This window comes from Excalfactoria chinensis, chromosome 3 (genome assembly GCF_039878825.1).
Source record: "Excalfactoria chinensis isolate bCotChi1 chromosome 3, bCotChi1.hap2, whole genome shotgun sequence".
Taxonomy (NCBI): domain Eukaryota; kingdom Metazoa; phylum Chordata; class Aves; order Galliformes; family Phasianidae; genus Excalfactoria; species Excalfactoria chinensis.
In genome coordinates this window covers 26,735,914-26,880,092 of record NC_092827.1, presented here as the reverse complement: position 1 = coordinate 26,880,092, position 144,179 = coordinate 26,735,914, and the positions used below count along the sequence as shown (strand labels likewise).

The following is a 144,179-nucleotide window of genomic DNA, read 5'->3' as shown; positions in this document are numbered from 1 at the left end:
AAGTCTGTTGCAACTCTTGTCACAAGCAAGGGGCACCACTGCAGTGCACAATACTCCAAGTGAAGTCTTAACATGAGCTTCTACAAAACAAAGTGCTGCTTTCGCTCCACTGGAAGCATGTCATCAGGGACAGATAGCCTCAGACAGGATTTGCCTTTCATGGTTGGATCACGCTGGTGACAGTATTCATCCTGACTGGCTCAGTGACCCAGTGCTTTCTCCACACTTTCATTTCCAGCTGAGAGATTACCAGGTTTTAGTGCAAATTCTTCACATTAGTCTTCGAATTATCTTGTCCTTTATTCCACCGAAGTTTATTGCACTGTCATCCTCTTTGGGATTGTTGGTTTTTCTGCCTGACATCTTCATCCTCTGCCACACTGGAGATGCTTCCCACTTTCATGTCACCAGAAAAATTTCAAAGAAACTATTATTATTAAGGATCACTTCTGACAGTCTATCCCCTACTTAGTATTTCTATGGTTCACTGTGGTTTTTTCTGTGTTAGTTGATAATTTATTTAATTAGGTAGTTCCTAATTTTTTTAAGAAGAGTATAGATTTTTTTTCTTCATTTTGCTCTTTGAGGAGTGAGGGTTGCTTTATATCTGAGGCTAATTTGGATATATATGGCAGACGTTTCACCTCCCTGTTCTCATCGGTGTTAGCACTGTCCAACGCTCTCATCTCCTGTAGTTCCATTACAGACTGTTTATTTGGTGTGTTTTTTCTCCTATTATTTATATTAGACCTCCAGTCATGGATATCAAAGAAGTTGCTTTTATCCCCTTCATTTCCAAGTTAAAAATCTTATTGTGATTTCAAACAGCTTCAAGCCATGAGGCATGGTGTTGCCAGCAGATAGGCAGCTTTCTATTTTTGCACAGATACACAGAATCAACCACTCAGTGTATTTCCGTGAGTGAAAGAGTTGAAAATGCAGTTAAGTGGTGCATTTCTTTTTTAAAATCAGGGCACATACCAAAGGAAGACTGAAATTGGTACCATTTACCTGTGTGTGCTTGTGGGAAAAAAGATCACAATATCATGTTTAATTTACCCACAGATTCAAGCAACGCTCAGTCCTGGAGAGGCTATTATACAGTAGGATAGAAAGGGGTCTGTGATGATGCAGTGAGAGAGGAGCAGTATTTGCAATGCTTGTACAACCCCCAAAAAACGCCTTTGGGTTTTTCAGGGAGCCGAACTCCCATGACATTCTGGGGTTGCCCATCAATGGCAGCTGGAATCAGGTAGGTGGCAAGGAGAAAGTGGTTGGTGAGGATATCATGTTCTGCATGCCTACATATGCCCAGGATCAAGAGGTTTCCACCAAGGGAAGCAGAAGAGCACCTTTTGCTCTGCTATTTGCCGGGAGCAGCTGTCACGCTTTTGCATTACTGTTGAGAGAATAGAAAGAATATGTGGGATGGCCCAAAAGCTCTCATGCTGCATTGGAGACACAACTGCTATTTGTCTGTAGATGCGTCCACTATTACTCTTCAGCCGACATTCTTGATTTGTGGCCCTTAATATCTCCAAAGTAATGCTCTTGCTAATTGTAGTCATGCTATTGATTTTCATAGAGGCATTTTACTCTGTATGAATCCATTGCATTCAAACCAATTAATCATGCATCACTAACTTAACTGCAGTGATGGTTTTAATGTGAATATTCAAGTAGTGCTTCTCTTCAGGGTTTGTCAACAGCTTCCATCTGAAGACAATTTCAAAGCCTTAAGAAACAGCTTAATATAGTTATTGGATGTTCACCAGTTCATAAGACCCTGCCCCAGCTGCCTCATATATTTTATGCAGAACAAAATCTTCTAATTAACTAGATGAAAGAAAAGAATTAACATACCACCTAGGGGATAGAACATACATGATTATTAAGCATTATAAAAAAAATGAAAAAGGCATACCGAGCTCAAAAAAGGGGATTAAAATCAAGCTAAGTGGGGGGAGAAAGCCTGCTTTACACTGCAGTGGGGAAATTAAAGATGAAGGGTGCAGGCCAGCTTTTTCCACAAAAGACGCTGGAATGATTTGGTGGAGTTAAGGCATTTCGGAGATTTTGGAAACAGCAGTGTGTGCTGCGTGAGTTCATCAGCCCATTTCTGTTTCTCCCCCTTTGAGAACTTGGCTTGGGAGGTTCTCTAGGACATCCTGCATGCATTACTGCTTGCCTCTTGCCCTCTCTGACCCTGCCCAGGCCTCATGGGATCTCAGGGCATGTGACCTACCCCAAATTTCCCTTCTTTACTGTCAGTTCTGGTATGGGCTGAACCTTTGAGAAATCTCATAGCTTCTCTATGTCTACAGACTTCAGATGCTTCAGCAATGAAGCTCACTGCTGCATCAGTGATAGCCAAGTTGTCATTGTGCTCACCCACCTACTTCTCCCAAGACATTTGAACAGGCAGGGAAAAGAAGGATGATGGATGGAGCCAGAGTAGGCATTGCATCCAACCACTCCAAACACAGACACTATTACAGAAGTGCTGAATAGGGACTGAGGGAAAGAGGTACTTGCATTCCAGGTACAACACGACAAATTTTATGATATAAATAACAGGGCTACTTGGGGTTGATCCATCCCACATTCTCTGACATCATTTTTTTTTGCCTGTAGAAATAGTGATGTCCACTAGGACATTTTTGAGCTCATTCTGAAGTAAATCATAGAATCATAGAATTACTCAGGTTGGAAAAGACCTTGAAGATCATCAAGTCCAACCGCAGCCTAACCAGTAGCCTATCTCTTAAAACAACAAACCTCTTCTAAGTCATATCCCTGAGTACCACATCCAAGCGGCTCTTAAACACATCCAGGGATGGCGATTCAACCACCTCCTTGGGGAGCCCATTCCAGTACCTAACCACCCTTTCTGTAAAGAAGTTCTTTCTAATATCCAACCTAAACTTGCCCTGGCGCAACTTGAGGCCATTTCCCCTCGTCCTGTCACAAGTCAGTAGTGAGAATAGACCTGCCCCACTCTCACTGTAAGAACCTTTAAGGTACTGGAAGACAGCAATAAGGTCTCCCCTCAGCCTCCTCTTCCTCAGACTAAACAGCCCCAGCTTCCTTAGTCTCTCCTCATAGGGCTGATTCTCCAAGCCCTTAACAAGCCTCGTTGCCCTTCTCTGGACCTGCTCCAGTACCTCCATGTCCTTCTTGTGCTGAGGTGCCCAAAACTGGACACAGTACTCGAGGTGAGGCCTCACCAATGCTGAGTACAGGGGCAGGATGACTTCCTTAGTCCTGCTCACCACACCATTCCTGATACAAGCCAGGATGCCATTGGCCTTCTTGGCCACCTGGGCACACTGCTGGCTCATATTCAGCCGACTGTCCATCAGCACACCAAGGTCCCTTTCCGTCTGGGAGCTTTCCAGCCACACCTCCCCAAGCCTGTAGGATTGCCTGGGGTTGTTATGACCAAAATGCAGGACCCGACACTTGGCCCTGTTGAAACTCATTCCATTAACCTTGGCCCATCGATCAAGTCTATCCAGGTCTCTCTGTAGTGCCCTTCTCCCCTCAGGCAGATCAACACTCCCTCCCAGCTTAGTGTCGTCTGCGAACTTACTGAGGGTGCACTCAATCCCCTCATCCAAATCATCAATGAAGATGTTAAACAGAAGCGGCCCAAGCACCGAGCCCTGGGGGATGCCACTTGTGACCGGCCGCCAACTGGATTCCACTCCATTGACCACAACTCTCTGGGCCCGGCCATCCAACCAGTTCTTCACCCAGCGGAGCGTGCACCCATCCAAACCACGGGCAGCCAGCTTCTCTACCAGAATGTTATGGGGGACAGTGTCAAAGGCCTTACTGAAGTCCAGGTAGACCACGTCGACAGCCTTTCCCTCATCTACTAAGCGGGTCACCTTGTCATAGAATGAAATCAGGTTAGTCAGGCAGGATCTACCATTCATAAACCCATGCTGACTAGGCCCGATCCCATGGCTGACCTTTAGTTCGTCCATGATGATACCTGAGATTATCCTTTCCATAACCTTCCCAGGCACCGAGGTGAGACTGATGGGCCTGTAGCTGCCAGGATCATCTTTCCGGCCCTTTTTGAAGATAGGCGTCACATTTGCCAGTCTCCAATCCACCGGGACATCCCCAGTCAGCCAAGACTGCTGAAAAATTATGGACAGTGGTTTGGCAACCACATCCGCCAACTCCCTCAGAACTCTAGGGTGCAACCCATCCGGCCCCATGGACTTATAAACATTCAGCTTTCTAAGTAGATCCAGGACCATCTCATCACGGATCACGCAAGGCTCTTTTGGTTCCCCCTTCCCGTCTACCAGTGTAGGGGGCTGCGTTCCCAGGGAGTTACAAGCATAACTATTGAAGACCGAGGCAAAGAAGGTATTAAGTACCTCAGCCTTGTCCCGATCCTCAGTGACCAAGTTGCCCTCAGAATCCAACAAGGGATGGGGATTTTCCTTAGCCTTCCTCTTGGTATTGATGTGTTTATAAAAACATTTACTATTCTCCTTAACCTTAGAAGCCAAGCTCAGTTCTAGCTGCGCCTTGGCCTTCCTAATTTTCTCCCTGCACAGCCTCACTACAAACCTGTAATCCTCATAAGTAGCTCCCCCATTCTTCCAGAGACCGTAAACTCTCTTTTTGTTCTTTAGATCAAGCCAAAGGTCTCTGGTCAGCCAGCCCGGCCTCCTCACCCGTCGGCTCATCTTTCGCGATTTTGGGACAGTCAGCTCCTGCGCCTTTAGGACAATTTCCTTAAAGTATTCCCAACCTTCCTGGGCTCCCACACTCTCCAAAGATACTCCCCAGGGGGCCCTCTCAACCATAGTCCTGAGGAGGTTGAAGTCCGCCCTCCGGAAGTCCAAGGTGGCAGTTCTGCTGACTCCCCTCCGCGGTTCGACAAGGATCGAGAAATCTAGCATTTCATGATCACTTTGTCCCAGACGGCCTCCAACCTTTACATCCCTCACCAGACCATCTCTGTTAACAAACAGCAGGTCCAGAGTTTTGTTTCCCCTCGTCGGCTCCTTCACCAACTGTGTCAGGAAGTTATCTCCCACACACTCTAGGAACCTCCGAGACTGTTCCCTGTCTGCTGTATTGTAATCCCAGCAGATGTCTGGGAAGTTGAAATCCCCCACCAGAATGAGGGGGAGTGACCTTGAGACCTCCCCCAATTGCCTATAAAGCATCTCATCCACCTCATCATCCTGGGTAGGTGGCCTGTAGCAAACTCCCACAATAACATCGGTATTGTTGGCCTTGGTTTTTATTCTGATCCATAAGCTTTCAACCCTGTCATCATCATTATTGATTTCCACGCATTCACAATCTTTTTTAACATAGAGAGCTACACCACCACCTTTCCTACCTAGCCTATTTTTTTTAAAAAGTTGGTAGCCCTCAATCACTGCACTCCATGTCTTTGACTGCATGAAGAAAGGTGTTTGGTCTCCAGTGGATGACAGTCACATTAGGGGTTTGCACTTCCACATAGATATTCAAAAACGAGGGAATAATTTGTTGCCTCAATATCAGAAGCCAAATTAGAGTTAGTCCTAACCATGGAACATACTCACTTAGTCACACATCTGTGGAATACAGACCTTAGACATACTAACATAAGACAGGAGAAGGGTAGGGTGTGCATTTTAGACCATATGAGACCAACATGATTCATATGAAAAGCCTTGGAATAATTTTTGAAGAAGAAATAATGAAATGTGTGAGGATGGATGGAAAATTAAGGCAGGATACCTGTCAGATGAGCTTCGTATTTTTCTTGGAAATCATAATTGATATTTATAACTGTTCTCATTAAACATTACTAAGATCAAACTCTCATTTATCTAGATGTCTGTAAAACATCTGCTATACAGCCACACAGGAAATTATTCTGAGATGAATGGGTATGAGCCATGTAGTGTGAGTAGGGATGCTTGAAGGGAGAATGTCAACAGGGTGTACTGGAAGAAGCAGTGTGAGACTGGAAGGGGACAGCAAGATTCTCAGGGACTGGATCTAGTGTAGTGTTGTTGCTATTATCAGTGTAAAAAGTGGATGAGAGCTAATGAGATTTGCCAAGCACACAGTCCTCAATATAGAGGAGACAGGTTGTTATATAGAGAGATTACTCCAAGTACAGGGGGATTTGGAAAGGAGGAGATCTGTAACACACAAGGCCATGCACTTCAGCAGAAACAATAAATGTTGCTATAAAGCCGGGATTCACTCAGCCAGCAAAAAAAAAAAAAAAAAAAAAAAAAAAAGCCACCAAAGTAATGTGTGACTATATCTGCACGTGTACTTCATGGAACCATAGAATGGTTGAGATGGGAAGGGACCTATGGTGGTTCAACCCCTGCTTAAAGTAGGACATCCATAGCAGGGTGCCCATGGTCAAATGTAAATATTCACTCATGCAAATGCATGTGCTCTTAGCCTTGCAGCCAAGGAAGGCAAGTGAAATGTTGTGACTGAGAACACTGTCTGTCACTGGGGTTGCCAACCACCTGTGTGAAAGCTGAATTTTAACTAGACTGGACACAATGGAGGGGACTTTTAGGAAGAGCAGAGCTATTGGCTGCGCTTAGCAAAGAGGACAAGGACAGCTGGGTTTATTGAGCCAATCCAAGCCGTCAGGAATTATGAGGCTCCTCTACATCAAGGAAAAGTTAATTCGGATAAAACACAAAAACAGCAGAACAGAAGAATAGCATTAACTAGCCATTGAAAACAAAAGAGAGACTGGAAGTCAGGAGGTAGTTTTTGACCACTGAAGTCAACAGAAACCACAAAGTGAGACCAAGACAGTCTCAGATGGGATTTGCACCCCAGTGTGCTGGAGGATAAGAAGATGCAGTAATCCTGTCTGGATTTATATACACAGGAGAGACACAGGTTCAGCAGATGCAGAAGATATAAAGGTTAGACAGATATAGATTTTGATGAATTGATGAAGGGTGCTTGATCCCATGTTGGCACCAAAACTGACTTCAAGTGGGCCCAGTTCCACTGTGAACATCTTGTGTACCTCTATTATCCACAAACCATTTATGGTATTAAAATACATTACAGGAAGAAGCCCTTCATCTAAGGTTTCTAACAGAGCCTTTAAATGTGTTCTCTTTACTTCTACTGTCCATTTAAAATAAATCATGTCCATTTAAAATAAATAAATAATCTGTATATCAAGTATTTCTGTTCATTTCATGGTGTATCAGTAAAATAGGAATGCACCTCTTGTGTGCAGGCACACTTGTTTATCAATTTCTGTGTGATATCTAAAGGAGAATAAGATAAGTAAGAACTGTAGTTCTTATTATTTAACAACAATATGGAAGAAAAATCCTGAGACCTCAATAGGAAACATTGTACAAAAAACAGTTACAAGCCACCTCTTCCATTGGGTGACCAGACACAAAACAAAGCCATAATCTTCTACAGACACAGTAGAAAAGAACACTTTCTAAACTTGGAAGGAGGCTCTACAAAGCCTATTTGCCAATAGCTGCCTAAGAACCACCTCGTGCAACTATTCATTTCTTCTTAAAAGGAAAATGGTTATTATGAAAATATCCAACTACTTCAGTTGAAGTTTTTTACAAGAGAAAATCCTTTTCATTTGAAGGAGGAACCACACTTTGATATATGTATGGAAGATACTGAGATATGTCTTCAACATTATCTCAGTGTGAGTAGAGATGCTGACTCACTGGAGCATCTCTCCTGAGAGGTAGCTTCTGGCTTCTTTACAGCTAGTAGCAGTGTTATGCTCTGAAGTGTTATTACAATTACAGCACTGAAGGCATGTCATGATAACAAGAGCTAAGATTTTGTATGTATTTATGAAATTCTACTTATCTCAGTGGGTAGTAACATATCCTCAGGTACAGAAGAAGGTGTCTTCAATGCATTAATATTGATAGCATTATTTGTGTCTTAGAATTATGAATGTGGGTTGTTTAAAAAAAAATTCTTAGCACTTAAGAAGTTCTGTGTTGCTTCAAAGATAATCCTCCAGGGATAAATCCTCCTGTCAGCCTCAAAGAGCTTCACAGAGTGCATAAACATAAGAGCAGGAGGCTGAAGGGAGAGTGCTGAGGATGTCGTATTTTCTCTTTGTAACTGTGACTCTTGTCTAAACTCTAGTTGGTTTATTCAGACTCGGCATTTTGTTTCAAAGGATGGAAGAAGTCAATCTAAGGCTCCGTTCTGCCTGGTTTGGTCCAAGAAATAGGAGTGCACATGACACATAAGAAGGGAGTCAAAAGAGATTGCTTGCACTTCTTATTTCTTCTTACCCCCCCCCCCCCCACACACACACACACACACACACAAAAGACAACTTACTTAGTAGCATTTGAGCTGGGGAACACTAAAAGTCCAAAGCTAAAAGGACCTTCTTACAGGCCAACTCTCATCTGAAAATATCACTGCTGCTGCTAAATCTTCTCTGCACTTCCCTGCTGTACTGTTGCTCAAGCTTTGCTATAGAGCCACCGGAGTGAAGCATGACTGTCTAAATTCAGACCACTTCTCAGGATGTAAAAAGAAGAGGAGAAAATTATGCCCACTAATTGCTTTTTTTTTTGGTTTTGTTTTGTTTATTTTCCATGTTCTGGTCGAAGCTGAGATTCACAACATAGTAAGTGTCTATTATGCACTACTGCATGCCAACATGAGATATAGAAATCAGTTCACATGTAGCCCCCAGGATACTCACTTAGAGGTGTCTGGATAGTGACCATGGGAGGGGCAATCTCATTGCAGCAACACTGGAATGCTCGCTGCTGCCTCTGGGCAGTGTTTGGGATCAAAGGGCTGAAACTTATTCAGGAAAATCTGAGGAGCAGAATATACTAACTCATGTCAATCTGAGGACCGACACAGGCAGAAAAGTAACAGAGGAAGAAAGCATTTCTGCACAGAAAATGCATTAAATGTAAAGGGAATACTGTCTTGAAGAAAGGCCAAGAGCAAAAATAAACCAGGTTTATAAAAAGAGGAAGAGATTTAGAAATATCAGGTTGAAAATAAACAAGCATATCTAGAAACATAAATAACATTTAAACAGAAGGAAAATCACCACAAGGGAGGGAGTGAAACTATTACAACAAACAACTCAGTTTTATAGGAAGCTGCTTATAAAGAGGATCTTAAAATTCTGGGCTTGTTTTTCATGCTGCGTGATTGTAAAGTACAAAGCACACCTTCCCTGCCTCCATCAGCACTCAACATCTCTAGCAGGATGCCTTTAACCCACTGAGGTGGCCAGTCCAGGCAGACAGCAACAGGGAGAGCCTCCCCAAAGTCTTGTCCTGGAGAAGAGACTCAAGGCAGGAGGCACCGTCACTTCCCCCATCCACCTGGACCAGGAGCAGACATACTGAGCTGTTGCTGCCAGTAGCACTGGTAAATCACAGAGGGACTGCAAATGCAGTCAATGGAATGGACTGCCTCTCCTATGAGGACAGGCTGAGAGAGCTGGGGCTGTTCAGCCTGGAGAAGAGAAGACTGCAAGGTAACCCGATAGTGGCCTTTCAGTATCTAAATGGGAGCTACAGGAAAGAAGGACAGACTCTTCAGCAGGGTCTGTGGTGATAGAACAAGGGGAAATGGTTTCAAGCTCAAAGAAGGTACATATTTAGGTAAGGTATATGGAAAAAACAGTGAGAGTAGTGACACACTGGAGCAGGTTGCCCAGTTATGTGATCAATGCCCCATCCCTACAGGCTTTCAGGGTGAGGCTGGATAAGGCCCTGGGTAACCTGACATTGCAACAGGATGTCCTTGTTCATTGCAGGGGAGTTGGACTAGATGGCCCTCAGGGGTCCTTTCCAACTCTGAGGATTCTATGATTCTATTCCATGATTCTATGACCCTGTGGTGTGTATATGGGGCTGCATGGCAGCATACAAAGTGAGACCCCACAGAGCACCTACACATGGGGCACAGAGGGTACAGCCCACATGACCTGGGAGGGAGATACAGCTTTATTTTGGGATCACAGAGGTGTGCATAGAACATTGTGGGTGGTTATTAACATTTTGCAAATGTTTGGTACTGTGGTTTATCTGATGTGTCGCTGATTTCAGATCTGAACATGTACAGTTTGTTGATTGCAGGTTAAATACATGCTGCTAATAAATCAATAAATTGCTTTTATCCCATTGTGATTTAAACCATGTGAGCCGACCAGTTTTACCTTGCAGTAGGGCTGCATGTTCCTGTTCATCTGAAGAGAGTTGGATTCAATAACCTGTAAAGGTCCCTTTCAACAAGAACAATTACATGATTCTCTCCATGCTAGTGATGCTGTATGAAACTAAGACTGTGCTGCCCTTAGAGGTAGCAGTAGCCATGACACCTGAGACACTGTCTTCCATGAGTAATTTTAGGATATTGCCTATTTCTCAGTGTTCTCCTGACGATGACCACCAGAGCAGCAGCTAGTAGCTCTAGATTCGCGGAGACATTGTTTCCCTTTACAGTTGTTTGTAATGGTTGCATGATATTGGATTATTTCAGATAAAAGTTTCAGTAGTGAGTAAATGAACTTGTGATTCTTAATGACAGCTGTGAGAGCTGTTGTCTTTGCTGCTGTCATTGTGTTGCTGGACCGTGACGGAAGAAACAACCACAAGCAGGCTAGCAGGAGAAATGGAGTGATAGGTAGAGTAACCCAAGCTGTGTGCATATTGAAAAGGCAAACTAAACAGATCCAGGCCAGTCATCACTCTGCTGACTGCTGTACAGATAACACTGAGATCCAAATCAAGGCATCACCTAGAGAATGAAATTATAATTTTCATACTAGAAAACATAAAAGAGCAGTGCCTGTTTGTATTGTGCAGCATTATGCACTGCTAGAGTACTGCTGGCCAGACATCAGTGTGCTCTGTGCTGCAGATCTGCTCCAATGATATACCGCAGTGCAAACGAATGTTAGGTCTCACAAAAGGTCAGTTTCAGAGCAGGTTTCATAGAACCTGGACCCCAGTAGCTGGTGAGAAAAGCCTTTATTATAGACGTATTTTAAATAAATAGGCAGGTGTGTGCATTCAGATGTGCACATGTCTGTCCTGGTGGAGTGCTGCACACGGTCTGCACTTGGACAAAAGGAGCCAAAGCACGCTGGTATGTATCTGGTGGATATTTCCACTGCATTAAAAGAAAGAAAAGAGCTGGGTGAGTTCTGGCTGGCTGCAGAAAGAGGAAAAGGATGGATTTCATGGGCTGGCTCTGACTTTACTGGAATAAAACCTATCTCTTTTGAAAACACTGTCAACTGCAATTAACCCAGGCTGTGCTAGTTTGGTGTTCTTGAAGATGAAACACGTCCAAGGCCACCCTGTGTGAGCAGTGACCCCAGGTATCCCCATCCCCATCCACACTGACCCGCTTCTTTGGGCCAGAAGCAGCCCATCTCCTCCGGCCACAGCGGCTGGAAAATCGATAACCCTGGAGTCATTAATAACTGATTTTTCCACCGATCAAAACGCCCCTCCTGCAACGTTCTGGTTGCAGTCAGTGGCGTGGCACCTTACAGCGGCACAAGTCGGCTCCCAAAACTCCTTGCTTTCCACATTTCCCCTACGTTTTGCACAACCGGGCCAGGTCGGGTAGGGCCGTGCCAGGTAGAGCCGTGCCGGGTAGGGCCATGCCGGGTAGGGCCGTGCCGGGTAGGGCCGGTGTCTGCTCGCCAGGCGGCGCTGCGGTCCCTCATGGCTCCGGCAGGGCGGCTGAGGCGGCCGGTCGCTGTGCAAGCTGCGTTTGGCGACAGTGCCAGCTCGCTCCGCTAAAATTATGTCAAATGAACGCAATTAACGCGCCCTCGTGGGCTCCGGCGTTAGCTTAAAGCGTGCGAGTTTTGTTTGGGGCTGTTTTATGTGTGCCTCGCTGCTGCACCTGCCAAGTGGGGACTCCCATCTGCCCACCAAGCAGCCCAGCGCAGAACTTGTTCAGTACGAGCCTGTAGATTTACTCGGGGTCTCTCCCTGAGCCCCTCAAATGTGCACTGTCACCTTGCCAGGCATCCAGGATTTATTATGAAAACCAGAAATGCCACTGCAAGGACCAGTCAGCTTCGCAATGTCAGACACGCTTCATTTCCCACCTGATTTTGTGTGGCTTTATCCAGCTGCCTGTGGCTCTTATGATACCGTTTCCCAATAACTTACAGAGCTCCTTATCACCCAGATGTCTCTGCTGATGGTGGTTTCTGTAACCAGCCCTGCAGCTCTCACAAGCGATCAGAAGGCTGTCCTGCCTCCTATGCTGCAAGGCTATCCCTCCAGCCATGCTTCAGCTTACCAGCCTTGCTGTGCTGCTTATGATTTCTCAGCAAATGAACACGACCGCCCTTAGTTCTTACAGATAAACAGCTTCTGTGTGTAACTTGTCAAATGGAAACGTGCCCAGCGATGTAAAATCAAGGTCTTGGTGCTCGTTCACATTAGAGACCTTTACCTAACTCTGGCAAATTGCATTACATTTATATCCAATTTAATGCTTCCATAAAATGCCAGTCCAGGCTGTAAATAAGGAGTTGACCCTCAATCATCTTTATTGACTTAATGCTTAAGCCCTGACCGCACTGTCAGGGTTACTGCACTTCAGCTCGATGAGAGGAGCACATAGAGCGGCACTCACTCACTCTGACTCAGCTGACTCACTTGTCCCAGCATTTTCTAATCCGGAATGAAGGTTTATCTCCATCATCTTCCACTGAGACAGAACAGAGGTGCTGCCCCTGAAGGCTGCTGTCCTGTGTTGGAGTGGGAACGGGAGTCCTGACAGGCTTTTCTCCCCACCTGCCCTGACTTCATTTTCCTTTTCAGTGCATACACACCTGACTTATGCCATCATTAATAAAATTATGCCCTAAATTCCCATAACCAGTAACAACCCTTGCAAAGACATCCCTGATTCTGTGTTCAGAAAAATTCCTTTGTTCCCCCTCAATACACGGTTAGTAATAGCTAAATAGTGGACTTGAAAGGCAATAAATGTATCTGCATTTCTAAGCATGGCTGATGCTTGCTTTCTTTGAAATTACTTCCATGTGGCACCTACTTGCCTGAGTCATTAATTCCTCTTTTGCCGAGACTGTCTCCATTATTTTTATGCTTTGTCCTTGCTGTTTGCTTACATTGTCCCCATTTTCCATGTCAGAGAGTGCAAGGTGCTGTACCCCATTAAGGATGACTAATACATAGACTGAGAGGGAAAAAAAAAAAAAAAAAAGAGATTAAACCGGAAAGAAATGCATACTAAAAACATCGCATAGTACTTAACAGAAAGCCCCACTGCTCATATGAAAGCAATCTTGTGAGAGGAGACTCTGGCTATTAGAAAGTGAATGCACATGACTGGGGTGGAAATACAATTAAACCACCAGAGTAAAATAACAGAAAATGCGGTAGCGAGGTTAATAATAAACTCCAGTCATGAAAGCACGAAGTGTAGAAAGGAAATTGCACTGCCAGTCATCGTCTCTTTATTAGGGAACTCATTAAAACCAGGGCTGTGCAACTTCTTGCAATGGAAAATGCAGGCGGGTCTGTCCTGCAGAGACAGCACTGCTCCCTGTGCCCAGGAAAGCAGCGAAGGGGAGATCACTGTGGGTGCTAATGTCATATTGTCTTTAATTAGTTTATGAGCATTCTGTGCATGTGCATCACAAGCACAGCTTATTGCACGGTACTACTCCCTTGGCTTCCCTTTATCTCGCTCTGCCTCGCATACCTTGCAATTTAAAGCCCCATATTTCAATTCCATGACAGAGCAATCTGATGCAAAATTTTCTTTCCTCACTGCTTCAGTCATCCTGGCTCAGTTTATTCCTACTTCGCCAGTTCTTGGCTCTTTCTGTGTTGACTGCACCCCCAGCTCCATGTGTTGTACTCCCAGATTCCCTCTTCAATCAGGAGTGGTGTGGTGAGGGAAGGAGACCAGACAGGAGGCTGTGCTCCTGCATAGAACTTTTGCCCGATAAAGAGGAAAATAACAGTGGAAATAGCAATCTGATGAATACAACACATTTACAAAAACATTTCAGATCTGGGTCTTATTCAAAGTGAAGGCTCTGTCAGTACAATTTGCTGAGACTCAAAGACCTTTAAATAATTAGAATAACTTTTCTGCATCTAATTTGGAAAGTGCAGAGGTCGCCAAAATATATGTTGTTTCATTATATTCCTCTGTGGCTATGATAGAAGCACAGACACAACGTGCATTCATATTTGGAGCTTGCAGTCTTCAGCTTGTGCTCTCCAGCTAAGGAAACTCAAGGTGAGATCACCACTGGTGACCGTCAGAGCCCATTTCAAACCTTATCCCACACTGCTATCGACACCTGTGTGTTCCCAAGAAAACTAGGGAGGCCCTAACTTTCTGTGATATTCTGTATTCAAATGCTTATGAGAGCAGAACTGTTGAGTGTATCACAGGACCTTGCTTTCCATGTTAGGGTTCTGCTGAGGGAAGGGTGAGGGTGAGAGGCAGCTTTGTTCCCAGGGCCCCCTCCTTTGCTGCCCTGGCAGAGCTGGGGCTGGTCCCTCCTCTGGGCTTCCTCTCTCCCTGTGCCCCAAGGGAGCCCTAGAGGGCTGCTTCACTTTCCCTTGCCTTTCTTGCTATTGGTGCCTATTTTCCTGAAAATTGCTTTCTCCACCACTGCTATGGGATTTCACACTCTGATTTTTCTCTCTAAGCCTTTCAAGGCCTCAGTGGCCCTCAGTAGGAAGTTGCCAGAAGCAGACAATCTGTGTGAAGTAACCCGAGTTAAAGGAAGTGTGATTAACACTGTACGTAACCAACACACCATTTGTGGTATCACTTGTGGCAAAGAGACTTCCAATCTGCAGATCACCAGAGGACTGGATGATAGGCTTTGCTGAGTCCCCACAACATCCTGGGGCCACTGGGTTACACAGGGGCCCTGGTGCCTATGGTGACACTGACAAATGTGGTCTTTAGCCCTCCCTCTGGGTTTGGTCTGAGGTCAAGGGGAGCCTGCCAAACCCAACGATCAGCCAACAGAGATGTTTCCCAAACTGCAGTGTTTGCAGGATGGTGCTGCAGTGGAGAAGGGAGACGTGGGAACAGCATCAAGCTGTAAAGCTGGGCTTAGGAAAATCAAACTGCTCCTAATCTCTGATATGTACAGTGGGTGGTGAGAGGAGAACCACCAGTGTGCTTTTCTTTGAGAGTATGGCTGTTGAGCCACTGAATTTAAATCTCCTGCAGTTAAGCTTAAGCTCGAGGAGAAACACTTGAAAAAATGTAAACAAGAAGTGACAGAATCCAGACCTTAAACACCTACTCTGATAGCCTAAGAGAAAGCTTTTAATAGCTGGGAAAATAATCTTCTGACAGAAAATAAGCCATAGGGAAAAACAGCATAAGCAGCAGCTGAATATTTGCTGCCATTCAGGGGAGGCAGAAAAGGGTTTCCTCTTGGGATCAGGATGGGATCCAGAAATCACTGCTGAGAACAGTAGCCCTCAAACCTCCTCCCTGAATTGCACAGGCATTTTGTCATCCCTGGGGGCTACCAGCATCCCCCTCCCATCATGGTTCTCACTTGGTGGCCTTATCAGCTGCAGAATTTAAACTACTCAACTACAAATTGGTTTACAAACAGCGGCTGGCACCTTGTGTTTTAGCTGGAGTCACCGGTGATGTGTCCAGGCTTCCTGGAAATGCATTCAGAAAGGCTTGTATTGATTTAGACCTCCACGCTGATCCATTATTCCCAGTGAAAACCTCCAGGGGCTGAGATTTGTTTCTTCAGCTGATGATCATGGCAAACAAACAACCCCCAGCCCCAGTCAGACAGGGCACTTGACAAAACCAGTTTGGGGAAGACAGAGACGTTTCATTTGACGTAGAAAATAGTGTAAGAGAATTCTATTATCCTGGGTGTTCTATTTGTCTTTCCTCCTCCCGGCTTCACTTCCCCTCTTGACTCTGCTCTGGTGGAGGCTGAGCCAAGCAGATGAGCCCCACACTGCATGCAGTCGAGCTGTGAGTTACACTGACCCCAGCCTTGTGATAAGGTTGGAACCCACCTGCACTGCAGGATTGGGGCATTATTAAGGAGCCCTTTGTCAGTAACCCTGTGCAGGGTTACAAGTAGGGTGCTGCCACAGTGGGACCCCTGCCAAGGAGAGGACTGGGCCAACCAGTGCAGGAAACTGAGGTTAAAAATGGGGACTAGCCTTTTCTTTGTAAGAGTGGTAGGAGCTGTTCTGCTAAGGCACAGCTGCATTTTAAACTTGGGGTTCATAAAATTCTGCTGTCCTTTTATGCTGTGCTTTAAGGAGAGGCACTGAGCACGATTCTGCTTTGAACAGGTTTGGTAATGAGACCTCGTGCACGCAGCAGTGGGGTATGGCCACTTAAGAGAGCAAAGGGAGTATCTGCTGAGCTGGGAAGGCTGTCACACGAATGCCTCCCAGCTGAGAGAATAGGGTGAGATGGACACTGGTGGGCAAAGGGAAATGCAAATCGGGCAGAGGAGAGCCATCCCTAATGTCCATAGCTGTTTCTTGCTGACTGTATTTCTTCTTTTCTTCTGCCTCCAACACCCACCCCTCTCCAGCCCTCTGCAAAACTCTTTGTGCTTTTTTCTTTGAATATTTATTTCTGCATTTGGAAAGAGTTGCTGATAGACAGGATGCCGATCACCAGTTGCACCACCCAGGTTTGTGGGCTGGACAAGACCATTCACGTTTTTCAGGGGGCAGAGGTTTAATTAACTCTCATTCAGTGTAAATTCTGCAGATACTGTCAGAAAAGTCGCAGCGCTCCTCTGTACTCGCTGTACCTCATCTTTTCTTCTTTTTTCTTTTTCTTTCTTTTTTCTTTTTTAATCTAGGAGATTGGACAACCGTGACTGTTGTCTCATCTTATTTAATATTTAACATGTTCTTCATATCACTTCAGTGTCTGCTGATTTTTTTTATAATTTTGTTTTGTTTTCTCCCTGCTGGAATGTTAAGAAATCAGGCAAGCAAGTTTTATTTCCAAAAAGCTATAAGCAGCTGAAGAAAAGGTTTTAATAAAGAAAATGCCTGCTTTATTGCAATGCTGTGTATACAGCAATATCAAGAAGGTATAAAAAGCATGCAGCTCCCTAAAGAGGAGAAGAGGTCTGTTTATCACCAAAAAAAAATCCTGTTTAGCATTGAAGGAAGCATTTTCGTTTTCTGTAAGAGCTTAAAACCCCCCAGTGCTTCCTTTATTCCTCCACTGCTGTCCCACAGCCACTTATTGTCTCTGTTTGAAATTGGATTATGAATTCTCTGTGACTGCAGCTTCTCTGTAGTGCGGAGCAGTGCTGTGAGCCCTTCATCCCGGTACCTTCAGTGTCATTATCCATCCCTGCAAAGAGGCAGTGCTCAGATAAGGATGGATGCCTTTTATTTACACTGTACTCGTATGAATTACACAAAATGAGGGTCCTTCTGAAAGCTTTGGGCAAACAGTGGCTGATGCTCTGACCCTGTTAAAGTCAGCGGTGAAGCTACTGCTGACTGCCAAACAGCAAAATATCCATTTTAAAATTCTAATGCCTCTCAACATCTAACCTGACATTGTGGACATGCGAGTCTGCTTTGATGAGAGGAGCCTATGTGTGAGAGAAAGCAGCACATCCGGGATTTCAGATGTTTTGCACCCATCGCAGAAAAGCACTGACATAAAAAGGAGGAGCTGTATTTTTTAAAATCCCTGCATTAAACACAAATGTCTAAGTGTAAATTTGACAGCAGTCACAGAAAGCTGGAAGAACGATCACAGAATCACAGAATTGTAGGGGTTGGAAGGGACCTCTAGAGATCATCGAGTCCAACCCCGCTGCCAAAGCAGGCTCCCTACACCACGTCACACAGGTAGGCGTCCAGGCAGGTCTTGAATATCTCCAGAGAAGGAGACTCCACCACCTCCCTGGGCAGCCTGTTCCAGTGCTCCGTCACCCTCACTGTAAAGAAGTTCTTGTGCACATTCGTGCGGAACTTCCTATGCTGAAGTTTCAGCCCGTTGCCCCTAGTCCTGTCCCCACGCACTATTGAAAAGAGACCAGCCTTGCCACTATGGCTCCCACACTTCAGGTATTTATAAACCTGGATCAAGTCCCCTCTCAGCCTTCTTTTCTCAAGGCTAAACAGACCCACTTCACTTAGTCTCTCCTCGTAGGGGAGATGGTCCAGGCCCTTCACCATCTTTGTGGCCCTCCGCTGGACTCTTTCCAAGAGATCCCTGTCTTTTTTGTACTGGGGAGCCCAGAACTGGACACAGTATTCCAGATGAGGCCTCACCAGGGCAGAGTAGAGGGGGAGGATCACCTCCCTTGACCTGCTGGCTATGCTCTTTTTAATGCACCCCAGAATGTCATTGGCCTTTTTGGCTACAAGGGCACAATGCTGGCTCATGGCCAACCTGTCGTCCACCAGGACGCCCAGGTCCCTCTCAGCAGAGCTCCTCTCCAGCAGGTCTTCCCCCAGCCTGTACTGGTGTATGCAATTATTTCTACCTAGGTGCAAGACTCTACACTTGCTTTTGTTAAACCTCATCCGGTTTCTTACTGCCCAGCTCTCCAGCCTGTCCAGGTCTTGCTGAATGGCAGCACGGCCATCAGGTGTGTCAGCCAATCCTCCCAACTTCATGTCATCAGCAAACTTGCTGAGCGTGGTCACTATCCCCTCATCAAGGTCGTTGATGAAGATGTTGAACAAGACCAGACCCAGCACAGACCCCCTGGGGTCAAAAAAACCAAAACTCCTATGTCTGCACTAAATCTTCAGCCATTTGTTTAAGAGATGGGTTTTTAGGCCCAACTCAGTATCCTTCCCTGCCACTGGAGGTACAGATGCAATAACCACTTGCACACCTGTTCCTTCAACTACCCTCCCCAGTCCCCTGAAATCATCTTTGATAGCCTTCAGGCTTTTCTTACCAACTTCTTCACTGCCAGCCTGAACTATCAGCAGGGGATAGTAGTCAGAAGGGCAGATCAAACTGGGAAGTCTCCCAGCAGGTGAATTCTGAAGTAATTAGAGTGAGCATTGCTAAGAGGTGCATCTGAATACAGATATTAACTAGCTTTCAGAAGTGTTTTTACCTTACGTTCTGCCCATACATCTTTCATTAATGCCCACAGTAAATACACGTACAGGTGAAGATGATGAATCATGAGTGAGGAAAAAAGACCAGGAAAATCCCTTAAAAGATTTTGAGTAAGAGAAATGGTTCCGACTTTACAATAAACAGTGAACTATGAATTGCTTACCTGTTTTTGGAGTGACTTTGGTGACTGTGACTCCATCTCTACATTTACAATACTTACAATATTTTTGTCATATGGAGATCAGGGTGGAATTTGAAATCCCTGTGCTGTGCTTGATCCATAGTTGTTTGCACATCACTCTGTAGATCAGGTTTTCTGAAAAACGTACCAAAATGTGGACAGTGGTGGACATGACTGAGCTTCCTACTGTCTTTTATTCATTAACAAACAAACAAACAAAAAGTTAGTTTTGACCAGACAATAAATTTCAACAAGAGCAAAGGAGCAGAAGACAGACTATCTAGACAAGCGAGCGGTATTCATGTCAACTGGCTTTGAGGAAGTTTATCCAAGAGTAAATTAGGACACAAACTTCATCTGAATGGCTGATGATCATTTCTGAAAACTGCAAGTGGATGGGGAATCCCAAAGGACTTGGAAAAATGCACAGAAAATCTATCTTCAGAGTGAGATTAGGAAGGAACCTGTGAGACATAAAAGATGGATGATTTCTTCTTTGGTACCTGGGAATACGATCACCAAAGAGTTATTTTATGAACAGCAGCACAGACAAAATGTTCTGTTAAAATCATATTGCTTGATGTCGTTCTAAACAAAACTCTTTACCATGGTTAGGAAAACTAGCAAAAATGAGAGGAATCATAAAAGAATTTGGGTTGGAAGGGACCCTAGAGGTCATCTAGTTCCAAATGCCCTCCTGTGAGCAAGGACACCTCTGACTAGACCAGGTTGCTCAAAGCTCTATCCATACCCAACACCTGCTGGGAGGGGTCACTCACACCTCTCTGAACAACCTGTACCAGTGTCTTACCACTCTCTCAGTGAAGAATGTCTTCCTCATATCTAGTCTAAATTATCCTCTTCCAGTTTGTAGCTGCTTCCCCTTCTCCTGTCACTACATGCCCTTATAAGAAGTTCCTCCCCACCTTTCCTGTAGTGCCCCTTCAGGTACTGGAAAGCCGCTCTCAAGCCATTCTCTACCCAGCCTGTATTTGTATTTGGAATTGCCCCAGTCTAGGTGCAGGATTTTGCACTTGGCTTTTCTGAATTTCATGAGGTTTGCATGGAACCAACTCTCAAGCCAGTCCAGGTCTGGATGGCATCCCTTCCATCTAGCGAGAAAACATCTATATTGACTAAACTGCAGCTTATAACAATCTCAAGTGATGTTTTCATAAGTAAACTGAATGACAATAACCCTGAAAAAAAGGTGATATCCAACCAATTAATATCCAGTGTTGGAGCTTATCATTCAGTGGGTTGCTTAATTGAGATGACATGAGCAGTGGGGCCCTATAGAAACTTGTCCTGATGTGTTTGCCTTTTCTCTGCTGCGGAAAGCATCCAGATGGTTACAGTGGAGTGCAACTGAAAGTAGAATATACAGTGCTGCTACAGAATATTCAAGTGCCCCTGTGGGACGCATTAGCAAGTATAAAATATAGGAAGTAGTTCTTTAACTCAGCTTGACACTACTGACCTGGTCCATAATGCTGTGTCCATCTTGGGGATGGATGATTTTAGAATAAAGTAACTGAGTCAACGCTACTCAGAGGTGAGCAATGGGGATGGTAAGAAATGTGGCTTCTTGGGAATGGTTGGAATAGCTGAGCCTGTCTTCTCTAGCAAGGAGACAAGGATGATGATGTGAGACTTGCATGCACAAAATATGTATTCTTACTCCAATAAGTAATCTTGGTTGTGGAGAAGAAAAGTAATTTAGATTAGATATAAAGGAAGAAAGACTTGAAAGGACAACAGGGCATTACAAAGAGGGAAGATTTAGGCTGGATGTCAGGGGGAAGTTCTTTACTAGGAGAGTGGTGAGGTCTTGGAACAGGCTGCCCAGGGACGTTGTGGATGCCCCGTCCCTGGAGGTGTTCAAGGCCAGGTTGGATGGGGCCCTGGGCAACCTGATCTAGTAAATGTGGAAGTTTGGTGGCCCTGCCAGGCAGGGGGGTTGGAGCTTCATGATCCTTGAGGTCCCTTCCAACCCGGGTCATTCTGTGATTCTGTGATTACTGCAGAGGCTGCTGGCATTCTTTACCCTAAGCATAAAAGCAGATGAAAAATGTGTAAGTCTGTTTGATTTGGCTCAAGAAAAAGGATAAACTAAATCAGAGCTGCTGCTTCTGCCAGTCACCCAAAGAGTGCCTGTACCATTTACCCAGCTAGAAGCCAGTGGTGACCTGAGTGAGCTGTGTCAGATTGACATTCTCTGACCAGCTCACAGTTTCATGGAAAGATCTCCCATATGGTGGGTGTCCCTGAATGGAGAAGGATGAGAGAATGGGTGAATGATGGCTGTGAACAGACAGTCCATCTGCTCAGAACTCATTCTCTGCTCAAATACACAGATTACCTGGAAAATCACAGAATCACAGAATATCCTGAATTGGAAAGGACCCGTGAGGATCATCAAGTCCTACCCCTGGCTCCACGTAGGATCACAGCAAAATCAAACCTTACATCTGAGAGCTCTGTCTAAAAGCAACTTGAACTTAGGCAGCTTGGGGCTGTTCCTACTGCCGTGGGGAGCCTGACCCAGTGATTTATCACCCCCTGGTGAAGAAACTTTTCCTAACCCCCCAGCTGTTCCTCACCTGATGTAGCTCTGTGCCACTCTCTCTAGTTGTGTCACTGTCACCAGAGTGTGGGAGAGCCAGGAACACTCTGTGTGAAGTACAAGGGTAGCAGCAGAATATACCTGAATCTGCAGCACAAGGAGGTGTCTGAGCAGCTGTCTATCTCTGGATTCAAGATTTCTATGCTGCACCCCTGGGATAATGAGGGACCCACGAACCTTCGATTTGGTGGTCCATAACCTGCCTACAGAATCATCATTCAGTTATTCACCTCTAAAGACTTGCCAATAAAGCTAGAATGTAGTCTGGGAGATATTTTGAACCTTGGCACTGATCCACCAGTTCAAAACGTGTGTAAATCATTAGATGAAATAACCTCTAAAGGTCATTTTCAGCCTCACATTGCAGAGATTTCTGAGCAATGGTAGAATATTTTCACTCTTCTCTGGAATAACAGCAAGGCTAAAAATGGAATAGCAAATAATAGATAAAAAAGATACGGTTTCAGTATCCATTACTGACAGAACAAGTTCATGAGGCTTTTCTATTTATGCTATACCTAGTAGAATGTTAATGCAGATTTGAAAGAGATGGTGTGTTAAATTATGCCATTTGAGAATTATACAATATCTCATCTTTAGTGAAAACTTGTGGCAAATAGCTAAACTATGTAAAATTGTATTATTCGAGAATTACACAGAGCGTAATTTGAGAGGAAGGTTGTGACAGGTACAACTACTCGCCTTTTCTCCTCACAAAGGATGAGATGCTTTATTCTTCTCAAATGCTGTAACTGGTCAAGGATTTCTGAAAGAATAATACCCCTTAAAACAATACTATAAACCTGAATCCTTAAGTTCCACCTGCCAAGAAGAGAAAAATGAAAGATTCTGCATATGGTATCTCGGTGACATGTACTGAATTTCAAGCTGCAGGGCAGGCAATCTTCTGTGGAAAGACCCAATTTTAATGCTTCAGGACTTCACATCTGTGAAAGCCATATCATTACACTGACACATAGGGTTGGTTTAAGGCACATTTTTGCTTGGGACCTGTTACCTGTGCTCATCAGAAAAATCCCCTGGAATACCAGTGCCTTATATAGCCTCATTCTCTGGAGGAAGGGACTGATCTGGCTGAGACTGTGCTACAAGCACCATCTGAAGCTGAATTCCGGCCTTCAAGCCTCAGCAGAGCAGGGACCATCCCTAAAGCACGATGGTGCTTTCATCCAGCCCTAGTTATTAAATTGCAGCAAATGCTACCACATTTCTTTACCCAGCTCTAACCCTTGAATTGATAAGGAATCGAAGTGTTTGAACATGATGAATAGCAATGTAAGCTATTTACATAATCACTGTTTACATTCTGTTAGAGGTGACAAAATCATCAAGAAAAAAAATTGTCAGTGTTGATAAAGAGCATATCAGTAAACAGCAGATTAAGCAGGACACAGAGAGCCTTACAGCCCAATTATACATAATTTGCCATGGACATGGTTTGAGAAAGAAATGCACACAATGACTTAGAGAAAATTGCTTAGCTTGGCCACATCCTTATTAACAAAACAGCAGTGCCTCAGGGCAAATTGTCCTTGAAAAGTAACTCCTGGGAATAATAGCGTATCCTCATCCTTTGCCTTGTAAGGCAGAGGGGGTTACCCTGTCCTCCTAATGACACAGCCTGAGCCTCTTCAAAATGTAGCTGACCTTCACACTTTTTCATAGCTGCCTACGCTAGTGCCCCCAGTCCCTTGGGGAGCCAGGCTCTGTACCACCAACCAATCACAGGCCCTCAGCAGTTCATTTTAGGGGATCTACACAGTGGTTTACTTCTATCTTACAACCAGGATGCTGTGGATATGGGTAGCTGCAATGCATCTCCCAGCCCTGGTCTGCAGCTTTACCCAGTGAGCGTTCTTGCATTCTGCTCAAAGTCTTATTCCCACCTTGTGTTGCATGCATTCACTGACTGCAAGCAACGAGGGAAATCAAGATGCCGAAGAAGTGGGTGTGTGATCCTCCCTGCAGCCTAAGGAAAATGTCACTCTTACTGTATTTCATCCCAGCCATTCAAGAGTAAAAGAGCGTTTCATTTCCACCACACCTTCAGCAATGGTCCTGTGGAGCATTGCATTTCATCAGTCAGGTGAAATGACAGTCAGCTTACTGCAAGTTTTCAAAATCAAGCCATACTGAGGAGCATAAGGATGGTGACTGGTTGTTCGTTGCTTTCATGTAATGAGAAAGCTTTGTGGTTCCATCAGACTTACATGAATGTTAAGGACAAACTATCAAATACACTCTTAAAAAGTCTGAAAGGTGCAATGTTTTTCATCATGGCTTAACCTTTCCTAAATTAGTGATCCATTGCCTAACAGAGTTTAAAATGAGTAACAAAGGAAACAAGATAGAAAAAGAATCTGTTGAGGAATATTTGGATGAGTTGGAATAACTCAAATTATCACAACCGGTGACAAAACCTCAGAAATCACTGGAGTGATTTGACAGGGAATGGGGAAAATCCTGAGGAAGAAGAACAATCCCAAGAAGGACAATCATGTTACCATCTTAAGAACCAAGAGAATAAGATTAAGTGAGGAGTACCAGGCTGGGAACAATACCACAGGAGAAGACCTATAATGAACTATGAATTTAACCATTCAAAGTGCCACACAGAAGGCATGGGTAGTAAATATCATCCTTCACGTGGTACTGCTAAAATCTTTATTGGTGAAATATTTCCTGTATTGAAGTCCACGTGTTAAGAAATATATGGATGTAGGAGAAAACTTTTACTGACTATGAATTCAAAAAAGAATTTCTAGAAATAATGCCTTCTTGTAGAAAAGTGGCAATGAATAGGAGGTGTCATTGCTAGCTGTATAAGAGGCTGCCATAAACAGGAAAGGGATCAAATATTCTCCGCTGGCAATGAGACATTAATCTGGAAATGTATGGGAGCAACAGGGCTTGTACTAAATGCTAGAACTGTCTTACCATTGGGACAGCTAGGTACAACATCAGATGGTTGTAATATCATCACTGGATGCTCAGACAAATGTCTCCTGACTTGAGATCAGTGGTCGGATTATGTGACCTTTTGTGCCTGGTGCTTCTATAGTTTGTTTCTTACCAGAACTTACCTTGATTTTTAAAATAATTCTGTTTGTACCACATTCAAATTCCAGCTGCAAGCTTTTTCTTTTTTTTTGTTGGCCATATGCTTTTGAGCACAGAGCAGTGTATGGTGCTTGACAAGCTGGAAGGCTCCAGGGACATCCTGTAGGAACAACACAGAGAAGAAATACTGAGAAGGTGAGCAAAGAGGGAGAGAGGAGTATGTTAGCTTTCTGCCTCAGTGCAAGTGTTCAAATACCAGAGTCTTTGAGCCCAACTAATTGAGTTGGGTTGAGTTTGCAAGTGAAGCACAAGGGTACTATTTAAAGTGTGTATTTATGGTATCGTGACCATAACTTGGATTTAATGAGATTTTCATTGTGGGAGGAGACACCATGAACAGATGGAAAGGCAGCAGTAATCCACAGACATATTGATGAGGTATGCAGGCCAACTGGGTGCTGGTTAAGCCCAGCTGTCCCTCTCTCTGGTCTAATCTATTTGGAAGAAAAAGGGACAGGTTTTCGAGCAACACTCCCATGTGTTACTTTCTGCTTAGAATTGATGTAGTGTGATCCTTATTTTTCTCGTACCCACAGTTAAGATGCCATCTTCACTTCTTTGCAGGTACCACCATTCACAGACTGAAGTGGGATTCAGCAAATTCCTTTTTCATTTTAGAGTTGGATCTGTATGGGCAATCCTGTCTTGAGGAGAAGGTAAAAGGTGCCTGCTTTCCCCCAGCCATGATGAATTCTCAGCTGTTCTGAGATTGTAAAGTTATTGAACAGAGGCCACACCTTTGTATATCGCCTTCCCCTGTTGTCTTCCTAATGTCTCCTAAATTTTTTATACAATTGCTGTATACGACACATATAGTAGCATACAGTAATGAAATATCCTCAACTTGGCCAGTTTGCTCCACAAACACCCTAAAGATTTGAGGAGGTGGATATATGTTCTAGGACTTTGAAGTCTCCATCCCAGAGAGGTTCTGGATGCCCCCTCCCTGGAGGTGTTCAAGACTAGGCTGGATGGGGCTTTCTTTGAGCAGCCTGGTCTGGAGGAAGGTGTCTCTGCCTAATGCAGGGGTTAGGAACTAGATGATCTTTAAGGTCCTTTCCAACCCAAACCATTCTATGCTTCTATGATAACCCAACAGACCCCACAGCACCACGAAACACACATCACTTCAGAGTTTACCAGCTTTCAGAACATAAAGAACAGACAGATTCAGTCAGTTATGTTCATACAGCAAGAGGCAACCTAAAAGTAGATATACAATCAAACCAAGTCTCCAGCCAAGACCAATGCTATCTTCTGATTCTCAGTACAAGGTATCACCCAGCTGTCTTGCCAGGCAGCTTGCAAGCCTTGACATCCAATAGCATTTTTCCAGGGTGATTACTAGCTGTCTCTGTGTGCTGCCAGCTCAGATGAAAGTCTGGGGTCAGTGAGGTGAAGGACAATAAATTCACAGAAGGTTCAATTAGTCTTCAGATGGGCCTAAGCAACTTTTCTTTCTGCATCAGTCAACAGATACAGCTTCACCAAGACCACTTCTGCCAATAGTTCTAATTTCAGAGTGCCTTGTTTCATCTTAACCTAAGCCTTCGCCCAATGAACTCAAGACAGAGAGAAAACCACTACTTTAACACTAAAATAAGTGTGCTTGGAGAGAAATTTGCTTGCATTTAGCTGTGCTGGTTTGAGTCCACATCCAGTTAAACTAAAACAATTTACCGTGTCAACGAGGTCTCACGTAGGTCCCAACACTGAAACATAAAGGTGTGGGAGGTTCCCTTCTGATTTCAAGGGAAATTACAACAGACCCTTTGACTTCTCAAGGAAAAAAGAATAAAATAATCATCATCTTGAGGCTTGTGGAAAAAAAGATCACAACATGGAAAAAGAAAATATTTTCTTTACGAGCAATGGCTGGTAGTAACCTGGAGCTTTTCCTCTTTTGAGGGCATTTTGTTGAAGAAAAGCTGGTATGCCTAAACATATGTTTGCTTGGGTTTTGCTTTGTGTTCTACTGTATCACCGAGCCGATGAGAAGATGGTAGTACTTCTCCTTACAGGCTTGCCTCTCATCTGTTAGGACACCGGTGCTACAGCAACATTACCTCATTAATATAACATTACATTACAAACAAAACACAGAATGAAATGTTCAGCCCTGGTAGTGTCAAGACCAAGGGTCAAGTAGGCTTTTCACATAGAGCTTTTAACTCTCTTTTTTTTTCCATACTCAGGGCTTGCTCAAAATATAAGCAAACTGACCGGGAACCAGGACTCAGGGGGAGCTCAGTGACTTCTGAACTCAGTTATACAGATATAAGGGAGGGGTAGCCATAAGTCATAAAGATGATCCTCTTCCTTTATTCTGAAAACAAAAATTTAACAGAAGATTAAAGGTGTTAGAGCTGAATCGTAAGTACTCGAAGACCAACTTAAGTTTCCGGAGGCAGTCTTAATTCTAGCATTTCCTATCTACGAATGCTTACATTTGTAAATACTCTTGTAGCAAAGTAGTTTTTTGTATGCAGTTTTCTGGGCTGAGAAGCAAATGAACTTCTGTGTAATTATATTACCCCTGTGGGTTATCACATTTTTGTCTCTGCCCCATAGACCTTTGCTACTTGAGCAAATAACGTACCTGTAAGATGCCATAAAATCATAGAATCACAGAATCACAGGTTGGTTGGGGTTGGAAGGCCATCTAGTTCCAACTGCCACTGTGGGCAGGGTTGCCACCCACTAAATCAGGCTGCGTGGGTCCCCACCCAAACCTGGCCTCAAACACCTCCTGTGATGAGACGTATCACAGCACCAACAGGCCACACTTTGGCCTGGTTTCAGAGGTGTCTGGTGGCAGGTGTGTGGTGAGAGCACTGATTTCCATCCATATGCCACATCCAGAGGACTTCCCTTCATCAAGATCTTTGCATGTCCATTCCCTACCTGTTCCAGCCATTACCATGGAACACTGTGGCACAGATATCTGAACCTTTTCAGAGTTGAGAGTTCAGCTCTTTGTTTCAAACAACTTACTTTCCTTATGCATAAGGCACTTATTGCCAAGTAAAACAATGCTCATTTTTGCGATGGCTTCTAGCATGCCCTGCAGAGCCGTGCTCACTCTCATGTCCCCCCGCAGTGTGCCACACCATGTCACTGCTGCCCCCCTGCTCTGTCCTTGTGAGGCCAGTCTGAGCCCAAGTAGGCAGCAGGACACCTTCCTTGTACCCACTGCCTGTAGCCACAGAGGTCCAAATGGGCATTTGCAGCTCTTCTTTCCAGGAATTTGGAGCTGGTTGCTATAGTGATAAACAAGTTGGCTTATTAGGGGAAGGAACAAAGCACTAGAGAAAATGATTTCAAAAATGGCCTACGTGCATACATAAACATGCAATCTCGTCCTTCATTATCAGCCCAGGCAGCTGGGTTCTTGTTTTTGGAACTGCACAGACACCTTATCCATTATTTTAGCATATCCAGCCTGGTTTCCACTGCCTGTTTCTTCTGCAATATCTTGTTTGTGAGCGCGGGGTCCTTCAGCTCTGAGTTGGAGAGCCACATTTCTTGGGAAGTTCCACAAATGGACACCACAGGGAAATGTGATCTGTTAAAGAAAGTGCTGGGTGGACTAATAAGTCTGAAAGAAGTGCAAAGGAACAGGTGTGGACAGAAGGAATTATGTTTTTGCTGCAACCTGTGCTGTTTCCCCCATTTCTTCTTCTTCGCCTCCTGCTGACACCTCTGAGCAGACACACGGAGTGCTGATCTGAGCCTGTCAGATGGCAAAACGTTACACTCTCCGTAGGAAGTCTGGCTTCAGCGCTGGTCTTCTGGGCCTTTGCTGTAGTGTAATAAACCTGCGCTCATTTAAATGCCTGGGTAGCGACAAGACCAGCCTTGCGCCCTTGGATATGCAGCAGACAGTGTGTGTTCTTTGACATTCCTGTGAGATGCAGCCCTGATGCTCTTTTTTGGCTAATCATGCATTTTGATTGACTGAGCAGTGCCAAAAGGTACAAGTTCAAACACTAAAAACCACACTGCATATATTTAATTTAGATAGGTAGGCCAGCTGCATCGCCTGCTACGACTTGAGTCACCTTGTATCTGGTTTTACCTGTCACAGGAACCAAGCTGATGAGCCACCTCTGCATGCCAGAGCTGATTATCCGTTTTCATTTATCATCAGTCAACGCTGTTGAAAAACACCAAAACATTCCAGAGAAATGAACCATCCATCCTTGAGTTTAGTCTACTCTGTTATAGTTGTGTGGAATAGGAGCTATTTCTCTACAGTGTTTTTTCCACAAGTTAAAAATAATGGCCTGTTTTGATATGTTTATCCAACTGCTTTCACTTCTGTTCCTGCAGGACTGTAACAGCTGATCAGCTGCAGAACCTATGAAACAATCAATTTTAATAACCTTTTTTTTCCAAATATTACCCATAACTCTGACTGTCTTTCCAGTATCTGAAGAACAGCCTGCAATGTTGTACCTAGCTTGAGCAAATCCTGCTGCTCAGAAACCAAGGAGAAATCCAGATGCTTTGAGCCAGAAGAAGGTTTGGGCAGACAGAACATTCTGCAGCATGCTCTAATTTGGAAAAAAACATGTATATATTTAAAGCTTCTTTGCTCCTGTAAAATGAGATTTCTTGTGTGTGTCTATGCATATGCACACGGATACTGCTTTCTGTCACTGTCAAGCATTCCTCTGCCAGAGCCAGGCATCCTTCGCCAGTAAGAACAGCGCACAAAGTGAGCTAGAGATAATTTTTATCAAAACAAATGAAAAATTGCATGCCAAGTCCTGACACATCTCTGACAGGAATCTTTGGAGAACTGGGGCACCAGTCAGCAATATTGCAATAGACGAGCCCAGCAAGAGAGCAATGCAAACAAACAGTACTAGACTGGATGCTGGAAGGACACGCCTGCCCCCACTCCATCACACAGCCCAGAATAAGCTCTGCGCTGTGTGTTGTTGTGTGTGAAACCATAGGAACAGTCTGAGTCACACACAGAGATTGGTACCATCCATCACAACTTACAAACTCGTCCTTTGTTTCAGAGTTGCACCTGAGGCCTCAAATTAGATGTGACAATTTTCATATCAACCGATGCTAAGATGTTCTGCAGAAAAAAAAACCTTATCTTTGTAGACAGCTTGTCCCCCACAAATGGGGTGGTTATTTGGTTGGGTTCCTCCAGTTGCCAAAGGAAGAACGTTCTCTTTGCTCAGAGTTAAGTAAATAGCAGTTAGCTTGTACGCAGTGCTTGATTATTGCTTACCTGCCCCTCTGATGGAGTCTGCACACAAAGCTAACAGAACGATGCTGCTTTATTTGATCTCATACCTGACGTGCCTGAATCGTGACCTCCGAGTGTCCCATGGCACACAAAAACATCTCACAGTGGTTCTGGGCTAAAAATACCATTGTTGTAATTTGTTATAGGACAGGTGCGCACCTCAGATCATCGTGTTGCAGACCTGTGCAGAGCTAGAAGCAGAAAATACTGTGCTAGCAAGCACACGGATACATACAGCTGCCAGCTCTCAGCAACGCAATGAGAGAGATGGAGGAATACCACAGAGTTCATCAGGAATCTCCCTGGTGCTGAGTTGGTGCCCGTGCTCCTTCCTACACACCATAATCACACTCATCTGTCCTTACTGCTACTTTCACTCAGGCTTACAGCTACTAACCATTACGCATTCCCTCTAGCTTAAGCTCCGAGTGCATACATGAGGTCCACCAAAGACAGCATTTCTGGCTGAACAGAGAAGAACCTACAACACCCTGCGAGGAACATTAGTTACACACATCTGTTTGTCACCCTCAGTTCCTATGTTCTACCTCAATAGGTTTTTGGGGTGCTGACACCGTATCTGGCAGCTCCTGGATTAACTTTTCCAAATGAGAACAAACAGCAGCTCACCAGTATGTAGCTTTGATACATACGTTGTGTGACTTCAATGAATTCTCTCTGTAAACAGGATATTTGAGCAAATGAGAAAACAAGGGTATGTTCAGTCATTGGGGAGAGACGGTATTTAGATGATTGTCCTTTCGATACAGCGCATAAGAACAACACAGGCAACTGTAATTTCATGTCTGAGGTGGTTTTGATTCGGATATATTGAACTATTTATGCTGGCTGCACTGTGCTGTGTTACTCCATAAATCACACGGCAACCCTTCCATCCCCCCACCGAACATGCTAACTCCCATTACCTCTCAGCCACACAGATGTTCCCCCATTGAGATACTCAGTGCGTGGCCATGTGCCACCCTCGCTTTCGCATGGATTTCAGCCCACGTTATGTCACGTCAGCGCCCTTTCTGTGTGTGAGCCCTCTGGGTTCATACGTCCTTCTGAATAACAAATGGATCGCTCCATGGGTAGGAGCGATAGATGCGCTGCTGTGCCTGCGGCTGTCACACACGTGCCGATGCGAAGGATGCGCACAGAGCAGAAAGGAAAGGAGCAGCTTAAGTGGAGGAGGCTGTGCGGAGATGTGATCAGTGTCTCTAACCCACACCATTCCCACCGAATGTTCGGTGATGAATCACCCCCATTTCTGAACCCCAAACAGTCCCCGGGTCGGTGAGCCCACGATTCAGCCCGTCAAAGGGTGAATGTTTTACTCGGGGAATGAAAGAGAACTTGGAAATTGCTAAATGCCAGCGCCGTGCCGCTGTGCTGTCGTGCAGCGCTCAGGTGCTCGGTTCGAGTTGCGCGCAGCTCTTCAGTATGGCAGCAGAGTGCTGAGAACGCATCGGAAACTTCCTCGGTGAGAAAGCTTTGGTCTGACACACGCATTCCACGCGCGGCATAACACTTAATGAATGCTTTCTCCCAAGCGAGGCAAAGGCAGGTGCGTTACGATCAAATCCTCGCTCGTTAATGCTTTTTAAAGGAGCTGTTACGCCGCTCTGATCCCAGAGCTCCGGCAGCGGGAGGTGCGCGCATCGCTCCCTGTGCCGCTCCTTCAGCCGGCGGCGGAGCGGAGGGCTGCGGCCGGAGCCCCACGGATACAGATATTTACAACTTCGTACTTCTGCAGCGCTCCGAAACGTTCCTCATCTGGGAATAAAGAAAGACAAAACGGGGCCGGGCCGCGCGGGCGGAGGTGAGCGCCGCGAGCAGCCGGGGCCGTCGGGGCGCGATAGAGCGGCGGGCAGCCCGGAGCGGAGCGGGGCGGGACCCCCGGAGCCGCCCGCGGGGACCCTCCCTCCGCCCGCCTCCCGCCTCCGCGCCGCCAGGGGAAGCGGCGGGGAGGGAAGCGGCCGCTCCCCAGAGCCCCCCCCGGCCATGCCGAGGGAGGAGGAGGAAGAAGAGGAGGAGGGAGCGCGGCCGCTGGCGGGATAGAGGCGGGCGGCGGCGGCGGCGCCCCGGCGCGGGGCGAGGCGGAGCGGCGGCCCCGCGCCCCGTCCATGGGGCGGCGCTGAGGGGCGTTGCGGCGCGGCGGGGCAGCATGAAGGCGCTGCTCCTCAGCCGCTTTCTCCTGCTGCTGCCCTGGGTGCTCGTCGTCGTCATCGTGCTGGACATCGACAGCAGCCGCTCTCCGCCGCCCGCGCCGGGACCCCGCGGCGGAGGGAGCGGCGGCGGCAGCGGCGGCGGAGGGTCCCGGCCGGCGGCGGAGCGGGCGTCCCCCCCGCGGCGCCCCGAGGCCGCGCTGCCCACCATCTATGCCATCACGCCCACGTACAGCCGCCCGGTGCAGAAGGCCGAGCTGACCCGGCTGGCCAACACCCTCCGGCAGGTGGCGCGGCTCCACTGGATCCTGGTGGAGGACGCGGCGACGCGCAGCGAGCTGGTGAGCCGCTTCGTGGCGGGCGCCGGGCTGCCCTGCACGCACCTGCACGTCCCCACGCCGCGCCGCTACAAGCGACCCGGGCTGCCCCGAGCCACCGAGCAGCGCAACGCCGGCCTGGCCTGGTTGCGGCAGCGGCACCAGCACCTGCCGGCCCCGCAGCCCGGCGTGCTCTTCTTCGCCGACGACGACAACACCTACAGCCTGGAGCTCTTCCACGAGGTGCGTGCGGGCTGCCCGCGGGCTCCCCTCGGCGCCGGCCGTCGGCGCTTCCCTCCGGCGCCCGTCCCGTCCCGACGCCCGAGCTCCGTCCGGGCGGGCACCCTGTTGCGCCCCGCTCCTCGCCCCGCCGGGATGCGGCGCCTCGTTGGGGTTCCCCGCAGCCCTGCGGACTTGTGACGGCTTTCCCGTTTCCGTACCGAGCGAAGCGGGTTTGGGGATTATGTAACGTGTCGGCGCCGCGTGTGAGCCGCGACGGACCGCGCTGACCGCCCGGCTGTGCCGAGCGGAGCCCCGCGCTCCTTCGCGTGACGCTCCGGCCGCTTTTCCGTGGCTCCTCGTGGAGCTGCCCGGCTGTGCGAAGCCCTCGGCTCCGAGAAGCGGTGCGTCGGATCGCTCCCTTCCAGCAGTCCCTCGGTGCGGGGACCCGCTGTGTCTTCTTCAGCCCGTGCTGAGGCACTGCGGTAGGTGAGAATCTCAGCTCTCCTCGTGGCCCCCCTCGGCATGGAGGAGGGGTGTACGATGAGTGAGTGGGCCACCACCAGCAGATGACTGTTGGAGGTGTAACCTCAGCAGGGACGTGCAGGGAGGACGCAGCAGGGTCGACAAGCCGATGGGAGCATGAGGCTGATGGTGACCAACGTCCCTCGCTGAGGGGAGCTGCGAAGCTTGGGAGTCACAAGGGTTGTGATGTCTTAGGACTTCACATGAAATTGCCTAGAGCTGGTTATTTTAGAAGAAGTGCTTTTGTTTGCTTGTGTTTAGGTGGTAGTGCATTCATTCCCTCTTTCATCATGCTGGCAGGTGCGTGGTCCAGCTGAGCAGGGTGCCCCGCTTCCTTTCTCAGTTTGACATTCAGCACTGATGGTGCCACTTTGAGGACCTCAGCCTGGAGACACAATTCTGGTTGTGAGTGATGTTCTTAAAGTCTCGTGGCTGTGCTGAGAGTGCTGTAATGTCCCAGTCCTCCATGGGTGGTGTACAAACTACCCTCATGCTTCCTAAGAGGCTCTGAAAACAGAAAATGCACTTAGAATGGTTTGAATTGGATTGGATCCATAAAGGTCACTTAGTGCAGCTCCCCTGAGGTGAGCAGGAACATCCACAGCTAGATCAGGTTGCTCAGAGCCCTGTCCATCCTGACCGTGAATGTCTCCAGGGATAGGGCATCCACCACTAATCTGGGCAACCTGTTCCAGTGCTTTACTACATTTACCTTGAAAAACCTTTTCCTTAATCCAGTCTATGTATCCCGTCTTTTAGTTTGAAGCCATTTCCGCACTCTTATTGCAACAGACTGCTTAAAAGTCTGTCCCCTTCTTTCTTATAGTCCTGCTTCAGGTACTGGAATGCTGCTCAGATCTCCCTGGAGCCTTCTCTTTTCCAGGCTGAACAGCCCCTGCTCTCTCAGCCTGTCCTTGTAGGAGGGATGTTCCATCCCTTGGATCAGTTTTGTGGCCCTCTTTGCATGCGCCCCAACAGATCCTTATGTGCTGAGGACTCTACGTCTGGATGCAGTACTCCACGTGAGGGCTCACCAGCACACAGCAGAAGGGCAGGATCCACTCCTTCGACCTGTTGGCCATGCTTCTTTTGGTGTAGCCCATGGTACAGTTGGCTTTCTGGGCTGCGCGGGCACACTCACATAAAAGCAAAGGAATGAACGTGTGAGAGGCTAACCTTGACAATTCCAGTCTGTGGGATGCCACCAATAGTCCCACTGGGAGCACCTCATCCACCTGGCAGAGCTAGTGGAAATCCCTTGGCAGGGTTTGCTGGAGGGATGCACCTTCCCAGCAAGAGGGAAGTGCATGCGCAGGGAAATAGCGGTCTTGTTGTCAGCCAAGGCACTGCTTGAAATTTTATTTCTTGTTCAAAAAAACCTTCTCTGTTGGTTACAGATTCTGACTTGACAGCTTTGTAGTAAATCCTGCTCTCTCCTTCAGGAATTGATTGATTTATGAGGGTAAACTGAGCTTCTCTTTTCCAAGCACGAAGAGAACACTTCAGAACGTGTTGCACGCAGAAGGAATCCGGTAGTAATTCCGCCTGCAAGTGGCACTGAAGATGCCTGAGAGGGAGGTTTTCTCTGCCTGTTATATGGTACCGTACCGGGAGCCATCCTCCAGCTCTGCAGCTGCCTAATCCCACACCTGGTCACCTCTTACCCACTTAGGGGAGCAGCATGAATGTGAACAAGGAGAAAGGAGCTCTTGGTTCTGGTCAGAGCACTGCCCTGTGCTGGCTGGGCAGCCCTCTGCAGGTTGAGCTCCAGACTAAGGGACATGAGGGTGGGTGCAAAGTGAGCATTTTGCTGTTTATTCCTGCAGTCAGAGGGTGTTACTGCAGGGCAGAAGATGTGCCAGGGATCTGTATGCCAGTGTAAGATTGTGTTCATGGCAGCTCCTCTGCTGTGGGTTCACTGGTGCTGCAATAGAAGGCAGAGCCTTTTAGCAGGGCTTGTTGTGAGCAGTGGTGTATGAGCAATAAGGGCACAATAAAAAAGGAGTGTGCTTTGACATAGGATGCCGTGGCATGTCGCTGAGAGCTTTCAATGAGGAAATTCTGATCTTTGTCCAAAGTGCTCCTATCTGGTACTTACAGGAATGAGTGTGTTATATATGATAGGGAGTGGATTATGCAGCGTGTTACGTGGAAATGAGGGGAATAGAAAGCAGGAAGAAAAATAACTCTGCAGAGGTGTTTTGCGGGGAAACACTATCTGTAGTATAAAACTGGAGCTCTCTGTTGCTTTTATAAATGTTTGGCGGGGTTTTTTGTAGGACATAATGGATCATGTGTATAGCTTAGGTCTTTTTTCTGGCAAGATTATATTCTGGGAGTCAAGCTGGGCAGGGGCTGGGCAGGTTTAGCTGTGGTTCCTTGGGTATGGTGGAGAGCCTGGGTTGTCTTTCTGCTGTTCCAGTGCATTGGTCATCTGCTTAGCTGAATGTTGCGTTGGGGAGGTCCCATCTTCCTTGGAAAGGCTTTGGGGAAGGAGCAGCTGTTCCTGGCTGGTAACGTTCTTTGGAAGGCTTAAGGAATAGTTGCGGGAGTGGAGGTGTGGCCTTTGAATTACTCCCAGCTCTTTCCACTTGAGAGTCTAATGGCGCTCAGGTGAAAAATCATGCTTTTAGTTCAGTGCCGCTGGTTCTGGAGTATTGTTTTGTCATTTATTCTTTGGGGATGCAGACCTCAGAAGTGATTTATTCTTTTCCATGCTCACACATGATGTGTTTGCCTGGAGGTGTCCGTCTGCATCAAAACCAGCAGTCCACTTTCTGAAAACGTCTTTTATCAGCAGAACCTCAGCTGCATTCATAACAAAGCCACCGTGAGGCCTGAAATCCCCAATTTGGTGCGTGATACGTTTTACAGATGTTTCTATATGAATCATCATAACTTCTATTTTTTATTTTTTTTTTTTTTCATGTAGGCTGTTCTTCCTGGAGTGACTCTGTTATAGTTTGTTGCCTTTGTGCTTCATCCTATTCCTGAATGCAGGTTATTGTAGTCTTGTGACTGATGCTTAGCAACTGCTGATTTGATATTTTCAGATATTCCGGAGGAACATTTAGGTAAGACTCGCATTCTGCTTTCCTAGAAAAGTGTTAGAAACAAGATTCCAAGCTCTGGGAACTGCAGGTAGACAAGGTCGGATTTCCCCTACCCTGAACTCTTCCCCAAACTCTTAGCAGGAGCAAATGTCTTCAGTGTGCCAGAAGATGAGCTTGTTGCATTAAGAAATGCATTGACTTCTGCAGATTGCTCTCTGGGTTCTTTCTGTCAGTTTTGCTTGTGTTTTGCTCAGACGCCTAAAATGAGATATAAGCGCTTTAATTTCAATTATGTCTAAAGCCGTGATCTCCCTTGTTGCCACCCCCAGCCCTTTGGTCACTGCTGGTGCTTAAAGAATGCCAGTACAGCACCTACAGGCTGCCCAGAGAGGTTGTGGATGCCCTGTGCCTGGAGGTGTTCAAGGCCAGACTGGATGGGTCCCTGGGCAGCCTGGTCTAGTATTAGATATGGAGATTGGCAGCCTTGCCTGTGGCAGGGGTTCGGAGCTTCACAATCCTTGAGGTCCCTTCCTACCCAAGCTATTTTATGATACCACTGTCATGCCTGAATGTGAGCTGAGGGTTCCTTTAGAGGAGCTCACGCTGTACTATGTGTTCAGAATACAGCCCTGCAGAATGGAGTTCAAAGTAAATCACAGCATTAATTCTCATTTCTAAGGAAAGACAAATCCTTCTATTTAGTAGCTCAGCATTTAGCCTAGTTGCTCACTGAGCTGGGGAGCAGAATTCAAATTGCTGTATCTGTTGCCTGCACAAGGATGCCCTGACTATCATGCTGGAAAGGAAGGAGGGGAGGAGAAAGAGCTCCACCCTTTTAGCTTGAATTTGAGGTTGCATTTACAGATAATTCAAGGTTCATGGAGCCACAGAAAATATGAGAATCTGCTCAGTGTTCTCTGACTCAGTCAGCTGGGTTGCTCTTCACAGGAGTAATTTAAACAAACATTGAATTAAACACAAAACCTGTAGTATGTTATATGATAGTGCTTAGGTAGTGGCCTAAATTGTCTAGGCAGGATCATCCTCAAATCAACCAAATGGGAACGAGTCATGAAGAAAAGATGAAAAATAACAAAGATTTCTTCTTTGCTAATAGACATTGGTAATTCTCATAGTGACACCATAGAGCACAGAATGAGTTGTGCGAGTGGTTCAGAATGAAGAGCAGGAACACAAGACAACGTTTTCATTCTCCCAGGAGGTTTGCATGAAGGCAGCAGATACTCTTAACTGCTGCTATCAGTCTGCAGCTGGAAAAGCATCCTTGTTAGTGAAAACAGAACCTATATGCATGCAGAAGCTGTGTGTTGCATTGGCATCTGATGGTCCGTACAGGTGTCTGTCAGCCACCATTGGCTTCCTTCCTTTCTTGGTGGCTGTCTGTGAGGCTGTGACTTTCTGCTTTGCACTGCTGGGGCAGGGCTGCTTCAGTTCATAGAATCATAGGATGGCCTGGGTTGAAAAGAACCACAACAATCACCCGGTGTCAACCCCCTGCTATGTGCAGAGTCACTAACCACCAGACCAGGCTGCCCAGAGCCACATCCAGCCTGGCCTTGAATGCCTCCAGGGATGGAGCATCCACAACCTCCTTGGGCAGCCTGTTCCAGTGTGTCACCACCCTCTGTGTGGAAAACTTCCTCCTAATATCTAACCTAACCTCCTCTGTTCCCTAGATAGTGCAGGTGCTAACTCTTTTCAGAATTAATTTTTTACACGTTTCAGGGGATGGTTTGTTCTTTGTTAATGGCTTGAATTGGTTTGGTTTTGTATATATGTGGGAAATGACAGTTTTAGTTTGCTACTTTATCCGTAGACTTGAACTAGCACCAAAAATTCCAGGGACTTTTGATCTGTTGCAACAATCAGGGAAACCTAATGGGAGCTTCTCCTCCTGATTTGAATATTTTCTGGTTTAAAATGTGAGAAGTGACACTGATGTCTGATTTGTCAGAAAATCTCAGTAAAATATTTTGAAAGCAAGGATTAAAATTTCTGCCTCTCCGACTCTGTTCACGACTTTTATTCTCTATTAGCAGAAGGTTCTACATATTTTTTTTTTGATTCCTTTTCTTTCCCCCAAGGGTTCTGTTGGGTATTTTTCTCCCTCACAAGGAGACTTTTCACGTTAGACAGGGCTTTTAGAGGGGTGAACAGTTGGAAACTGAACTTACGCTTTAGTTCTCCCATGTTCTTCTTTGTAAAACAGTTTGAAAGCAACTCAGAAAAGACAGAGGAGGTGAATATTTCCTGCTTACTTCAGATTTAACGAGGGAAGGGATCGTGCTCCTTTGATGGCTTAATATAGCAGATTAAGGGTAGGACAGTTATGTAAAAGTTGACTTCGAGGTAGTTTTTAATTGATATGGTTATGCAAAAGATTTGGAAGTAGTGAAAGTGAATCCAGTTCTCTTTGAAAACACGGAGATCTTCTGTTACATCTCGCAGAGCTGGCTGGAAAATCAGATTTTTGCCGTCATCTTAAAAATCACACTCAGCAGCACAGATAGAATTAAATATTAGCTGGCTGTCATTAGTTATTTGCTTCATAATAAAAAAAGATCTGAATAAGAGTTAGCAGTGCATTAAATACCTTTCTGGGATGTAAATTATTTAAGAATACATGGCAGCTTTTAAATGCACGCTGACATTCCCCTTGCACATAGACATGTAATACCTACGCTAAAAAGGTTGGATTAGAAGAGACTGGTAGAAAAACAATGACATAGCTTAAAAAATGAGAGGAAGCAGTGACAAAAAGGTTATTTGAAGCGGATTTATCCAAGTGAGGGACTGTGGATTACAAAGTACCAAGTGCTCTCTATTTCGGTACTTTGACAGCAATCTTCTCCTTTTTACCTGCAAAACTAATACTGTTGCTATGAAATTAATTATGAATCTTTAGAGCTTGCGATGCAGGAACACAGCTGAGTGGAATGACAGAAAACAGGATAAGAAAAAGAATTAGTAAGTGGAAGAGCTGAAAGTGTTGTGTTTTGGAAGTCTTCCCAGTGCAGAGATTGGCTCCTAGCTGCAGTAGTTAAGGGCTGGTACAGCATTCTCCTGTATGGAAGCAGTGCTGGCATTTTAACCAAGGATGCTGATGTCATTTAGGAGCATTAATCAATGTATCTGATAAGTAAAATGAGGGAGGGGAAGTTGATCTGTCTTCCCTATGTGGTGTGGATTGTGAAAACCAGTGGAGGCAACATAAGGAAAAATAAAGGGAAGAGCTTTCCAATGGTATGATGAAGCACTGAATCTCATCACCTGTAAGGGTTGTGGAGCTTCTGTGGTGACAAGAGCTGATGAGACAAATGTCTGTCAGGTTGTGTTGAAGTGCCATCTCCCCAGCTGCAGGGCTGGCTTAGGTAGTGACTGCTTTGTAGACCCTTCCTGTGCATCATCCAGCAGAGGTACGGACCCTTTGTAGTCAAGTTCACTGACATCACACTTGCTTTTTGAAGTCCCTTTCCCCGCAAGTTCACAGCTACAGATTTTTTTGTGACTCAGTACCCCTTTGAAGCAGTGTTAGGAATAGGAACTCCATTTTGTGCCTAAGTGAATGGGGAGCAGAGGAGCTATCCTTCTGGCAATGCAAGTTTTGTTGACAAAGAAACTGGCTTTGTGTGTCCTCAGAGTAGTGCACCATGCCCTTCTTGAGAACTGATGGAGTTGCTGGCTGTGCTCATGTAACCTGCAGCACTTTGTGGGAGAGCTGTGCTGAAGGAGCTCTAGATTGCCTCTTCGGTAACAGTAAACTGGGGTTTTGCATATAGGTGTATTTGAAACTCTCTGGGATGGAGTTTGATCCAGGTTACAGTCTGAAGACAGACCAGGACACTGAAGCAGTAGAAGACTGAGCAGCGCTTACTGTTTACAGCAGCTGGGTTTGTTTTGTTGGAAATATTGAATCCCAGATAGAAACACATCAACATCAGGCTGTAGTAGCACTAGGATGGTTGTTTCAGCATCGAAGCCTTTTCACTGTAAAGAAGTAGGAGTCTTTCTTCTCTCTGTCATTTACCTTCTTTCCCTTAGGGCTTCTTTATTTTCTCACTGGCTTGACATCTCACCCATCCATCAGTCCAGCACATCCCATTAAGTAGCTTTCCTTGATTGACTGAGATGCTTTTTTTGGCAATGCTTTTAACAGTCTCTCTTTTACTACTCGGCTACATTTTCTGCATTTTCACTTGTTATTCTTTAGCGATCCCTGCATTACTACTGTATCCACTGCCTTGTTCCCATCACCTCGTTGGGATTTCTGCTGTCAGTGGCTAATGCTCTGTCATTTCTTCGCCTACTCCTAGTTCTCCTCTGCTTCGTTTTGGCTTATTCTATCATCTTGGTGTCCTTTTCCCCACCTTCCCCCACCCAGAACATCGCTCTCTTCTGTGTCCCAACCAAATTAAGGGTAGGAAAAAGCATTTCCAGAAGGAGATTCGCACTACCTTAAGGCAGATGTCGAAGCCAGGCGGGATGAATCACACTGGCACATTTGTATCTCTGCTCGTTAACTATCAAAGTTGAACTAGGATAAACTAGATGCCTGACTTACATTGAGTTCCCTATAAGTACGATGAATCTCATTCTTGTACACTGCCAGGACTTAAAAGCACTGAATGGTAAGAGAGCGTGTGTTGCCACGTTAAAATGACAGCTAGAAGAGCAATTTAGGAAGCTGTTTGTAATTTATAGGATTTGGGTAGTTGCGTAACCCACAGCAGCAAAGCTGTTTAGAATTAGCATGTTTCTGAATCACCTTTTTGTTTGATAGTGTCAAATTCCAGCTGCGAGCTGACCTTTTAATCCAAATACAGCTTTCACAGAGTCATACATAAATACAGCCATAATGCACCAGGATGTTAAATGCAGTAATGCTATTCTCAGAAGATTAAAAGAAATATTCCCACTTCCATCTGCCTAGCAGATCCCGAGGCTGCCAGGTATTTCAGAATTAGCATAAGTAGTGGTCTAGATGTGCTCTTGCTGTTTGTACTTAAAGGGATTGCTGCATTCTTGACAAATGCTTTTTTCATTCTCCACAAATGGAACCTGTGAGAATAAGGAAAGTAACACAAGGGCAAAATAAAGAGCTCTGTAAACGTTTACCTATTTTCTCCTGATGTATGGTAGCTTTACTGGCTTAACTTGCAGACACGGAGACAGACCCAAGGCTGTAATAATTCTTGGGTCATTTTGTGCCAATTTCATGAGGTCAGTGAGATACTCTGGAGTAACAAGGTTTTGCTACACACTTTGTAAGGTGAGATATTGATGTAAATCTGTCTGGCTCTGTTAGCGTGAATGCTGCAGCCAGTGTTCACCCAGTGCAGAAGTGCCGTGTGACCTAGCTCAGTTTGCAGCTTAGCTTCCCACAAACATGGGAAGGGACCGAGCTTGGGCTTACTGTGCATGAGCTGCCTTGGTGTAGTAGGGGCATACTTGTGCTTACCTGGGGGCACTTGGTGTTTGCTGAGGGTGCAGAGAGGCAGCGGACACATAGCAGCTGGAGCACTGTAAATCAGTACAGTGATAAGTTGGTCCTGTATCCATATGCCCAAGTACATGTTGGTGCTGATAGATAAGATGTAAGGGAATATCTGTGTTCATCTTGCAGATAACACCAGCTTAACATAGTAGGATGTGTGGCTTGATCATACCCTGCAAACCTCTTGGAAAGTTGGTTGTATAGACAAGCCCAACAGAATCATGCCTTGTGTCCATATCCCATGGCTTTGGAAGTTAATGTCAATACACCATTAGAAAAAAAACTGCAGTGTGAATGTAACATTAAAACTAGAGCTAAAATCACGAAGATGCACTGACTATGACATAATGGTTCAGCATCTTACATTGAAGAAACAAGGCAGTAAGTAGGATTGCAACCCTGGACTTCATGAGAGACAAATTAGACCTCTTCAAGGACATGCTTTTAGGTATCCCATGGGTTAGAGCATCGCAAAGTAAGAAAGTCCAAGACAGTGGGTTAACATTCAAGCACCACTTCCTCCAAGCTCAAGATTGGTGCATCCCTAACAGTAAGAAATCAGGCAAAGGTGGCAGGAGACCCACATGGATGAGCAAGGAGCTCCTGGTAAAACTCAGATGGAAGAAGCAAGTCTATGGAATGTAGAAAAGGGGTATAGCCACTTGAGAGGAACAAAGGAACCTGGTGAGGCCACATTTGGAGTACTGTGTCCAGTCCTGGGCTCCTCAGTTCAAGAAAGAATGGGAACTCCTAGAGAGGGTCCAACAGAGGGCCACAAAGGTGATGACTGGCGTGGAGCATCTCCCTTGTGAGGAAAGGCTGAGAGAGGTAGGACTGTTCATCCTGGAGAAAAGAAGACTGCAAGGGGGTACTATCAATGCTTATCAATATCTAATGGGTGGCAGTCAAGTAGATGCAGCCAGGCTCTTTTCAGTGGTGCCCAGCCATGCAAAAAGGGGCAGTGGGCACAAACTGGAATTTCCATATGTACACAAGGCAAGACATCTTTACTTGTGAAGCTGAAGAGCACTGGAACAAGCTGCCCAGAGATGCTGAGGAGTCTGGAGATACCTTCCTTGGAGACATCCAAAACCCACATAGATGCTTTCCCATGTAACCTATTCTAGGGAACTTGCTTTAGCAGGAGGGTTGGACTTGGTCCTCTCCAGAGCTTCCTTCCAACCACTACAATTCTGTGAGGATGGGCTGATTTCTGTATCAGAACAGTTGATTGCTAATTCTGCATTTTCTGAATGGAGGAGCGGGAGAGATGGGAAAAATAATCTGAAGCGGGCAGGAGCAATAAAAAAAGTCAGTGGTTTGGACACAGAAGATGTGCAAAGAGTTGGGAGGAGAGGAGGTGTACAGCTCTCTTCTGATTTCTAAGTGTGTATTTTATGCGCTCCCTGCATTCACTGAAAAATCTGCTAATGTTTCTAACTTAGCAGTGCGACCCAGAGCGAAGTGCTTGCGCTGTGTTTTTTTTTCCCTGGTGGATCTCCTGGGAGTCCAGCTGATACATATGATAAATCTTTCACCTTGACAGAAAGAGAGGCATGTGTTTAATATTTAACCAAGGTTGTCTTTCACTTGAACATCTACAGGGGAGTGCATTACAAATAAGTAAAGTTGTATTTGTTTTTTGCAAAGATGAGTGTTTGAGGGGAGAAAGGATCGCATTTCCCTAAGGAAATGGTCTCAGCTACTCTAGAAGATGAGATTGTTTTAAAAATCAATCAAATTAAGCCTGTGTTACAGTGCGATAGCTTGATACTTACTTAAATAAGACTGTATTTAAGCGTAGTAGTTAAACCATGTGGTACAGCTGGGCAAGCTGTAGTGCCTGCGCTGTCCTTCTGTGCCTGGCTCCTCAGGCCTCACTGCAGAGCAGCACATGAGCGTTTCTGTCATGTTACCTTCCCATTCACTGGGAAGCAGAAACGGGGCTGCTAACCAGCGTGCTGAATTCAAGGAACCCCAGCTCAGAACGCTTGTTGCTAAAGAGTCATTTTCCACTCTCTGTAATCTCCTGCAGGATAGATGAGGCCAGCATTTACAGAATTACTTCTAGCTCTATGGGGAAAAAACTCCCTCACTGCCCATGCCATGCCCAGAAACCCAGCAGTTCTTTCTGAAACAACACGTAAATGTTTAAAGGCATGGCCCAAACTTTCCTTCTTTCTTTTTCTTTTCCTTCCTTCTTTTCTTTCTTTTCTTTCTTTCTTTCTTTCTTTCTTTCTTTCTTTCTTTCTTTCTTTCTTTCTTTCTTTCTTTCTTTCTTTCTTTCTTTCTTTCTTTCTTTCTTTCTTTCTTTCTTTCTTTCTTTCTTCCTTTCTTCCTTTCTTCCTTTCTTCCTTTCTTCCTTTCTTCCTTTCTTCCTTTCTTCCTTTCTTCCTTTCTTCCTTTCTTCCTTTCTTCCTTTCTTCCTTTCTTCCTTTCTTCCTTTCTTCCTTTCTTCCTTTCTTCCTTTCTTCCTTTCTTCCTTTCTTCCTTTCTTCCTTTCTTCCTTTCTTCCTTTCTTCCTTTCTTCCTTTCTTTTTAATGTTATTTTATTTATTTTTGAATGAGCCTTTAATAGATGTAACCTCCTTTGTACAGATCTTATGTAGTGCAGGCAGGGGGAGAGTTTCTTAATTGTACATGTCTCAAAGAAGTGTGCATTTGCTAATCATTCCTTTAACAGTCTATCTCACCGTGCTACTACACTACATATGCAATCTCCAGAAATAAACTTGCTGTACAAGAAGAGGTTTATATTAGACATAAGAAAGAACTTTTTCTCTCAGATAGTGGTCAGGCACTGGAATGGCTGTCCAGGGAGGTGGTGGAGTCACCATCTCTGGCAGTGCTCAAGAGGTGTCTGGATGGGGAGCTACGAGATACGGGTTAGTGGCTTGTTGTAGTTATGGTGATGGGAGGATGGTTGGATCTTTGGATCTTGTAGGTCTTTTCCAACCTTGTGATTCTATGATTCTGTGAAAGAGTGCTGGAAAGAAAGATCTCTCAACACCACACACCTTTAAAACTAACAGGAAAGCAAGTACCATTTCTTCCATGGCTTTAGATATTTTTTCTTATAAAAACGTGGTGAGGGTATTTCTGGCAGGATGGAGGTGCCTACTGGAAGAGAGCTGGAGTTCTCACAGAAAATGAGTAGGCCTTTGCAGCCTCCACACGCTTACCCTGTTGGGCTGAAATCTGTAAGCTACCTTTGCTTTTAAATGGCTATTACTGAGGATTGACGTGCAGGCTTTCCACCAACGCTTACAGAAAAGCTTTCTAGGAAGCCTGCAGGAAATCAAGCTCTGCTCTCCTCTTGCAGATGCGCACAACCCGTAAGGTGTCGGTGTGGCCCGTGGGGCTGGTTGGGGGACGGCGGTACGAGCGCCCGGTCGTGGAGAACGGCAAGGTCGTTGGGTGGTACACGGGATGGAGAGCTGACAGGCCCTTCGCCATCGACATGGCTGGTAAGTGCTACACTTTGTGCTGTATGAATGACAGAAAGCTCATCGTGCCTATCCTTAGTTGTTCTTTAAATGAGTGGGACAGAAACATACATCCCAGTGTAAGCAGATTTTGAAACTTCTCAAGCGTATCTGCTGTTCATAGTGCTGTAGCGTTAAATATCCTGGAAGTCTTAGTTTGCACACCTCATTTAATTAAGTTGCTTCTTGGTGATGGCGCAACTTACTTTCACTTGCTTGTAATTGCATGTGGCAACTTGGCTTTTATATTGAATGAATTGTTTTTCTGGAATGAGTTAATTGTAAATCAATTCATCCAGTTAATTTTTGCAAGGAGCCTTGCCTTGCCTTGAGTCATCCATCTACAGCAGGCAGTATAAATGGAGACCCTTCTTAGACCTCATGTTGTAAAACGCTACTTTATCATGACATAATTCATTGTTTTATTGGCTATTTGGAGTGATGGTGATAACTGTAGATGGATATAGTATGAAATGCTGGGCTTTGGGGGAAAAAAAAATCACTGACAGCTATAGCCTAGCAGGAGAAAGCACAAAAGCTTCAAAATTGATCTAATCAATCTTCCTCTGGGAAGTTAGCACACCACACAGCTCTATCTTGCTGTCAGTCCATGCTTGGGCACTCTTTTCTGTATATTCACAACTGCCACATGAATCATCGCTGGGCCAAATTCTGATTTTTGGTGCAGCAGCAGCTGGTTTCCCAGCGTGATACAGTATTTGCACTAAGCATTTCTTACATAGCTTGCTCTGAAAGCAGTGCCTCCTATTTATTTCCATGGAAAATGTAACAGCCAGAAAGAGCCCAATAATGCTGTTTGATAGAGTAAATTCTCAGCTGCAAAACAGTATTTTCCAATATAGTCACCATCGTTAGCTATGCATTTTTGGCAGTGATGGACAGCAGCCTGTATGCTGCACTCATAAACATCTGCATGGACATCCTGAATGCGGTTTGTCTTTCATGTTGCTGCCTCCACTGCTGAAACACACCACCCACCTCCTCACTGTGGTCACATCCCATTGTTTGGTCTACATAAATGCTCAGCAAGCACCAATGAGTGTCAGTGGGTGCCATTTTTCCATATGGAGGAATTCAGTGACTCACCTTTGCTTCATAAAGGCGCTTCATGTCAGACGCCATGTTTGCTGCTGTCTGTCACATGGCAACAACATAGAGCTCAATATTGGAGGGAAGGTTCAGCCTCTACTGTCAGACCATCAACATCCATTTCTGACAGAGGGCAAACATAATAAAATAGGAGCCATTACTTTTGGAGCAGCTTCTGGATATTCAGGGAGGAGAGGGGTTGGGGTGAAAAATACAGGGACAAAAATGCAATAGAGTTGGCCATCAATTTTCTTTTTTTTTTGAGACCTTTATGACTTGGGAGTGGAAAAAGGACAGTGCTTTCTCATCTTGAGGGGTTCTTTCTAATGGATCGAGGTGTTCGATGAAAACTGGTAGAATTATCAACAGGTGAATTTTTCTGTGCTGCAGAAACCATTCGGGTTACTGGTATACCTGGCATGAGGACATTGGAGCCGAGAGGCAGAGGTAGTCCTCAGGGGGAGATTGAGTTCTGCCCATCCCTACAATCATGCTGCTGTGAGAATACTCTGCGTGTGGATTATAGATACAGATCCTGTGCTGCAGAAAGGTATTATAAGGATGATAGCATGGTTCATAATTTATTAGCAGCAGGCAAAAAGTCATTACACTACATTAGCCAAGGGACAAACCCTGATAGGAGGAGATGCGTGGAAAGCTCATGTCGTCTTTGCTTACAGCTTGGAGTTGCTGCTGCAACACTGGCACAGGGGAGAGGCAGCTCCGTGAGCATTACCTGCTCCTGCACTTACAGAGGTCTTGGAAGGGAAGGACTATGGAGACAGAGGTACAAGGGCTGAGAGTATTGGAAGTCACAGATAGAATGACAAGTAAGGAGGTGCCGCTTTGGAGAGAACTTCTGTTAGTCCAACAAATATAACACAGACATTTCAATTACATTTTAATATCGTTATTTCAGTAAAAAGGGGAAGCACATGAACTTCCTGTTCTAGACTTGAAGGTATGGGGCCAAATTCGTATCTCCCACAGGCCAAGTGGGGCAGGTTCTGCTGATTTCATGGGGATCAGCTGAGACCCTCACTAGCCGACTTCTAGATTCTTCTTTGAAATGTCATATTTTATCGGTGAAGAAAACACAGGTTATTTCTTTCTAGAACTTTGTGGCTGACACTGTTATTCCCCAGTGCTAAATTGCATTCAGAAAGCAGAGTAGCTGTTTCCTGTGTTCCTTATTGTCAGGCAACCACCAGAGCATACAGATTAGTTCTGGTGTTTTTAAAGTACCGCCTGAGTTTTAACAGTAGGTGGTTTGCAGAGTGTGAGGAGGAAGGGGGGAAAAGGGAAAGAGAACTGGGTGTTGTAAGCAAAACATAACAGTGAGTCTGAGCTGGTAGGAAAAGGGGGGTAAGAAATGACTGCAGACGTGTTGAGAGCATTTGAATTTTAGAGCAGAGGGAGTGAGGCCAAGAGTATGGGGCCAAGGGGAAGGAGGAGAGAGTGAACAGTTTGCCTGGAAAACAGACATCTGAGTGCTCACTCAGAAGAGGAGGAAAGGGAGTGAATTATTTCGTTGTTGTTGTTCCCGTCAGCTCTGCCCACCAGCAGCAGGGGACAGAAGGGCCAGGAGGAGCAGGACGGAGCTGCAGTTTGCTCCCACCTCCTGTGAGCCTGTTCGACTCATCCCCAGAGTTGTGTGGTACCATAAGCACCCCTTGTTTAACACACCGCAGTTAAATGTTTCCTTGCTCAAACCTGAGCAGCAGGGCTGTGTGTCCATGTTGTCAGTTCTGGCTGCAGAGAGCAGGGCTCAGCATCTGCAGCGTGAGCTGTTGTCTCTCATCTGTGTGCATCCTCTGCTGCTGATTTAAGGAGCGTCTTCAGTTATATAAAACACAAACCTTAAGTAGGGAGAGTGGTGTGGCAGCAAAGTCAAAACTATTTGTGAATTTCTAAGGTAAATTCTGTTTATTTGTTTTCAAGAGAATGGTGAAAGGTATTGCTTTCTGGCTGAAATTCAACCTTACTTATTGCTTTGGAAACATATTTCCTAGATCTGCTGAAGAAATGTTTTCATAGTTCTCAGTGAAAACAGCACTTGGCTGGATTCTGCAATAAATATTATTGGTGCTTTTAGCTAGGCTGTGATAATATTTTATTAAACAGAGCTAAGCAAATTCTGTATCCATTACATGAAAGTTATAGGAGTTGGGCACTTGTGTAACACAAAGAAATTCATTTAAGAATATGTTCTTTTAGATGTAGACAAACATTGCCCAAAGGTTGGAAAGGGAAACAAACTGTCTATTCAAATGTGCGGTCCTGAGGCTTTAAAAGTATTATTAAAATATGGCTTAAATGTGAACTGAGGAAAACGAGTTTCAAAAGAAAAAAGTTAAAGTGATACTGCCATGTCAGGAAGGAAGAAGTACGGCAAGGAATCCTCTCTCTGGGCAGGTCTCACTTCAGTCTAAGCAAAACATACCTTTTGTCACCGGTATTTCTGTCATAGACTGATCAGAATCTGACTGCCATAGCAGTGAAGCACTTTTGTTCCTGGTGACTCCAGCCGGGGCACTCTTATAATAGTAGGTTGACTAAAAATAATGTGACAGACCCCAGCTCAATCCCCATTTTAGGGGAGTGCCATACTGAAGGAAAGAGAACCAGCGATATCCGGTTGCCTTGATGTAGAACTACTTGGGAAGGTAAGTGGATGGAAGGTGAATAACTTTAAGCAACAGTTTTCGTTGTTTGTTTGGTTAGAAATACACTATACATACTGTATATGGCCAGATAAGTTCACAGAATCATGAATGGCTTGGATTGGAAAGGACCTCTATGATCAAGCTCCAATGCCTGCCACAGGTGGGGTTGCTAACTGCTAGATCAAATACTAGATCACATTGCCCAGGGCCCCATCCAACCTGGCCTCAAACACCTTGTAAAGGGAGTCTTGTTTCCCATTGTCCAGTCCCAGGGATTTTCCCTGACAGCTACGACTTCTCAGATAAGATGCAGAGCAGCTTGACAACCACCTCAACCAGCTCACTTAGGATGCTGGGATGCATGTCATCCAGCCCCATAGACTTGCACACATTCAGTCTTGTGAGTCGGTCTCAGATTTGCTCCACCCTTATAGCGCAGGGGGAGAGGTTTGCTCCCAGTTCCCAATTGAAGTCAGCCTGACTGTGCTTGTCTTAACCTCAAACTCTACAAATACTTACAGAACATACAGGAATTCCTGTAGACACATTCTGGACCTAGGCAGCCTGATGCAGATATGAGCTCTAATCCGTCATTACGCTCTGATACCTAAAGGAATGCAGCCCATAACAAGAACACTTGTAAGGCCTTCGGAGAATTTGAAAAATCTCAATGGAGCGTCACACGTAGAAACAAAAATGTTCAGGTTATTTTCAGGTTATCAGGAGCCACTTGGGCAGTTGAAGTGAGTGCAGCGTGTTGTGTATTACAGACCTGATTTTAAATCTGTGACACTGTTATCGATTTACTTATGGCTTGTTCCCGGTGCAAGAGTTGTTTTTCTTACCACCCATGAGAACTAGTTGGATCATGACTCTCATAATGTCAGGACTGTTCAAGGGAAAGAGATGTGTGCTTTATATTAGCATTCCAGCAGCTGCTTCAGGTATACAGATTAATCTGCACCTGTGAATCACTGGGCAGGCATGTTTTGGAGTCATTCATTGTGCTTTGAGTCCCTCTGCTAGGGCCCGAGCAAACACCTGTTCCTTGGATTTTGCAGTAGTGTGCCATCTTTATTACACCTCACCTTTCTCACAGTTCTACTCAGAAAAGCAGCTATTAACGACACTGGAGTACAAAGAAAGGAATCTTGACTGGCTGTGGCAGATGATAAACTCCAAGTCCCCACCCTGACATCAAAGGATGTAAGAATTTCTTTAAAGATTGCTGGGTTTAACATAGAGAGCCTCTTTCGTGGTAAATTAATTGTCGGCAGGGTTCTCTATTCTGAAGTATACAAATGTGGGGCTGAGCACTTCTGCTGCACTGCAGCTCAAATGGTGCGTACCTGAGGAGGAGGGAAGCAGACTCCAAGTCACGGTATGGTTAACAAGTCAAAGGCAGCACCTTAAGCTGTGTGGAAACCAGCATATCTGTGTCACCATCAGCACTAAGCTTTAGCATTTATTCGCTCTGGAAGTGATAAGGACTTAGTTTCTGGCTTGCCTTCAGCTGCTATGCTATCTGGAGCATTCAGGAGGCAAAGCTATTAATCGCAGCAACTAAATCTTGAAAGGTGGTCTAACCGGGTAAAGAAAAATGTTTCCATCATTTAACAGAAGCTGTTAATCTAACGTAAGTCAAAGTGTGAATTAACAGGTTCCAGAGAAAGCAGCACAGATGTAATCTTTGCTGTGTCTTCCAGATGTCTCATCCATCCTCCAAGAAACTCATTCTTATCTTGGTGGCTCATCAACCAATTACATTTCATTCACAGCTTTGCATCGAAACAGAAGCAGCAAAACGCTGCGTTACACTTTGGCTGTAAACTTGTCCTGTGGTATTTCATGCGATTAAGCCCAGTATGACTTAGTAGAAATAGTGTGTGTAGCGCTGTCTGGTTATGCTGTGCTGGAGATGTCACTTCCACCAAGGAATTAAGTGAAACTAGAATTCAGAAGTAGCGGTGGCTACGGTCACTGGCCTATTAGCATGGGAGAACAAGCTGCTAGGGGAAGTTACTAGCGCCACTTTGTTAAGACCCTTCGCCACCTCACCTCTTTTTGATGCCAGAATGTTCTGCCTGTGTTGGAGTGAACTGGAAGTTGGTACTAGAAAATGGTTTTCATTCAAGTGCTCTGAAAGTTTTATCTACGTAAATATGTCAATATGTGAAATTGAAGCAGTTGTAAAGCAGAGCTGAAGAGCCAGAGAACCAGGGGAGAGGTTTCCTTGAATTATTTTCAAGTTGCTACTTACTGAAAATTGTAAAGATACACAAAGAATGCATGACCGCCGATTAGGGAAACAAAGCTCAGGCCCTATGCCGGTCAGTGTGCAGTACTCCATGTCCCTATGTACAACAGCTTAATTATCTGACTTCATTCTGTGCCTGAAAAATGGGAGGATTTTTGGAACCCACACAGTGCTCCTCACAGCCAAGAGACAGGGACCTAGACAGCAGCGAGGGCCCGTAGCCTGCTGAAGACAAACCCCACCAAAGAAGGGAAGTCCAAATGGCCGTCATTCTTCTCCCTGCTGGACCCTGCTAGGGCCAGCCATTAACAGAGAACTGCTGGGTGCAGCACCGCCTCTAGCAGGTGGGGCAGCCTATGCACTATTAGAGCAAATTATGCTCCTTTTTGATGAGAAAAATCTTAATACTAGCTTTAGAATTAAGTATTCTTTAAGTTTTCCAGAACAGATGTCAAAACTGTTGCAAAGGGACAGCTGGAATCACTGTGAACCGACAAAAACCCATTTATTTGGTTAGACTTGTTCTTAGATACAAGGCTTCACAGATGTAATTTTCCTTTACAAGTGTATCAGGCTGACTGTTGAGTCATCCTTAAAGAAGTTTACATGTGACTGAATCCTGCTGAATAACAACTCCAAATTTCTATAACCGGTGGCAAACTGGAGATGCACAAGAGCTGCTTCAGAAAGGGTGAGCTCGTGCAAATCACTGACTTCCCAATTTAGCTCCCTTTGAAGGACCTAATGTATATTATTAGGGAGAATGCATCGTAAACAAGCACTGATGAGATCCTTTGATAGTGCTTTGCAACACCCGCATCAGCTACAGACTGTCCTGCAGGTGGCCATTCAGATGAATGGTTCGGAAGTCCCCCATAGCCGCAGGGTATAGAAGGCCAATGTACACCATGTATGAATTGTCTTCCATCAGCAATGTTAGCAATCTCCAGAGACAACAGTTGCTTTGTCTAAGTAACATATCTATCTTAATCCTTTTTTCCTGATTCTCTCCCACAAACCAAGAAAGATTTTTTCACTGTGCATTCCGTACATCTTATTTTAGTTAAAGTTCAGTTTTATTTCTTAATTAGAAGGAGAAAGGGGAAGATTTAAAAGACTATTCTCTTAATGACAGGAAATTTATGAAATGTTGAAAATCTGAGTGCATATTTAGGGTAAAAGAAAACAATGCAGGCTGTCCTATCCTACCAAATACTGTCTACTCTCGTCATCAAACTTAAACGTTTTTAAAGGAACACGGAGTTTTCCAGGCTAAGTGTAACTTGCACACAGTGTAAAACCTTACGGTTTTTCTTAACCATTCTGTTCTTCCTTTCCTCAAGGATTTGCTGTGAGCCTTCAGGTGATTCTGTCACATCCAAAGGCCGTATTCAAGCGTCGTGGTTCTCAGCCAGGAATGCAAGAATCTGATTTTCTCAAACAGATAACAACAGTGGAGGAACTGGAGCCAAAAGCAAACAACTGCACAAAGGTAGCCATTTATTTTCTCAAAAGGTTCTCGATGGTCTTTGTAGATGACCGTATTAACAAGGTGTTATTTTACAGGTTCTTGTATGGCACACACGAACGGAAAAGGTCAATCTAGCCAATGAGCCAAAATATCATCTGGACACAGTCAACATTGAGGTATGATCCTGAGACGATTCACAGTGCAGTGGATGTGCTGGAAAGTGCTCCGATTCAGCCCCCCTCCAACAGCCGACAGGTGTGAGGTTTTTAGGTCACCCAATGGACTTCTGTGGAAACAAAAGAAAGTTGTCAGATATTCTATTAAGCAAATCAAATGGGTGTGCTTTGTTCTAACTTGTTTGCATGCGTTGCTGAACTCATCTTAATCAACTGACACTTACCTTTGCTGTAAGGCTGTTTCCACACAGTAAAAACAATCAAATCAATCGCAACATGACTGCAATGGAATATTGTCAAAATCATCATGTATGTATATAGTTTTTTGTATTTATCCAGCTTAGTGGTATAATTATAAACTGATTTTAAATCATGAACTGTTGTTCTAAATATTTGCATAAATAGAGCCTCCAAACCGAACACGCTTTCCTTCATTAAAATCAGACTTAAAGAAATAGCTGTCAAATAGTTATACAATAATGAAATAAAAACCAACAATCATTTACGGATTCATCCTTTTAATATAGGGAAATAACATTTTATCATTATGAGGCACCATAAAATGTAAACACAATCACTGTCATAAACCTGGATATTTCCACAAGGAAAGATAGATCTGTTCACACTGAGTTACCTTGTATGCATTCCAGTTCTCAGCACTAATACTGCGTACATGCCTCGTGAGCCCGCTTGGGGACTTTAGCGCAGGAAACTCAAATGGATCAAATGCTCATTTATAAAAGAACAGTCTATTAATTTGTAGGACCAGAGTAACATCCAGGTTTAGCTTCCTTCCAATGATCATATTCCCTGTTATGCACACCATAATAACATCACAGTGAAATGTATGATGAAACAAAATTTGTTTGATACACTAGAAAACATTGCTCAGTGATACATTTACATTCTATTTATATATGATTAAATATTTGTTCATACAGTACCTTCTACAGGATTACTGGGTAATTTTGGGGGGATCGGGGTTTATATTTTTGGATATTACTAACAAGATAGCTACGTCCCTTAAATGCAAACCATTTGATCTAGAATTTTGAGGGAAAAAAAAAACAATATGTGGTTAAGCAGCTTCTTAAATACATGGTCTATGAAATCATATGCATCGTATGAAAACGCTGCCAGTGATATATAAATGTGTTCTTGATCTGCTTTTCACTACATCAAGTTTAAATCAATACAGACCACAGCACGGTCAGTCAGTTATATTCTTATTCCGAACAGCCTGGGAAAAAGAAAAAAATATGTACATGGAGAGAACAGCGGAAGTAAATGCATTTGGACAAGGAATGTTAGGTGGCTCTTCTGGGTGAAACTTCTATTGCAACGTTCATTTCCACAGTTGTGTGCTGAGAGTCTGACCCGAGGAGCTTCCAGTCCACCCCGCCACTGTGCTGGGGGGCTGCCCAAAGCCCATCACGTTGCTGGAGCTGCTGAGGTTCATTCCAGCCATCTGCTGATTCATCTGTGAAGCATACATGAGTCTAGTGAGCATTGGAGCTGAGAGGCAACACTGTTAGCCAAAAGGCAGTTATACCTCCTAAGTAAGCAACTCAGTTAAAAGATATTGTCCTGAAATGAGTATTACTTATTAAATAAAAATACTGCCTATAGATAAGCATCTAAATAGTTTGAGGGGTACTAGCTCTTTTAGATACAGTTTCTGTTCAGGTGATCACTGTGATACAGCAGTTGACTGGCAGTCTATGAGAAGGCTGTATCAGCATTCAGCTAGTGAATTCTACTGGTGAATACAGAGCTTGTGACAAGGTGCTGATGTACTTCTGCTGGTAAGAGCTCTCTTTCAACTTTCAAAGCTAACCAACAGAATTTTGGCAATTATACTGAGGGGACACCCAAGTGGGAAGTAAAGCCTTGTCTACATTTGCAACTCCAGATGATGGTTTTTGTTTCAACAGTATTTCTTTGGAGACCTCAGTATCTTGACTGCACCACTACTTTGTGTTGTTTTGTTTGATATTAATTGTCCATTTAGCCAGCAACCAGTGACACAGACTTATAAACTTGACTGCTATCTATAAATAGAGGCACATTTTGTTGAAGAAGCTACTCAAGATACTGTAATGTCTTTAAAACGAGTCAAACAGTTCATATGAAATTAAGAAAGATGACTAATTAAAGTTTGGAAACAGTTCAGAATTCATGTTCATTTTAAGGTGAATGCTAAAATACTTCTGCTCTTGGAAGACATTATAAATCTGCTGTAAGTTTCAGTGCTCAGCATTAAAAACTTAAAATAACTGCCTGTTATCTTCTAAAACACAAATGAAGACAAGCCAAAAATGAGCCTGTATAGACAGAGTAAGATGTCCTCTCTTAAGAATTTAACGGTGAAAGAGCAATTAATAATTAGTCAGCAAACAGGTTCAAGTTGTATAAGCAACATTAAAGACTGCATTAGCTAAAGATGAGAATTCATGTAAACAGGACTGCACAATACCGGGATACAAAAGGAAACTGTGAAACAACTGGTGAAAAATTTGTTAAATGAAATGCAAACTAATATTTCAGGGTGAGCACTGTGTGCTTTCATACAAGTGTAAAGGCTGCACTAATGACAGCCAGGGTCTGGACATGGAAATTATGCTTCAGGTAGCAACTGTGATCATATTATCTGATACATACGTAGTACAGAAATGTGTCTGTTTGAAATGTGTGAGCTTGTCATATGAGCCAGCTTTTAATATACACACGATAACAAGCAAGATTTTTACTTATGGGGCTTTTTTAAAGTTAGACACCTTTAAAAAGATCTGTGGACTATAGTTAGTCTGTCTTATTTTTCACGTGACGTTTTGAAATTCTCACCTTTAAGCAACTACTTTTCAAAGTGGATGACAGTCTGTGTTTCCAGAGAGAGGCTATTTCATCTACATAAGAACCCCCACAACTGCTCACACCACAAGTCTTAATTAGTATAGTTAAATATACCTATTCCTACTCAGGAAGTCATTAAGATACACCTCATGAATTACCAGAGTAAGCAGCATTCAGTTATTGTCTGTTTTTTCTAATGAAATAATATGAAAAAAATCGTCGCTCAAGTTCACTTTTTTTTTCTGAATAAGCTCCCAACTACACGATGTTAAGATGTTTCCTTGGATAACATCAGTATAGTACTAAGCATACACTAATGCTCCTATAGAACCTTTTAAACATGCTTAAGAAACAGAAGTGTGGAAATGCTACAGATAAATTACAGATGACTCTAAGCAATTTATCTACAGTAGAACATCACAGTGCAGAGAACTGCATGTTCCACTGAAATTTATCTCGAAGCTTAGAAATTAAAGTATTAATTGTTAATAGCCATCCTTGAGCCACTCAATTTTGCTCTTAGGTACACTGCTGTGTTTACACTTTGGTGTGGCATAACTGCAGCTGTTTCTTTACCTAATTCAGATGCCAGAACGAGACTGGCTACAGCAGCAGAAAACTGAGTTTAGTCCCCCTCAGCAGAGTTTATTCTGTGCTTATGTATTGGTTATCTTTAATTTATTTCTTCATTGATTTTCTTCCTTGTGTGTCTGAGCAATTCATAGTCCAGCAGTCTGTAACTTGGCTCCACTGCAGCTTTCCTCCTACAGCTAAGCAGTTTGTATCTGAAAAGGAGATGTTTTTTCAGACACCCCGATCTTGGAATAACAAGCATTTACCTGGGTGAGGTTCCATTGAGCTTGCTGATTTTGTTGCAATCCGTACTTATTCTGTGGAGTAACCATTTGTCCCACCATTCCACCTTGAGGTCCAACGACATTCTGAGGAAGTCCCATCACACCAGTTTGTGTCGTACCAGTAAATCCATTGGGCATTCCCATTCCTACCATCACCCCTGTGCTCTGACCCATGACCGGCACTGACTGTCCCATCATGCTTCCCATCATCCCGGTGGCTGCAGGCACAGGAACTCCCATGGCTGGGAAACCTTGAAAATGAGTTGATGGCTGTGTGGTAAATGGCATAGAGGAGGAGCCCATGAACATACCTGGAGCAGAGAAAGGAACACTTCAGAGAAAGTGCTTTGTGATCTTCTCCTTCCGTCCCTGAAAACTTTAGGTGCATCAACACAATTTTAAAGGATAACTTTGTCCAGCTGTATGTCAGTGCTGTTAGCTTAGTTCTTATAAAATCTCTCACAGCAAAAGGACTCACCGCCACGGAGAGTGTTTGGCAAATCCCTGAGATGAGTGAGCCTTCAATCACTGCACTAGAAGCCTGTTTTCCTACCACAGAAATCAAACCTGACAGCTCTGCACTCACCCCGGCAGCCTGCTGCAGAGGCTCAGACCCTAAGCAACGAGCTGGACAGCAGGAGCTGAATTCACAAATATGTCAAATACACACACTGTTTTGTTCTACAGCTTCAGTATTAATGTCTCAGTAATTTTCCCATGTTTGTAATGGTAAAAATACAGCTCTTCATTTGAATACAGTGCAGGGTGCCCTACCTTTGTCTTACACTTGTAGGAGATGATGGTTTGCTGGGCAAAGCTTAAAATAGAATTGCATCAGAAACACGTGCCAAATGATTTACCTGGTGCACTCTGCTGTTGCATGGTTCCTGTGCCATACAGTGACAAGATGGAGTCCTTAGAGAGCTGTTTCTTTGCCGACTCTTCTGATTTTGTTGTTTGCTCAGTGAACAGATCAAGATCTCCTGCTGCTGCAGATAAGGTGGCAGCTGCTGGTTTGGCAGAAGTGCTCTGGGAAATAAAGGTCAGGACAGAATGCTGAGGGAAACCAGCAACGTTGTTTGATTAAGTATTTACTGCATTCCTCATCCCAGAACCACGCAAAAACCCATTTGTTTACTGAAAATAAATTTAAATGAATGAGGATCTACCAAGATGCAGTATTGCTTAAGACAGCAGTACATACAATAGGGAAAGAACAGAACACTGGGCTGAGGTTACAGAACTGAATTAAAGCCCTGACCAACTCCGGGGACTACACACAGGTTGTTCCTTCCTGCTTCTCCAACACCTTTTATCAATGAGCAGCATAAATCCTGAGCCGTAGCCAGATTATGGAAAATAATTAGGAAATCAACAAGGAGATTACAATTCACATCTCATTAATCCTCTCATAAGCAGAATAAATGAGAGAGGAGCTAACACAAAAGATGCGGTGTTTTAGAGTACACTTCAGCTAAGAGGATAATATTTTTGGAGAAAAGGCAGAAGTCGAATTTCAGCTGATAAAGTAAACAGCTTCTAAAATACAATGTAATTGGCTTAGAGCTCTGTAAGCACACTTGCTTTATTGAGAAAACGTGGTATCTCCAGCTTAGCGCAGTCCGGGACTGAGCAACTACAATATACCCAGGCTGTCAGGCTCTCTGCTTCTCTTTTACTAGTTGTTTTATAACCAAACTGCATCCAGTATTTGGCTACTGATACACATAATACTAGCATAGTGCTTAGGTAAGGAAGCAGTGCATTGTATTCCTGTTATATTCCTTGAAACAAATGACTCCTGTTACCAGTGGGAACTTCCAATACAAACCAACATGAGGTGCAGTGAGCTGCGGCCTACCTTAACAGTGCCACCTGGGCTGGGGACATGGTTAGTGGGCATGGTAGTGATGGTTTAACAGCTGGACTTAGGTCATCTTAGTGGTCTTTTCCAACCTTAAATGATTCTACAGTTCACACACCTGCCTAACACCACAGTGTATTCAGTTTTCAACTCTTTTGTATAACTGAGGAAAAAACTGCTCTGCAGCCAGATCCACCTCTTCACTGCTGTCCTACAGCAACGCCATCAGACCAGAAGTCACCCCGAAACATGCAGGTGCTGTAACACACCTCTGCTCCTGCTTACGGCTACAGCCTCACAGCTCTGCCTGGCTCACGTGCTCATAAAGCCACTGCCTCCTGTTTATTACTGACAAAAATTCTTACTGCAAATGGAAAATAATTGGTTTTAGTGGGCAGTAGGAAGCTCTCCCAGACTGAGAGAACTGGCATGCTGGCAGAACCTTTGCAAAAATACCAGAGACACATTTCAACTTGCGTACAGGTAAAAGCCCACCCTTGGTGGTTGTATTTGTTTTTCCATAGGTACACTCAGAAATCCCAGTACTGAACTGTTATACATTCTCCTAGTAGTGCATCAGCCACTGTACAATAGCTGTGTTCAGAGAAAGACACTGAAACAGCAGAAGTGAGCTAAGAGAGGCAGCTCCTCTCTGCTGTTCATACTGCAGGAAGGAGGAGGTTTGATTTTTCTAGAAGGGAGAAGAGCAGATGTGTCTGTGTTTTGTTTTGCTGTTGTTTGGTTGTTTTTTGTTTTTGTTTTTTTTTGTCTTGTTTTCATGTATGGTTGGCTTGTCTTCTAAATGAACAGCATCAGACTGTTCTTGTTTGGGATGACCTCAGTTTAGAGGTTCCCTGGATACATGAAATGCTGTTACCTTTAGGTGCATTAGTGAAATAAAGCACATCATACTTGCACATACTTTGCACAAGAAGAAGGGACAGCTGAAAGCCCAGGGGAAATGATAAACAGTTACCATGTTTATGCCACGAGATTAAACATCCATTTAATATCTGTTAATTCATTTTGTTCTAAGAAGATTCTAAGAGGCACTGTAGAAGCACTCCCTCAAGTGTTCAACAGCTAAATAAATGGCAGATAATGCAAACTGCATGGCAATAAAACAAAGGGTGGCATTCAAGTTAAACATGGACATGATTTTCACATGCCTCCTATTCTCATGCTATCCAAGGCCTCTGTGAAAGTATGTCTTGAATACAAAAACATTATGCCTTTAGGAAAAGCTGTGTGCAATGCCCTCCATCACTGCACCAAAGCTCAACACTCATTGGGTAGTTAAGAAATATGAAACAGCTAAGTGTACAATGGAACTTACCAGAATGACTAGCAGTTACCTCAAATATGTTTCATGTTTAAACATAGATTGGCTTCATCACTGACAGTTTATTTATTACCTGCAAAGCATAATACCTAAAAAAAGGCCATTTTTACCATAAAATATCAGCCATGTGTGCCAGGGCTATAAATATGGTAGTTAAATCCATCGCATTTACCATCTGGTCATAGGAATTGCACATGGCTGACAGGAGAAGTTCAGGTTATCGCAGGAGACTGAAAATAAATGTTTTGATTTTGGCATTAAATTCCCTAAATATTACAAAACTGTAAATAAAGCCGTAGCATCCTGAATATTTTAAGTTGGTCTGCCAGCTGTAGCAGTGCAGACGGCCTTAGGAGATATCTGAAGAGGAGATTCCACAACGTCACTGGGCAGTGTGTGCCAGTGCTCTGTCACCCACACAAGAACAGAAGTGCTCCTGTTGATCAGTGTTACAGTTTGTGCTCATTGCCTCCTGTCCTAGCACTGGGCAGACAAAACTTTGTTTTACCTAATGAATCCCAGAATACCGTTAGTTTTCTTGGCAGCATGGGCCCATTGCTTGCTCAAGTTCACCCTGGTGCCCACCAGGACACCCAGGACCTTTTCTGCCCCAGACGTGTGGCACCCAGCATGTCCGGGTGCCTGGGGTTGCTGCTCTCCAGGTGCAGGGCTTTGAACTTCCCCTTGTTAAACTCATTAGCCTGTTCTGGCTTCTGCAATACGCAATGTGCATCTTTTCACAGATGTGTAATGCATCTATACACAATGTGCATCATGGCACAGTTATGGCAGTCTGGATAAAATTCCTAATGCTTACAAATCTTTTGCATGCAGAAACAGTTCCAAGAACAAACACTTTCTACTCTTCACTCCCTCTGTCAAGCCTCTTTATCTGGACCACATCTTTAGGAAACAGAGATGAATGTGGATGAAGATCCTAGTTTGTACATTACAGCCAAGGAAGACAGTGCAATACATCTTAAAATGCACAGATAGCAATATTACAGAAACCACAGTTGCGAAAGCTCCCCAGGAAGAAGAGATGTCAGATTACTGCAGACTTCATTGTCTTCTCCAAAGCACTGCATTCTTTAAATGTAATACCTAAAAGCACAGGGAGAGTTACAACTGAATGTCTCCATATAGCTTGAAGCAATCTTTTTCATCAAGAATCTAACATATAATAAAAGAAAGCACACTCTTGCCACTCAATACGAGAAAAATTGAGACTCGTATCAGAAGTTACAAGAATATAAAACTGAAAAGAGGCCCCAGAACTGAAAAAAGGCCAACACCAAAGAGGAGAAATACAACCTTTGGGAGATGTCAAAGCAATTAAAATCTCATGCATCAATGATGCCAGCAATATTCGAATTGCCACAACTTGAACACACATGAAAAAAAAAGGGAACATAGGACCAGCATTAAACAACATTAAAGCACACTGAAAGACTGAAACACCTAAACTATGAAGAAGTCCACTTCAGCTTCTTCAAGAGGTAAGCAAGCAGCCACTGATACAAAAACAAACAGTTTAATACTGAACCCCTTCTAAGATCCATAATCTCAGCACTGACACCAAATTCTGAACAATTTGGTGAAGCAGGTCCAGGAGCAATACAGCACTGGGGAATTCCAACAACCGGCTCCCAGACCTGAGCAGCTTCCATGTGTGCATACAGACAGAAGGAAATACTGAAGATGGCTGTTCTGGATACTGAGTGCAAGTGTACAGTGACTACCTGAGTAAGAAGTTTCAATGTGACCCCTATGCCCAGCCTGCCACCAAATCCTGGCATTTGTCCACAGACTTCCCAGACACTCAGACTGTCTCAATGATGATAAACTGAGCAAATACAAGCAGACAAGTAATTAGGAAACAAGAACAATTACTATGATTAAGAGATAGATTTGATAAGCTTGGCAGTAACCAATTACAGTCACCATGAACAAAGTCAATCCATGTCCCCTACATTCAGATGAACAAATAAACTTATCTTTTACATACCTCAAAATCTAAAAAGGGACAAAATAAACACAAGAAGAAGCTATAAACAATTCAATGGATCACATGAAAATAGGACTACATAGGTCCCCAATAAGACCCCACACAGATAACCACTCAGAGCACAACAAGCTTCTGAACGAATCATGTTTTTCCACAAAAACCTTAGGACTCAGAAACATTCTCATCACCGCAGCTTGTTGAAAAGCTGAAGTTCATCTGCTGATCTGCAGCAGTCACGTAGGTACATACACCTCTGGGAAAAATGAGTATCTGAGAACATAGAGTTATCTAAAACATATTACTGCTTTAAATGAAAGTTTGTCTTGAAACAGACATGATAATATACAGCATCTGTACCAAAATGTATTTTTGTACTCCCTGAACCAATTCTCAGCTCCCAATACAATGCAAAACACGCATCCAAAAAAACAAACCACATATGAATACCCTGAAGTGTAATCTCAGTGGATTTTAGCATTCTGCCTTGGGAAAGCATCAGTGCTTCAGTGAATCGGTACTTTCTAACTTCATACCTCACCGCTCCCCTCTTCTCCCCTTCCCTGCAAGTTTCAACAAAGAATGAAGATCACATTTTTGCTGGAAGATACACCCATACAAAGTCTGAAACTAATATCTGTCCAAAACAATTTAGGATATTGCTTAATTACAGCTAAGAATCACAGACCTTTGTTTGGTTCCTATACAATGTTTGGTAACAAAAACCACTGTACTAATATTGTAGTTTAGCTATGCTCACTTCAATTTATAATGCATATATTCACTATATATATAAATATGCCATTTCTTCCTTTTTCTTGTCCACAAACACTGCATAGCTGGTCATTTTCTAGCATACGCCCTTTCTCTGGCTTTACAGTAAGAGCTGGTTTAGCTAACTCCTTTTAAACCCCTTAAACTTGCTAATAGGCAAAATCCTAGAATACACATGCAGTCCCATTGCTCTTTACCAGTCCTTTACAAATGCAACATTTTATTAGTATCATGCCATACAGAATAGGAAGAAGAAATATTTAAAGTATTTTTGGAGACTGAAATAAAGACATCTGAAAGGAGAGCTAAAAATCAACAGAATGCTGAATGTTCAAGTCACCTTTGAGAATGAAAAATAAAGACTTCTGTTTTCATTTAAAATCATGTATTGGCTATGTCAACCATCATGATTCCTAAGGTTTTCGGACATCACCGCCTTTCAGTCTCATAATAAAACATTCAAATAGTAAAGCTTTGTGCTCCACCGAGCCAAAAGAACATGAATTCTAACCCAACACTAAATCCTATTTTGAAGGTTTAAGCTGAAAAAGAAAAGCAATCCTGCGAGCAGTGAACAATTACCTGTTTATTTCTGCCAGTCTACTTGAGAAACAACATCAAATTCCCTTCTCTTTTGATGTTCACAAACGTACTGTGTTTATAGAATCATAGAACTATCCAGGTTGGAAAACACCTTGAAGATCATCAAGTCCAACCGCAGCCTAACCATAGTACCCTAACTCTAACAACCCTCTGCTAAATCATGTCCCTGAGCACCACATCCAAACGGCTCTTAAATACATCCAGGGATGGCGATTCAACCACCTCCCTGGGGAGCCCATTCCAGTACTTAACTACCCCTTCTGTAAAGAATTGTTTCCCAATGTCCAACCTAAACTTACCTTGGTGCAACTTGAGGCCATTTCCCCTCATCCCGTCACTTGTCACCAGTGAGAAGAGACCTGCCCCACTCTCACTGTAAGCACCTTTACCTACCTTATCCCCACTTTCCCATTTGCTTTCTCATAGAAAATAATTAAAGAACATGATCATATAATTTCTTTACTTCAGTAAGTTAAACAGAATGAATACTTAAAATCTCTCATTACTGAGTATGGTTTCCGGTCCTCTAGTATGTTCCTGACTCTTTTCTAAATCCCATCCAAGTTGTATCTGGATTATAAGCAAAAGATATTGCAAACTACTCATACCACTGACAAATGAGAGGCACCATCAACTACTTTCCGAAAACAGTGCCCAGACCAGGTACCACCATCCAGACCTACAAGGCCTTTCTGGATGTAAAAGGAATATTGACTTTGTTCCAGTTTGCAGAGCAACTTATTAAATCATCACCCCCTGCTACCTCCATTTCTCTGTCGCTAACCTGGGGAAATTATCTATTTATATTACATATTCTTTGAGATTACTGATCTAAAAGGGAACATAACCAAGAATTAAATCTTGCACGATGCTGCATATTTGATAAAAGGTCTATTCAACTCTCCTGATTATGGCACTCAGAAAAAAGCAATTTATCAATAAAAATCTGGACTGATTTGTTAAATGCAAGTAATGTTCAAGCTTTAGAGAACACAATCAAGGTGTTACCGAATACTGAGATTAATATTTTCCATTTTAATGCTTCCTAATGTATTTACTCAGTGCTAAACCTGTTCTAGAAACTTGCATGATAAATGATAAACTAAACATTTTGGAACATTTCAGCCACACACAGAAGTTCCAGGGCCAATCTTTATCACAGAAATGCATTTTAGACTATTTGTTTCCTTCAACTACTAATACATACCATTCAGTTCACTGTAGCCCTCCCACCATTTAATCCATGAGCAATCATCAGCATGCAGACAATCAAGTCAACAAGTGAGTGGTTGGGTGGTGCTGAGCTGCTGGCCAGGTCAAACCACAACACCTTTTTGATTCTCTGTACTCTACAGCTAAATCATGTGTTTAACCAGCAGGTCACACCACTCGCTCACAGAATCAAATCAAGAGAAAGCTGACATTCTGAAAGCTTTCTGAAAAGACTGATTGGGCAACACGGACTGTACCCCCAAAGTCTTTTGTCCTGAACCAACAGTACACTCAGAGAGAACCATTTTCAGTATCAGAAAGGCAGGAAAAAGCGAAAACCTGAAGTCGATCTTTTCTGCTATATGCGTTACTATCACTGGTCCGTTTATTATGGGGTTGAGTGGAAACGTCATGATTCTAGATTTCAATTTACCCAATCTACAACAAAATTGGATACATTAAACAGTTCAGTGAAGCTGGAAATGGCTTACTGCATTTCACATCTAGCTCTATAGGTGGATTTATCTAGATCAATTTTGACATAAGGCAGTAGAATAGTAGGACAACATGCACTTAAGTGTTCTTTCTGGTACTTTGAACACAGACATCCACAAGAGCCAAGAAAATCCATACCAACAATTTCCTTTGCAATCTTAGCTAACACACTCGAACCACTCATTTCCCTCATCGTTTAGAAGTGGCTGAAGGCACGCCGGGAAGCTTGCCCTTATGTGTAGCTTTTATGTTTAAAAAGAGGTGTGATTTCAGTTCCTACCTAGCATTTTTCACAAAGTTGGTCCTCAGCAGCCAGTAGGTGAGGAGAGAGTAGAAGATAAAGAATAAAAACCGCAGTCAAATCTTGCAATAATGGCAATATGCCTTGAGCTGACCGCAGTGATAAATTGAACACTTGAAACAAAATTATGATATGCCAGTTGAATTAGAATTACTTTCTATCATCATCCCTTCCATTTTTTATATCAGAACTGCTGAATGAGGAAAAATCAGTACAGATCATAGGTCCCAAGCCATAAATTCAAGAATACATCAGGTCCTTCCTACTTCAACTGGGTGAGACAGAAAGCCTTCTGTAAGTGTAAGCCTCTAATCTACCTTAAAAAAGCTCCACAGCTGGGGCAAAGCATCCCTCTCAGAAGCTGCTCTGAGGATGAAAGCCACTGCAAGTGTGTTCTCATCTGTACCAGCCAAGTTCAGCATCAATACATTATTATCTGAGGCTGAAAGCTGCCCTTCTTAGATTCAGCAGGCCAAGCAATGGGGCCACCTTCTAACTGTCACTGCTCTACGAAAGGTAGTGGGCCACATACAGGGTTATGTTGCCTCTTCTTCAAGGAAGGTATGACATACAAGTTTCCAAGATTAAACAAAAGCCAGATCAGCCCCAGAAACATTAGTTTTTCTAGATACTCATTCTTGGTTTTGAGTAAGACGCTTGAGACTCCAAATTTCTAGTAGGTCTAAGAAAGAAGCATCTGCTGTATTATGTCCTAACTATCAGCATTACAAAGTGGTAATAATCATAGAAATATAGAATCACTTGGGTTGGAAGGGACCTCACATGTATTTACACAAAGATGCAACTAAACATTTACCTGAGCGGGAGGTACAGCAACTGCTGGTAAAGGATTAGAGATCATTGGGCCAAAGATATCCAAGTCATCATTCAATGCTGTGGCAGCGGCAGCAGTGCCTCCATTTGCAACGGATGTTTCAGCTGGACCATCTTGAAAAAACAACAGAATCACATTTAAAATGAACATTGGCGGGTATTTTTATGAGTAATAAATAATTAAAAAATAATTAAAGCTGACCACCACACCACCACCACCCTCAGATTCCATTTCTAATAAAAGGTTGTTCTCATTATTCAAAGTTTCTGTAAAGGAAATTTTTACTTACCTAGGATTCTAATAAAGGATTATCACTTTTTTTTAATCATGCAATCAAACATGGGTAGCTCATTTCAAATATATCTGTCAGAAGCTTCCAACATACATTTACAGACTAACATACTATATTCCAAGTTTAAAACAATGAATACAGATCGCCATTTGTTAACTTCAAAAAGCATCAAGGACCCTCAAGAAGAGCTGATTAGTATTAAAGAAAAAAATCACCTCTTTCTTTTATTAAGCTATATAAGAACTTATTTTTCAGCGTTTGATGAAGACTTAATGAAAGGATCTATTTCTAGAGCAGAGGTTGATCATTAACAGCCATGCATGAACATTCTAGTAATAACACATAAAACACTCATTACTACCACTGAGAACAGTGTGGGGGTATAGGCAGATGTGAGGTTTTGGTAACTAGAACATCTAGGAATTCTAATAGGGACAGAGAAGTGGTCTGATTAGTAAAGACCATGGCTGAGATGCAAAGTTTAATTAAAAGCAAATGATAAGAATCTTCCAACATTTATTTAAAGTAATACAATTCTATCCCTGGAACAAGCACAGCATTCTTTTCTGTCTGGCAAAGAACAAACACAGAAGAACTTTTATTTATTTATTATTTCCTTAAGGAAAAAACACAGAAGAGTAAACGAATTACTTAGAAGTAAGATCTCCCTTTGCTCCTCTACTTTTCTATTTAAGAACGCAACTGGCAGACTATAGCAAGATCTGTCAGCTTGCATGTAGAATATTATCATTTTTCATTAGTTTGTTCAGTCACGTGTAAACTCTCTGCAGTTCCAGCAGCTGGAGACTGCCCTTCCTGGTAGCCCAGGATACCGACAGGTTGGAACAAAAAAAGAGCCTCACAGCACCACCACCTCATCAGCCTGGAAATCGCTTGACTGAGGAAACCATCACAGAAGATCTGACAGGACGTTTAGCTGTTAGCTAATACCAGAAGGCACTGCATTCTGAAACGATCGGTCCAAAACATTCCCACCCAAAGATGCCTTCTTATTTTAGCCTTCCACCACACTGTGATGGAAAGTGACCTACCCTCCAACCCTCTGAATGTAAATATTTACTCTAAAGATACAGGCTGCTACTACTATCAACTTGAAAAGTTAACACCAAAGTCATGAGTGTCAAAATCTGACAACATGGTACATACCAGAAGTTACCACTGTGAGTCTATACCTGTATTTTGTCTTACTGTATAGATACTAACCTATGTGCCTTAGGAAGTACAGCTATATTTCCTATAGAAACAGCAGCTATGAACTATCTTTGGTATATATAGAACCCCAGAAGGTTTTTATACCTTTTTCATACAGGGAATTAAGAAACAACCAGGTAGAAGGGTGCTGGTCTGCAAGTCTTTAGAGACTTTTTCAGATACACAAGATGATTTTATAATTTGATTTAGCATCAATCAGGATCACAAGAAGCCTGCTATTTGCCAACTCTCAAATCCTCTTCCTATCAATGTGAAATGCAGACCAAATTGTGCATGCTAGCAAAGGCATACAGAACCAGTAACAAAACACCTCGAAGGTGGGGATACAAGAACAGAATCAAGCAGTGTTCCCGAGAAACAAAACCTCAGCATGTGTGTTTCTTGCTCCAAGTTCCCTGAAGCTTGTGAAAACAATCATACTGTTTGCCAGGACTAAGACAGACCAGGGAACTCCACAAAGGCAAAACGGCCATAGGAACGGCTTCAAAATATTAGATGTCATATGCTGAAAGTAAACAATGAACTGAACAATGACAGAAGGATTGAAGCAATTGTCCAGCTCTGCTCAACACTGGTGCAGCCTCACCTTGAGTATCATGTGCAGTGCTGGGTACCACAAGATAAGAATGTCATAAAACTATTAAAGAGTGTTCAGAGGAGGGATACAAAGATGGTGAAGGCTCTAGAGGGAAAGGTGAATGAGAAGTGGCTGAGGTCCCTGGGTGTGCTCAGTCCAGGGCACAGGAGCTGAGGGGAGGCCTCAGGGCAGCTGCAGCTTCTCATAGGGAGAGGAGGGGCAGCACTGAGCTCTGGTCTCTATGACAGCGATAGGGCCCGAGGGAACGGTATGGGAATGGCATGGAGCTGTGCCAGGGAAAGGTTAGGTGGGAATTAGTGAAATGTTCTTCACCAGATGGCTGTGGGCAAGGAACAGGCTGCCCAGGGCAGTGGGCACAGCCCCGAGCTGACAGGGTTTGTGGACTGTTTGGACAGTGCTCTCAGACATAGGGTTGGAATTGAAATTAGACTCAGCGATCCTTATGGGCACCTTCTAAATGGGGATATTCTGTGATTCAATGATTTAAGTAGCCACATCAGTCAATTTAATTTCTATGTCAGCATTTGACTTCTCTGGGAGTTTTTCAACAATACTGAAGAACAAGGTCATCTACAATTATGGCATATCTGTTTATACCTTAGCTATGAAGGTCTTTTCCTTCTCCTATTTCTGTTCTGATGACTGGAAGCCAGTGGACACCATATGTATAATCTGATCCATCATTCTGCCCCACAAGAGTGCTTTAAGATGCATGCAAATAAGTGCATTGTCAAGCAAGTAATGAGCTTCTGGTAGTTCAAAGTACTCTGTTCATTTGAGGTCATCCTGCAGGCAGGCAGTTCCAAAAACATCTCCCAAAAGGTTGACTGCTTCAGATAAATTTAGGAATGAATAGAGCATAATTTTCATGCAAATGGATTGTCTGGAATTAATAATTTAATGTTTCCATTTTCTCAGGGAGTCATACGTATTAGAAAAAGTCTTACATTCCAAACTGGTTCAGTATCCCTCAATCTAAAAATGTTTATCGACTAAGACTTTAAATTTGCACATAATGATTTAGTAAAACAAGCACTTCACATATGTAAAACATTCATGGTATTTTTCAAGCAGTTAAATATGATGGTTATGAATTAATGTTATGAAACCCAGGTTTTTGCTAGATCAGTCCAAAGCTGTTTTGGTATTATAGGTATATAGCCATACATATAATATAGGTATAGGTATTCCCTATAGAATAGAGCTATAGGTATTCTCATAGGGTAGTACTTGATAATGTACATGCTTTAAACCTTTCACTGAATTTTACACTAAAAATAAGTATTTCTGTCTGCATTAGTGCAGAAATGAGACATTCTGAATGACTCTATACAACACAGCTTTAGCTCTGCATGAATAATATTAATAGGAGATCCTGTCTTACTCCTTTCTGAAAAATGCAACAGTGGGAATATTTAGCAAATCCTGAAACATTTTTTTTCCACCCTGAAACTGGAAGATTCCAGAACAAGGCAAATTTCAGAATGCAGAACAAAACCTGTTTTCAATCTTGTTTATTATTTGTAGAAATATTAGTATAGTCATAAAAATGTGTGTGTGCATGCACATACAAACTCATTTCAGTGTAATAGCTTACGTGTTTATAGCGATCATGGATATTCTCAACTGCAGTGCACCACGCCATTGATTAGAACCTATTTCCTCTTTTCCTCAGAAAGCTGGCAAAGCTACATGCACCAAGTGGTTGTGTATATTTTCATTTGGAGTGAATACACTGTATACCTACATAAGCACGATCTTAATATATCAGCAATACTATATAATTCTCACTATCCTGCATAGATACAATTTTTTTTTAACGGATGTTTTTTAAAGCCATCTTTCCTTCATCAGTCTGACATAAGTGGAATCACCTAACTTGTAAGAGAAAACCCCAAGCTACCGAGCAGCACAGAGGATTAGCAGGATTAACAGTGCTGAGATGGAGAGAGCGCTGACAACCACTTAAATGCCAAAGAACTTTGGCTCACATGCTGTGACTTTCAAACAGAAAAAAGTTTCCTATAATACCCCTATTAAAAATTAATGTTATAAAATCCCATGTTACCAATTTTTGCATTAACATCCTCACATTCTCAGCAGTGCATTCTTTCAGTGTGGGGAAGATCCAACTAATTGTAGAGATCATTAAAAAACAGCAGTGTCAGTTTTAGCCTGCAGAAATAAACTGTGATTTCTCATGTCTTGGGAAGTGAGGGGAAAAACTGGGGGCTGCACAGTATGAACATTAGGTAACACCACTGTTATTTAGTCCAGTTACAAGTGCTACTTGTTTTCTAAGGGTAAGTCTTGTTTCACAGTTTGTTTACCTTCCGATGAAGTCAATATTAAAACCCAGAAGAGAGACATACACACAAAAGGTTACGTTAACTTTATATCCCCAAAAAGTTAACTTCATACTCAAAGGTAGCACGGATATATTCTAAAGAAAACAAGAGGCTGGGACGTTTAAAAAGCTAAAATTGTTGCAGCATGAATTGCGATCCATTAAAACTACCTAATTTGCTATTACAAATGACTCTGATCCACCCTTGTAAAAACTACCATTGTTCTCAATTTGCAGAATCAAAGTCCTGAGAATGAATTATTGTCATTAGAAATATGTCCACTCAGCAAGAAGAATGAGCTATACCATCATATCCATTCTAAAATTGTTTGATATGGCATATATATTGCATTGAAGTGATCTTTCCTTTAATACTATCTGAATCAACAAAGTAATAACAAGCAGCCTACTGCGAGAATTAATTACAAGATAACTCCAAATGAATTATGCAGGTCTGCTCTCATTAATCCATCTTGTTTGCAGCTCAGTGGATTCCAAGTGATGCTAGCTTATTACACTGCCTTTCAATTTGTTATTTAAAGTTCTCAGTGCTCCCTCCTCCAACATCATTTTTTGCTATGATTATAAACCTTGCCCTTTGTATATCCCACCATGTTTATTTACACTGAAGAACCTCAAATGTTGAACACAACGATAATACTCTTTCTATTGTGCATTACGTTTTTACATAATCCAAATTCATTATCATACCATAAAATGGTATTACCAAGATTCTTTTCAAATGGTAACTAACAAACTACAAAAGTCTGACAATCTAAGAAGTACATCCAAATTAAATTTGAATTCTTAATTAGGATGTCAGTCTGGCAAAGGAAAATAAAAAGAACTGGCCTTCCATGAAGCCTGAATTACTTCTTGTTTTTAACAACTTCATCCATGATCTAACTTTTCCTGTTAATTAAGTTTTGCTTGCCTACGGTAACATACGACTTGAGATGAGATATGGACTGTGACACATACACAGCCAGTATGAAAACAGTATTTTACAGCCATTCTGCATACAGAGGGAAAATAAATTGCATTCTGACTGACAGCACGAATTCTAAAACAGGGACGATACTTTTTGCTTTGCTGCCAACATTATTATCTTAAAATGAAAACAAAACAAAACAAATCATTTTCATACAAATTCCAGTTGTTACTACAGGCTAGAAAAGTACATTTAAATGACTTATCTGCCTCCTCCAATGCACTGTCAATACTATGACAAAATCTAGAATAACTAGTGTATCAATAAGCATTGAACATTCTAATACGCATTCCCAATCTGTAGAGAAACTTCCTAACATTACACAATAAAAGGGATTAAAAATACTTATTGCCATGTTTTGTTTTCCTATCACTTGTTTCCATCCTGTGGCAAACACACTTGCACATTATACAAACATAACCTTCAGCAAGCAAAGAAAAAGTATAAAAACTCTATCGTATGGGCAGATGGCGCAGATGAAATGATTAGAGTCCAAAACAGTTTATTTACACAACAAATAGATGGTTACCTGCCAGACAAGAAAACAGAATGTGCAGAAGGTGCAACCGAATGACTGTCACAGTCAGTTCACAAGACTGCAGTACTTAGTGTGTTATGTTTTACTAGATATTGGTCAGCTACAGTCACACGCTTTGTTTTTCTTTTAACTAAGATAGAGATTTTATCATGTAAGGCATTTTAGAGAAATACAATTCAGATTACCTCCGCATTTCAACTATAAAACATGCCAGCACCATAAACATTGAAATATCACAATCCACAAGCCCTTTGAAGATCACTTTGATAACTTCCCCTTCCCACAGGAGCTCATTACTCTCCCTAGCAAAACACAAGTATTGATATACACAGATCCCCATGGCATTTTCCTTTGTAGTTTTATATTCATAGACTCGGTGCCACGGTTTTCAAATCCAGCTAACAATATCAGTAAAACACAGCGAAAATGAAAACATATTTATTAAAATTTAAAATTATGTGTACACATTCCATTGAAAAACAGGTTTATTGCTTACCAAGCCCTAAGAGGTCAACAGTGGGTTCTGATGCCTTTTTTGGACTTCCTTTGGCTTCTAATTGCTGATCCTCTTTCTTCTGAGGCTTTAGAGGGGGAAAAAAAAAAAAATCACAGTTAACTTTTTTGAATAGGATGTGATGCTTAAAAAATTCCCGTTAAGGATGCTATGCCAATACCAGAAATAAAAGCTCTTTCCTGTATTTGCTTATTGTAGTGAATTTGATTTGCAATGAGACAAATCGCACTTGTGATCATAAAGGACGAGGCATATTACTGTAAAACATAATCCTTATTCCTTTGCTGATATGTAATCAATTTTTAAATAAGAGTTGTAGAATAAATTTAAATCTTATGCTGAACCACTGCTTATCATGCACCAGGCAGAAATCTGTCTGTAATCTGACTGACTAGCTTCAGCCTCCAAACTATACTGTTTCTGCAGCAGTGAAAAGGTTCAGGTTTTCAAAAGCTTGCATTAAAAAAAGAGCAGCAGACTAGTGACACTATTTACCCTTCTTGAAAACAGGACCAGCAGAACGTGCAGACTTTGTAGATGCTAAGCACAGAAGGACAATCTGTTTTTTTGGTCTTTCTTTCTAAGCCTGAAGGCAAGTGGCACTGACACGGAATCTGATCATGAGAATGACTTCGTAAATCTATTTATAGTTCATGTCACACCAATATCTGGCTGATCATCCTAACTCGTCCGAACATCACTTTTTAAAACAAACTGGTTTACAGCACTGACGTGGCAAACATATTCTATTGTGCACATCTGACATGCATCTACTTCACAAAATCACAGACAGGTGAAGCGGACTGGTCGACCAGTGAGCAAAGCAGCTAAGCTGAAGGGACAACTGAGTGACAGCAGAAGTGCACTGCCATGCTGGGCACTGGGCTGCGATCAAGAGTACCCACTTTACTCCCACCATTATCATTCTTACAGCCCGGCTTGGACAGTCCCTGAGGCTGCTCTAGTCATTAAATCTTAGTATTAAGAGAATTTTTACAGTTACATAACATACTTCAGCATGTATAAAGTTATTTAGTAATCCCTTACTTTCTTCTATTGCAAACTCAGGATAGAGTCTTGAGCTCGGTGTTTGCAAAGAGCACTGACAGAACTCAGGAGTACTCAAAGATGGCTCTAGAGAACAGCTTAATTTACCAACACCTCTCTTAGATAAGAAAGTACCCACTGATGTCCTCAGGAAAGTATCTGCAATGAAACAAACTCCATTTCTGCAGAGACAGGGAACCTGAACACTCAAATTCATCTTTGTTCATCTTTTTGAGGCATTTCCTTGCAAAAAATCCTTCTGTTGACTCTATGTACTTTGCTCAAGAATAAATGGGAAACTGCTGCTGGAAAATATTCCACGGCTTCTCTGATTCTAAAGTGTCTTACAAGTACTGTGTCTGAACACATTATTTGAAGAACAGCATACATTTTGAATATTGCAGGCAAATATTTGGTATGAGAAAAAAAAGCCTAATTCTGAAAGTAAACTTTTGCACACCAGTGATTTTTAAGAACTGATCATTCAAAACAAGGTTTTCTGCAGCTGAGCGTATGTCTGAACAGGTACGGCAGAACTTAGATGACTGTCACTAACATTAATCAGATATCACACAAAAAATTTCAGAGCAGAATTTAACACGGAAATCCATCCACTTGGTTCTCCTCCAACTCCGTACAGAACACCATGGATCGCTGAGGATGTAAAAGGAAGTATTTCTGACTTTTTTTGCCTGAATTCATAAGACTGATCTTTTACTTTGAACAATTTAACAACTCTTAAGTACACAACAACAACTTCTTTTAACTGAAAAGCAAAACTGTTAGAATTACACTAAATGTGTAAGTTTTCATTACTCCAGATATGCATTATCAGAATGCATAAGTGTGTAATAAATTAAAGCTTAATAGGGTTGGTTTAGAGGGCAAACTTCTCACAGAAAACAAATCAGCTTTGCATACATTAGTAAATCCGAACAGATGGTGTTCAAATAGCAGTTTCCTTTGTTCAGTACGTATTATTGTAGCAAAATAATCTTTTAATAAATCTAAATATAAAAATACAGCAATGATCATGTACTTGAGTCTTCTGCTTTGTTAAATGAACTTTCTCAATAATCATTAATTGCATATTTAGGGTCTGATAAGACAATGAAGGTACAGTGTACAGAAATTATGTAAGATTCTCTAAGGTACCCTTTCCCAATATTGTTGTTCTATTTCTTGATCAGCAATTTCTTTCTTATTTTACCCCCTCACCAATATCTAAAGAATAGGTTTCCAGATTACTTCATAGCTAGTTACACTATCAGACCGCTAAATTACTGTCACACTTGTTAATACTGCAAGTATTTACTGTTATTTCTTCGAGGGAAATTCTCAAAGCATCATTCAGTTTCTCCTCTATATATCTTTATATATAGCCAGTTTTCACCAAGACTAACCTTCAGTCTGAAAAAAAATGACAGCCCTATCCATCACCTTACATTTTACCAATACTCAACAGCAATACTCAGCAGCAATCTTGAATAACAAAAACATTTCACCTGAACACTCCCCAATTCTTAACTGTAGCAGCGATGCTACATTGCTTCCTCCACTTCGCACCCTCCATTCCCTGACCACAACAAATGCCAGCTGCTGGAGTTTCCTATTCTCCTGTTAGAGGGTGTTTTGCTTTTTTTTTGGGCTGCTGACTGCACTGAGGTCCACCTGAAGAAGGTACAATGAAAAGCAATACCTTACTAATGTGTTCTATAACAGAGATCATGGCATATTTCTGGGGCTGAAGCAGGAGACCTGCATAGGTCTCTTCCAACCTATATAATTCTGGCACAGATAGGCATCGAAACTTCCAGAAAAGAACAGCCACATCCGAGCCATTTGAAATTTTTATTCCAAATCCTCAAGAGAAATGTGATGTTTAATTTCTGTTTAGTAGCTTTGTTCCAACAGGACTCACACATGACTAAGCTTTATGTAGAGTGCTCTTCAGAGATGTTAAAGCTAAATACTGCTCACAGTGAGCACAGAAGCATGCAGTGGGTAAACAACAACAACAAACACAACAAGGCAGTGACACTTTGTTAACTTACTGTTTAATTTAGTTCTTTACCTAAAAATTACTGTATTTTGCAGCAGTGTAACGTACTGTGACAAAAATCTGCTTGTGATTCCTGCTACACTAAGATTCCTTTTGGTTTCTGTCCTAAGAAAAACGGAGCCCATTTTAGAGAGGGCTACACTGAAGTTATCACTTCTTCATCCAGGTACTGCATCCCTTTATACACCTCTTCAGATTGGAAAATCTTGGAACTTCTAGTAAGTACTTGCAATAATAAAGCAAACTTCTTAAGCAGAGAAGCAGGAAAATACTTTCTCATCACCAAGCCCCAGAATGGATATCATTGTTTTGTGTGATTGCACAGATAATACCTATTGAAACACAATAACTCACAATTGCTTTTTTCCCCACCAACACTGTCCTTTTAACCTTTTACTTAAGTATTTTTCCTGAGCCAGGAGAAGGGGAGGCTCAGGGGGAGCTCATCTGTGTCCATAAATACCTGAAGGAAGGGTGCACAGAAGACAGGGTCAGACTGTTCAGTGGTGCCCACTGCAAGGCCAGGATGCAATGAGCACAAAATGAAGCACGGGAGGTTCCCTCTGAACAGCAGGTGCAATTCTGTGATGTGTGGGTGATGGAGTATTAGCACAGGTTGCCTAGAGAGGCTGTGGAGTCTCACAGCTTGGAGACAGTGAAAACTATTTGGCGTGACTCTTGAACCAGCGGGATGAGCAAGATGACCTCTAGAGGTCCCTTTCAACCTCAACCATTCTGTGATTCTGACAGATGATGCAGCATATAAAAGTTGTTAGCTGTTAGCATTCCTTCATCAGGCATTTCCAGTAAGGCTGAATAACTTCCATACTTCCAGGTATCCTAACAATGTTTTACATTTTCAGGGGAAGGGGCTGAAGCAGTCTGCTATGGAGGACTGTGGGCACAATGCAGTTCCAGCACCAAACACTAAGTAATTTCTAAGGTGCTCATCTGTCTTGACTGGTATAACACCAAATGCATGGAAATCACTGTTAAGGATTGTTTTGCAGGAAAGGCACATACTTAATAGGAGCTGAGTAACAATGGACTAAGAGTAGTTCCCCCCACTGTCTGAATGGAATTTCCTTATATTATTCCTCTAAAAAGACTATGTGTGTTATGTGAGACTAATACAAATGCTACTCCTTCATAAAATATCTGAGTAGAAAGCACACTAATTGCCAGAACCTTAGATAATCGCAAGACCCACAGAGCCTGCATTTTATTAAAGTAAGACAAACAAACTTGTGTAATTAAAATTGATAAAGTTGCTGTCATGGAAACAATTCCCTCTTCAAGTTTCTGCTCTAGTTCAATTTTCTATTTACTATCCAGTGATACCCCACTGAATCCTAATTTTATACCCCACTGGAGCTCCACAATACAATAAAATATACTGTGACAACATAACACTAAAACTTTATCCATAAGTAGTACTTAGGTAATAAGATATATCATAGTATTTAAAGAGAAGACATTTAAAAGTAGGAACTTCTCCTAACTTTACCTCTAACAACGGAAATGAACAGGTCAGAAAGTATCTTCAACAGATAGGAAGGAACATCTCTTTCCTAGTTACGTGAAATGGAAATACAGAAATCACAGAATCACAGAATTGTAGGGGTTGGAAGGGACCTCCAGAGATCATCAAGTCCAACCCCCCTGCCAAAGCAGGTTTCCTGCACCAGGACCCAAATGATTACATGGATTTTGATTTCCTCACACCTTTACTGGAAGTCAATTGTCATGAATTCAGCACACGGAGCATTAAATGCTGGCAGTCTGTACTACACTACAACTTGGTCAACATTAACATTTTGTGCTAGGAAGCCATCCAAACAGAATTCTTGCCATAACTGCTGTAAAGAGCAATCAACTGTGGATAAGATCAGGCCATCTGTAATATATTACACTCTTTAAGCGACTACATAAGTCTGCTTAAGTAGTTTTATGTAATGTAATTTTTCTAAAGACCCACACTGAGTTTATGTTTTCATTATGATGGGTGCACTCACCGGTCTGCTTCTAATCCATAGAGATAACAGGTATTACACAGTCAAAACCACTTACTGATCTTTTCATTTCCCAACATCTCATGGTTAAGATAAGTTTTCAGATTTGAATACAAGGCAAAGTTTTGACTTTTATTTCATTTAAATTCTGACTACATTCTTCCAGGATTAAAATGATTCTAGAAAAACAATTTATTTTCATAGGATGAGAAAGTTTACCATTGCGTCATGAAAGAACAACAAGCTACATTTAATGCTGCACTCTTGTTTTCTTTCTTGTTCTTATTTTTACTCATCGTGTGAGATAATAAATATGATCTGAGACTTAATTTGAAAAACAGGATTTGTAAGAATACTGGTTTAGGCCAGCCAAAAATAAAACTTTTTTTGCCCCTATTAAAAAAAACAAAAACAAACAGTGCTCAATTACCATTTACTGAATTCCTTCTTGAATTGCTCTAGATATAACACCATTCTAATTCAATCTAACTTATGTGAAGCACTTCTTAAACCAGTTGAAACCAAATAAATCAGCGAGTAACCATCTTAATTACTCTATTTACACATCAAGGTGTAGGGTTGATTTTATAGATTTGTTTCTCCCTCACATGTTCATCTAAAGCAGATCTCCTAGAAAATAAGAATGTATCTTTGACAAGGGCAAGAGAACTGATTCATAGAATCCTTAAGAGTAGGAAGGGACCTCTGAAGGCCATCGAATCCAACTCCCCTGCAATGAACAGGGAAAATCCACAGCTAGATCAGGTCGCCCAGAGCCTGATCCAGCATTACCATGAAAGTCTCCAGGGATGGGGCATCACCTGCATCTCTCCAGGTGACCTGTTCCTGTGCCTCACCACCCTCACTGTAAAAGACTTTTTCCTTATATCCAGCCTAAACCTACCATCTTTAACCTTGAAACAATTTCTCCATGTTCTATCACAACAGATTGCTGAAGAGCCTGTCCTCTTCTTTCCTGCACCTCCCTTTTAGATACTCAAAGGCTTCTGAGATGGTCATCATTCTCTCCTACAGGCTGAACAGCCACAGTTCTCTCAGCCTGTCCTGGTAGAAGAGGCATTCCACCCTGTGGATCATTTTTGTGGCTCTCCTCTGGACACACTCCAACAGGTCCAAGTCTCTCCTGTATTGAGGACTCAAGAATCCGGATGCAGATCTCTAGGTGAAGTCTCACCAGCACAGAGCACAGGGGCAGGACCACCTGCTGGCCATGCTTCTTTTGATGCAGCCCAGGATATGACTGGCTTTCTGGGCTGCAAGGGCACACTGTTAGCTCACATCCAGCTTCCCACCTACCAGCACTCCCAGGTCTTTTTTGGCAGGGCTGTGCTCAATCCTTTCATCCCCCAGCTTGTATTAGTAATGGATGTTGCCACAACCAAGGTGCAAGGCCTTGCACTTGGATTTGTAGAACCTCATGAATTTCTCCAATCTTTTTCCCCCTACTTTGCTCATCCAGCAATTAGGATTGGGGTGGTCAAGATGCTAAGAGGGAATACAGGTGAGACAGCTTACTTGAAATAATCACATGATGTCCTGTTTTTGGATTTCACCCCATCAGCACAGGTAAGAACTACCTAATCTTCCCTGTCCCTAGTATGGTATAGCCTACAGCAGATACAAGGAGCAATTTGGTCACATAAATCACCTGCTTATGGAACTTATCCTAAAAGTCACAGTGAATTCTCAAGTTCCGTTCTCCCATTGAAGCTCAGTACCCACAAAAGCCTTACATCCCTGAAACACAGCAATACAATTTTGCAGCAGACTCATCCATAAGTCCATTCCTACTCCATGGAATAGGAGTAGGGGATGGGTACCTATGCTTTCTTCCAGAGTCTTACAAAGCAAGTCTGTAATGCCTGAAGCATAAGCATGCTAGCTGTAGAGAGTCCAGTGTCCCAGTCAGGCATTTCATCAGATTTTGTTCAGCCAGCTATTTCTGAAGATAACCACAGAATGAATAATTCATTGTCTCATCAGAGAAAAGAGAAATAATGAAAGCATTGCCAAGTCAATCCTCTTCCTTCCTCTGCACAAAGATTACGGAACAGCGCCTATGATGTTGTCTACAAGGGATACAGTTATCTCATGGGCAAGACAAGAAGGAAGGTCAAGGCCACCATGACTGACAGTCACACATCTACTAAATTAACATGCATAACAGGATACTATGTGGTCTGTTGCTGGTGTTATCCATGCCACCTTTCCGCAAAAGCCAGCTTGTGCATCTCTGACTCTCAGCACAGTGCCCACACACACTTGGCTACAAGATGTAGAAGACAAGTAGAGGAATGGGAAACGGCAAGCTGGATATACAGACAATATGAGGCCCTCCAGTATTAGTTAAACTCTGAGGAAAAAAACTTCATTATTCAGATCTAGCAGCAATTCCATAATCTCCAGTTATACTCATTCTCTCCTTTTTAATCATTATTGTAATAACACAGGAAATTAATCCAAGCTTGTGAAGTGATTTAAGAACACTACCCATATGTTGCAGTCCTTTCAGAACATTTTCAAATATGACCATGCACTCCAGAGTGTATAGGCCAATCTGAGCTTTGCATTTGTAAGACACTTGTTTGTACCTTCCCATCCACCAGATAACCCTCCTCTGACAGAGGCAGCTGGGGACATTTTGCACAGGAAATGAGAATGATGAAACAAAGTTGTTTGCTAACGGTAGGCTCAGAAGTGCAGTATGCTGAGAACATACTGTGGTTATTTTTCATTATAAATGAATGACTCTGGGACAAAAGAATAATGCTTGCTAATTCAAGTGCCAATTTTCTGCTTCTCTAACTTTATGTCAATTATCTGTGTATGTACAAACTATGGGTTTAACAATTCTAGAAGGCAAAGGATATCCAACAGAAATGTAAAGTAAAATACTTCAAAAAAAAAAAAAAGGAGAACTGCTAATTCACTACCATAAGATGTTAATACAAATAATTTAGGAGATTTCAGCAGCAGCATTTAAAATTGACAATGGGGTTGGACTCAATCTCTTAAGGCCCCTCTCAACCCATGCAATTCTGTGATTCTGTTCACCTTATTCTTTTTGCATTAGCTGTGAATTAGTAGGAGTAGCAGCATACATGGTGCAAGACATAAGCCACACAACTAGTAGGTCTCAAGCAGAACGTTTCAAGTAGGAGCATTTGTAAGTTACTACCATGAATTTCTCTCCTACTCTGAAGCAATCGATCACTGTCAAAGATGTGTTCCATCCGTTGTCCAATCCAGTTATCTGCTCCTATTTTCATACTGAAATATTATACAGAAAAAATGCCTCTCTGAACATTTTCCTCAATTTCATACTTCAATGAAAAATTCACATGAATCTATAATTCAGTCTGTTTCACACACATCAGACCTACTCGAGCATTTATTTCTATACCCTACCGTAGCTCCAAGAAGCTTTATAAAAGCTAGAAGATCCATCAAATAATGTAGTGAAAATCATTCCTAACCTACTTAAAAGCAATTTCCAGTTTACTCACTAGAGCTTACAGATGCTTCTGTGCTTACTGAACAGAAGTCCTTCTCTGCTCTTTATTAGGTAAGGACTTCATGCGTTGTGCATAAAGTAATTGGATTCCTTCCCTCTTCATTACCTGCTTGCAATAAAACTTTTGAGGGCAGCATAAACACTGGAGAATTCCCATATGAGAAATTAATGTTAGTCATTTACTATAAGATTGCGGTAGGTCTAGAGATATGATTTTTCCTGACAGCTTATATACTTTTATTACATAAGTTAGTTTAGCCAGTATCTATTTAAAGCATTATTCACAGGTGTTCTAGAATTTTTAAAGAACATTTTACAGCTTCAGGACCTGACAGGTAAATAAATTAAAACTAATTCTTCCATAGTAGTAAATTTGATTCAAGTAAGATAAAATGTGTTCAGCTTACCCTCCTGCAAGACATTAGCACTCTCCTCAAGCTTTTAACTAAATGTAAAGAAACTCAGTAAACAGATTGATTCTTTAAAACTTGGGATACTTTCAGCAAACGATGAACTTCCATTTCACCTAAGTTGCAAGAAGCACCAGAAAAGTAGCACAATGTGTTGAACCACAAAATAACCAACAGTGATAGCACCGTTGGGTATTTTGTTGTACCCATTACAGTATCTCAGCATGCAAAACCTGATGCATTTCTAATCAAGATGAAAAACACTCCACGTCAACAACAACAAAAAAGCTGCAACTCTTATTGGAACTGGAATTCCCTCAAACAAACACCTCACTCCAGGGGGAACATTTAAATTTGTTATTTAAGTCTACTGCAATTACCCTAATGAATCACTCCCTGACACTGCACTGCTCACACTGGTGTACACAAATTAAATTAGGCCATTTATACCAAACAAACCAAAAATATAGAATCAGATTTATTTATTTATAGGAATCTGCACACAAAGGCCGTTTAGTTCAAACATTTCTAAAGGAAAACATTTGTGAGTTATCCACAGTCTAAGCTTTAACTACCTAAGTATTTGGATTTCATTAAACGTTCACAGTTAAGGCAAAGCACTTGCCCTGGTTTTGGCCAATGCAGTTTTCTCCCTAGTAGCTGGTATGGTGCTGTGTTTTGGATTTTTGATGAAAGTAAGATTAGCAACACCAATTTTCAGTGTAAGCACTGCTCTGCAACAACTAAGTCAGGTATGTTTCAGGTTCTTGTGCTGTCCTGTCATTAAGGAGCTGGGTGAGCACAAAGAACTGGGAGGGGACAGAACCAGGACAGCTGACCCAAATGAACCAAAGGGATATCCCACTCCATATACAAATATACAACAGCATCTGAAATAAGGGAATGAATTCTTTCTCCTAAAAGTTTGGCACTTACAGTCTTTTGGTGTTTTCCTTCATGTTCACTAGGTAGCAGTCACAGTAAGAAGCAGGAAGCTGGAGCTGAGCTAGAGATGACAGAACTGCTGAGAAGGACAGGCCTGCAGCCTGCATGCAGAAGTGACAAAATCTGTAACAGATTCTGGAGGTAAGGATTTGAGCAGAGCTTGCTGCAGCTGAGAATCGTTAAAATGACTGCATTTGAATCTAGAAGCAAGGACCCACTTACAAGGACACAAAAAGCACAGGGAAAAGCTGTTTATCAACCCTTTTCCTATTCTATCTTATCTGGTCCTGAAAATTGATCAGATAAAACCAAAGTATTCTACTTTTATTCCAATAAAGCCTGTTTTTAAAAATCTTAGAGAAGTCATTTTAGAGGAGAAAATCCAGACATTTCCATCTTAAAGCTGTGGCTCATGCAGCATCCCACTACAATGCAGCTCAGTCTGCAAGCTGCAAAATGCAATACACGTGGTTTGTATTTCTGCAAAGCTGTCTGAAACATCTTCAGTTTTAGAATCACATAAGCTGAGTTCATAAAACAAGAATAAGTATTTATCCTGTGCTGACACTGATCTAATTAGCCTGGACAATATTACAGTAATACGCATTAGCTCCAGTTCCTTAGCTCATTTACAACCAGGAGGTACAGCATTATGTTTCGAAAATGCATCCTGAAAAGGATAACAACAAGACCCTGCACCCATAGGTAGTCACCAGCTCAGAGCATGGATCTTTCCAGATGCTGGTATCCTACTCATTGGCTAATTCAGCTCAAAACATGCTAGCTGTTACACATGAGCGCACTGTGGGTACCTCCAATGGCTGGTCACAGATGTGCTGCCTTTGCAGTAAGTGGCTGACCTCTCCATCTGCTGACCCACAGGCTCCTCTGACCTGAGTTCTCCCAATGACTGGCACAAACCTCTTACCCTACTTGTCTGATACTTTGTTATGTACCTATCCTGTATGCTGAGGATTTAAATACATAAGACAAAATCAACACGTTATCTTGAGCAGAATTAATCACATAATCACATTAATACACAGTGTAAAACACATTATTTGCCTAGCAGACAAGCCTGCAGTAACATATTCTGACACAAACTACAAAATCCTCAAGCTGAGAAATGCATTTGCTGAACAGTGAGATGCAGAGATTTATTTTGCAACAGTACAGCGACAACCAGCATGGGACCAACTGCAGAATGGTTCCATTTTCTAGCTGCAGGTGCATATTTTATAAAGGCAAAATTTCAGGTAAGAGAGACAAAATGATCCAGCTGTAATCGTTCTGTTATCAGAGATGGAAGGCAACTGATTGCAGATGGGTTAACAGTGCTGACTGACATACAAGGAATTCAGCATTAAATAGGCATTCTATATCTGAACAGCTAGTTAATGAGTGACTTAACTTAATACCATGATTCCTGAAAAATTTCCTCAAGTGAGAGACTTGTCCATTTCCTTCAAATTGCATTAAAAACTCCTGCCTCTGCTTTGCCCTGCTTTTTTCTCTACCAAAGTTAGAGTGGCATCTCCCAAATACGTCTGAATGAAGATTGTGAAAACATTATTAGGTAATAGGATTGACATCAGAACAGCAAGGATTTTTATGTGTTGTTCTACTGCCATGAGCAACTACCAAAAGCTAAATGGTAAGACACCGAAAATGTCATGACAGCATGAACTTGAGAGCTATTAAACATTCTCTTTTTTTTTTTAAAGAAATTACTAAGTACTGAAACTAATATTGGAGGCTTTACAATTGCCTGTAGCATCCGAAATTATTTTTCGTGAAAAATGAAGTTACCATCTTTACTTTTAAGTACCATTTGCACATCTGACAGCTCTTGCTGCTATCCAGCTGCTATATCTTGATGCTCACCCACTGAAGTGCGGTGTCTCACCTGAGGGGTTTAAGCACGTTCTAGCCTAACCACAGTGAAATGAAAGGGAACACACAAAGACCCCTGACTGCTTTGCTCCTGATCCAACACTTGTAATTATGTTAGGAAAACAAAGCATATTATTCAAAATGTGATAAGGTTATTATTTTGAGTAATGTTATTTAAAGTTCTTGCTCCCGTTCTTAACTTCGTATCTGTATCCTTCTTCATATTCAACTCCATATGTCAGTACCACTTCTGTAATGATTTCACACTATTTTGCTCTTGCACATTTCACTGAATGTGCGCAATCTAACTAGAGCAGTAATTTTTATTCAATGTTTTATATGAGACGGCATATATGCTCTTTCAATCACGTGTGCTTCCATGGTTTCAAAGGCCTCGAAATGCTTAAGTCTTGGTCATATAGGTGTTTTTAATAGTGTCCATCTGTGAATAAGGCTGATTTAGTTCAAAACAATTTAAATGCACCCACCTTCCATTGTATTAAATATGTGCCTCCTTACAGTTGTAGGCGTCAAATCATACAAACAGACTACAGGCAGAACTAACATACCCCAGTACTGATATTAACATTTTACAATGAATCATAAAAAGGAAAGCTAAAGCATAACTCACTCTGACAACTCTGCAGGAGTTGCCTTCCCAATTTTCTTAAATTCATATGGGAAAAAAGCTGATTCTTATCAGATGTAAGCAGGAGAAATCCAGAAATACCATTTGTTAGAAGGTATTACTGACTCAAAAACCAGATCTGATTTAGTATTTGACTGTACAGAGGAAAAAGGTAACTGAGGATCATTTAAAACTAAGCACACCTCACAGCACCTTTTTGTTTAGCAAGTAAAACGAAGACAAATTTAACCAAAGCAGCCCAAACCCAAGCTTGTTTTCATAGGCTTAAGATTCCATTTATTTAGAATTAATAAAAAACAAACTTGAAAATGATGTTCTGCCACAGAGCAGAGTTGATCGAATCAAGCTGATACAGAGAATGTAGGGAATACTGGACTGGGAAAAAAAATGTGATACCGTTCTTATGGCCTCGCTCTTTTTCTGCAACTAAAAAGACAAATATCCTTTTCCCTCCCATCTGACAAATAAGGTTTTCTATTACTTCTACCTGCAATATTTATTTCCTCATGTCTTTGTCTAGAGCTCTAATAGGTAATAAGACCCATGGCAGATTACTTTCATGAGATTAGAGGTTTCAAAGCAACCCCTAAACACAAGGAATCCTTTGTTACCTGCACAAAGAATGAATTACACAGCTTTGGGAAGGAGAATCTCATTTCTTATGCTAATCTGTAGAAGGACATAGGACAAAACCTCAAAAATAATCTGGTCTCTTCCAAAACACAGAGGAGATAGTATTAGAAACAGAAAACCAGGCTGCACAGGTCCATAAAACTGAGAGAGCAAGTCTGAAATACATCCTTGGTGGAAGTAGGGAAACAGGCTGTCCTATATTTTAATCACATAGTCCTGAATGCTGAGCTTTAACTCAGATCTACTTCCCATTAATTTATGCAAACAAGGACAAAGTAAGTCTACGTACGCAATCACCGTGCAAAATTCTTCTGTTCCTCTGGTAAATACTCAATTATATATTAACATCAAAGTTTCATAACATTTTATGTAAGATTATAAGAAAAAACATTAAACATGAAATCATTCAGGAAAGCAAAATTATGCTTATGGTTTTAGGAGAATATACACATGAATGCATGCGACTCAGCAGACCTCATCAATCATAACACAATCAAATATGGAATTACATTACAGATATTCTAAAAGTTGAAATTGTAATTCAGGTCTGTATTTGCTGAGTTGACTTACTCTTAGAGTTTAAAAGTAACCACCTAAGTAAACCGTTTCCAAACCGGTGCTTAAGTGGACACCAACATTTTAGCTCTTCCAACCAACAGAGACTAATGCTGTTTTTGCCTCACTTGCCCAGATGGGTTGATTTTTGTGGGAGTTTACTTCTCTTTAGGGGCAGAGGGGACAACACAAAGAAACCACAGCAATTTCTTCATCTTTGGTAAATGAATGTTTGATGCTATTTTGTCTACAGGAAAAGGAAAAGCTACTAATATAACATTCCCAGTTCTACTTGAGGGGTTTGCTAGTACTTTCTAAAAGGGCACATAAATTTATGTCAGTACCTCCGTAACACTGGCCATCTGGTGCAGGTTGGTAACAACTGGACAGAGTCAGCACATCACTGTTATCACTGAGTTTAAGCTGGCAATTTAGTCCACAGTTTGAGGAAGAAAAGCAGCCTTTGATATACTGCCACTGGAAGATAACCTCTAACTGACCCATTCCTGTCACTTAAATCAACTTTATACATAAACAAGAGCCAGTTTCAAATTCAAGATGCAATATAATAAAACAAATTCAACTTACAGTGTCAAAGAGTACTTCAGTTAATCAAGTTAACTGCTGCGCTCCCTTAAAAACATTCATCATCCTGATATGTTCAGGAGAAAAATCTTAACTTTGAATGTCAAAATTAGTTTACAAAAGCACAAATGGATTGTGAAGACAAAAAACAGCTTGCTCTTTACATCCTGACCATTTAACTTGACTGTCCAAACACAATAAAATCTGTCTCGGTAGGGCCCATTTAAAAAAAGAAAAAGGAGATGTAGTTTCACGGTAATTACAACCCTCAGTGAAACTATCAGAATGAACCACGAAAAGACATCAACTGATGCAATGTCCCCAAGGCAAATGCCATAAAAAGCCATACAGTGCTGGATGAAAACACTTCCAAAGAATTAAGTGCCCAGGACTTATCTGAATCTTGTAATCAGAAATACATGCCAAGTTTACTGAGGATGGTTTCCTAAATCACTTCTGGCTTAATTCTATATTGCTAGCACATCAGATTTCCTATATTTAACAACTAACGCTATATATAAAGTTGAATGCTGCCACATCTGAACATTTTAGGCATATGATTTTTCTCCCCCTTACTTCTGGCAAGCAATGCAGAAACAATTGCTCACCTCTTGACTAACATCTAGCAAACCCTGTCAGCAGCGGAGGACAGCAAGATTCACTCCCACCCTGTTCAAAACTCCCTTCATATAACATTGTATGGTATGGAATACCCCTTTGGCCACTTGAAGTCAGCCATACCCATTCTGTTTCCTCCCAGCTCCTTGGGACCTTCACTGAGAATGGTCCTAGCTCTATACAACAGTGCTTAGCAGGCAACTATAATCACTGGTGTGCTATCAACGTTGCTTTTCTCCTAGAACCAAAACACAGCACCATACCAGACACTCTGAAGAAAATAATTCCATCCCAGATGAAACTTAAGACACACGGTGCAGCTTTAATGATCAGATTGCATCTTATCCTTTTCTTTGGCGGAAAACTAGTAGAAGACTGACGGGGTGCACGCTGCACTGTGATTTACCTGAAGTGCTCCTTTGTGCAAAGAGCAGACACTACACAAAAGGAATGAACAGTTTAAGTTTGAATTCCAGAGACTACTGTAAGGCTTTGCTAGCTCCCTTACGCACTAGTAGAATATGTAGGCTACACGTTCTTTTGAAAGTTGCCAAATGACTGTAAATTGAGCACATTCAATTTCCTGAGGAGTAAGAGGTCTTTCTCAGTAGAAATACTAGAAATAAATAGGAGTTCAGTGTTTCGCTTTGCCCTTGAATGAAGATCCAGTTCAATCAGCCTCAGCAGAAAAGAAAAACACAGAAAAAAATGTCTGATTTGAGAAAGTTCACCAGCCTCAACTATGCAAAGGACTAATAAGAAAGAAAAACTACTCAGCAGCTGATGAAAGGGTGGGCAGGGTGATGAATCTTAAAAGATGGTTGTTGAAATTTTATCCATATTTTCCTTGCCAAGAATATAAACATTTTCACATGTAATCATCAAGGAAACAGACAGCAGGTGGCAGACTACAGATTTCACCCCCGCCCTCCACCCCCCCCAAAAAAATGGTTATATATTATATAATTTGAGGGGTTTTATTTATTTATTTTTAAGCAAATTTAAAGTCATAGTTGTCATTGTGTATATAAAACATCTAAAAATTGCCTTCATTGGGTGGCAGTCTCTCTTGCCCCTAATAAGCGTTATGAAGCACATGACTGGCCCCACTTATTTTTGCAACTCAACACATTTTGTATTGCTAAAATTGGTAGTTCTGTCGATTGCAAACAACCTGGGTTTTGGCTCCAATTTTCTTTGCCCATCCTTATACAGAACGATTACTTTCCTTTAACATTTATCTAAAATCTGGATCTGAATTTATGAAGTGAGTGTGCTGGAAAAGTGGCACCCATCTTAGACTAATAATATGATTTGTCAATAGTTTTAAGCTTATGAGAACTTCAAGTTACTTGTAATTTCCTATTTTAAACTTACATAAGAGTCTTCTGTGCTTTAGAGGCTCTAGTTCTTAATTACTAGCTTAAAATGTGAAGATATGTAATTGAAAATTAAGATAATTTGTTCTTGGAAGGTGTCATCTTCAAGTAAAAAATGCTTGAAGTGTAAACAGATTCACATTCACCCACATTTCATCTTTCATCTTCCCAAAGGGCACTAAGAATTCTATTTTAACTGCTCAGGTAAGAGTTTCTCAAGAAGTTCAGTCTTTCCAGTCTTTGTGCAGATGACCTTCAAGAGTCAATAAACCCCCACAGTCTGTAGTTCTGATATCCAAGGAAATAAATGCATTCATTTTGCTGGCTAATTTGCTATAGTTTACAGTGTGACTTTGAATCCTGACAGATTACTGTACCAGCCCTATTAAAAATATTCAGCCCACAGTAGAAAGTCTAAAACATAAGGTAAAATTCTAGTTTTCTGACATGATATGTTAAAATATAATTACGTGCTCAATGAGCATCTAGTATGCCAACTATTATACTGTTTTCCTGGAAAAATTGAAGCACATTGACACTGAATGCTCCGTAGTGTGTACTGGTAGTTGGTTATATTAGGGCAACTCTTACATGTCATCTTGTAATGGCACAAACTACTAGTGAATCAATGGAATCTTCAATACAAATGTCATTATCTAAAGGTTACAAGAAATTTGATGTACATATGTAGGAACAGGTTTATCAGCTGAGATCCATAATAACTACTGCACAGTACTTCAGGATCAAATTAGTGCTTACATGGTAGGAAAGCTAACTCTCTGTCTTATCTGACCAGATAAGACAGCCAGACACCAGACAAGTGCTCTTAGCCAAACGTAGGTGCAGATTTGGTTCTCTGAAGTAGAGACTAGAATATAAGTGTTGAATGGGAACATTTTGTTGTTGGGTTTTCTAAGATACTTTTCCTTCTTTTGTTTCAAAAATAAGATATAAAAGGGAAGACACTAGGAATTTAAGACTCATACATGACTTTGCTGAAGTTCTCTGCAGTTTTGTATAGTTTCACATAAAACTTTTTCCTAGTTTAAAGCCTGCTTTTCTTTTCCATCTTCACTGATTCTTCTGTAGGACAGACAAAACACTGAATGAATTACCTTAATCAACAGAGTTCCTTTAAAACTGACAATTGCGTGGTTACATATCTTTAATAACTTTTCAAGCCTGGAATGTCTCCACTGGTGATATACTATGCCTGCGTGAAGATAATCAGTGACTTCATATATGAAGAATCTTTAATATCTGCTTCCTTCTTCAGGACACCCAATGCTTGGATAAACAGTCACCTGCTCCCTGCTGTGCTGCTGGAAATATGATACTGTGATCAAGATGCCAGCATTCCCCTACTGATTCAACATGCAATATTCAAGATACCCTACAGACAGACAAATAGGATGTTAAGTCCATCATTATTAGTCAAACTAAGAAGAGTATCCCTGTATGTAATCTTTTCAAGCAGAATCACAGCATAAAAGCAGCAAAGTAGAACTCCATATACATAAACTAAAACCCTTTCATTCTCTATCCCACCAGTACTTCTCCAATGGAAACACAAGAATTTGATACAGTTCTGACTTGGATTTAGAAAGTGGCTGATTTTAAAGTTTATTGCTAGTGTCTAAAAGCAGTGTATTTTCAATGATCCTTGAAAACCCTGAAAAGCTTAAATAGCATATTAAATTAAAGAGATGACACATAGACAAGTCTAATTTGAGCAATCAGTGCTGACATATTAGTAATGAAATAAATTACGCTGTGTTCTCAAACATTCTCCAACTGCTACAACACTGTGATCTAGCTTAGATATATTTATGGAATTACACATTTTGCACTACAAGCATGTAAAATGAAAACACCTTCTTGCTCAATCATTTAACTGGCATTACATTTCAAACGTAAGTCTAATCAGAGGCATTTCAAATGGGTTTTACATCAAGTGTTAGGGTAGCTCCCCAGCTGTAAAGGCACACTGCAGTCCCTTCTCCTCATTCAGTGAAGTTGTCCTAGCCATGTGACAAGGCTGACTCATCCTTGCAATAAAAACTCCTTCCTCCTCCCAGCCAACACTCAACTTCTGGGCTTTACAAACTACAGCAACATGTTTAGCCTATATGACTATATTATACCGTTTTGATTATGACACTTAATTTGGCTGGATGTAAAAGAATTGTGCCCTTGCAGAGCTTCAACAATCAAGAACTTTAATATTTATCTTAACACTAACAAACATGCCTTGACCTCCTACCATATGCATAAGGATATCCTTTTTTCAATGGGTTACTGAAGCAATCCAAATTGTCATCCCAATACGTTGGCTTTGTAATTCTAAAACTGCTTTCCAAATCCACACGAAAAAAATCCCCACAAAAAACCCCAAGAACAAACAAACAAAAAACCTTTGTATTGAGGAGAGTTATTTTTTCCTATCCACATATGCGTATATTTTTGTATCTTTTTATTATGCAAAACAAAGAAAAGTGAAATTTGAAAACTTAACTAGAAATACATCTGCAATCATAAGGCATGAATATTCAATATTTTTCATAATTGTAACTGAACGCTACTGTGGAATTAAATGACAGATGGAGACACCAATGTGTTTTGTGGACTATGATGCACATAAGAACATACTTGGATATAAGAACATAATTGGAGTCATATAATTGGCGAGAGGACATCTGTCTCAGAACAAACTACTGTATTTAAAACTTAAATTATCCATTCCATTTCTCTTTAATATTAACTCTACAAGCAGTGTAGATCAGTATACATGAAATTTTAAATGTCCCTACGTTGTTAAAGCCGCTTGTTACACTTTAATATAACTGCTAAAAGAAGCACCTTAAGCTGGTCTGCATGTCACATTTTGTGACACGTTCTAGTTGAATATTTTCAAGTTATCCAGATAGGAGTTATTAATTCAATTCTACAGATTAAACACTTATTTTTTAACATGGATTCATTTAAGAAAGACATCACTAAATGATCATGTGGCGCTCAATAAAGCTGAAAACCTTCTATGTAAGAATGGTAATGGTACCTCTTAAAAACCTTCATCATCTGAGATTAAATATTAACAAATCCAAATTCACATTCCTGCAAACTTATTATGTGTGCTCTTATTTCCATATAAGTACGTAATTTGTGCGGATTATCGGGATCGTGTGTGTGTGTTTAATTTTCCCCACAGCTACAAATCTCATCTTTTTAAATTCTTCAACACAACCAACAAAACATTTTCAAATAACTGAAAAATAAGATATTCTTACCTTTTCGACTGCTGTTTGTTTTGATGTTTTTTCTGCTTCTCTCTCTCTCTTTTTCTCTTCTTTCTTTTTTTCTTTTTCCTTCTGAGAGGAAAAACAACAACAACAAAAGCATTAGTTAATACTCAGTAACAATGCATTTGCAAACATACTGAATGTCCAGTCACATAGAAGAAAGATCTCCAGTTAGTCCATTTTAATTTAGAGCTTATGCGCTTATGCTCCTACCTGCACTGCTTGCAGAAGTGATGTTTTGCTCAAACAGCACTACTAAAAAGATGACATTTTATTTTGAAAATTTAAGAAAATACTATTTTATCTTCTCACCTACATTTCTGCTAACAAGCAGAAAGAAAAACAAACCAGTGTTATTTTTTTTCCTAAGAAAAGACCTGAAGAGAAAAAGTACCTACAACTGGGTACAGAATACAGTTGAGATGAGGCCACATCCTCACAAAAATAGCTTACTGAAGTTTATTACTTCCAAATCATATGATCTAGCTGCTCTGCACCACCTACTAAAGTCTTCTCACGACCCATGAGAACTCTGCTTTTGACACTCTCTCTTAATAATCACTAGCATCTCCCTAACAACAGTGAAATCCCACAAAGTACAGAAAGAAACAAGTGTGTCATCTCTGACTAGTATCAAAGATTACCGCAAAAGAATTGTTTTCCCTGCATCATCCATTGCTTTCCAAGTCAGAACAGAAACCGTCTTGAATTTCTGTGTCAGGAATCACTTCTCATCTTCCAGTACAATAATAAGCGGCTATCATAGGCAGCACAGAACAAGGTTTAGAAAAGAAGGAGACTATTTTCTACATACGCTGTAACTAAGCTGTGGAATTCCTTGCTGCGGGAATTCAGTTGTTGGAAGTTGACACGAATTGAGGAACAATCAGACAATTTCATGGAAGAAAGGACAACAAAACTACCATAGTTTAGGTTCTGCTGGATTCAGAAACACGTGACATCATTAAGATGAGTTACAGAGGGAACCTTCAGCTTTGCAGTTCTGTCATTTAAGTAAGGTGGCAAAGGGTGAACAATGGATCAAGTGGTGACGGGTAGAAGGAAAGGGGATTTGTGGTATCTGCCATGCCTTCCATGGAGTGTAATCCACTGACTGATAACCTCTGTCACTAATACAGTTTCCAACCTGACCAAAGAACTGTAAGTTAACATGCACCTAACTTTCGCCTTCTGCAGAGTTACCAGTTTTAAAGGCTGATTGAGTAGTGTTAGAAACATAGCACTCTTGCATATAGCACACTGACTTTGGTCGTATGAAAGACTTAAGTGAGTCATATGACCATAGGCTGACCCAGAAAGGAAATAAGAGATCCCTTTCTTCCTTTGAGAGAATCATAGCCACACTACAGAAGTTGTCCCCCATTTATTAATTCAAAACTACATGGGTCTAATAAGATGGGGTCTCTTCAAACATCAGAACAGAAGCCACTATCTGCCACTCAGCTTCCACTACCAAACAGTTACAACACAGGTGAGGGATGTTAAAAGAGGGAAGAAGCAAATCTGTGCAAGTTCTCCCACAAGGTGAAATCAACTGAGGCCTCACAGCAACTGCAGCACCAAAACAATCAGGACCAAGTTGCAGCCATTAATGATACCCTCCTCAATGGAAGGGAGCCTTGCAGGCTTACTGAACTAAGATTGCAAATGCATGGCCATGCTTTTCAAATGAAGCTTAGCCCCTCTTTCATAATTGTATCACCAATTCTAGTATCAACTTGAATTCTAAACACTCCTCACATGTTTTGACTGCAATCACATATCGTGCACACATACACTGCTGGAGAACACTTTTTTTCCAGAAGTTGTTTATCCCTTTCCTCCCTCCCTACTTTCTCAAGTTGAATAATTTAAGTACACTTGATTTCTACTCCTGCAGATACTCTTCTGGGACTTATGCAACTATTTGTCCTCCCCCCCAGTGGAGACGGTTGTTCTAAGTGTTATAGCAGTACACTTGCTTCTCAGATACAACACTAGGTCACTAGAGTATGTTCAAATGAACACAGAGTTAGAGGTTTTTGCATATTATCTTCAAGATGTCTCAATTTCCAGTTTGACTTTAACATATATGATTGTTTAATACGTTTTGCTAGAGAAACCCCACTTCTAAAGGAGAAAAAAAAAATAAATCAGGAAATATAAATTCTTTGGACTTCAAGTGGGCTTACAGTAAGTTTCATACAGCAAACACGCCACAAAAGTGACACAGTACAAACAAGAAATGCCTCTGAACAAAGCCCAAACTAGAGCGGAGATGTGAAGACAAACCGTTCATCAGTGTTTTTCACCTCACAAATCCTACAAGGATCTTTTTCAATTCCCAGGGACTTCATTTTCACTCACTTCTTTTCTGATGCGGACTTAAAAACCTGTAACTCCTTCATCTTCACACTTCACAAGTTCAATATACAAGCTTTCTGCTTCAGCTCCCTTAGATAAAAATGAATACACACTAAATAAAAGCACTTCTCAGAAGGTGTATTCATGCCAGAACTTCAACTCAAGTGTTTCATTTCTTACAAAATTAGTCAAAAAGCGCTATCAAGACCATCAAATGAAATTATACTGCTAAACAATCTTTCGTTTTTCCCCAGAATTGTTTCCAACACGTATGGCATGCTAGTTAGATAGCAGAACTTAAAAATTTGAATGCAAAAAGAGGGGACTGAGAAATAAATGGTGAGTTTAACTGTAGAGTAGCTGCTGAGATTCCTGCTACATCTACAAAAGCACATCGAATTCAAAGGCTTGCGGTCTAGGCTATAACACTAACTCAGATTTTAATTTATGTTTAATATAGTTAAATTTATAATATCTGGCCACATTTTCTATATCTAGAATAAAAATAAGATCTATGTTTAGATCATAACTTTTTCATAGTCTGCATACAGTCTCAAAGTGTTCATAAAGAAGAACCTAATACTGAACATTTGCATTTTGAAGCATTCCATTCTGATTTCACATTGTAACACCTACTGAAAGTTCGTGTAAGTGATACCTCATCTTCTTCTTTGTGAAAATTTTCAAAGGCCTTTCTAAACATTAAATGTAATGTTAGTTCACATACACGTGCCTCGGCTAGAAAGGATATTGTAACAGTATGAGTTAAAAGAAACACAAGAATTAATTTAGTGACACTTATCTCCAAGGAGACTGAAGTAAGTGGAATAATACTGATGATTCTGAAACAAGTAATATAGAAAAGATGTCAAAAATTACTCCTGAAGAGAAAGGCCAAAGTCAGTCACACCCACTAATTTGGAATGAAGAATTGTTTCCACACAGCTCTGGAACACCAACTAAACCAGAGGGTAACCAACATTTCAACATGTAAACGTTAGCACTTCACGCACATGTGTTTTGTCCCACTGTATAAGTTCCTTTGTACCCAGTCAGGGAAGCAAAGGGGAGAACGCTTAAATGATTATTAACACTTCAAATTCTCCAGCAACTCTGTGAAATTACCCTATAGCAATGCAAACATCTGTGCAAAGCAACAGATTAGATAATTAAAAAAAAAAGTTACACCAGAAAGATATACCTCTGCTTTGCTCTTCTCAGCAGCAGCCTGGAGAGAAGGAGAGGATGCCAAAGGTTGAGCAGTATCAGAAGAGGATATCTGTGCAAAACAGGAAAGAAATGAAAAGGAAAATAAGCAAGAAAAGTTGGGAAAATGGTGGAGATGGGCAGAGACAGCTAAGATATCATTTTTGTTCTGAGTAATTTTTGGAGTACAGGGGAAAAAAAAACAACTAAGAAAAAGCAAAAGGAGAAGACGAAGTATTTGCATTTATCTGCATGAATTCTAAAGGAACTCCATCAAGCAAGAACGAGGGACCTACAACAGAATTCTCTAGAATAGTATACAAGTACATGAACCTGGACAAATTCATATCACAGACCTAAGAAAAACAGTTCGGCTTCATTCATTTTTCTCGTTTTCCAGTGTGACTACTGAAATATTAATGTGCTGAAGCACACAGTCATACTGTCCTCATAGGAGGGTGAGAAAAGAGAGCCTTTGTTCTTTTTCACTGCAACGGTATTTTTAGTAAAAACAATGCAAAATAACTCAGAGTTATACATTAACTGAAGTCCTAACTATCTGTTCCTTTAAGATCACTCCAAAGGAGTGAGGAGCTTAGAGTTTATAAAGCATATACATAAAGCAGCATCTAAGAGGCAGAACTCCAAACCTTCTAGTCAGGTGAAGCTATGATTCTATGAACAAGTACATAAAATTATAGAATCGTAGAATTGCTCAGGTTGGAAAAGACCATAAAGATCATCAAGTCCAACCATGACCCAACCATACTAACATAACTAACAACCCTCCGCTAAGTCACGTCCCTGAGCACCACATCCAAATGGTTTTTAAACACATCCAGGGATAATGACCTCCCTGGGCAGCCTATTCCAGGGCTTAACAACCATTTCTGTAAAGAAGTGTTTCCTGATATCCAACCTAAACCTCCCCTGGCACAACTTGAGGCCATTTCCCCTCATCCTGTCACCATTGAGATCAGCCTTGCTCTCGCTGTAAGCACCTTTCAGATATTGGAAGAGAACAACAATGTCTACCCTCAGCCTCCTTTTCCCCAGACTAAACAGCCTCAGTTCCCTCAGTCCCTCCTCACAGGGCATATTCTTTTGTTGCCCTTCTCTGGACCTGCTCCAACATCTCAATGTCCTTCCTGTACTGAGGTGCCCAAAACTGAACACAGTACTTGATGTGAGGCCTCACCAGTACCAAGTACCATGTCTGGATGACTTCCCTAGTCCAGCTCTCCACACCGTTCCTGATACAAGCCAGAATGCCATTGGCCTTCTTGGCCACCTGGGCACACTGCTGGCTCCTATTCAGCCAACTGTCCATCAGCACAATAAGGTCCCTTTCCATCAGACAGCTTTCCAGCCACACTTCCCCAAGCCTGTAGGCTTGCCTGGGGTTGTTGTGACCAAAATGCACTGCTGTTATCACTTCCAGAATTATCCAAAATGTGAAACTGATCTAGTTCGCTCAGGAAAATGGGATTTCTCTAAATGCTTTTCCATTCATCTGTCTATCCTGTTTCTTTATGCACAGTCAGTCACTTTGATGGAAACATTATCTTTCTGTTATCCCCTCTACAAAAATACAACTGAATTACTTTCAACAAACATGTAGTAGATCCTCAGAACTATAAAGTTGACACTTCTACACTGTCTTGTATCATCTCTGCTATCTATGATGAAAACTTATAAGTAAGGGAGGCTACTGCAGAGTAGGTCATTACGTTGGATCAAAACAGCCAATTCAGATGACATGTTTTTACTGTAGTAAAAGAAAAATGGCTACAGAAAAAGCCTACCTCATGTCCCCTATTAACAGTCCTACAAGTACCATAGGAGAGTATTCATAAATCGTATATAACATATTTTTTTCCACAAACTCAGTAACTATACATAGCCCGGTTTTTAAAATAGAGTTATCCCACAGAAATATGGAACAGATTCCTCATTTTTAAATTTGCTGTATTTAAACCCTCAGGTTATACGAAAAGTTCTAGATGGAACAGCTGCAAGAAAGCTGTTTCTTATGCCATAGCACTCAGGTGCTGCATGGATCCTGTTTATTCTGATTACACCGCACTATAAACAAATATAGATGTCAGGGAACTAGGAGGCTCTGACAGTAATGCCTGCTATTTTATTAGGGTGGCCCACAATGTTGGAGGTGGATGTTGGTGGTATGGCAGTAGAGGTTGAACCTTCCCACCTTTTTTCCAGTCTCTGTTGTTGCTGTGTGACAGATGACAGCAGAGGAGCAGTCTGACAACATGGCACCTGACATGGAAGTGTGTATGAAGGAAAGGTGCATCACTGAATTTCTTCATGTGCAGAAACTGGCACCCATTGACATTCAGTGATGCTTGCTGAATGTTGATGAGATGAAACAGTGGATGTGAGTGCAGTGAGGCCACAAGTGGTGCATTTCAGCAACAGTGACAGGGATATGAAGGACAAGCCATATTCTGGACAGACACGGAGATCTTTGAGTGCTGCACATGAGCTTTTGTTCATCACTGGCAAAAATACACACATAATGGTGATGACTACATTGAAAAACAGCATTCTGTAACTGAGAATTTGTTCTGTCAAGTACTGTTACTGTGCTCTTCATATCTTTGCTGTAATTTCTATGGACATTACTTTCAGAGTGATTTGTGTATATATATAGATATATCTGTGTACACACACACTAAACAATGAGTTCTAACATGCTTCTTATCAAGATTTGAATTAAACTCAAATGAGTGAAATTGTGATGGTGGAATATCTTAGGTATGTCTAGTAAGGATAAAGTAGGATTTTTCCCTTTGTAACATTTTTTTGTGTTCTTCAGATGAAACAGAATTTAAGTTTGACAGTTCTAGCAGGTGATCAGCAGGTAACAGCTGTTCACCACACAAAACTAGAGGAGCAGAATTTCATCTGGGTTCCAGAATGAAATTAGCACTAGAGATGCTTGCATCACATTTCCATGCTTCTATAGTAGTCCTCAATCTGCATATCATCTTCATAAATTAAGGGAGTATCCAATCTGGGATATGGCAACTGTATGAAAGCCAGAAATTATTGTAGCTTTGCAAATCAAAAGAGAAGCAGTACACAAGCTTACGCAGATAGGCAGGGAAAAGCAGTTGCAGTCTGAACAGGATGTATAAGGTGAGAAAAATACAAATAATGTTTGAAGATGCACAGCAGAACTGCATTCACTTCAGGCTAAACTCCAGCACTTTAATGCATGCCTGACATATGCAAGTATTCAACTAAGAAGGAGTACAAAAGGTGCATGACTGAATATAATCTCTAAGAGAAGAGGCATTACAACATATAAAGAACTGATTACATTTATATAATGGAAGTAATGGCAGGAGTTTGAGCTGCTGAACAGTTTTATCATCACTGCATCGTGTTAAATTTGTTATCTTCTTTGCTGCACCAGATAAGGACATCTGAATGGAAAAAAATCCAATCAAGTTAAATTGAGTGGCTGGATAAAGCTAAGCATAAAACAGGATTAAAAGACAGACTGATACAGTCCATTGTGGAGTTGATCAGGCTACCAGAGAAAGCTGGAGCATTACTTGCCACTGGGGATGTGTCTCAGGGACAGCTGCCCAGCATCCTGCTTCCAGCTGGTCCTGAGCAAGGTAGCTCCTGAACTCAAAGTAGTTCCGTTAGCCAGGTATGCAGAGAAGCCTTATGGAGAAGCACAGCAAACTAGTTAGCGTGAAGTCCCAGCAGTACCAGCTCTTATGGTCCTTGTCCACGCTCAGATGTTTCCTTGTGTCAGGTCTACATACCAGGATTGCATCAGATACAACTAAAAATTGTAATGCTACTGCAATGTCAGTTTTGTTTTTCTTAATTTCCTTGGAATTATGGATGTTGACTAGAATAACATACAGCATTTTTTCAGCTTCTGATATGGTCCTCAAGCACAAAGAGAAACTTCAGATCATCCAGTACTTGGTTTTCAGTTTTCAAATTCTCATTCTTAATTCAAATTAACCCACATGCTATATTTTAGCAAATCACTGAAGTCACTTGATGTTCTTAGATTTCAATAGCCACCACAGGTTTTATTTTCCATCCAGCTGTCCTCCAACTATTACTCTGAAAGGTTGCGGCATGTTCTTCTTTTCAAAGTGGAGTACACTTTACAGATATGATGTATAGCAGAAACCTCACTAATGATCTTTAATAGCATAAATCATCCTTAAAGCAGTTCCAACACTATCCTGATGACTTAGCTGCAAAAAAGACAGACCAATCATTCAGAGTTAGCACTAATAGCTTCTCCATGCCATCTGCACTGTTGTGACATCTCCGGCCTCTATAGGTCACACCAGACAGAAGAAACAAAATACTGATAAGGAACAGTTGCTGACAAACTGTGTAACCAAACTATAGTAGTAGTTAATCTTTGTTTTTAAAATTATAACCATGATAAGGTAGCTCATAAAGCCGTCCCAGTTCGTTGGCAAGCTAATGAATCTCATTTGACTAACAAATGGCAATTGAGAAAGCATATGCTCAGTGACCTACTTCTATGTCTGCAATTATACCGTTTGGTAGTCAGCAGTGGGAGCACCAAGGTTGAAGCTAATTCCCAGACCCAGCCACTTGGGACAGGTACACACACCCAGTCCCAAAAGACGCTGCATTCCATACTAGTGAACCTGCCTTTCATGAATTGAAAGCCACAAATGCACCTTAAGTGTTTATAGCTGATCACTGCTCAGGACTGTCAACCAAGGTTTTCAATAATAAATTTAAAACCTTTTAAGTAGACTGTGGTCATTGAAAAGGAACACTACGTAATCCCCTCTCAAAGCAATACACCTGTTTTCCATTCAGTATTTATCAGCCCGTCTTGACACTGACTTGTTTCTTAAGACTGATCAGAAGCATCAGGAAAGACTATCAGCTCCATTCCTGAGAGCAAGTTTAAGGATCTGAAAATACTGCTGACCGTAAACAGACATCCCCTCTTTTTAGCAGCAAAAACAACCTGCTTTGCAAAACTACTATTCCAAGAGTAAACAGCAGGAGAGGTAGAAAGTATCTTTATATTCCTTTAATTCAGATCTAACAGAAAAAAGACATTTGCACGAGTAGATGACAGGAGTGAGATCTGTTACCAAGGCTATTAAAGACTAACGACCCAAACCTCTCCCACTTGTGACCACATGTATAAGACAGCAAACCTATCTAGTTTTTTTACACCAAAAAAAGCAAGTGGTTTCCAGCATTCAAATCAAGAAGCACAACATGATATACTCTGACAACATATGCTAGCACAGTGCTCTGGAATGCTGTGAACAAAAGCTAATTACTGGCACCTTAAAGAACACAACAAAACCAATGGCAACCCCTACAGCCAGCCGTACATGCTGCTAAGAATAAAGCTGATGTGTTTGTGTGCATTAAAAATGTACTACTGTGAACAGACAACCATCATCTGAATACTTCATTTAGTTTTTAATCACAGAATAGTTGGGACTTTTGATTAAGAAGTGAATTCAGAGTTGGCTAAAAGTGGAAATAAGTACAGAGTTCTTTAAGTCTCTGTATTTATACTGTAAAGATTATAAATTTTCAATCAAGTTTGAGACAAAAAAAACTTGCAGTCATTTAATTTTAGCAATTCTTTGTTTTAGGAAAGCTGATTTGGCAAAAATGACTATTTTGCCCAATGAAACTCAAAGCAGACTTCAAAAGCATTAATATTCAGTGCAGAACAAGAGAATACACATGTTACATAAGACTTCATTTTCACAGATGATCTATAAAAGACTTGATCATAAAATAGAAAATAATGGATTTGCAAGTTTATGATGTTTTTCCAATTCTCTGGCCTCCTTACTGGGAGATCACAGAATGACCATGGTAGGAAAAGATCTCCAAGATCATCTAATCCAACCATCCATCCACCACCAGTATTTCCCCACTAAACCATGTTAGCTTTCTGCAATGATGCTATCCAGCTACACACTATTTTACTAGTGAATGTAGAAGCATCAAGATATGCATTATTTGCCCAATGCAGTCTATTCAAAAGATACTATTTCAGTGAAGAGTAAGGTAAAAAGAAACACTAAGTGAAGCTTTGGAGAACATACACAAGAACAAATAAATGATTTTACTGTCGTTAGTTTTTTAATAACATATTTGATAGTAGGCAACAATCATAGAATTACCAAGGTTGGAAAAGACTTCTAAGATCATCTAGTCCAACCATCTACTTATCACGAGCAGTGCACACTGAACCATCGCCCTAAGTATCAAGTTCACACATTTTTTGAGCACCTCCAGGGAAAAAGACTCCACCACTTCTCTAAGCAGACTGTTACAGTGCCCGACCACTCTTCTGGAAAACAAGCTTTTCCTAATATCCAACCTGAACCTCTGTGGCACAACTTGAGGCCATTCCCTCATGTCCCATTGCTAGTTAACTAGAAGAAGAAGCAGACTCCCACCTCGCCACAACATCCTTCCAGGTAGATCATGCAAACACAAATGGGTGTTATGGTCAATGTATTAGAAATTTTCATGAATTTTTATTTTTAGTTTTTCTAAAACCTTGCTCTTGATATAATGCATTTTGCTACCTAGCCTTTTATTAAAGAGTTCAAGCTGAAGCTTTAGAAACCTGCATAAAGCTTCCATTAAATATGAAATTTACAGTGCTATTATTCAAAAGATTCAAGAGATTAAAAATGAGTGCATTATGAAACCAGGTCAATATATTCAGGAAGTCAGGAGCTGAACCAAATACAAAGGTGCCCTCGAGTGGCCAATTTAAACGCACACAATATACAGGGAAATGATCTAAATCAAGAGGTCTACTCTATACTCATTTGATAGGTTTTAAGTTCAGGTACTAGCTATGCTATTCATTGTCTTTATTACAATGCATCTCCAATGCATACTGACAAAAATCAAATTTTATTTTAAAGCAGTATCAATTACAGACTTGTAATAAATGCACGTACACACAACCAACTGCTTACCACTTTTAAAGGTCTACTCTTGAAATACTGAAAGCAGGATACGAATGCTAATGCACTATTACCAGTGCTTATGTCTGAATATCTGCAGTTCATTAACCTAACTAGTTAGGCTTTTTAGTTAGTAAAACACTGATATTCAGTGCTCTGACTGCTGGATAAACACTAGAGAAAAAAGATGCAGGGACCCACATTCAACAAAACACTGCAGCAGCTGGCTTTTCCCAGTACTATTGTGCAATCGGTATTTTGAATGTGCTCATCCTTCCTCTATACATTTTCGAGTGCTCATACCTCATTTCAAGCGTTTAAGTTGGCACAAAACCTAGCTGTAGTTCTGTACAGGTGCACAGAATCACCAAGACTGGAAGAGACCTAAAAGATCATCCAGTCCAACCATCCACCCATCACAAATAGTTCTCACTAAGCCATGTCCCTCAACACAATGTCCAAATGTTCTTTGAACACCTCCAGGGTTGGTGACTCCACCACCTCCCTGGACATCCCATTCCACTGCTTGACCACTCTTTCAGAGTAGTAGTATTTCCTAACATCCAGCCTAAATCTCCCACGGCTCAGCTTGAAGTCATTCCCTCTAGTCCTATCACCAATTAAACAAGAGAGGAGGCTGACCTCCAGCTCACTACGACCTTCCTTCAGGTAGTTATAGAGGGCAATAAGATCTCCCCTGAGCCTCCTCTTCTCAACATTCCCAGCTCCTTCAGCCTCTCCTCATAAGGCCTGTGCTCCAGACCCCTCAACAGCTTTGTCGCCCTCCTCTGAACACATTCCAGGGCCTCAATGACTTTCTTGCAGTGAGGGGCCAAACCTGGACACAGTACTCGAGGTGAGGCCTCACCAGTGCTGAGTACAGGGGGACAATCACTTCCCTGTTCCTGCTGGCAACACTATTCCTGATGCAAGCCAGAATTCCATTGGCTTTCTTGGCCACCTGGGCACACTGCTAGCACATATTCAGCCAAGCATCAATCAATACCCCCAGGTCCATTTCCTCTACACAATCATCCAGCCACTCCACCCCAAGCCTGTAGCACTGCCTGGGGTTGTTGGGGCCAAAGTACAGGACCCATCATTTGGTCTTGTTGAACCTCATCACGCTGGCTTCAGCCCAGCTCTCCAGCCTGTCCAGATCCCTCTGTAGGGCCTCACTACCCCCAAACAGATTGACACTTCCAGCCAACTTGGTGCCATCTGCACACTTACTGAGGGTGCGCTCAATGCCCTCATCCAGATCGTCAATAAAGATGCTGAAGAGGACAGGTCCCAGTACCAACCCCTGGGGAACAACACTCATGACCAGTCACCGGTTGGATTTAGCTCCATTCACCACCACGCTCTGGGAGTGCAGATGTATAGACATAAGTATAGACATTCATAACATTTTCATTGAGTAGACACACAATGAATACTCCGGGAGATTTTTTTCAACAGCACTTGATTTTGATGCTACATTTATTTTCCAGCTCTAACAGCATCCATACTTATTATTGCCTACTCTTTTGGGGGTTACTTAGCTTCTCCTTTAGACATCCACATCTTGGGATGCTACAGAGAATTACCATGGCTTAATTAAAGGCTGACACTGGATAAACAGACGCTTTTAATCTCTTACTCAAGTGTTCTCCATTTCCTCTGTTCAACCTAACAGATGTTTCCTATCTGCATTTGTTCCAAGGAAAACTGTCTTTAATAGAGCTTCCCAACATTTCAGAACACCTTTCTTCTCCAAAACGGCAACACCTGCTCCACTGCATATCAGGATAACACATCATTTTCACGACTGACCCTAAACAGGTAATCATCAGTATGGATTTCAGCTTTGGCAGAATTTTTGTCTGCACTGATATAGTAACTTGTATTAGGTCAGTCCAGCCATGTTTACTCCACACGGAAAGTACTTGCTTCCTTATGAAGTGGGGAAAATAAGACCCTGCTTCTTATATCAAATTAATCACTGAATCACTGCTGGGCAAAGTCCAAGTTGAAGGCAAGCCAGCAGCAGTATACTCAGGTGTTGATTCTGGGGCCAAGTCTGCTTAACTGCTTCACTGATGACTTGCACAGTGGGACAGTTCATCACATCAAGTATGAAGATGATACAAAATCAGGAGGAGGAATAGATACAGTACACAGGCATGTTGCCATTCAAAGCAACACTGGCAGGACAGCCCAACAGGAAACACATGGAATTCAAAGAGGAGCATCAAGTCCTGCATCTGGGGAAGAAAAACTTCATCCGTCAATCCAGGCTGGGGGTCAAATGGCTAGAAAGAAGCTCTGCAAAAGAGAACCCAGAGGTCCTGGAGGACAAGCTGGATGTGTGTCAGTAACATGTCCAGTTCTGGGTTTCCCAGCATGAGACAGACATGGGCTGGCAGGAACAAGTCCAACAAAAGAATTCTAAAAGAATTAAGGGATTGAAGCATCATTCAGGCATGGAGAGGCTTAGGGAGTTGAGACTGTTTAGTGTGGAGGAGAGAAAGCTAAAGAAGGAGAAGGAAAGGAATAGGGAGGAAAAAATATTCTCATGTGTTCAATAAGTACATGGTAGCACCGAACTAGGAAGATTGAAGCAAACTGTTGCATGTGGTACTCAGGTATTCAGTAAAGCAACCAAGATATATTGATCAAATTGAATCAAAGGAAATTCCACTGAACTTGGTAAACGTTCCAATATTCAACAACCCTTACAAGTTGCCATGAGAAGTTGTGGAGTCTCCACCCCTAGAGATCCTCAAAACCCCAGTGAACACAGCTCTAAGTAGACTGTTCTAGCTGACCTGCTTTGAGCAGGTTGGATCATCTCTAAGGGTTCCTCTTAGCTATCTTGTGATTCTTAATTTAACTCATTCCACCAGCATGATCACACAAATAATTTTATCCCACTTTCACTATCCTTGCCCTCAAATCACAGTTCTTGTATGGTGTTATTTCACTACTTTTTAATGCTCATCTTTATTAATGTATTTCAAATATATTTATTACTTGATTCAATTTTTTTCCATAGACCACTTAGGAAAAACACTATGGTTCTTGAATTATTGGGAGAGGTGTTTGGTTTGTTTTTTAAGCCACCAGTAACATCTCTCCAAGACAGTGACTGAATGTTTCTCAATGTTAGCTACTGTATAGCTGCTTTTCATCCATCCTATCATACCTGAATCTTTACATCTTAAATTGCCCACGTGGCACATTTTACACAACACAGTTGCTGCACTAATCTCCTTTAAAGCAACTTTCTGGAAAATGTGTCATCGCAATCTTTAAATTCACATCACATTTTATCCAGTTGCCTGTCTAATTTCAACCCTCTTAAATTATACATAGTGTTTTAAAGCACAGAAAATGTAGATCCATTATTCTTTGCTTTCCATGAACTTAAAGAGTTTCATAGAGCTTCTGCTTCATACATAATTCACACTTTTTCTTAAATATAGAAATTTTGTTTATTATTCTCTGACTACCATCAGTGCATGATAATATATTCACACTACATGCAGTGGAATAGTTGGTGCCAGATCATTATTTCTGAGGCTGAAAGTACCTAGAATGAGCTTGAGTTGATTCACTATCCACTGTGCGCAATGCAGTTTTCATATGCATTCTGAGAAGCTGTGTTGTTTTTTAAAAAAAAAAAAAAAAAAAAAAAGAAAAAAAAATTGCAGATTGCTTGTGAGAATTTCTATCTTTAGATACAACCGATAGCTACTTCTTTTCCGTATAACATGTATGACATAAGGGTCACTGTTGTTGGTGGCTTCAAACTTGATCTCTCAGCCACTGCATCTAAGGACATGGCCTTATTAACAACTTGCCCTCTACCTTATCAGTTGTACGCATTTGATTACAGGTACTTGGAACTCAATGCAGACATAATCCGTCAAAATGAATACTTCTTTCAGAAAAACCTTTAAACAACATTTTACAGATGCAGAACATCGTTTGCCTTCTTTCCAGACTAAACAAAGGGAGAAGTCGAACCAAGTCACCCTTTGAGCACTTCACCTTTCTATGTATAGTCATAGCATTGAATTATTTTAACAAATATTGCAAACAACTCTTGTCCCAGCACAAAAATGCAACGCATGTACATTCATTAGCTCTGTTCAGATATTTACTAAGCCAAGAGCTTTGACCTTCCATAATGCTTTTCCTCAACAAGAAGCAAATTCCACCCACTGTTACCACCTCAGATGTCATTCCATATTGTCATGGGTGACAAACACATTAAAGGCTTGACAAAAGTTAGATAAAAACATTAAGAGAAGCAGCTTTAGCATCAGCAAAACTGTTTCCTTGAGAAAGATTATACTTGTATTCCTACACAACTAGACATTGTCTTCACATTAGTTACGCAGATTATGCTTATTTGTTTCTCAGGATACAAATACAAAGGAGAAGCAATGCAGTCTAACTTTACAAGTTTAACAACTACATTACTAGTATTCTAAGACTAATCTTCAAACTTCTTCCAGACTAGGAAGCAATCTCTGAAAGCTATCTCCTAATTTTCAGTTCTGAATTCAAGTACTTTGTCTTCAGATTGGTCAGAGAATCAAAGGAAAGAAATAAGGCCAAAATGTGCACTTGTCAAATAAGTGCTTTTGTCCCAAAAGTAAGTTAATGTTAAAAAAAACTGTTAAAAGTTCAGGACGAGGAGAAATGGCAGGATAAGTTTAGGTTGGATATTAGGAAGCACTTCTTTACAGAAAGGGGAGTTAAGTACTGGAGTAGGTTCCCCAGGGAGGTGGTTGAATCGCCATCACTGGATGTGTTTAAGAGCTGTTTAGATGTGGTGCTCAGGGATATGATTTAGCAGAGGGTTTTTAGAGTTAGGGTACTGGTTAGGCTGCGGTTGGACTTGATGATCTTCAAGGTCTTTTCCATCCTGAGTAATTCTATGATTCTAATGCTTTAAGTGTGCCCTCTTTCTCAGGGTAAAACAGTCTGCCCTCTAACATTTCTTGTAATATTCTGAATAGATTATAGAAAAACACACTCCTCCTGTTTTCAGACTAGGCTGTACATTATGTCTTTTTAGTATCATACCAATGTTTTATAAGAATCAAAACTTGTGATAGCTCAACTAAAAAAAAAAAAATCATTAGCTTTAAATAAATTAGGATACTTTTCCACATTAAGTTCTACTAATGAACTGCATACATTGCATTTTCAAGTCATTATACATCTCATACATCAGCTGATAGGGGTAGAAAGTCTATGGTAAACATGTTTTTTTTCAATAAAGGTTAAAAAAAAAGGGAAAGAGAACCTGAACTAAAAGGCAAGAATAGCTTGATTTGCCATAGCTTCAACAATGAAAATATTGCTAAAAGAAATAAAGTTAATAAATAAAAAATGCCCTTGCACAACAAGCATGCAGGTTGTGATAACTACAGTCTTCAGCTGGAATTCTCATCAACTTTCTTCTGGCTCTGCATCACTGCACATATCTACAGCTTTCTTGGAAGTAGTCCGACAAAGTAAGAGAAAAAGTTATCCAGAGGCATAACAACATATGCCAGACAAAAACAGCAAGGAAAGAAACAAAATAACTGTTGCAATTGTGATAAGATCTGGTGAGAGGAAAAGCAGAAAAAACCCTAAAATTTGAGGGTGTTAAACCAGCCATCTGCTTAGCCCATCCAGTATTCTACCACTTGGGACTCCCCTCTCTATACCCAGCTTTACAACTATGCAAGCCTTCTCTTCTGTAAGAGGTAGCTTCTGTAAGGCAGCCTAGTCTTCTAAAAATAATGAGTTTGATATCTTATCTCAGAATACGCCATGTGTCTCTGATTAAACTTTCATTTGCTCTGCTTATATTTAGTACAACAATTCTATTAAGTCCTTCAAGTTATTTATTTAAGCATCCAGGTTCAGATTCTTGGGGGAAAGGTGTCTGGGGAGTTGCAGGCCGTACTGCTTGAAAAGTGCTTCAGGAGAAAACAAGGAACAAAAATTTTAATGGAAACCCAAAGTGAACAACAGACTTACTAAGCAATAGCTTTCACAACCCCGATTGCAAGAGGAAGAACTATTCTGCATGCTTTAGCACTCAGTTCTTGCACAGTTGTATACAAAAGCAACACATGAATACAAGATTTGCCTATGCTTAAAAGTGAAACTCAGGAGTACACCTGAAGTGGAATGATATTCCTGAACAGCTTTGTATTACCACCCACGAGAAGTTTTAACGTACACAATTACCTGGTATCTCTGACACATGGTGCCTGACTACAGAAGTGATGGAAGCTCTAAGCTGTAAGTCAAACACCGAAGCATACTGCACAGCAAGATGTTTATGCTACTGTATCTTAGACGCATCACGATCATAAAGACCCTTAATCCCTTCATTTTGTGGATTTTGTTTTAACAGATTTTATGCTATACTTTTTTTCACAGCTTACATATTACTATAAAAAAAATAAGAAGAGGGCTTGGCAGAAAATAAATTTTAGGAGGACAATATTATGCTGGGTGTATTTCAAATCAGTTGACTTGATGCTGCTCTCAAGATCACTATTCAGTATGAAAAAATGCCCACTATTAGCAATACTAAGTCACACGTGGTTTTCACAGCACGAAGATAACATACACTCCCAAGTAACACACAGCTTCACATCCTTAATTGTAATGTTCCTCAATTCTTTTCGAATTCAGGCATCCATAAGAAAGCATATTGAGCACTAAGTCCTGCATGTTTCAGAATTACATCGTATCAAAGCAAAACAGGAAAGCAGCTGGCCAGATTGGGAGACTTGGCTTAAGCAGTCAGCTGGGAGAAGTTTTGACAGAACAAAGTCTCACCACACTACGACTGCAAATTACTTTCTAAGAAAGGAGCATTTGTCTTTTACACCAGTGCATCTCTTACTGATGTTTTAAGAGAATTATGATAGGCACTGGCCTAAGAAACACTACTTCTGTCACAGGCTACACTGCTTAAGTGGAATGCACTTTGATAATAAGCATACATTTTCCTAAACGTAATACCAGATAGCTGTCTGTAAAGTCATAGCCATTAATCAGAACCCTATTATTGTATTTAAGTACTTACAGATTATTACAGCTGTATGATACTTGCAGAAGTTACAAGCTTCCATTCTTCAGGCTGGCTAAAAGCTAATTGCTTCTGTGAGTAAAAAACATGTCTGCCCTAAAGGGCTTTCTTGAGGATTACATTTCCCTAAACTATACCTTTATTTAAAAATAAAGAAAAAAGATGCTTCTGCTTATCAAGCTTGATATAAATGGGCTGTCTGGCACTTACAGAAGTTACAGCCTCATTCTGTGGCTGCTGGTCACCACCTGCTGACCTAAAATCTGAAAATAACAAATGCAACATCAGACATTTTATCTGAATCTTTTTCTCCTAGTATTACAGTATAATGAAGCAGCAAACACAAAGGTTCAAACTTCTGAATTGTTAGAATGTTTCAAGTTTAAATGTTAAAAAAAAATATGAAAGGCTCTCATAAAACACCCACATCACCTCATTCCTGAAATTATCAGACTGATTTTTAACTGGATTTTTCTCAAGATTTTTTTTTTTCTGGCATTTCTCCCCCCCTTCCCCCCTGCCCTGATTTATCCAAGTTGCACTGCTTATTTTGAACTAGAGATTTACTGATTTTAGGTTTCGCCTGAAGTACACATAAAGTAAACTTAGGAAAAGGAACAAGCTTAGCACAGTTGCTTTAGTGAAGCTCCTTACATCCCTAACCTGATATAGGGCCTCACTTTGACAACCAGGGTCTACCATTCATGCAGCATTCTGAGATTTTCCTCAAGAAAAAAAGCTCAAGACTGTAGTTTAGAATTAGCCTTAATGGACATTAGGTTGTGCCCCAGTGCTGAGCAAAACAAAACCAGTACCACCACCCCCCAAAACCACACATTCCACAGTTCAAAATGATGTCAGGCTCCGAATTCTCAAGCCTATACTGTTCCTGAGCAAGAAAGCAAGCAACTGTGTACTGGTAATCCAACTTCAAAGAGCTGAGTAAATTATACCACTTACTTAGTTCTGAGCATTGATACAAAATCAGCATTCCACATACTCCCTGTATGGAAAATTGAAATCCATGCATTTTAAATAATATTTTAAAGTCAGAAATAAGAAAAACTTACAATGCTGAGCCTACTTGATTTCTGCTGAAAGAAATTATACTGTTTAAAAAGTAACTTGCCAATAAAATGTAGTGCTGTAGCTTTATCCTGCATTGCTTTTCAGTTTTCATGATAAAAAAAACACAAAAAAAAACAAAAAAAACCCATAATTTACTTTTCATATGCGCTTATTTTGATCCTGCGTATTTGAAAGCCCTACTGGGCTGGCCAATGGATAACTTTGTTATCACAATAAGGGCCTCTCAAAACTAAATTCAGCATTACAGCAGAGTTGTCAGAAAAGATACCTTGTCTAATCAGCATTTTCATACAAGAATCCTGAGCATCGCAGAATCAAGAACTGAACTTGACATATACGCTCCTGACTCCAAGAGGCAGAATACATTAACACAGACATGGCACTGTGAGACAAACCTGAAAAGCTTACGATCTTGTCAAAATTAATCCATGAAAAACAGCATATGGCAGTGAACAGATTTTATTAAAAAGTACAATTTTTATGCAACTTTAAGCTTTTATCACAAGCACCTTGAACAGTAAGACCAGATTTGGGAACATCACCCTTCAAGTTTTCAGTACCAATTCAGCAAAACTACTGGATTTGGGTTAGATATCAGGAGAAAGTTCTTCACACAGAGGGTGGTGACGCACTGGAACAGGTTGCCCAAGGAGGCTGTCTGTGGATGCCCCATCCCTAGAGGCATTCAAGGCCAGGTTGGATGTAGCTCTGGGCAGCCTGGTCTGGCAGTTGGCGCTTGCCAACACATAGCAAGGGGTTTGAAACTCAATGATCTTTGAGGTTCTTTTCAACCCAGGCCATTCTATGACTATATGATTAAGGAAAGCAACCCTGAGGCCTAGTCAGCCTGATTTTGGACCTGTTTTACTTGTTCATATAAATGACAGCACATACATATAGATAAACACACAGCACAGAATCACAGGGGTTGGAACGGATCTCTAGAGATCATAAAGTCCAATTCCCCTGCTAAAACAGGTTCCCTACAGTAGGTTGCATGGGAAGGTGTCCAACTAACTGTTGAATACCCCCAGAGAAGGAGACTCCACAATCTCTCTGGGCAGACTATCCAACACCTCATCACCCCTCACAGTGAAAGTGTTTTTCCTCATGTACAGCAGGAACTTCTTATGCTACAACTTGTGTCCACTGAGCCCTGTTCTGTCACTTGCTTCTTCACTGTCTTATATATCCAGAAGAACAGAAGCATATTGGACATGCCAAAAGAATACCCATCTCCACCTTTTCTCCCTCTTTCCTGTCAGTCCAAGGTTTGCTCAAAAGATAACCACAGAACACCAGAGAAATACAAGTGCACAAGAGCAGGGCTGAGAGCCAAGGAGAGTCAATGAAAACAAGTAGCAGGTTGGGAGGCAAGCACCACACTTGTGTGAATTTGCAGGGCTCATCTATTAAGTATTTCATAATCAGATTGTATTCCTGTATCAGACGAATTATGCAATTTACTAAAGTCAATGAAAGAAAAGCCCGGGCAGGATGAAATAAAACACTGCACAGCAGTAACATTCATCTCTCCAGCTTGTCCGGATGCTATTCTTAATGCTATGACAAATAAACCATTTATATTAGTCTGCAGTACAGTAAGCAAAATCTGATTACTCGTTCAAATATACTAAAGCAGAAGTAGATTGTCACACTAAACAGCTAGGCTCGCTGTTTAAGATGACCTTGCAAGTCTTTTAAGTATGTATAATTTTAAATGATTTGTTCCCATTTTCTTCTTCAGAATCAAAGCAAACAGCAGTAAACCATACTTCAAATGAAGCAACCTTCTCTCTGCTTCAACAGAGCTTAATTAAATTAACTTTTCTAGTTTGCAGGCTGTTCTAAACCTTCTCAAATAAAAATAGCCTTCAAAGACCCACTTCCTCAAATGGCAAAGGCAGGATAAATGTCCAGTATCTTCTCCCATCCTGATACTCATTCTCTAACAAAGTTCACTAATAAGTTTTGTGTTAGGCCATACTTAAAGAATGCAGACGTATAAGAGTTTAAGCATACATATATTTATATAAAAATTAAGAAGTATGAACTAGATTCTTTATGTACCCCATAAACAACTGTATAAATAACAAAACTGTAAGACTCCAAACTTCATTAAAACCATCTTGAGCGAGATCACACAGCACGAGCAGGACAATCAGGGGATCAGGCCCAAGCAGCATGGGTTCATGAATGATAGGTGCTGCTTAACCAACACGATCTCCTTTTGTGATTGAGTGACCTGCCTGATGAGTGAAGGAAGGGCTTTTGACATAGTCTACCTAAACTTCACCGAAGCCTTTGGTACTGTCTCCCACAGTATCCTTCCGGGGAAGCTGGCAGCTGGAACAGGCTTGCCCAGAGAGGCAGCTGAGTCACCATCCCTGGAGGTGTTCAAGAAACATTCAGATGTTGTAGTAAGGGACACAGTTTAGTAGGGAAACATTGGAGGTAAGTGGACAGTTGAACTAGATGATCTTAGAGGCCTCTTCCAACGTTGGTGATTCTAAGAAAGGCTTACATACTCTAAACTGCTTTGCTAGGTAGTCATTCATCAGCTTACTGTGGCAAGTGCACAGCTATCTGATTGAACAGCCATTATGTCTTATTGACCACATTTGTTGTTACAGTTCACCTCGCTGGAAGCAAGGTTTTAGTGTTTAGCAGAGTAGCAAGATCCACAGAATAGGGCCACACAACACCTTCAAATCTCATCAAGGTACTACAAAGAATAAGGAAAGAAAGACAAGAGGAACAGTAATCCCATTTTATTCCCGTAACACAGAAATAGACACACAGAGAGAACTCCCAAGTACACTGTTAAAAAACTATTCATCACTAAAAGAGCACAACACCACAATGTACAGGTTCTGAAGAAAGCTATTTCTTGGGCCATAATGGTTTGTTGTTATAAATGTAACAGACAATGCAAGTCGCACTTGAAGGATGTAAGACTCAAATTTCAAGAGATAAAAGAAAGCATTTATCACTGTATCAAAAAAGTTTTAAACCACAAATGGCATTCTAACGTGTATAATGTTTATATATTTGTAACTCTCAAGTAAGAAAAGTGACAGAATTCTTAGCAAAACTGCTTACTTACATTGAAGGCATTAGCTGCATTTTTATCGTAATACTTCTTCTTTTCATACTTATCCCTGATGAAAAATTCCACGGCTCTGGAAATAGCTGGTTTAAGGAAAACATGCGTTCAAAAAGAGTAACCTAAAAAGCAGACAAGTTATTCAAATCAAAGAACTGCAGAAGATTCTGCTCGCTCAATCATTTTAAAACAGTAAAACAGAAATCACTCCACAGAAAACAGCTGCTACTTCATCATCCAAAAATCCTCTTAAATGTAGAAGATTGATCAGTTTAATCTCGTAATGAAACGGTATCAGAAGGATATACTAGTAGCCAAGTGTACCACTGCCATGATATCTGCAGTTAGTATTTATAAGCTGCAGCAATGCAAAAACTTGCAACGAAGGTACTCACAGAGCAAATAATTAAAGCACAGTTTGCCATCGTAACTTGGAAAATACACTTGTTCTTCAGAAGAAATGTGTATGTCTGTTTTTCAATATGCAGAGAGGACTTGCACAAACATCTCTGCAGAAGTAAACGGGAACTAAAGCAATACTGACAATAGTACACTGAACCAAAGGTGAAAACAGCAGCAAGCATAGCAACACTGGAACCAGAACATACAACTCATCAGCTCAAACGCCGACGGGGCACTAGCTATTTTCTTCAAGCATTATCTCAGCCCAATAAAGCAGCTCATCCAAAACAGTGAATATTTTAACTTCACTAAAGCCGACTCCGCAGCACATGTAGAATAAATTTTAACTAATCTGTTCAGCAATATCACTAGAAAATTTGATTTCTAAATTATAAACTATGGAGGCTGAGGTTCATTGCATTTTTAACTTCCAGATCATTTTCTCCCTTCAGTCAAGGGAAAAATACCTTAGCTCCATTTACAATCTCTTAAGATTAGCAGTGAGCTCACTACACCCGGTTCCTTCCTTCAGTACATCAAATTTTATCTTCAACAATAACACTTAGTTTCAAATGGTATGCAAGTACCACCTAAACACCTGCTTCATAAAAAGCTGCAATAACATTCTTTTTGTTCTGCTTACATAGAAGCAAAATTGCTACTGACAGGTTCTTAGCAATACCAAGTGAAGTATTCACAGGTAGGCCAGTAGTCACATCCAGAAAGAAGAATGCAACTCACACAGCTGTTGAAGTGGCTCTTTAGCAATACAGCACTCCTTCCCAGAAAGCAGCCTGGACCCAAAAGACACTCTCCTTTTAGTGGCTGGCCTTTATATGACTCTGGCATGGCTCCGCCCTGGGTCCACCCCTTCCTGTCAAACAATGTGCCTGCCCTCCCTGGGTCAGCCACAGCCCTTCACCAGGTGCTCAATCACCAGTTCAAGCCCTGACCTCACAGTTCCCCCTACGCTTGCATACATCTTTTCAAATATATTTGCGTTCTAAAGAGTATCTCATGTATTCTGAAATACCAGTATTAAGATAGTTATATACACATGGTTCTTTACACATGAGGACTGACATTTTGCCCAAAATCAAGGTAAAAATCAAATTGCAGATGAATGGAATATGCAATGGAGTATGCAGAACCCGTAACTTTTGGTACCTAGTTAAGAATAAACAGAACTACCTCAGAAATTTTACTTTCAATTTGCATTATGAATTACTTGTTGCACTGCATAAACTAAGCATGAGGACAAGAGAGAGATTCCCAGGATGAACACTTGATATTTGGGGCAGTTATGAAGCCTGAATTTAAGAAGTATTTTCACAAGGTGTCTTTCCGGATGCTATTGCCCTGGGGTATTTGTTATGTATTTTGAAAGACACACCTTTATTCAAGGTAACCCACGTGAATGTTTGAACCATGACGAAGTTTCCTTTGGTCAGTAACCTCCTAAGCTCTTATTAAGCAGAATCTAAAACAGATGCCAAATCTGATTTCGGAGGCAAAAAAAAAAAAAATAAATAAAAATAAAATAAAATAAAAACAAAATGAAGAGACCAAAAGAAAAGATTTAACTCGCTATTGGAACAAAATCACTTTCAAACAGGAGGAAACTAGTGCCCACATACAAAACATCAAGATGATCCTCAGAGCCAGCTTCCAGGCCAGAACCTCCTGCCAGGCACAAGAGAAGATGAAAACATGGCCAGAAACCAATCTTGCGATCGAGAAGTAGAAGCGACTGGGTTATCAAAGACTTCCTTCCTCTAAGTTACTCCATGTCTCCATTCAGCTCCCTCGAAAGCAGCAGCATGAGTACATTCTAGTACTACAGGAAGATGAATGCTAACGTGGAATAATACATACCAATTCAATCAACATATAGCAGTGGGTTTTCACAGTTCACCCAAAAGATGATTCACAATATTACGAATGTTCACAAGCAGAATACTTGTAAGACAATGATGATTTTGTAATGATACAAAAGATCAAAAACAAATGGCAAAAAGAAGCCCGTATTGCAGCAGCTTGTCACCAGCGTCAAGCAGCTGTGCAGCTGCCAAAATTGAAGGGAAGAGAGACAAAACAAAATGTCAGCATCCTTATTCCTGGTACTGTATTTTTTGATAAAGAGGACATGGTAAACTGAATTTATTTAATTTCACAAGTCACCACTAAGAAACTTATAGAAGACTATACAATTATCTCCAGTGTCAACAAAAAGTTTTAAATAAGCCTGAAAAGGCAAAAGTGGTTGTTTTCTCAGTTGCCTGAGATTTAATGTGCAACAGCACTACTTTTGGCTTTACTCAAAGCAAAAGCTTCAAGCATAGCATTATTAGTTCTCCTGTAATAACACCACTACATTGAAGTTAGCTGCAGTACAAAATCCTCGAGGTCAAGTCTTAAGTAAGTTTTAACTTAAGCATTTCAGTCTTATGACGGATATTAAGTCTTACAGTATTACAGCTGGAAAATTACTGTGCTATGTAGTTCAAAGTTTGTTTGTTTTAATTATGCCTAGGTACATTTAACTCAAAAGCTACTGGAATATCAGAAACACATCGGTTTTACTCAAATGCACATTATCATTAAGCCCATAACCATTCAAAAGAAAATCTCTTGATACATATCATGTCAAGCATACTATCTAATAAACAGAAGAACCATAATTGCTTTTCTATAGAGATGAAGAAAATTCATATCCAGTTAAAACTAAGTCAGTTTATGAGCCTCCATAGGCTGTATTAGACTTAAGAGAGCAAGGAAAAGATTCAGCTTGCTTAACAGTAAGGTTTAAGATCTCATTATAATGAAGAGTTCCAATAAGACTAAGTGAAGCAAATCCTACGTGTGAAATACCATCACTAAATCAGAAATTAAAACAAATCTAAATTAATACTATTATCAGTTTTACAATGGATTCTGTACATTCAAGAAGTATTATTTTTGAAGAAAATGAATTATTTGTGACAGATAATTTTTACTCCAGCCGTTCCTCTTCCAGATACCTGGTGATAAACACACACCAGCACAACTGGCAACTGACAGAGATGTCTGGTTTATTCAGAAATTCCCATGCTAATCATCCGTGCTCATACAGTTCACAGAGTGCATACACTTCAACTTCAGAAAACCATACACTTAATCTGGAGGAAGAAATCTGTACTTCACTTGCGTAAGATCCAGTGACTTATTTTACATCACGATTCAGCTTATTATATCCTGTTCAAATTCTTCTAACTTTAGCTGGCAGTTATTCAAGACAAGGACAGAATTGAGAGCTCTCTGGTATCACTCCAACTTCCTACATATATGGAATTTATGCAGTCACTTCTTTGACAGTAAAAATAAATGAGGCTTGCCAAATCTCATCGCAAAGTAGATTTGCTATAACTGAAGCAATTTAAACCTTTTCTGAACTGTTCCCAATTTCTACTGCTTTTTCATACATGCCAATATCAATGAAATAATGAGTTGCCAAATGGAGAATTTTCTTGAAATAGTAATAACATCTAGATTGCACTTAAAATAATTTCAACGTGAAAACTAAAGCAAAAAGGATACTGATCTGTTTGAGGTCTTCGAAAGTTCTCCGGTAGATTTGCTTCATAGAGTAGTCTTGCTTTAGTATTTCCCATTTCTTGCATGCACTAAGGAAATGTAGAAAAGTTAGTTCATTACCCTTGGATACTTCCAAATATCTACTAGATGCAGTCAGTATGATAAAGGTGTGATTAAATGATGCTGCAGGTTTAAAAGGACTTTAATGTCCCGCAATTATTGCACTTAATGAGCTTCAGCTTCTCAAACTCATTCAGCATACCAAAGATTCTTATGAACATGAGTATTTCTGATCCCACACTTGGGAGGAGTTCAAAATTATTCACAAAACGGTTTAAATAATATAATTAGGTATTTGTGAATAGGTTATAGCTGACTAAAATCTGTTCAGTCCCATGGAATGAAACCTGAAAAATCTCTTGCACTATTTATAAAGGACATACACTGTCAGAAGACAGTCTGTGCAATACTTTATTAATATAGAATCACATTTGAAAGATTAAAAGGAAGGAAAGGTAAAATACTCTTAAATACATCTCCTAAAAACCACAGGTATCTTTTTTTTGATCATGTAATTTTCTTGTCTGTGCAGAGGTATTAAGTTATCTTGCTGAACAGTCACCCTAAAACATTTGAAAATCACCGTATATCTCCTGTCTCTATAATCTGCTTGTAAAACATGATAAATGCAATCCTTTCACAAATATTCCTAGAATTTCTTCCAATTTGAGAGCACACCAGCATTTTACCTGTATTTGCTCTGGTGTCCACTGGTCCAAGTTGACAGATTTGACCCTTGATATATGGACTCCAAGATTTCGATGTATTCCAGCACATCTGATGCAAATAAAAACACCAGTGTTCCATGAAGCCCATCGTGGACCTAAGGGAAACATGGAAATATATTAGTTAATTTCAAAATTCCATATTCTGTGAAGATTTTCTTTGACATTATTCTATTCTAAGCAAAAGGACATCTGAATAAAGGCTGACAATACTTTCTCCAAGACATCTAATTACTGCTAATGTGGTCAACCATTTTATTTATGACTTTCTACTTAAAAGTGGTATCGTATAACATTTCAGTTAGCTGGGAAACACACCCTAAAGAAACTTTCAGAAGTTGGCTTATGAGTAGCAGTAAGATTTCTCTTACACTTCGAATAACTTTATTGCTATGCATCAAATGCAAAGACCAGGGAAAAAAAAAATAAAAAAAAAAATAAAAAAAAAATCAGTATCATAGTATCATAGTATCGTGCGAGTTGGAAGGGACCTTAGAGATCATCAAGTCCAACTCCTGGGATTCGAGCCCTCTAGTGTAGCAGAGCGGCAGTTTTTCCCCTTGCGCCACAATGGGGATTCGAACCCGGGCCCTCTGGTGTTGCAAGCGGCGGTATCAGTAGAAGATATCCCTTTCCCTCCAATTAAAAACCTCCTAAGAAAAGCATCTGCAACTGGCTTGAAATTAAATGCAGAGTAATATTAATGAAACAAATCCTTTAATACCCATATATGCATGGACTACAAAACACTAGCTTGCAAGCTGTTAGGGAACAATTATACAGGCATTTTTAAAGTCAAATGATCAAAATACCAAGATGTATTCCAGCATCCAGACGATTTATGAACCTGAAATCCCAAACACACCTGTAAGAGAATCAAGTCTAGCTCTACTTGGGTTATTTGACTGTAGTAATTTCAAGTCAAATGCTCTTTAAGATTCTCTTTATTTTTTTTATGAGTGATCTGATGCAAGACTAAAACACATATCAAGTAAATTTGTAGATGATACTAAGTTAGGAGGAGCTGTTGACTCCCTTGAGGGAGTAGAGATACCTTGTAGAGAGATCTTGACAAAATAGAGGGCTGGGCAATCACCAACTGCATGAAGTTTTACCAAGACCAAGTGTTGCACTATGCACCTGGGACAGAGCAACCATGGATACATGTACTTTCCTGAGACTGGAAAGCAGTTTCACAGAAAGGGATCTGGGGATTCTGGTTGACAAGCTGAACATGAGGCAACACTGTGCCCTGGCAGCCCAACTGGACCCTGGGGTGCATCAGACCCAGCACTGCCAGCAGGGCGAGGGGTTGTCTTCTCTCTGCAGAGCCTCTGCTCTGCACTGTGCGGCCTCAGCTTGAGCACCGTGTGGAAGTTTGGGCACAATATGAGAATGACATAAAAACATCAGAGAGAATTCAATGGAGAACTACAAAGATGGTGAGGGTCTGGAAAAGAAGATGCATGAGAAACAGCTGAGGTCCCTGTGTGTGCTCAGTCCGGAGCAGAGGAGATGAAGGGAGGCCTCATGGTGGCTGTAGCTCCTCAGAGGGAGCAGAGGGGCAGCTCTGAGCTCTGATCTGTGGTAGCAACAGGGCCTGAGGGAACAGCATGGAGCTGTACCAAGGGAGGGGCAGTTGGGGGTTAGGGACAAGTTCTGCACTAGTGGTGGTCAGGCCTTGGAACAGGCTGCCCAGGCAGTAGGCATGGCCCTGAGCTGCCGGAATTCAATCAGCATTTGGACAACACTCTCAGACAAAGGGTTTGATTGTGGGTGATGCTGTGAGGAGCAGGAGTTGTACTCAGTGATCCTTATGGGTCCTTTCTAACTCAAGATATTCTGTGATTCTATAGCTCTTGCTTATCATTTTTTTAGCCCACCTCTCAACTCCACCAGTCTTAAAGGCATTGCTTTAAACTCCATCAAGTTCTGAACACTAAGGAATAAAGTGATTAAATAATAACTGTCAGAAGCACGAAAGCACACTGAAAAAGATGGAAAGTGTTTAGAGCAATTATCTTCCCTCTTGGTAGGACAGATGCACATCCAGACCACTACCATAACTGCAGCACTTTGTATTACAATAATTAACACGGCATATAAATACTTTCCTTGGACCTAGAAAATCAGGTCTCCTTTCCCCATCTTTAACTTCAGACTGGCTGGAGTCAAGCCACAACAGACAGCCTAACACAGGGCTGCTTACTCACTCTTCTGTGATACGGAAAGAAGGTAGAGAGTAAGTGAGAAAACTTATAGATAATGACAGTTTAGAAGGTGAAATCCAAGCTGTGCGCACAAGCAAAGCATGAAGAGGGATTTACTCATTTCTTCCTATCAGGAGGTAGATGACTAGCTGCCTGCTAGAAAGCAGGGCTTCAGTACGCATAACAGCTGCTTTGGAAAGCAATACCATGAACATTAACATCCCTGTTTCCTCCTCTCATCCTTGAACTTTTAACGCTCAACACAACACCGGTATGGAATAGCAGTTGTGTCTCCTCTCAGTTTCTTGTCCATTCAACCCTCTCACTTGAGAGGAAGACAGGAAGGGAGAAGTCTTGGCAATGCACAAGCACTGTTCAGTATTAGCAAAAACAAGGAAGAAAGAAATGGTTTCAGTTAGCCTCCATTCTTTGGAATGGCTGCACAAAATCCCAACACGCATTTACACAGCCCTGTCTTTACTGCAAAAGGCTTTCCACTTACTAGCCATGTTTTGGGTAGACACTTTGTTTTTGATTTGTCTTGTTCATGATCCCAGCAAGTCAGACTACATTATGTCCACTGCTTGACCTTTAAGACCATAAGTATTAAGATGACTGGCAGCTTTAGAAGTAATTGCTACCATCATAAAGTTAGGTTTCAGGGGTCAAGAGAGCTAACAATCACTCACTGAAACTAACGCTTGACAAGCCACACTTCAATGGAGAAAGTAACTCTTGTTAGGTAAGAACTAACACTAAAGCGATTTTCAATACACATCTTAGGGCAGCACAAAAGCCAGCAACCTCTTGAACTATCATTTCCCCCACCCCACCAAGGACGACATACATAGCATAGCACAGGAAAATCCCACTATCAACACACAGTACTCTAATTTTAGTGTTCTAGAATGGAGTTTTGCAGGTCAACTGCCTCAACATACTAATTTACTTTTAGCAAAAAACTTACTCTACATACTTCCTTCGCTACCCCATTATAGATAACATAACTTTGTTTACGCAGGTGCTTAATATAGACATGAGAATTTAAAAACAAGTACAGTAAGGTCTTGTGCACCCAACAGCCTGACCAATATGGAGAAAAACCGGATGGCTCACCCTCAGGTGATAAGGAACAAAGCCAGTTCTCACCGTGTTCCTACAGTGACAGAAGACACTTATCTGTAGTATCTATGTACCATATTTTTGCCCTTCATGCTGTTCACACTGCCACTATAACTTTACTTATTTTCAAACACGGCAGGGCTTATTGAACTACACACCCATCAGTCTCTCAGCTAGGCACTGCCCTTTAGGCCAACTGCCTAGTTCCCTACTCCTCAGACTTCTTCAGCTATCATATCCCATATGCATATGTTCTACTTTGATCAGACATGATCAGAACAGGGGCTCTACATGATTGATGTCTACTAGAATAATTTGGGATGAAGATTGCTAGCCTAAAATTTTGTTAGCAAACACTGAAATCATAACATACCATAGTTACTGTTCTCTTGGAAAAGAACAGTTTTGCTTATTCTCAAATGTTCATTAATTTTATTTACGAAATAACTTAATTTCAAATAAAAATTAATACAAGCCAATTATGGCCACGGTAAGAAGCAGATAGAAGAAGTTACAAAATTCTTCTGCATGGGCTTCAAAGCTCTGGTTGAATATGCAATATGACAGCCTGTGAACAAAAAGAACTCCAAGGTCAAAAGCAAAGCAGCAGCAACTGATGTCCTTGAATGTATACTTTATGTTGGCTTTGCTCAACACTCTGCAAAACATTCCACGTCTGTAGCAAAGCTACTTTGACTGACAAGAACAGCCGTCATCCAGTGCAACTCCAGTTGGCCACTGTTAGCATGAAATGTTGTTTGATATAAGTTTTAATACACTTCTTTTGAAAGTTATTTGAATAGAAGCTTCTCACCAGAACAACTGAGCTGCTCGTCAGCAGCTTGCTGCACTGCTTTCGGTGTACCATTCCTGATACAAAACCCACTTCAAGTAACTTCTTCAGTCATTTAAGAGACGGGCAACTTCACTGCTTAAAAATGCATTCAGTCTCTTTCATCATTAGCTAAAGATAATGCTAGGAAACAAGTCACAGGACTTGAACTTATCCTGAAAATAACTGATGAGTTTACAACTGTTCCAGCAGTCCAGGCAGTCTCTGAAACACTGTCTAAGTACACCCAAGAAAACACTTAGTCCTTTTCCAAAGACAGATTACTACCTCAAAGATGAAAATCTTGTTTGTTTCATCTGAACTTTTCTACACTGTCTATTGATTAGACTTAACTTTCAGTTCTTAATAGAACATTTGGCAATCTTCTCTAGGATGTTAACAATTTAAATAACCATTAAAATAACCAATACCAAATAAAAGCACATCAGGTTTATTGTGCATATGTAGTCATATATATATATATATATATATATAGCTGCTATATATATATATATATATATATATATATAGCTGCTAATTCAGTTACCTTAAAGAAAAAGATGACTCTCCGTATTATTTAAACTGGACCAGTTCCTTGTATGTCTTTAACGTGACCCTTACACCTCTTTCCTCCCTGCTCCCACAGCTTGTTTTGGGCAAAATGCTCTTCTTAGAAAGTAGATCAAGAAGGCAGCAATAAAAATTGCCAGCATTGCCGCTGCTCCCTGTTAATGTAACTAATGTAGCTGCAACTTAGAATCATAGAATTACCCAGGTTGGAAAAGACCTTGAAGATCATCAAGTCCAACTGCAGCCTAACCACTGTACCCTAAACTAACTTATGTCAGGGTACTAACTTACCAGGTTAGTACCCTAACATGCTACTCATAGTTTTTGTGGGTACAGCTAATCTAGCTCTTCAGGCAACAATAACAACAGCAGTGACAATGCTGAAGCTGGTTTAGTGCATCATAGAAGAAAACACAAGCCAAAGTACATTTGTTCCAGGAAGCCCAAGGTTTAAGTTTCCTCCCCTTCACCATTCCACCACTACTTGTTCAGCCTACGGGAACAGCAGGTTAACACAGAAACATTCCTTTGGCTGCAGCAGAGGTGCTGCCCACACTTACTGAGCATCCCAACTTACAAAGAGCAAAGAGGTGAGAGCAGTACAACACACAAGAACATGGCCTTATATTTTTATATTCATTGTCAAAGGGAAGGTGGCTGTTTTACACCTCAACAAGCCACTCTCAATCCTTTGGACTATGTGCATATAAATAGGCAGCAAGGAAACTAGTTAAAGTTTTTGTTACTTAACACTTGATGTCGATGACGAAAGCTTGTCAAGGCCTTCGCTTTAAATAAGATTTGTATGACACTTACATTTGCTTTTGCTCTACATCCTTGCAGATACCGAGTAGCAATTCTACAAGGAAGGAATCCAAATATGACACATAAGAGTGCGTTAAATGCTTTGCATTCTCAAAATAATCTGCAGCAAACTTATCTGGGGCCAACATCGCCTACACCTTCTGCCAGGCACAATTCTGTGGTTGATCCTTTCACTCTGCTCTGACCAGGAAACCCACAGAAGTCACTTTAATTCCCTCCTCTTTCGCCAAACAGGAGGAATACCGGCAGACACTTTATTTGTCGAATAACTGGCTCCATCTTGTGGAAAAGCGAATTAACTGCAAGAAGATTTACAGGTCTCTTCACGGTTGCCAGCCAGTTCCTACAAAAGTCACCTTCTTGCCAAAGATACACCAAAATCCCAGAGGCTGTATCAGCACATGGACACACAGTGCTCTCTCTGCATTACTTCTCAGTGTCATTCAGACAGCACAGACACCCTTCTACTAGAGACTTCAATGAAGTTATCAATAAATGTTTTCCAGAAACATTTATCCAAGCCGAGTTCCAAAGATCATGAACAGAAGATGAGCATTCTAATACACCAGATACACAGAAGGAAAACAAATAGGCAGCTGTGTTCAGCAAAGTTCAACAAGTATTTGGACAATACACTCAGAAACAAAGTTTGATTTTTGGGTGGTCATATGTACAGCCAGGGTTGATCCTTGAAGGTCCCTTCCAACTTGGGACAGCCTATGATTTCATGAAAAAGAATGGCTAACACAAGTTCCACCTCCAACAGGCACAGAGGGAAGAACAAAAGCACATGGCAGAACCAAAGCGACTCCGAATACCTCCTGTCAAAACATCACTAAAGACAATGATTAGGTCAAGGGGAGACTAAGATGCTCAAAAGCTATACAGACATGTATTTTCAGTACAATCCTGCTGTTTCAAAGATCTCTCACCAGCTTCACTGGAAGCTGCTCAGTTCTCCTGAAAGTAGAATCCTACTCACCATCCCTACTGTTTTTAACTCAGATTGTCGCATGTGCTCTAAACCAAACAAGAAACAAACAAAACAGAGCAAACAAAAACCTTAACTGCAGTGTTTAATAAGGTCTGCTGAATCGGTTAAGCCTTCAAAAAAGGAGGATGAAGCCAGGAAGAAAAATGTCAGATTTAATGAATTAAAAACCAGCCTTTCTTAGAAAGAATATGTGAGATCTTCAAGATTTTTAAAGATCTTTCAGCAAAGAAACTGTGCAAGAACTGCACCACAGGAATCTTTACACCCAGATAAAATGTTGTGTCTTCAGTCTTTAGAAAGTACTGATATGAGACCGTTTGCCCACCATTTGCTCCACTCATTTAGTTTCTGATTGTCACCTGAAGCACATTTTTATGTCACATTGTTTCCCCACATTAAGCTCACTTTTTTTCCTATACAGTAGAGGAGGCATTCGTTCTTTACCTCCAAGCTTTATCCAAGTACAGCCTTCAAGTGCCCTTCAGATGTGAACGCCTACATATGCAACAAAATGCTCTTTTATATTAAAAAAGGCAACAAATATCTGTAGCTTGCACAAATGTGCAGAACCTCAGAATAGTCAGGGTTGGAAGGGACCTTAAAGATCACCTTGTTTAAAGTAGTTAGTAGAAATCTCTTGCTCTTCTCTGAAGTGGAAGTCTTCCCAAAACAAGATTTTCAGTGGTTTTACCACACAGACAAGGCCAGAATTTAAGAAGAAACTTAAAACTTCTACATCAAGAAAAGCCCGGGGAGACTTCAAACAAAAGGAGCAGCTTTCTGGTAGTTTTAAATAAAACTGAACTCAGCAACATGAAGTTGTGCTGAAGGTCAGCAATAAAAGCAATTACATGCTGCTAAAGAGCTCAGTTTGGTCGTGGCTGAGAATTGTACAGCTCAGGATTTACTGCAAGAACACTGGTAAAACAAGATCTGGATGCATAACATGGCTATTTTTAGCCAAAATCTCCTAAGTGCTGTAGAGCTGCAAGGACAAAATTCCCACAGGTTTGTTTCTTCCATTTGAGCAATGCATTTTCATGAAAGCCATCAACAGCCCAGCCCTACTCCTAACTGCAGAAGCCACACAGAAAAAGCAATGACTCCCTGCACAGCCTGTCCTTCCCCTGGAACTCAGTGAAATCCCGATCAGCCAGTCCCATTTAGTCCTTCCGCTCACTAATACATACTCCAATAGAGGCAATAATTGTGCAACGTGTTTCAAATAAAGACAGTACCCTATTTCTACAACTGTATAAGGCCTTAACTAGACTGGAAGTTCCTTCAGTTCTGTTTAAGCCACAGAATTAAGTATACACTGTTGATCTACTGAATAACCACATATATCTTCAACAACAAAAATTCAAATCCAAATTATAACTACTTCAACTCTGGGATATTTTCAAATAACACAGCAGATGGAACCAAAACATAGCCTCACTAATAACTAACTAACAATCTAACTAACTAACAAGCCTAACTAACTCACTAACAATCACATATTAGAAATATGAGTTTGACTAAATAAGACTGTGAGAATAGGTTTGCTTTTCCGAAATTAAAAACTAGATAATTTTACCAAACATCAGGTGATCACATGATGTGAAATCTAAGTTACCAAACAAGACAGTGTTTCCAAGCTCAGTGTGAAGTAATACACATACACACATCCCAAACATCGCCGATTCAAGTAATACCAGGAAAAAGTGAAATCGAGGTGGACTTTTTGAGGATATCATAAGGTCTCCTATTCATCCCATCTGTAAGATGACAATGCCTTCATTAGGAATGTTTTATATACACTTCTTAAAAATAACTTAAATATCATTTTTACCTCATGGAAATGTCATAAAACTTCCTTTAAAACATCACTTTCCAAACTCAGTATGTCCCATTACAGATTTCCCCAGTCACTCTTATTACCACCTCCAGGTAAGCAGGGCCAGAACCAGCTACCAGAAGCAAGAGCCAGCATGCCTGCCAGGCTCGAGCTCATTACCCAGCACATATGGAGAGCACAAGCAGAATACATGGGATGCTTCCACAGCAGTGCTCTCAGTCTTGCAGAATGGCAGCACACCACTGTGTACCCTTTGGAAAGTGAAGTCACTGCTCTTTCACATCAGAAATGTCACAGGTGCCAACCTGGACACATTCAACAAGCCAGCAGTCTTAGCTATCAAATCTGGATTTGGCTAAGGAGCAGTGCTCTGATTTCATTCAGCCTGTTGGCTCAAAGAGAAAGCACTGCTCATGTCAGAGTTCAAGATGCAAGAAAAGAAGTGTGCAAGCACTCGTGTTCTCTTAGCAGCATCTGGTATTTTCTATAAAGACAAGGTTATGTTGCATTTCATATTTCAGAAAGACACTTCTGGAACTGGTCTTGACTACAGTTTTTCCCCTGTCAGAAAGGAGCTGCTGAAAGGCTTACTGTTTTTAAGTGAACAACTTATATTCCTTTCATCTGCAGAAATAAAAGGGAAATGTGGGAAACTGTGACCTCCCTAAAATGTTTTCATAAGTTAATAGCTGCGCATTGAAAGTACCACTGATAAGAATATATATATATATATATATATGTGTATGTAAATCTGTGCTACTCTGTTGGGACACAGTGAGTGCCCCCTGAACCAGTCACAACACAAATGTCCCACAACCACCTGCTGTAAAGTTCTCAGCCAGCAAATGAAGTTCCTTTAATCGTGATAAAACCCTCAGAAATCAGACTTGCTTGCAGCACAAGTTTAGAATACAGTTTGTTATAAAGAAACAAGAGTGAACTATAAGCTTCTGCACTGTTTTCAAGTACGAGGCCCAAGTTTGCAGATACAGAGTACCAAATTCAAGCCTTCAGACTGACCGCTCTCTTGTACCAGTTTTCTCCAGTGTACTGGTTTTGGCCAGGATGGAGATAATTTCCTTCATTGCAGATCTTGTGCGCCTGTTTTGGATTTGAGACCAAAACAGTGTTGATAACACACTGATGTTTGAGTTGTGTCAGAGCTCTTTTCCATTTTTCATGCTGCCCTGCCACTAAGGAGGCTGCAGGATTAGAAGAGTTTGTGCAGGGACAGATATGGGACAGCTCACCCAAATGAACCAAAAGAATATCCTATGCCATATGAAATCAGCTCAGCAATAAAAGCTGGTAAAAGGAGGAGGAGGCTGGGGAATATTTGTCTTCCAAGTAACCATTACACTTGAAGTCCCGCTTTCCTAGAAATGGCAAAAAAATCTGCCAGCCAACAGGAAGCAGCAAATAAATACCTTATTTTATGATTGAACAGTTCAGTTGGAAAGGACTTTCGAAGATCATCTAAGCCCAACTGTCTGATGATTTCACAGCTAACCAGAAGTTTAAGCATATTATTGAGGGTGTTACTCAAATGTCTCTTAAACACTGTCAGGCATGTGGCCATCTGTTCCTAGAGAGCACGTCCCCCTGTTTCCCCTCCTCAGGGAGCTGCAGAGAGCAGTAAGGTCACCTCTCAGCCTGTTCCATCCAGACTAGACACAACCTAAATGCTCTCAGCCTCTCCACATGGGAAGGACATTCCAGCCCTTCTACCAGCTTTGGTGCCCCCTCTAGATGCTTTCAAGGACTGTAACATCCTTTTTATGTTGCGGAGACCAGAATCAATTTAACGTTAAAGATGAGGTCAGACCAACAAATAAGTGGGAGAATCACGCCTTTGACCAGCTGGTTTAACGCACTCCAAAATGTGGTTTGCCCTCTTGGCTGTCAGAGCACAGTGCTGGCTCATGTTGAGCTACTTGCTCATTGCCCCTTGGTGGGATGGGAGAGAGAACCAAAAAGGCAGAGGTGAGAAAACTCATGGGCAAGGGTGGTTTAACAAGTAAAGCAAAAGCTTCATATGCAAACAAGGCAAAGTCACTGAAAAATTATGAGGAAAGTTGTCCTGGGGGGGCAGATATTGAAAGGGGTAATTTAAGAATGAAGCTGTTATCTAGCGTAGTCAACATAAGGTCATCAAGGGAAAATCCTGCCTTAGTAATCTGGCCTCCTATGATAGTCACCCACTTGGTAGATGAAGAGCAGGTAGTTGGTGTAATCTTTCCGGGTTTCAGACCCTCACAGAGTCCTTCTAGTCAGACTGTCCAACTGTGAGTTGAACAAATTCATGCTGTGCTGGCTGATGAATTGGCTGAATCTCAGAGCCCAAAGGGCTGTAGTAAACGGGGCTATATCTGCCTTCTGGACAGAAGTGGTGCTCCCTTGGGCTCAGTACAATAGCCAGTTCTGTTCAGCAACTTCATCAGTGATGAAAAAAATGGAGTGGAATGCATCCTCAACAACTTTGCTGATTATACGAAACCAGAAGACGCTGTTAACTTACTTGAATAACAAGGAAGAGAACTTGCAGAGGGATCTAGATGCCTTGGAGCACTGGACAGTCAGCAACAGCATTAAGTTCAACAAAGGCCAATGCTGGGATCTGCACCTGAGTTGGGGTAATGATGGGTGCAGGTACAGACTGGGAGATGAGTGGCTGGAAAGCAGCTTGGCAGAGAGAGAAATATGAAGGGTGTCATGGTTTTATAATTTTTGCTATTGGTATTGCACATCATAACATCATGTGGAGCACAGAGAAGAACTACACATCCCAGAGGACCTCGCAGTCAGAGAGGGAAAAACATCACGGAAGTGACACTGGCTCTCTCTCCCTGCCTGGCAGCGGGTGTGGGTGTGCTTCCAAGATGTGCGCCTTCAATTTCATAGTAGGCTTCTCGGTCTTCAGAAAACTTTCTCTCTCTTATTTTACTTGATTTATTAGCCTCAATTTCGATTAGATTGTATATTGTGTTATCTTGCACTCCAATATCATAGTTAGTAAAATAAGTTTTCCTCCTTAGATCATTGCCGCTGCTCTGTTTCCTTGAGCCCAGATCCCATCTCCCTGCCCCTTCCCCTTTTCCCTTCCCATTTTTGGGTTAAAGGGTCCCACGGGCCTACTGCTCCCTGTCACGGACATAGACTTTGTTCAGTTGTCTTAAACACCACTAAGGTATGTTCCCATAACCTTTGAAGAACTTGGTATTTGAACACCCCATGGTTAACAAAACCAATGAAGAATAAAACTTATTTTTATCTAATCAGAACACATCACTCCGGGTAAAGCTGAAATGAGCTTTGCATTTTCTCTAAAGGATCTTCTCATTTCATGAAACTATGGAGTTTCTTCTCTGAGATGACTTTAGATGAAATATAATTCAAATGACTTTGGCAAAATGATTGTCTGTCATGCTGTAATATCAACACACAAGTGCACCACGTTATCAGCTAAACATGAACAGAATTTATTTAACATTACAAAGTCCCAGTGACCACTCACTATCTCACTTCGAATCTACCTACAAGTCCCAGTGCACTCAGGGAGAACTGGTTACACACAGCGAATCATTCCTTGAAATTCCTATAGAAATTCCTATAGAACTACTACAGCCTTTCATCCTACTAAGGAAGATTTAAAGCTGCCATAAAGCTTCAACTGTTTAAGTGCTTCTCTAAAATTGCAAAAGAAATTCCCGTTCCCTCCTGCTTAAAAAAAGAGCTAGTATACAAGAAGGGTATGGCAATCAATAAGCAAACACGGATCAAATAAAGAAACAAAATCATTTTCCCAGCCATGCAAGAAGGTACAGCTCCTCAGTCAGCATATCCATTTTCTTCCACAAAAATCAGAGACAGGCACAGCTCTGAGAAACAGAACTGTTTTTTACCAAATCCCAGCTGCTGTTAGTTGCTTGGCAACACTGCCCCTCGGCATCAACCTCCTGTCCAGGTTCTGCTCTGACAAGGGCTGAGCTACCCTCCGCATGCCAGAACAGTCTGCAGGAAGCAAATACCTTTCCCCAAGAGATAAAGGGCAACTGAAAGTCTGGGTTAACTGAGACAGTCAGCATGCTGACCTGGGCAATTTTTCACATCCCCCATCATACATGTCACTATATCTGCAAGCAACAGAATTAGTGCTCGCCATACCCACAGCTACTACAGACTTGGAGCACTAGGATGCTCTCTGAACCTCTAAATTCTTCCTCCTCTTCACACAGTGACCCCACAGCACAAAAGCAACCATCTCCTCTGATGGGACGATCGCAGATCAACTCTTATGTGTTTTGGCTAAGGTGGAAAAAAAAAAATAGGAACACAGGTTCTCTTGACCAGCTCAAACATAGTGTCAGCAAGCAGGGCTACCTGACAGTACAAACTCACACATGTAAGTAACACCTAGTGGAAAGCAACAGCAAACAGAGCAAGAGCAGAGCATAAATAAGGGTTAGTTCTATACCACATGATCAGACCACTGTAAACAAAGACAATTATGAAATTAGATACCCACTCAAATCTAAGTTGACCAAGTCTTCACAATAAGATAAAACTGCATTATGGCAAATAAAGTCATTCAAGAAAAAAAAAACCAACACAACCTACAAAATCCCAGAATGGTTTGGGTTGGGAGAAACCTAGAGACCACCCAGTCCCAACCCCCTGCCATAGGTACAGTTGTCACTCACTTGATCAGCTGCCCAGGGCCCCATCCAACCTGGCCTTGAATAGCTGCTTCCATGGGACAGGGCATCCACAACTTCTTTAGACGGCCTGTTCCAGTCCCTCCTCCATCATTTACATAAAGATTTTTTCCTAATGTCTCATCTAAACATCCTCTTTTAGTTTAAAGACATTACTGTTTATTTTATCACTACACTCCCTACAAAGAGCCTTCCCCATCTTTCCTGTAGGCCCCTTCTAGGAACTGTAAGGCTGCAATGAGATCTCCCCAGAACCTTCTCTCTCCAGGCTGATCAAGGCCAGCTCCCTCAGCCTATCTTCACAGGGGAGGTGTTCCTGCCCTCTGATTGCCTTTATGGTCCTCTGCTGGATTCATTTCCATGCCATTCCTATGCTAGAGGTTCCAAAAGTGAATGCAGAAGAGCAATATCGCTCAAACCCTCAGTAGACATTAATCAGGTTAAGAGGCCAAATCAGGAGAGTAGGAAGTTTGAAGTAGTTTCTATTTTGCCCCTAGTCCACCAGAGGGCATCACTTTTAGTCGTAACACAGAGATCCAACCATCAGTTATAAGATCCAGTGAGATTTTTTACACAGAAGGGATCTATGAAAGGCAAGTCTTACTAGCAAAGACCAAAATGAGGAAGCCTTTTCCATACTTCTTACCTTCAGGCACCCTGATCCATTCTGTAGCAGGTCCACACCCTCTCTAGCCCTCTTTCTGCTGCCAATGCATCTGCAAAAGTCCTTCCTGTTGTGTTTCATATTCCTTACCAGATTCAAACTCCAAGAAGATTATTTTTTTTTTCTTCCCTAACACCATCCCTGTACGCTTGGACATTCCCTCTATATTTTGTCCAGATCGTCTGTCTCAGTTTTCACCTCTTACATTGCTTCTTTTGTCTGAGGTTTGCCAGGAGCAACTTGCTCATTTAGACTCCCTGCTGCTTTTGCTTGATTTCCTGCTCACTGGGATGTGCTCCTCTATAGCAAAAAGAAGCAACCTTCAGAAATAAGAAATAACATTAAAAATAGTCAAAACCAGTACCCCCAGACCTCATCACTCAAATAATTCTTCCAAGTATATCCCTGAACAGGCCCAAGTCTCATCTCTGAAGTTCTGCTCTTCGCTTTCTTCCCTCTTCTTCGGACCCTAAACTCTTCCATCTCCCAGTCACCGCAGCTAAGGCCATCCCCAACCTTTACATCTTCAGTCTGTCCTTCCTTTGTTGGTAGCAGGTCAGTCAGGTCCATCTGAGCACCTAACTTGACAAATCACTTGACTTAACCATTTGTGCTGAAAAACGACCAATAATCTTCCAGGAAACCTCCTAGACTGTTTGCTCCCTGCTATGCTGTCCCTATGGCAATTCTCATTGTGGTTCAAGACCCCTACAAACACCACAGCTTATGAATGTCAGGCTTCTTCAAGTTCTCTGAAGAAGAAGGGCTGTGGTGGTTTCACACTGACAGCAAGCCAAACTCCACCACACCACTCCCTAACCTCCCCTCCTCAAAAGAACAGGAGGGGAAAAAATCTGATGGATAAAAGGCTCAAGGGTAGAGATAAGGACAGGGAGATCACTCATCATCACAGGCAAAACAGACTCAGCATAAGGGAGATTAACATAATTTATTGCCTATTGCTAATAACGGATTAGAGCAGTGAGAACAGAGAGCAAACTAAATACACCTTCCCCCCACTCAACCTCTTCCTCCTCCTCCCTCCAGCAGAACGGGGAACAAGGGCAGCAGTCAGTCCACACAAGTCCCTATAGACAGCAGCTCCCTCAGCCATCCCACCACATCATGAGCTCCTGTTCGTGGGCAGCAACTCCTCCTCAGAGCTCTTATGGGGTATTCCCATGGGCTGCAGCTCCTTCAGGCCTCATCCACTGCTGCACCGTGGCCTCCTCCATGGCTGCATGAGAAGATCTGCTCCATGGTGCCCATGGGCTGCAGAGGGACAGTCTGCTCCACCACAGGCCTCTCTTAGGCTGAAGAGAGCAACTCTTCCCCTCCTTCTTCACTGATTTTGGTGGCTGCAAGGCTGCTTTTCTCACATATTCTCACTCCTTTCCCCCAGTAGCTGTGCAGCAGTTTTTCCTTCCCTAAAATCTGCCCTCCCAGATCACACGCAGTAGGTTCCCTTTGGAACAGTCTCTGACCTGACACGAGGCTGCTGTGCTCCTCACAACGTTATCCCCATGCAGCCTTCCGGCTACCAAAACTTTGACATGCAAGCACAATACGGGAAGGCCTCATTCCTACTTTTTCCTGATCAGGTAGTTAGAAGCAGACTCCTACACCATCACCCACACTGGCCTGCCCTCTAGCCCTGACCCATAAGCTCTTAAGCTCATCATCCACCTCTGGGCAAAGATGCACACGCAAGCCCACCGGTTTGACAGAATGTGGCTACTCTCCATCCTCAGTCTGTACCTCCTAAAGCACCTCTATCTATTGCTTGCTTGCAAAACTGGAGGGCTGCAATCTCACTATGTGATACCAGTAAAATCATAGCTCAACTAACTCATATTTACTCTTCCAGACTATCTGAAAACTGTTGCTGTCAGCACAGTGAAGCTGAATTCAAGTAGTTACAAATACAGCAGTGTTACTCTTAAAGCACCTCAACATAACAATAAGGACATCACTGTACATTACCTGTTCACAAGGTAAACTCATTAAGTTTTAAGGAATTTATCCATGGCCCCCTGGGAGAACAATTCAAAGCATCTAAGTTAGTAAAGCTGAACCCTTAAATGAACACCAGAGAGCTAGCTGAGGAAGATGCACTCAATTAACTTTGACTACTCTCTGAGCAATACCTACTAACTGACTCTTTATTAATCCCCTTAGGAAATCTAGATTAAGGAGGGAACCACCCCTACACAAAAGGTACCTCCCTAGAAGCCTGCTTATCACATACACGTATCTAATTGCTTCCTCACTGCTCTTGACAAGGACTTCTTAGGACTGCATCAAACCTGCTTTCTCCATAGCGTCCTGACCAAGAGGGAAGATCCATAAGACAGAGTCAATCTCAGTTTCACAAAAAGAGATCTAGGTGCAAAACAAAGCTTAACATCCTGCAGTGACACCTTTTCCACCCCACTGAAGAGTGTCAAAGCCACAGCTTAGGCATCATTAGGAGAGAGACACCAATAGCTCTTGGCCAAAGAAGTAGGATGTCCTGCACTTAGACGCATGGTCTCATCAGTCACTCTTTCATATTCTGCCCTTCACAAAGGAATTCAATTGCCAAAGCCTTTACTTCTGAAAGTAGGGCTGAAAACTAAGGTAAGGCTTTCTGCACCTACGTAATCCACCCCCATTGATCTAAAAGGTTATAAAAAATATAAACAAGACAAACAAAAAATGCACCACACCCAACAACCACATAAGTCCTGCAAATATTTATACTGGAAGTCAAAGAAAGATTCAAGTTGCAAGGAATCTCCAAAGGTCATCTTAGCCCAACCACCTAACCAGACTACAGTGTGCCATTTGCAATCTCATCCAATCTAGGCCTGCCATGTCCTGAAGAAAGCAGTTTCCACACAAAAATATCACATTAAAAGCTTTGGTAAAAAGCCTTCAGGCAGAATAAAGAAGCAGGAATATGCATTTGCAACAGTGCGCTTTCACAAGTTGAACAGATTTTCTCTGGCTTATTTCAGAACATTTTCCCATACTGTGAGAGACAGGAGATAGAAACAAATCCCTTCCCTGAAAGACTCCTCCACTAGGTCACACAGTACTTCAACAACCCCACTGCCTCATTCCACCTGCTTACAAGTTCTCTAAATCCACTGCACTTCTCCCAGCTGGAAAGTAAAGGGACTGATATCAACACAGTGGGGCCAGGATCTTTTCAGTGGTGCCCAGTGATAGGACAAGGGGCAAAAGGCCTAAAGTGCAACACAGAAAATTCCACCTGAACATGAGAAGGAACTTCTTTACCACGATGGTGACATAGTACTGGAATGAACAGTACAGAGAGGCTGTGGAGTCTCCTTCTCTGGGGATTTTCAAAACCCACCTGGATGCTTCCCCATGTAGGGAACCCACTTGAGCAGGGGACTGGATGAGATCTCCACAGGTCTCTTCCTTCTCCTGTGATTTATTTTTGAGACAAGCAGGCAGAGATGACTGCCATGCTGCTCTCCACAATCTATCTGCATTCCTGGTCAAGCGGAGAGGTTCCAGAGGAGTGGAGGCTTGCCACTGTGATTCCCAGCTACCTGACCTTGGTGCCACAAGTGGTTAATTATCAGATCATCTTGAGGGAGACCATACGGCACATGCAGGACAACCAGCAGATCAGGCCCAGCCAGCATGGACTCATGAAAGGCAGGTCCTGCTTGATCAACCTGATCTCCTTCTATGATCAAGTGACCTGTCTGGTAGATGAGGGAAAGGCTGTTGACGTAGTCTACCTAAACTTCAGCAAAGCCTCTGACACTGTCTCCCACAGTATCCTCCTGGAGAAGCCATCAGCCCATGGCTTGGACAGGTACACTCTGTGTTGGGTGAAAAACCAGATCTGGGACAGATCTTGAGAGCATGGGATTAAATCCAACTGGTGACCAGTGATGTTCCCCAAGGGTCAGCACTGGGGTCTGTTCAGTATCTTCGCTGATTACCTGGACTAGGGGATTAAGTGCACCCTCAGTAAGTTTGCAGTTAACATCAAGTTAGCAGGAAGCATCAATCTGCCTGGGAGCAGGGGGAAAGGCCCTACAGAGAGATCTAGACAAGCTGGATTGCTGGGTCAAGGCCAATGGGATGAAGTTCAAAAAGACCAAGTGCTGGATTCTGTGCTTAGGCCACAACAACCCCAAGCAATGCTACAGGCTTGGGGCAAAGCGGCTGGAAGACTGTGTGGAGGAAACAGACCTGGGGGTTGTGGCTTATGGCCCAGGTAGCCAAAAAGGCAGTATCATCCTGGCTTGTATGAGAAATAGCATCAGCAGCAGGAGAAGAGAAGCGTTCTCCCCTCTCTACTCAGCTCTGGTGAGGCCATACCCTGAATACTGAGTTCAGTTTTGGGCCCCTCACTACAGGAAAGACATTGAGGCCCTGGAGCGTGTCCAGAGGACAGAAACCAAGCTAGCGAGGGGTCTGGAGCACAAGTCTTACGGGGAATGGCTGAGAGAAATGGGATTGTTTAGCCTGGAGAAGAGAAGGCTCAGGGGAGACCTTACTGCTCCTTACAACTACCTGTATGGAGGTTGTGGCAAGGTGGAAGTTCGTCTCTTCAGCTGGGGAACTAGCGACACTAGATGGAATGGCCCCAAGCCGCACCAGGGGAGATGGAGGTTGGATATTAAGAAAAAATTTTTCTCCACAAGGGTGGTCAGGCACTGGAATGGGCTGCCCAGGGACATGGATGAGTCACCATCCCTGGAGGTATTCAAGAAATGTTCAGATGTTGTTGCAGGGAACATGGCTTAGTATGAAAATATTGGTGGTATGTGGATGGTTGGACCAGATGAGCTTTTCTAATGTTGGTGATTCTATTGGGAAAATGAAAATTAAGTTCTGATGGTCCAGAAGATCTGCAAGCTTCCAGTGATGTTATTGTAACTGCTATAGTTTAAAAAACTCTAAAGCAGTTGACAACTCAGGTAATTGCCTTCTTGACAGGGATGTGAATTCATCAGCAGATTTCAGTAGATTATATGTTTGTATTAAAGTCAACATTCAAATGCAATGCATAACAAACAGAAAACAATTGTTTGGTTTTCAAACATATGCCTTACACTAGAAAATGGTTAGGAACAGTGATTAGGCTCTTACAGCCCTTATTTGTAGAGATGGATGGTAGACCAAGATGTATTGTTCCCAGTTTACATTACAGAATCACAGAATGGCCCAGGTTGGAAGGGACCTCAAGGATCAGGAATCTCCAACCACCCCCCCACAACAGACAGGGCTGCCAACCTCCCCATTTAATACTAGACCAGGCTGCCCAGGGCCCCATCCAACCTGGCCCTGAACACCTCCACGGACAGGGCAACCACAACCTTTCTGAGCAACCTATTCCAGCACCTCACCACTCTCATAGCAAAGAACTTTCCTGACATCCAACCTAAATCTTCCCTCCTTCAACTTAAAACCATTTCCCCTTGTCCTGCTGATATCAACCCTTCCAAAGAGTTGACTCCCCTCCTGTTTTTAGGCTCCCTTTAGATACTGAAAGGCTGCAATGAGGTCACCCCACAGCCTTCTTTTCTTCAGGCTGAACAAGTGCAGCTCCCTCAGCCTGTCTTCATGGGGAAGGTGTTCCAGCCCTCTGATCGTCTCTGTGGTCCTGCTCTGGACCCTCTCTAACAGCTCTCTGTCTTGCAGTGGGGGCTCCAGACCTGGATACAGTTCTCCAGATGTGGCCTCACAAGGGCAGAACGGAGGACAATCGCCTCCCTCTTCTGATGGAGTCCAGGATACCATTTGCTTTCTGAGGTGCAAGGGCACACTGCTGACTCATGTTAAGTTTTTCCCCCACCAGGACCCCCCAGGTCCATATCTGCAGGGCAACTCTCAAGAACTGCTCCTTCTAGTCTGTATACACGCCTGCTTGCTCCAATAACTAGTCCTTCACTACTGCTGAACATCTTGACCCTTTTCAAGAAAGCATCTCCTTTTGTGCTTCGTCACACTCTTCAAATTGCAAGCACTCTGTTCACTACTATTTAACATCAGTGCCCATGTAACACCAGTCTAGCTGCCAAGCAGTAACACAAGCCTAGAAGACTTGGAACACATTGTAATTAGGTACTAAGTACATAGAATTAGCAAGCTGTGAGCCTCTATAGTCAAAAGGGCTGCTGAATGACATTAATGGTTTTCAACTCCTGCTCTATTTGATAAATCCATAAGAGGCGTTGTTTCTTAAAAGGTTCAAATATTAGCACAAATAATGATAAAAATGCATTTATTCTCCCTAGACTGTGAAAGAAAAAAAATAAAAATCAGATGCTTCAAGATGGCTCTCGGCACACCAGACTGACAGACACATGTAGAGCTATTTCTCCTGCAGCCTTCCAGTCCCTCCTAGCTTTACTTACACATACACAGAAGAGGACATGAAAAGTTGGACCATAAGGCTATACACCAGAAGGAATCTCAGTTGTTTGCCTCTTTCAAAAAGCCAGTATCACTGAAGCTACTGCCTACGTACCTTAGTGCTTCTTACAAATATTAGGAATAAGTAGTTTAACACTAAGATGACACGTACTACCTTACGCAGACAGCTGTTCAGATAGGGATGTAAAGAAATCAGTATGAAGACAAGTACTGCACCGTCAAATGTCATCCTTCACTCCTCCAAAAACCCAACTGATTGCAAAGACAGTTCCAGAGCTGTCTTTCTTAGGCTTGCTGCCTGGAGAGATGACATCTGTGAGGCTGTAAGAGCAAGTGTGGCCCTACAGCAGGTTGCTTCCAGTGTATTTCAGCAGCAGCCATTGAATTTGCAATTCCAATAATTAAAAGGCAAATAAGGAATATAAAAAGCACTTCCACAAACTGTACCCAAAGTCAGCAATCCTAATTATTGCTTCATGCCCACTCTGGCAGATGTGTCCTCAGCTATATTCTCCACCTTCCAGGAGGTTTGCAAAACAAAGCAGAAAAGAGTTATAACTCCACATACCACACATGTTAAGAAGTAGGCAAGAATCATATGGATGGATTTGCCCTTCCCATTAATATTCACCATTAATAACATTTGTCTCCTAAAAAGTCTCCTACCAAAGCAAGCATGTAATAACATAGGAAAGGTATACACTTGAAACTACATTATAAGCAATGCAGATGGTCCTTGGGTAGCGAGAACAAGGAGAGCCAGCTCAGTGATTCTGGAGTGAATCAGCAGTAGGACCAGAGCAAGTGCTGAAGATCCCTTTGATGCAAGATGTAAAAGCCAGAAGGTATTAAAGGTAGATATGATCAAAGCAATGAGCGATAAAAAAGCAAGTGGGATAAAGTTTGTTAGGGTCAAAAGGATATTTACAAGATTCCACACAATATCTAACTACCTACAAATTTCCAGAGCCTCAAAGAGCTGCAGTTAATACAAATAGGCAACCACGGTATATGAGGTTTCAACATCCCTCAGATGTGACAACGTGAACAGATGCCCAGGGGAAATGTAATAGGTCTGTGAACAAAAGGAGGGACTCCAACGTCTCTGGTAAGAGGAAGGGAACTGTGATGACAACCTCATAGCTTCAGTTAAGAGCTCATCCTGAATTTGGGCCAACGCTAGGCATCTGCAAGACCACACTAGAAACAAGAGTTTTTAGAGACTGCCAGAATAAGAACCAACATGCAAGTACAATTCATTACACCATGAAGATAACACCACCTAACAATAAGATGAACAGTAAAGAATAACAACTCGGGGAATCCTAGCCAACAGGGAGGAGGATGACAGACAAGAATGCAAAGCTTGCATTAAAGAAGCCGACAGAAATTGAAGTGACAATAGCTTAAAGAAAAAAAGAATCAATAACACCAATGAAAAGAAAATAATAGGTTCTCTGACAGAACTGAGCCCTTGTTTGGAAGTCCTATATGTCTACCAGGAACAATTTCATGAGACGGTTTCTGGAAGCCAGGCCTAAGAGAGGCTCTAGCGGAGCTGACAGGACAGAACTCCAGCCTGTAATTACGGGTACGTGCAGAGACAAAAATCACTGCTGCTCTGATGCAAGTAGAGAAGTCAACTGTCAGCATCTGGGGGAAGTCATGCATGTAGACAGCTGCCAGATCTGGAATCCCAGCAGAGACATCTTAAAGAATCACTACCTCAGCCATTGCTGTGTGTCACGACTAACATAACCAGAACTTCACCAGACACCAGCAAGCTGTTAGTGCTCAGCCAGCATGGGTTAGGTGTGAAACACATTAGGAGGAAAAAATAAATAAATCTGGCTGAAACTGGAAGAAAAAGCCTTCATTCTTCCTCCCCCGTTGGCCAAGTTTCAACAAGGGAATGATATGACAGGGCATTATGCTTTCATGGCAGGCAAAGGCTGGATATTCAACTGGAGAATCAACTTTGCTTTTCCTTCTGAACCTCATCTTCTGGAAGTACACAGATATCCAGGCTTCAGGGTATAACGCAGCAGCAGCCCAATGCTGTTCACACAGCTCTCCAGCCTAGGAACAAACTCCCAAGGGTAAGAAAAGAAATCATCGCAGCCTGCCCAACCTACCACAACCTATTACTAGACAGGTGCCCCTAGAAGAGCTGGCACTAATTCAGCTTGCTGTTCCACCACCTCCTCTCCAACCACCAGAAAACCACACATGTAACTACAGGAGCACGAGCAAAGGCAGATGACAGCAAGAAGCTAATAAGACATGAGAAAATAAGAAATGCCAGAACAGGATGAGACACACATAAATTAAGCTTCAGGGAAGAAAACAAAACAAAACCTCAACCAGTTTTTGTAAGGGGGGAAGGGTGAGAGCAAGCCATACCTTTAGCATACAGAAAGATAGCATGAGAGGAAGAGGTTGTGGCGACAGAGAAAATACAGAAGACTTTAGAAGTGCAGTCAGATTGTAGATAAAGCAGCTAAGTGGAACAATTTATTACAAAGAAGGAAACTGAATTACAGGTCCACTTGAAAGCAAAAGATAGGCTGGACAACAGAGTGGTAGCTGCTCCAATAACCCAAGAGAAAAAAACAACACGCCAAAGGTCAGAGCTTGCTGCCACTTCAAGCTTTGAGTTGTGACAGAAGAGAGGTATGGAAGTGTCACAAGAAAAAAAGGCAGCGCACAGAAACATTCAGTAACACAAACAGGAACACGAGGCTGAATATGTCAGCACTGCTGAACTGAAGCAGCAGAAGACATCAAGCAAGGACAACGACAACAAAGACTAAGCAACACTCTGCCCAGGTGATGGCTGGAAAGAGGGAACTCAGAAGAGAAGACAAAACTGTGTTGGAGAATCTGAGACGCTGCTGTTGAGCAGCCAAGCTCCGAGGCCTGTGATGCTAACAGCACAGGTGTGGGATTCAGCTAGCAGTTCAACATGGGACTACCAGTCCCACATAAAGCACGCAAGCATGACTTTTCCAGAACCCTCCGGGTTATAGTGGGTCTCTAACATGGTAACAAGAAGCTGGAATAGCTGTACCAGCAAACCAGTAAGAAGACTTACTTGCAAGTCACAAGGGTCTGTTATCTTCAATGTAATCCACATTATATAATACTTACGTCCATACAGTAGGAGAATAAGATCTGGTTTCTTTCTTTCTGATGTATTAAACAGCACCATCACACATGACACTGCTCAGTGGGCAAAGCAGCAGCCTGCCAAAGGGGCTCAGCAGCAGCAAGGGCCACTGGGCCTCAACCCCAGCAATGCCGAGCCGGTGCCTCACACTGCACACACCTGACTGTCACACAGGAAGTGTTATATTTAGATCAATAAATTACCGTGCAATCATCCCAGCCAGGGTAACATCTCCACGAAGCGATCCTAAACGAAAGAGGGATCTGCCACATTTTGTCCACGTCAGAGCCACACAACCCAAAGCAAACACAGCCGCAAACGCGTACCTCCTCCAGCGCGGCACGGAGCCGCCTGACCGAGTACAGATAACAGCTCGGGAACCCCTCGCACCGCCCCAGGCCCGGGCAGCCGCTTCCCAGCCGGGGCTCGTTACACTCGCTGCCGGCGGGGCACGAAGCAGCCGCGCTCACGGAGCTCCGGCGAGAAGCAGCGCCCGGCCCCCACCTCGGCAGTGCGGCCGGGTGGAGGAGCGGAGCGGGGCCGCCACCGCCCCAAGCCCCGCCGTTCCCCCCCGCCCCGCTGCCGCCCGACGGCCGTACCCTTGGCCTCGCAGTCGGCGCAGTACTTGTTGTCCTCTTCGCGCAGCAGCTTGGCCAGGATGGCCTGGTGTTGCTCATTCTGTTTCTGCGCCTTCTCGCGGCACGAGCGGGTGGCCATGGCGGCGGCGAGCGGCTCCCCGCGGGCGAGACGACGGCTCGAGGCTGGGCCGGGCACCGCCGGAGTCACGGCGCTGCTGCCCTGGCGCGGAACCGGCTGCCGCCAGCACCCACTTCCTCGACCGGAACTACTTGCAGACGCATCCGCCCGCGCACCCCGCCTCAGCAGCCCAGGCGCCGCGACAAATAGTGCGGCGGGTCCTAGCGCCGCCCCAAGCGGACGGGAGGGCGCCCCGGGGCTGCGGGCGCCGCGAGAAGGGAGCGGGGCTCGGCCGACGTGACACGACCGTTCGGCGGTATCCACCCACCGCGTGGCAGCCGGGGCGGGGCCCCTCCCCAATGCCCTGAGGGCATCGCGGGGCCGATGGGGTGCTGGAAAAGAGGGGACTGTGAGGGGACTGTGAGGGGACTGTGAGGGGACTGTGAGGGGACTGTGAGGGGACTGTGAGGGTTGGGAGCGCAGCCGGCTGGCCCCGCCTGAACGGGGCTCCCACAGAGCAGAGCCTGTGTCCGCCCTCAGCGTGCTTGTTGAATCTGCTACTAAGGAACATTTTCTCTGTCAGTTTATTCCAAGGTGTGTTGAGGTTTTTTTTTTTGTTGTTGTTTTGTTTTGGGATTTGTGTGTGTGTGTTTTAATGTAGCCCTTCTGGAAAGAGCTGAAGACTATATATAGCCCATAAAATACTGGAGCAATCAGTTTAAATGAGTGTGCATCGGTTTCTCTGATCCTAAAATGAACACGGAGATACTTAACTGTGAAAAGTGGCATTTGATGCAGTGTCTGTTTGAAAACCCTATAGAAGTGGAGAGTAAGTGTATTTGTTTCCCGTGCACTTTGGCCTTAGTGCCATAAAACATGTCCTGGATGCTTGTTTCCTGAGTCTAACTTGCAGA

General features: G+C 42.0%; 2 protein-coding genes and 1 long non-coding RNA gene across 4 annotated transcripts in view; 2 read left to right on the top strand and 1 right to left on the bottom strand.

The window, feature by feature from the left end:
• LOC140250590 (uncharacterized) overlaps positions 1-739 on the top strand; it is a 2,812-nt gene extending 2,073 nt beyond the window's left edge. The window contains exon 3 of the long non-coding RNA XR_011903210.1: positions 1-739. This exon is cut by the window's left edge and continues 86 nt beyond it. This is a non-coding gene — a long non-coding RNA (uncharacterized lncRNA).
• A 31,558-nt stretch (positions 740-32,297) lies between these two features.
• Positions 32,298-53,381, top strand: B3GAT2 (beta-1,3-glucuronyltransferase 2). Its single transcript, XM_072330879.1, has 4 exons — positions 32,298-33,088; positions 45,480-45,624; positions 53,019-53,167; positions 53,242-53,381. The coding sequence occupies exons 1-4, from the start codon at positions 32,528-32,530 to the stop codon at positions 53,326-53,328; spliced, it is 942 nt and encodes a 313-aa protein (XP_072186980.1). The 5' UTR covers positions 32,298-32,527; the 3' UTR covers positions 53,329-53,381.
• Positions 53,382-54,667: 1,286 nt separating this feature from the next.
• SMAP1 (small ArfGAP 1) lies at positions 54,668-143,571 on the bottom strand. Of its 2 annotated transcripts, XM_072330877.1 has the most exons (11): positions 143,169-143,570; positions 119,185-119,318; positions 118,439-118,524; positions 114,461-114,536; positions 96,164-96,241; positions 92,587-92,667; positions 72,959-73,043; positions 66,446-66,576; positions 57,893-58,061; positions 57,015-57,343; positions 54,668-54,802 (listed from the first exon to the last, which is right to left on the bottom strand). In XM_072330877.1, exons 1-11 carry the CDS (start codon positions 143,284-143,286, stop codon positions 54,668-54,670), a joined length of 1,422 nt encoding a protein of 473 aa, XP_072186978.1. In that variant the 5' UTR covers positions 143,287-143,570. The 2 variants fall into 2 exon arrangements, with proteins under 2 accessions (XP_072186978.1, XP_072186979.1); XM_072330878.1 differs by lacking the exon at positions 96,164-96,241 and having other exon boundaries at positions 143,169-143,571.
• Between the last annotated feature and the right edge of the window lie 608 nt (positions 143,572-144,179).

Coding starts and splice junctions, on each gene's coding strand:
- SMAP1 (XM_072330877.1), bottom strand. CDS start 143,286: ATGGCCACCCGCTCGTGCCGCGAGAAGGCGCAGAAACAGAATGAGCAA. Junction 66,577..72,958: donor TGTTGACCTCTTAGGGCTTG/GTAAGCAATAAA, acceptor TGTTTTTTCAAG/ATGGTCCAGCTGAAACATCC. Junction 54,803..57,014: donor CTCAATGGAACCTCACCCAG/GTAAATGCTTGT, acceptor TATGCTTCACAG/ATGAATCAGCAGATGGCTGG.
- B3GAT2 (XM_072330879.1), top strand. CDS start 32,528: ATGAAGGCGCTGCTCCTCAGCCGCTTTCTCCTGCTGCTGCCCTGGGTG. Junction 33,089..45,479: donor GCCTGGAGCTCTTCCACGAG/GTGCGTGCGGGC, acceptor CTCCTCTTGCAG/ATGCGCACAACCCGTAAGGT. Junction 45,625..53,018: donor CTTCGCCATCGACATGGCTG/GTAAGTGCTACA, acceptor CCTTTCCTCAAG/GATTTGCTGTGAGCCTTCAG.